Here is a 112,610-nt window from a genome sequence, read left to right on the forward strand (position 1 = left end):
ATTTTCACCAACACAAAATAGAATAACAGCATCTTCTGTGTTACTATAAACTGTTTAATAGAAATACATTTTTATTTATACTGCTTTACATTTTTAAAAATCTCTGCAATGAGTGTTGTGTATGATAAAATCAAATATTCGTTTTTAAAGAAATGCATTACCAGAACAAGTTAATTTGTTACGCAAACAAAACTTACATACAAGTGCTGTGAAATCAACAAAAATGAAAGAATCATTCACTCAGAATCCAACTCTGCTCACAAAACCAAAATTTTTTTTTATAAGCTTCCTGGGTAAAGAACTAGCGACTTGAAGCTGAAACGTTGAAGAATTTACAGTTGCTCTGTCCAGAACTTTCACAGAATCCTCATCTGCAACTTTATGTTTCCAAAGAGCTTCTTCCAAGGTCCAGAGGGGCAGGTTCTCCCACGTCACAAATACCACAAGATCGATGTCACTGAACACAGAAGACGTGAAAGTTGTTTAAAGAAGAGCGCGTACTTGTCTGAGCTTATGTTCAGGCTTATAGGCTGCAAATTAGTGAATTAAAACCTATATCCCAGCCTGCCCAGTGAAGACTACATGTGTTGGTAATAACTGGTTTTTCAGGGGGGATGTGGGAGATGTCGATGGTAACTGCCTCTTTCTCCCAGGCAGTTCTCAGAATTCAGGCCTCAGGGAATAAATAAGAGTAAAACTCCAGAAAGTACTAGTTCATGTTTCCTTTTCATCAAGGGTTCTGAGACTAAATTTAAGATCTTCCTCTCTGAGTGAGACTGTGACTTAAAAATACTGTTGTCTGAAAAGCAAGATGCAGCATTTCTAGTATGCTACCATTTGTGTAAAAAAGCAAGAACACACACACACACTGCCTTTTACACGCACAGAATCTCGCTGGAAGGATATTTGAAAAACTGTTAACAGTGGCTTCCTCTAAAGAGAGCAACTGGGGGACAGAGGGAGCCCTGGTGGTGTAGTGGTTGAGAGCTCAGCTGCTAACCAAAAGGTCAGCAGTTCAAATCCACTAGCCACTCCTTGGAAACCCTATAGGGCAACTCTACTTTGTCCTATAGGGTCACTATGAGTCAGAATTGACTTGATGACAAGATGGGGGGGAGGGGGATACATAGGTGGGATGATGAAATTTTTTCACTGTAATTATTTTTGTGCTTTTATAAACCTGAACTATGTGAATGCACTACCTATTCATAAAATTTAATTAAATTTTTTTAAGAAGAGTGACTCTTAGGGTTTTGCTGAAACTCAGAACCTAAACAAAGAAAAATACTAACAGAATCCAAGTTGAACATTTTATGGCTTTGGGGGCCAAGGCCAGCAGTGGGAAAAATGGAAATTGCAAGGATCTAGCCACTTCGAAACACTTAAAAAAAAAAAAAAGTATAGGTTAGAGTGAAGGAAAGTAAATCAAGTCACGTGACGGAATGGTTTTTCCTTCTTAAAGCAAAGACCAGGTGTTCACCTCTCAGGGAAATGTCACCATTCCTACAAGGGGATTCTCCCAGGATATGAGTCAAGGAAGCCCTCATTTGAGAAGACTCAGATCCATTGCCTCGAGTCAATTCTGACTCATAGCGACCCTACAGGACGGAGGACAACTGCCCACAGGGTTTCCAAGGCTGTAAATCTTCATGAGGGCAGAATGCCACATCTTTCTCCTGCAGAGCAGCTGGTGGGTTCAAATCGCCAAACTTTCAGTTAGCAGCCAAGCACATAACCATTGTGCCACCAGGGCTCCCATCCTTAAAAGATGAAGACCTTCCTCAGAGGAGCGTTTTGTAACCCGAATCTCTGGATCAGGATGATGGGATAGCATCTAGTAGTATGAGTTCTTTTTTTTTTTTTTTTAATTGTCCTTTAGGTGAAAGCTTACAGCTCAAGTTAATTTCTCATACAAAAATTCATACACATATGGTTTTGTGGCATCAGTTGCAATCCCCACAATGTGACAGCACCCTCCGCCTCTCAGTTCTGGGTTAACAGAGCGTCCATGGGCCATTGTTTCGAGGGTAGTGTGTGTTGTTAATAAAAAATGAGACCTCACATCACAGAGTATACCAGGTCTACAGTATAGGCAGGTATCTTACCAAGGTACTATATCACCATCCATGCTAAGGGGTAAGTTATGGAGCCGAGCAGTTCTCTGCAGGGTAGCCAGTTGTTAAGATTAGTGACTAACAGTTTCCACAGCTGCACACTCCCTTTTACATCCATCTGTATCATCCAAGTCTTGGCAAGATGGTCCGAAGCTATAGTCTGCCTCAAGGTAATTCAAATAAAATACAGGTGAACGAATTTTTGTTTCATAAGCCTGATTGTTTCTACTTTTACACATTCAACAGAAAATATACAATCCCTTGAAAGCTTCACAATTGTACCAATCTGGCAGGCAGATATAGGACGGTTTTAAAACTTCCAAATACCTGGACCTGAAAAAGAAAAGAAGTTATATCAAGGTAGCAGATGAAAGCCGCTGAACAAGGGAGAAATATGGGTTTTGCTACCCTCTAGTGGTAAAAAAAAAAAAAAAAATTTTTTTTTTTTTTTTTTTTTAGTGGTAACTCTCAGTACCACAAGAGCCTTTTTTGTCTGACATCATGCTTTCAGAGTGGGAATTCTGTGTCTCATAGGCAGACACAACAGAGTTTAAACTTTCAGGTTCAAATATGAAACATATAGACTAAAATAGAAAACTTTCAAAAGTAATATCGAGTTCACTAATGTTCCTTTATAATCCAGAGACATTCCTTTGGAACTGATTTTATCATACATCTGCCGTCTAAAACCCTCACTCATAAAATAAAATAAAACTGTGCTTTTGCCACATTACAATCACAAATCCTTAACCTTTGTTCTCTAAGCAGGAGCCTTCTCACAGGTTACTAAGTTAAGGTTAAACCAAACCAAACCCACTGCCGCCCAGTCGATTCCAACTTACAGCAACCCTGTAGAAGAGAGCAGAACTGCCCCACAGGATTTCCAAGGCTGTAACCTTTACCGAAGCAGACTGCCACATCTTTCTCCTGCGGAGCAGCTGGTGGGTTTGAACCACTGACCTTTTGGTTCGCATCCGAGTGCTTTAACCTCTGCACCACCAGTATGGTAACCCCAACTAGGGGGCAACCGCTGGCCTATAGGCTGAGTCCACAGAGGACACCGGGTACTGTCATTCTACCATCATGCTGTGGCATAAAACCTGGACACATCCAATCTCTGCCGTAGAGGACAGGAGAAGGCTGGGCAGGCATGCGTGCAGATAGACAACAGACCAGGACTGGGAATTTTGCAATAACAGGAGCAATGGAAAAAGCTCAGCCTCGGCGCGAGATGGACCAGGGACTGAATCACAGCCTCGTGTTCCTCATCTCTAAAAACATGAGGATAAAATGCTCCACGTCAGAAAGATGCGGATTATTTAGATCTGGTTTTCTCAACTTCAGCACTACTGACATTGGGGCCAGATAATTTTTCGTTATGCCAGCTGCCCTGTGCATGCTTAGCAGGATCCCTGGCCTTTATCCACTAGATGCCAGGAGCACCTCCCCAGTCATGACAACCAAAAAAGTCTCCAAAAAAACCGAAACACCAAACCCACTGTCGTCAAGTCAGTTCCGACTCATAGCAACCCTACAGGACACAGTAGAACTGCCCCACAGGGTTTCCAAGGCTATAAACCTTTACAGCAGCAGATCAACAGGCCTTTTCTGCCACAGAGCGGCTGGCGGGTTCGGACCATCAACACAGCACTTAACCACTGTGCCACCAGGGCCAAATGTCCCCTGGGTGGCAAAATCACTGCCAGTTGAGAGCCACTGACTTGGGTCACATAAGAGAGGCAATGTGACATATGGTAGCTGCTCAGTAAAACACTAGTGTCCTCCCCTCGTATAATACCTTACTTAAAACTTCTTTGTTTTACCAAATGGACAAAAACACTTCCTGGCTTCGCTTCGCCACCCCATGACAGAGCCTAAAGAAATGCTACATAACGCAAAGTAAAGGATTCTAATAAGTACTTCTCTGAAGGCACTAAATTTTAGAACATACCCTCAAAGAAGCCCTGAAAAGTGAAGTATTAACTTACTACCGACAACAAGGACCACAAATAAGCAAAGAGTTGTTAATTTGGGGCAGACATTTTGTTTACCGGGTGGGAGCTATACTGGGCAACAAGGAATGGTCAGAGAGAGAGAAGCAGTGGTTTCACGACAGGGGCAGAAAAGACTAACGCCTGCACTCACCCAAGAAAATAAACATCACGGGATGAAGGAAATTCCCACTTGGCATTTTCATTCCACTATAAGCAATCGATATTTGTTTAGACTAACAGATTGGAACAAAACTGTAATGAGGTTTTGATATATCACATCTCATAAAAGAACTACTACAACGAAGTTTGATTTGCCTTCTTTAATACTAATGATTCCTAAGTACAGTTATTTTTTTTCTAAATTTTATTTATTTTGTTGTTGTTGAGAATATGCACAGCAAAACACACAGCAATTCACGTTTCTCCATGTACCATTTAGTGACACTGATTACATTCTTCAAGTTGTGCAACCGTTCCCACCCTCCTCTTCTGAGTTGTTCCTCCCTCATCAACATAAACTCACTGCCCCCTAAGGTTTCTATCTAATCTTTCGAGTTGCTGTTGTCAATTTGATCCCAAAAAGATGGATTTTGGTTTTAGATAATTCTTAAAAGAGCATAGTACTCAAGGCAGACATTTTTTACTAGTTAAGCTATATTATTGTTCAGTTTTAAGAAGATTTCAGGGGTCTTTTTGGTTTAAGGTTTAAAGATTAATTCGGGGCAATAGTTTCAAGGGTTCATCCACCCTTTGTGGCTCCAGAAAGTCCAGAGTTCATGAGAATTTCAAATTCCGTTCTGTATTTTCTCAGTATAGTTCATTTTTAGGAGTTGCTTTTTAGCACTGCAAAAAAAAAAGTTTGTTATTCGAGTCAATGAAAATGATTAGAGAGCCCAAATTCCAAAGGCTGCAGAAAACTGTTCATCTTTGAAAGTTAACTAACCGTGAGTCTCCAGATGCACGTCCACCTGCATGTGAAGACTCTGAACAAGACGTTGGGGCTCCTCTCCCACCCCATGGACAGGGTGTCACTGAGCAGCCAGCTCCCAGGCAGGTACTCACGACAACACTGGGCCGGAGCTCCTTGATCACACTCTCCGTCCTGTTCATCACCTCCATTCGCACCTTCTCCTCCTCGGTCTTGGAGACACGTACTCATAAAAATCACTGATTCTTCATGCAGGCTGAAGAAAAAGGAGGACAAGTTACTAACATAAGCAGGACTGATGTAATGAGAAATCACCATCTTAAACAACCTAATTTAATTGTCTTGTAACTCGGCTGATGACTTTATAGTCATAGACTGTTACCCTAATTTTAATGTCACAACTCATGCTAATCTAAAATGAGAACATACAGAATGAATCAAAAAGCAGAAATAATTAAATCAAATAAGAAATTCTAAGGTGACTTACTGGAGGCATATTAGAAGCCTTGGCAGTGTTTATCAGTGTCTGCGATCCATTCCTTACAGTGAGCAAAACAGTCTTTCGAAATGTTTCTTCCGTGAATTAAGTGTCTAGTGAACACGTCAGCCAGTGAACATCAGCAGTCTTGGAAAGAATGGCTGGCAGACAAAGCTCCGTGAAGGAGGTGGAGGCTTCCAGGAGACCATGAGGTCGAAGGCACACAGGAACAGCCAGCGACTTGCACATCTCTGGCAGAGGAGGAAGGAGAAGCATCGGAGAGGAAGGCGAGCACCAGTGGCTAGGCTTCGAAGGACAGGCTGAGAAGTTCAGACTTCACCTGTGAAAACAGGGAGCTGTTTAAATGTTTCTGAGAGGGACTAGGGAAAGCCTGGCTTAGAAAATGCAGCATTTTTAGAAGCTTAATCTGGCACCTGTGTAAACAATGGATCGGCAAGGAGACAAGACTGGATGCAGGGAGAACAGCTCATAATGACTGCCTTATAGAGGGACTAGATAAAGACCTAGACAAGGATGGTGCAGGAAAGGAACAGGCTTCAGAAATGACATGCGCGCACACACATACACACATGCACAGGTTAGGCCACACAGCCTGACAAGCTGTGTCTTATATGGGATCAAATCGACAACAGCAACTCAAAAGATTAGATAGGAACCTTAGGGGGCAGTGAGTTTATGTTAATGAGGAAGAAACAACTCAGAAAAGGAGGGTGAGAATGGTAGCACAACTTTGGACACGTTATCAGGAGGGACCGGTCCCTGGAGAAGGACATCACACTTGGTAGAGTGTCAGTGAAAAAGAGGAAGCCCCTCAGCAAAAATGACTGACACAGTGGCTGGAACTATGGGCTCAAACATGGCAATGATTATGAGGATGGCTAAGGACTGAGCAGTGTTTCATTCTGTTGTACATAGGGTCAGCGAAAAAGAGGAAGACCCTCAATGAGATGGATTGACACAGTGGCTGCAACAACGGGGTCAAACATAGCAATGATCGTGAGGATGGTGCAGGACCAGGCAATGTTTCCTTCCGTTGTAGCTAGGGTTGCTATGAGTCAGAACCAACCCTACGGCACCTAACAACAACAACAAATACATCTATGTAGTCTACCTTGTGTGTGTGTGTAGATATATGTATATATATATGTTAATTACCATTGTATATTTTTACGACAAGGAAAAATATTCATTAAAATTCACACTTAAAAGAAGAAAGACTCAAATTACTCTAATAGTCTTGTCTTGCAAACCAAAAGGTTACACAGCTTACAATTCTGAGCTGAGAACCTGGGCAATTCTAAAAAAAGAACTTGGTGCTCGAGCTGTGGGCAGCATTGACATTTGAGAACCAGAGAGCCCCCAAACCCAGGCCTATACACACGACACAATGTTTTGGAAAGTGAGTGCATGCCCGAAGCAATGTGCGTAGTGAGTTTCTGTTAGCATCTGACTCATCCTTCCTAAGAATTTATATACTTGGATGTGAGTACATTTGCCAGACAAATTTCTGGAAGAATACATAAGATCCTGTTGGCAGTGGTTTACTCTGGAGAGTGAGACTGATGCTGGGGGTGGCAGGGATTTATACCCTCTCGTACAGCTTGCTTTTTTCCAAATGCACATAGATAACAAGAGCCATGAGTACAAGCAAGCCCTGGGGCAGTCACAGTGCATTTGAGTGACATCTTCAGGAGCCTCCAGAATTCAGGTTTCACTAAGAAACCATCACACGCATCCATGTTCCTGTATTAGTTCAACTGCCAGCTAGACACCCCTACCTAGATATCACCTTGCACTCAACAAGCCAGGCCAAAATGAAACTCCTTCACTTTCCTCCCAAATCTCTTCCTTGTATTTTCCACCCTGAGTTCCTGCTTCCCCAAAAGGAATCTTCAGAGTGCCCCCTGGCTAATGGGTCTCCAAATCCTGTCCACTCTTTCTGTACGTGTCTTCCGAACCACACCCTGCCTTGCCTCATAGTGCAAGGCCTTTGACCTCTCAGTAGGACGCTGCAGTTATCTCCAGACTGGCCTCCTGCAGGCAGCTCTCCCTTCCTGGGCCATTTTACATGTCACCAGGGTCCCCTTCCTCCACCTGTTAGTGTCACTTCCAAACTCCTCATGAGAGCCCTACCAACCTTTCCTGTCTCACTTCTGATCCTCTTCTCCCACAGAACCGCGGCCCAAACATGCCACCCCTTTTCAGAAATCATGCCCTTGCACATGCGAGCCTGACTCAGGCTTCAAGAGCTCAATATCACCTCCTCTGTAAGGTTCCCAAGCCGAATCACTTCAGACCTCCTCAGTGCTCCTGGACCACTCCTGTCCTACCTCTTGCAGAGCAGGTAGACATAGGGAAGCACCTGCGTGCAGGCCTTCCCCCTCAGCACGGACTCTCCAGCAGGAAGAAGCCTGTCTGACTCAGCTTGGGACCCCCAGACTCCTACCTCAGGCCCGGTACTCAGCACAGAGAACCCTTCTTTAGGAAGGGACCATCCGTTCACAGGAGTACATCTACCCACCTCCAAGCCCACAGGGTCATAAAAGGAGATTGCCTTCCTTAACCTGAGCTCTGCACCAGGATCCAAGGAAACGGACTCTCACACATGGTGCCTGAGAGCTGACAGAACAGAAAGGAGGGCAACCGGGCCCAAGAACTGTGGGCTGGAGATGCCCTGTGACCAGGCAATTCCAGTTCTCAGATAGCAGCCTAAGGAAACAAGTCAGCCTGGGCGTAAAGACATGGCTGTAAGAAAATACCTACAATAAATATGAAACTTCTTTAAAGGCCAAGGTTTATAAGTATTTCATGAATCAAATACCCTATCAGCTTCTTTATATTTAAAGTCAGCACCGTGTGTCTAACTTCCTACCTCACTGATAAGGGTTCAGTGAGATCACTTGAAAAGTAGGAAGATCCCCAGCACCAGAGCTGAAAGGAAAAGGCCCTCTCCTACCTCTGTTTGTCCGTAGACAGGGAAACTCATTCACACCCCAAATAATAATTCTTACTATAGTTAAGATAAAAAAGAAAACAAGAGCAAGAGAAAATACAGACCAAGATGTAAAATTATTTAAAAGGAAGAAGAAAGAGCCCACACAGCTTACTTTGGCAAACGTTGCAGGATTTGAGGTGGCTGCTCACAGGAAGGAACGCCTGTCTATTCGCCGTGCTACCTCCACGGCCGAGACACTGGGAGTGAAGGTACAGAGGGTGGGAACGTGTATGTGTCCTAGATTACGACATTTCCATTTTCTTCTTCTTTTAAACCGTGCTCAAACTTGCTTTCCTAGAAACTAGAGCATTCTTTTTAAATCCCATCACCTGCTGCTGTTCAGTTTCTGGACTAGAGTTTTATCAGGCCAGTGTTTCAGAAGGATAGTTTTTCATTTGATTTCCTCTTTGCCACTTCCCTCTTTTACTGCTGGGAAAACAGAGGATGAAAACCACCTGACTTCTCCCCTCAAGCCTCTAACTTTTGCCACCCAACCCCGCCACTACGTTCAAACAATTATAAGGTAAAGGAAATGAGAGAAAAAAGGAAGAAGACTATTACCGAAGGGCTGCTTTATCTAACTGTAGTCCCTAATTCTTTCTGCATCCACCAAAAATTCTCTACTTCCCCACCACTCAGTAGATCTACCCAAATCTGGGTGAAGTTGGGAAGCCTAAAGAGGAATGGCTGGTAGTAGTCCCCAACTGGGATCAAATAGCCCAAACCAGAAGCTTAGTTAGTGAATTTACTTCCCAAATATCTGTCGTTGTTATTGGTTGCTGTGGAGTAGGGTCTGACCCAAACTGACCCCATGTGTGCAAAGTAGAGCTGCTCCATAGGGTTTCCAAGGCAGTGACCTTTTGGAAGCAGATTGCCAGGCCTGTCTTCTGAGGCACCTCTGGGTGGGTTTGAACTGCCAACGTTTTGGCTGGTAGTTGAGGTTTGCATTACCCAGTGACTCTCTTCTTTATCTACCAGGGCCGAATGCCAATAAGAATTGTTCTTCCTACAGAAATTTGTTATATTCTCAAATACAAAAATGGAATATGGAGGTGTTGAACTCATACAAGTCTAATACCAAAACAATTAATTAATTATTAGTTTATTTTTGGTGGAAGGGCTGGTGTTTAAGAGCAAAGAGGCACTGCTCTTAAATACACAACCACTTGTAACAGCTTTTCCTGTGTTTGAGTACTGTTAAAAGCAGCACAGACTAACCCAGGTGTTACGGATTAAACTGTGTCCCCCAAAAATGTGTGTCAACTTGGCTAATCCATGATTCCCAGTGTTGTGTGATTGTTCACCATTTTGTCATCTGATGCGATTTTCCTGTGTGTTGTAAATCCTACCTCTATGATGTTAATGAGGTGGGATTAGTGGCAGTTATGTTAATGAGGCAGGACTCAGTCTACAAGATTAGGTTGTGTCTTAAATCAGTCTCTTTTCAGATATAAAAGAAGGAAGTGAGCAGGAGACTTGGAACCTCATACCACCAAGGAACAAGAGCTAGGAGAAGAGTGTGCCCTTTGGACCTGGAGTCCCTGGGCTAAGAAGCTCCTTGACCAGGGAAGATTGATGACAAGGACCTTCCTGCAGACCTGACAGAGAAAGAAAGCCTTCCGCAGGGGCTGGCACCCTGAATTTGGACAGTAAATTTCTCTTTGTTAAAATCATCCACTTGTATTTTTGTTATAGCAGCAGTAGATGACTAAGACACCAGGGGTAGCTCACTTTCAGGGACATCGACATACAAAAATCCAGATATCCAAAACACACTGGGGGTGATTATTTGCTTACTGCCCAGCCCAGGCCCAGTGCTGTCGAGTCGATTCTCTTACTAACTTACATTAAATAGGGCAAGCTTCCAATTTATATTTTAAATAATGTAACTATTAATAGTGATTACCTTGGGTAATGGAACTGGGGACAAGGCTAACTTGGAGAAAGGCTTTCACAATTTAGTTTTATTCTGTGCTAATGAGATTTTTGGGGTAAGGGTTGGCATTATTTACATAATTTTTAAAAAGCTTAAGGGAAAAAATGGACTCGGAAAGATCCCATTTACACCTACACCAAAAACATGATGTATGTAGGTTTATTTTACGAGATCCCATAAGTTTTCAAAGTTAACAAAAAGTAAACTCTGAAGGAAAAGTATAATTTTACAGCTGTTTGGAAAAGCACACAGAAAAAAAAAACCCTAAAAATCACCTATATCCCCACTCCCCTTAACAGCAGCAAACATAGCTGGTGCTGACGATGGGCCAGACACACATACCCAGCAAATACCTGACGCAAAGTACCTTGCCACATACACCACTGTGGAGCCAGGGGAAACACAGGGGCCACATCAAGGTCACTCTGCCTGGCATATAAAAATGAATTTTTAATATTGAATAGTATTCGAGTATATGAATAGACCATAATTTCTCCCACCAATCCATTATTGTTGAGCTTTTTGGTTGTTTCTGATTCTTCACTATTATAGTTAACATCATAATGGCTGCTTTGCACACGAATCTGTAACCAACTCTAATTTTTCTCTTAGAATAAATTCTGAGAAGTGAAATCCCTGGGTGAAAGGGTAGGAACATTTAAAACTTTGGAAAAACATTTCCAAAATGCCCTGCACCCCAGTGGGCACTGATAGGTTCTCCCACAGAAAAGCATGAGGTTCCTTCCCCAACCTCCATACTAGAGTGCTTTGCTTTTATTCTTTGATTCCTCATAAGGCTGGGAGTTTTCTCCATGTTTATTGGACATTTGTACCCCTTCTTTTTCAGTTCATTTTGATAACTGTATGATGGACTCTCATGTAGTAGCTTAAACAGCATGAGCTGGAATCACCACTTACTTACAGGGTGTGCCTTCATAGGTGCTGTACCCCAACCTCAGCTGCACCATCTGTAGAAGGAGGACCACAGTAGTACCCATTTCGGAGGGTTTCTGCAGAGATTAAACAAGCTCATGGAAGGGACTCAGCACAGGGCATACTGTTTACTTACTCATTGCCTTCAAGTCAAATTCTGACTCATAGCAACCCTATAGGACAGAGGAGAGCTGCCCCACAGGGTTTCCAAGGCTGTAATCTTTATGGAAGCAGGCTGCTGCATCTTTCTCCTGCAGAGCAACTGGTAGGTTTGAACTGCCAGCCTTTCTGTTAGCAGCAGAGTGCTTTAACCACTGTATCACCAGGGCTCATACAGTTTACTTAGACCTGTTGCTGTCAAGTCGATTCCAACTCATAATGATCCTATAGGACAGAGCAGAACTGCCCCATAGGGCTTCCAAGGAGCAGCTGGTGGATTTGCACGGCTGGCCTTTCTTTCGGTTAGCTGCTGAACGCTTAACCACTGTGCCACCAGGGCTCCTACTGTTTACTTAAACCCCAAAGTCAAACCCATTGCCATCGAGTAGATTCCGACTCACAGTGACCCTACAGGACAGAGTAGAACTGCCCCATAGGGTTTCCAAAGAGAGGCTGGTGGATTTGAACTGCCAACTTTTGGTTAGCAGCCATAGCTCACCATAGTTCTTAACCTCTGTGCCACCAGGGCCCTGCTGTTTACTCAGCACGTAGTAAATCCTTAATAAATAACAGCTATCCTACTTTTTTTTTTTATCCTACTTAGTGCCTGGCACTAAGTCACTGGACTGAAAAGACAGGCATGGTCTCTGACATCACATAGTTTATAGCCTACTGAAAATTGACCATTTTCATCTTTTTATTCTTAATTTTTGGGTTTGAGTATTTTTTCTTTTAATAATATTTTATTTTGTTTTCAGTGAAGGTTTACACAGCAATATAGATTCCCATTCAACAATTTCTACGCAGATTGCTCCGTGTACAGAAATTCTATGTTTACAGCCTTGGTTACATTCTTCACAACGTGTGAACATTTTCATTATCTCCATTCTGGTTGTTCCATTTCTGTTAATCTAGTTTCCCTGCCTCCTTACATTCTCATCTTTGTTTTAAAAGTAATTGTTGATCATTTGGTCTCATATAGGTGATTTTTTTTAATGAGCATAGTATTTACGGGTGATATTTGACATATTTTCTTACTGGTTCATCAGCATTTTTTATATATTGTGGCTATTAACCTTTTGCCATAGGCGGCAATCGTCAATCACACGTCCAGCATCTTTCCCCAGTTGGTCTTAAGTTTTTTCAGTAAGCATAAGTTCTTTTATTATGACGATGGAGCTACATCTATGAATCTTTGCCTAAAAGGAACAGAGAGCTAAGGTAATTGAATGTAACTACAACAAGAAAGGGCAACTCACAGGCACCTTCAATGCTGAGATCATTAGAGAGTGGTGGAGAAGTGACAACCTGGAGACTCCATGACCCATCTCAAGGAAGCGGCTGCCTCTTAGTGCTGGCCAACTGCTACCATGGAGGGATGTGAGCCCAGCATTGCCAGTGCCTCCCATCTGCCAGGATAAGCCAGAAATCTAGACTTGTAGGGAAAATCTTGATTTTAAAATTCTAGCACAATTTTTAAAAGATAAATAAGACAAGGCAAGACCCACAGGTCTGATCCAGCCACTTGGCTGTCAGTCTGCAGTCTCTGCTTTTAGGGACAATTTACTATATGTTTTGAAAGGCTTTTTTAGGTTGAGACGAGAAAAATATCTGGCTACATTTTCTTCTAGTTATTTAATTTTTTTTCCTTCTTCCAATTTTAACTATTACTTATTCATTGGGAATTTAACTGATTTTGGTGAAAAGTAGGGATCTTTTATTTTTCTCCAGTAGTTAATCACATGTCCAGCACCGTTTACTGAATATGCCATCCTTTTCTCAACCATTGAGTATACACTTGCTGGTCCTGCTCTCCCCAGTAATTCTACCGGCCCACCCCTTTCCTCAGGGAACAGTCCCTGCCCCCAGTGTTGCATGTGATTCTGTGAGGTTGCACAACACAGCCAGTTAGAAGTCCTGGCTAGATAAAGGCAGGTATGGGTACCCCCCAGATAGTGCAGTGTCCCATGGTCATGGCCTACATGGTGTCTTTCCCTAGGACTTTACATACTGACAGCGTAGAAGGTGTCTTAGTCATGCAGTGCTGCTATAACAGAAATACCACAAGTGGATGTCTTTAACAAAGAGAAATTTATTCTCTCACTATCTAGTAGGCTACAAGTCCAAATTCAGGGCATCAGCTCCAGGGGAAGGCTTTCTCTCTCTGCCAGCTCTGGAGGAAGGTCCTTGTCATCAATCTTCCTTTAGTCTGGGGGCTTCTCAGCACAGGAACCTCAGGTCCAAAGGACGTGCTCTACTCCCGGCACTGCTTTCTTAAGAGGTATGAAGTCCCCCTGTCTCTCTGCTCGATTCTCTCTTTTATATCTCGAAAGAGACTGGCTTAAGACACTACCTAATCTTGCAGACCTCATCAATATAACTGCCGCTAATCCATCTCATTACATCGTAGTGATAGGATTTACCACACACAGGGAAATCACATCAGATGATAAAATGGTAGACAATCATACAAGGGAATCATGACCTAGCCAAGTTGACAGACATTTTGGGGGACACACAATTCAATCCATGATGGAAGGTCATTCTCTTCCTGGACCTCAAGCTGCAAAAACAGAAGCCTGGGACTATCGACAACCACACCTCCCTTTTCTCTGGCTGCACAGAGAGAATGGAGCCAACTCCAAGAACGAATCAAGTCAGGGAGAGATATGGCATTTGAGCCTTCCCTAGACTAGCCACTAAAGCGAGTAGCACCCCCTGGACACCCCAGGTACGTGAGGAAAAAAAAAAGGACTTTGTTTTTTGCTTAAGCCAGTATGGCTTTCTTTCATTTCTACTTGAAAGAATCCTGGTACACACAAACTCTTTGATTATCTATTAATTAAACATTTATGCATAGTTGGGTCAGGTCTTTGGCTTTCTTTTCACACCTACTGCTAGTTTTGTCTATTCTTGGGCTCAAGCTACCTTTCAAATTCTTTTGTAAATCTATAAATAGTTGGTAGTTGTCTTAGTCATCTAGTGCTGCCATAACAGAAATACCACAAGCAGATGACTTTCACAAAGAGAAATTTATTTTCTCACAGCCTAGTAGGTTAAAAGTCCAAATTCAAGGCGTCAGCTCCAGGGGAAGGTTTTCTCTCTCGTGGCCTCTGGAGGAAGGTCCTTGTCTTCAATCTTCCCCTGGTCAAGGAGCTTCTCGGGCGCAGGGACCTTGTGTCCAAAGGACGCACTCTGCTTCTGGTGCTGCTTTCTTGGTGGTATAAGGTCCCCAACTCTCTGCTTGCTTCCCTTTTATCTCGTGAGAGATAAAAGGTGGTGCAGGCCACACCCCAGGGAAACTCCCTTTACCTTGGATCAGGGAGGTGACCTGAGTAAGGCTGGTGTTAAAATCCCACCCTAATTCTCTTAACATAAAATTACAATCACAAAATGGAGGATAACCACACAATACTGGGAATCATGGCCTAACCATGTTGACACATATTTTTGGTGGGAACACAATTCAATCCATGACAGTGGTATAAAACAAATCCTCCCCTAAACTTGTCTTTCATTTCCAGAATGTCCTTGTCTATACTTGCCTATTTATTCCTCCAGGTGCTCTTTAGAAACATCTTAGTAAGTCACTCTCCCACCTTCCCCCCCAAACAAAATTCAGTGAAATTTTTATGTGAATTACATTAATTAACAAAGTAATGAGTTGCATTGACATCTTCAAGTCTTTTATGCCAAGTTTTTCCATTTTCTTCACATTTCTGCCTTTGCTTCTAAATTATTTGGGGGTTTTTAGTGCTCTGGTGAGTGAAACCTTTTTTTGTTTTGAATTACATTTTCTGCCTTGTATAGAAAAGCTATTGACTTTCGTTTGCTTATTTTATAGCCAGCCAGACAGCTTTCTTGCCCTACAGCATTGGCTAGCATTACTAACATAAGGCCAAATAATACTGGTGAGGGCAGGCATCCTTGTCTGTTCCTAACTTAATAGGAATTGTCTCTGCTGTTTCACATGATGTTGTACTTTGGTTTTAAAGTACCACTCTTTATCAGGTTACGATATCTATATAATATTCCTCGTTTACTAAAACTGTACTCTTTTCTCTTTAACAGAAAAATTTCATTTAAGGCTTCGCTCAAGAAAGTCATTTTTTACTAGCATCTGTTATACTTTTTGTCAGAATAAAGCAACATGATGAAATGATAATTATTATTAAACTAAAAGCTACAACTCTAAGTATGGGGCTTCCCCCAAACAAATTTCACAAACAAGCCAATAATATTGTAGCAACAACAAAAATATGTTTAAAGTCAGGCAGAAACCCACTATCCTAATAAATCAACTTTTTTCTTTCCGTATTTCTGAGTAGGTAACTTTCTTAACCCAATAAACAGCAAACAAAGCAAAAATAGAAACGATACACTTGACGCTTTTTTTGAGCAGCCACCCAGATCACAGAAAAAGATATTTTCTGGATATGCATAAAATTTAAAGTATTGAAAATATGCTATAATTCTGTGATTATAAAAACATTCTCTGGGCCCTACACTGTGTTTCATTTTGTTAAATCTTTCAAATTGAATTTATTTTAAGCATATATGTCTCATTCACTACTTGACCTCTCTTCAAATCTGCTCTCTGTAGAAGTTATTAGCAAGCACCTCTGTGTATGGTATAGTATGAAGTTCTTCGATACTATTTCTTCTTCTCTGAAGTAAGGCCTGGGATAATAGCTATTTCAAGAGTATTTCTAACATGTCGATATTGGGCAAAACATCATTTAATCAAAATAATGCTTACTTAGCAACCTTGTAAAGACTCCCACTAAATTTACCCTTATCCCAGAAAATAATATAAGGTCCTTAACACCCATGGACAAAATCAGACACCTATGAGATAGTCTACCAAATTAAAAAAAAAAAAAAGTTTTCAAACCACTGTCAACCCTTTAATGATCTTACAGAGGGTCCCTTAATGATGCTAAAACAATGCTCATTTAGCCTTTGGTACCAGAAAATAAAATACGTAAGTACTGCCAAACTTTCTTCTCCATACCCTAAGCCTTTAACGATGATAAGAGCATGCTATAGTCCCAGCCAGACATAATTTAAAGCCCTCCTTTTGTTTTTATAACTCAGGGCCATTGTCATGCACACCTACAACTGTCCAGTATCATTCAGACCACCTTGGGGTCTGAATTTGGGCTCTGCTGTCTCAACAGCAACAGGTTTGGTTAGGTTTTCGTCTGTTATCAGCTCGTTCTTACAGTGTCATCCTGACTTCTCCCCTTCTTTTCAGTTTCTATTCAGCTTAACACAAGCATTAAAGGAAAGGAAACTCTCTGAGAGCCTAAGAGTTCCTCCAAAAGAATCAAGCTCACAGTTTGGGTGCTAGGCTTCGAGAATTACAGTGATGTGACAAGGGGACCTTCTTTAGGGGGAGACTGCTTTCTGATACAATTTCTACGATGCCTCACCTTGACAAAGCATCCAACTTCTGTACAGTACTTCATATTTTTTAAAGAGCTCTTACTACTCCCTAATTCAAACATCCACAACAATTCTGTGAGGCAGGTCAGGCAGAAGTTACTTTCTAATTAAAATAGTTTCTTAAATGGATAATTGATTTCCCCAAGATCACAAAAAAAATCAACTGCAGAATCAAATCTGAAAAACAGATCGCCTCCCTTGAAATGTGGAAAGGGAAAGGGGAAGAGGGCTGACACGTTGTGGGGATCACTGCCAATGTGTCACAAAACAAATTGTGTATAAATTTTTGAGTGAGAAACAAATCTGCCCTATAAACTTTCATCGACAGCACAATAAAATTAAACAAAACAAAACAAAAAATCATATTGGTATAGTCTCACACTTTAAATAGGGACAACTCAGTTGAGAATTTAACAGTGAGAAAACAAAGTACACCAGGGTCATGTAAACCTCACAAAACAAAACTAACACAGCAAAAGCCAACTTGACAGATTTTTGGCAGTAAAATCCTTTTTAAATAACATGCCATGACGATTAGGAGTAGGGATTAGCTATGGAACGCAAGTTTTTGTGGTGCAAATGGTTAAGCTCTGGACTACTTAGCGGAAAGCTTGGTAGTTTGAACCCACCCAGAGGCACCTCAGAAAACAGGTCTGGTGATCTGCTCCTGAAAGGTCACAGCCTTGAAAACCCTATCGAGTGCAGTTCTACACTGCGCACACAGGTTCGCCACTAGTGGGAACCGACTCAACAGCAACTAACAGCAACAACAAGATGAATAAGATAACCTTTTATTTTGGTTGTATCCCATGGAAAAAGCAGTGAGGAAACAAAAGAAATGGCCCATGAGCTATGGGATACTAACTAACATCATCCAGGAAAGCAGAGGCAATATAGAAAACAGGCAACGGTGAACTACTTTCTAAATGGCTACTACAGAAAAAGAGAAAGAAAAAAGGGCACAAACAAGTTCTTGCTGCTAAACTATAATGTCGTTATTGTTATTGGGTCCCCTCAAGTCGGTTCCAACTCCTAGCGACCCTGTGTACAACAGAACCAAATACTACCCGGTCCTGTACCATCCTCACAATTATTGTTCTGCTTGAGTCCATTGTTGCAGCCACGGTGTTAACTCATCTTGTCGAGGGTCTCCCTCTTTTTTGCTGACCCTCTATGTTACCAAGCATAATGTCCTTCTCTAGGGACTGATCCCTCCTGACAACATGTCGAAGTATGTGAGATGAAGTCTCGTCATCCTTGCTTCGAAGGAGCGTTCTGGTTGTACTTCGTCTAAGACAGATCTGTTTGTTCTTTTGGCAGTCCATGGTATATTCAATATTCTTCGCCAACGCCATAATTGAAAGGCGTCAACTCTTCTTTGGTCTTCTTTATTCACTGTCCAGCTTTCGCATGCATATGATGTGATTGAAAATACCATGGCTTGGGTCAGGCGCACCTTAGTCTTCAAGGTGACACCTTTGCTTTTCAACACTTCAAAGAGGTCTTTTGCAGCAGATTTGCCCCAATGCAATGCATCTTTTGATTTCTTGACTGCTGCTTCCATAGCTGTTGATTGTGGATCCAAGTACAAGGAAATCCTTGACAACTTTCATCTTTTCTCCATTTATCATGATGTTGCTCATTGGTCCAGTTGTGAGGGTTTTTGTTTTCTTTATGTTGAGGTGTAATCCATACTGAAGGCTGTGGTCTTTGATCTTCATCAGTAAGGGCTTCAAGTCCTCTTCACTTTCAGCAAGCAAGGTTGTGTCATCTGTATAAAGCAGGTTGTTAATGAGTCTTCCGCCCATCCTGATGCCCCGTTCTTCTTCATATAGTCCAGCTTCTCAGATTATTTGCTCAGCATACAGATTGAATAAGTATAGGGAAAGCACACAACCCTGATGTACAGATTTCCTGACTTTAAACCACAGAGTGTTCCCGTGTTCTGTTCGAACAACTGCCTCTTGGTCTGTGAACAGGTTCTTCAGGAGCACAATTAAGTGTTCTGGAATTCCCATTCTTTGCAATGTTATCCATAATTCGTTATGATCCACACAGTTGAATGCCTTCGCATAGTCAATAAAACACAGGCAAACATCCTTCTGATATTCTCTGCTTTCAGCCAGGATCCATCTGACATCAGCAATGATATTCCTCGTTCCATGTCCTCTTCTGTATCCGGCTTGAATTTCTGGCAGTTCCCTGTGGATATGCTGCTGCTGCCACTTTTGAATGATCTTCAGCAAAATTTTGCTTACATGTGATATTAATGATATTGTTTGATAATTTCTGCATTCAGTTTGATCACCTTTCTTTGGAATAGGCATAAATATGGATCTCTTCCAGTCACCTGGCCAGGTAGCTGTCTTCCAAATTTCTTGGCATAGACAAGTGAGCACTTCCAGCGCTGCATCTGTTTGTTGAAACATCTAAACTGGTATTCCGTCAATTCCTGGAGCCCTGATTTTCGCCCATGCCTTCACTGCAGCTTGGGCCTCTTCCTTCAGTACCATCGGTTCCTGATCATATGTCACCTCCTGAAATGGTTGGACGTCGACCAATTCTTTGTATAGTGACTTTGTATATTCCTTTCATCTTCTTTTGATGCTTCCCGTGTCATCTAATATTTTCCCCATAGATCCTTCAATACTGAAACTTGAGGCTTGAATTTTTTCTTCAGTTCTTTCTACTTGAGAAATGCCAAGAATGTTCTTCCCTTTTGGTTTTCTAGCTCTAGCTCCCTCTGCACATGTCCTTATAATACTTTACTTTGTCTTCTCGAGCCACCCTTTGAAATCTTCTGTTCAGGTCTTCTACTTCATCATTTCTTACTTTTGCTTTAGCTACTTGACGTTCAAGAGCAAGTTTCAGAGTCTCTTCTGACATCCGTTTTGGCCTTTTCTTTCTTTCCTGTCTTTTTAATGACATCTTGCTTTCTTTATGTATCATGTCCATGATGTCATTCTACAACTCATCTGGTCTTTGGCCATTAGTGCTCAACACATCAAATCTATTCTTGAGTTGGTGTCTAAATTCAGGTGGGATATACTCAAGGTCATACTTTGGCTCTCGTGGGCTTGTTCTAATTTTCTTCAGTTTCAACTTGAACTTTGTATGAGCAGTGATGGTCTGTTCCACAGTTGGCCCCTGGCCTTGTTTGGATTGATGATATTGAGCTTTTTCATCATGTCTTTCCAGAAGCATAGTCGACTCGATTCCTGTGTATTCCATCTGGCGAGATCCACATGTATAGTCACCATTTATGTTCTTGAAAAAAGATATTTGCAAGGAATAAGTCATTGGTCTTGCAAAATTTTATCACAGGATCTTTGGTGTCATTTCTATCATGAAGGCCATATTTTCCAACCACCAATCCTTCTTCTCTGTTTCCAACTTTTGTATTCCAATCACCAGTAATTATCAATGCATCCTGATTGCATGTTTGATCAATTTCAGACTGCAGAAGTTGGTAAAAAATCTTCAGTTTCTTCATCTTTGGCCTTAGTGGTTGGTGGGTAAATCTGAATAATAGTTGTATTAACCAGTCTTCCTTGTAGGTGTATGGATATCATCTTATCACTGACAGCATTGTACTTCAGAATAGGTCTTGCAGTGTTCTTTCTGACAATGAATGCAATGCTATTCCTCTTCAAGTTTTTATTCTTGGCACAGACCATATGATTGTCCAATTCAAAATGGCCAATACCAATCCACTTCAGCTCACCAATGCCTGGGATATTGATGTTTATGCATTCCATTTCATTTTTGAGGATTTCCAATTTTCCTAGATTCGTACTTCATACATTCCATGTTCCCATTATTAGTGGAATGCAGCTGTTGCTTTTCATTTTGAGTCGTGCCACATCAGCAAATGAAGGTCCTGAAAGCTGGACTCCATTCACATCATTAAGCTTGACTCTACTTTGTGGAGGCAGCCCTTCCCCAGTAGTATTTTGAGTGCCTTCCAACCTGAGAGGCTCATATTCTGGCACTATATCAGACAATGTTCTGCTGCTATTCATAAGGTTTTCACCGGCTAATTCTCTTCAGAAGTAGACCACCAGGTCCTTCTTCCAAGTCTGTCTTAGTCTGTCCACCATGGGTGACCCTGCTGGTATTTAAATGCCGATGGCATAGCTTCCAGCATCACAGCAGCACGCAAGCCCCCAAAGTATGATAAACTGACAGATGCGTGGGAGAACTATAATGTCAGCATCTCTATCTTAATTGTTTAAACTTGACAGCAAAAATTAAATTCATGAGAAGCATATGAAATAAAGCAATGCTTTTCAAACATTGAGGAATGTGTCTCAAACCAAGTCTGTAGACCCAGCTCCAGGTCCATCGTTCTCTAAGAGATTTTTTGTTTGTTTGTTTTCTCCTACTGTGTATTAGGAGAAAGTTTACAGAGTAAATTAGATTCCTATTCAACAGTTTGTACATACAGTGTTTCACAGCCTTGGATTCACCCCTCACATGTCCCACTCTCCTCTCTTCCACCCTGGGTTCCCTGTTTCCTTTGGTCCTGATTTCCTATCCCTTCCTGGTTTCTTGTCTTTGCTTTTGGGCAAATATTGCCCTCTTGAGCTCAAAACACACACACATACCAACAAACCAGTGAAGCAAAAATCTTACAACTACTAAACCAAGATGAAAAACTAAAATGATAAAACCCAATCCTCCTGGGGGACGGGGCAGGGGGGGAAGGGAAGAAGTGACGATTTCACGCATTCCTGTCAAATACTCACAACATTTCTGGTGACACCTAATAAGAAGCCCAGCAATTTTATTTTGAAGAACACAGATCAAGATATAGCCGAAAAGTAAACAACACTTTGTTTATGATTCTAGCCCTTTATTTATAACAGAAAATAAAAAGCAACTTAGATATCCAATAATGGGGTGGGCAGGGGGGAATGCTTAAGTAAACCTTAGTGTTTCATACAGGAAAACAGACTTACCAAAAAAAAAAAATATATATATATATATAAATTTTTTTAATATAGACTATATAAATACATGAAAAGGACTATGCAAAATGTAAACAATGGAAAGCATTAACGCCTTTCATGTTGATAGAAATTACCAAAAAAAAAGTGAATGCTTCAAATGGGGTTCTTTGAAATTCTTGGCATTTTTGTGTTATTTTATAGGCAAGTTGATCAAACATACAATACTCAAACCAAAAACCAAACCCATTGCTGTCAAGTCGATTCTGACTCATAGCAACCCTGTAGGACATAGAAACCCCATAGAGTTTCCAAGAAGCACCTGGCAGATTCGAACTGCCGACCCTTTGGTTAGCAGCCATAGCTTTTAGCCGCTACACCACCAGGGTTTCCAGACATACAATAAAAATCATTAAATATACAACCTAAAGTTTCTAACACCCATTACAGAAGGACCACACCAAAGAAAATATAGAATGTATCAAATTAAATTTTCTCTTGACATTTCTTGTTTTGATACAATTATTCTGGTTATCATTATTTGTTCATCATCTTCACATCACTAACCTAATTCAGAATTTTTTAAAACATATTTCCAGGTCGACAGCCAGCACACTGGCATTGGGCAGGGTCTGCATGGCCCACCCAAGACACTTCTTACATCGTGACAATTAAAGAGCAAAAAGTGACATTCCCTCTGCTACTTTGTGTCTTGTCTCAAATATTTACCAGTTCAATGAAGTCCAGCAAATTTTCTTCAGTCCCCTCCTCCCATCCCTTCTGCATCACAGGCTGGCTAAAGGACAATTTTGCAGTCTCTGTTAAACACTGAAATACACACACCCACTTTGCCTAATATCAAGAGCACAGTGGCCAGGACTGTGCTCCATGCAGCCTGTTGGAGGGGGAGATTTGTCAGTCCAGGGGTGGCAGTGGGGAAAGAGGGAGAGACTGGTGCTAAATCCCTCCCTCCTTTCACATTTATTGAGCACCTACTATATTCTAGGAGCCCTGGTGGCATAGTGGTTAAGAGCTTGGCTGCTAACCAAAAAGGTCGGTCGTTTGAACCCACCAGCAGCTCCGTAGAAACCCTATGAGGCGGTTCTACTCTGCCCTATGGCATCATTATGAGTTGGAATCAACTCAACAGCAATGGGTTTGGTTTGGGGATTTACTGTATTCTGGGCACTGTTTTAGGCCCTAGAGATACCACAGGGAACAAGACAGATAAAACCTCCTGCCCTTAAAAGGCTGACCTTTAGCGGGGCACACACACAATTAACGACATAATTACATAAGTAATTATAATTGTTGAAAACTTAGAGTGTGAAAGGTCGTTTCAAGAAATATGTAGAGAAATAAAGAGTGATGGGGAAGGGAATAGAGGAAAGGCTGCAATTCTAAATGAAATGATCAGATAAGGCCGTCCCCAGACGTGATATCTGAGTAGAGAACTGAAGGTGGCGAGGGACTGAGCCTTGGGACTTGTAGGGGAAGAGTGTTCCAGGCAGAGGGAACAGCAAGCGCAGCGTGAGGCAGACTGCGCCTGGTGTGTCTCCTTGCCACCTCACTCATTGAACACTCCAGCGTTTGCCTTTTCACTTGTTCACAAACTCCTGAATGCCTTCATTAACTTGTTCCCTCACTCACTCATTCACACACTGACCCAGCCACTCTTCTGTGACTCAACGCTGTGCAAGGCTCTGAGGTGAGAACCCAAGAGATGAATCCAATCCATGCCCTGCTCTCAGGGAGCATCCAGTATGATGGGGGCGACAAGCAAGATCAAAGACAATACAGGCCAAGATAACAGGAGAGCTGAGTACCGGGCAACTCTTGGGAATGGCTGTTTTCTGAAAGTGGCGGGAACTGGATTAAGACTGCAGCAAGGCAGGAAATAAGTGAAGACAGAAAAGTATACACAACTCCTTTAGGTGGCTTGGTGGAGAAAGGAAGTGAGAAAGGGTGATGGGATAGTTTCAATCACTGAGGCAAGAGAAGACTGAGCTGGACCAGGGTGGCGGGGGGTGTGTGTGGACAGCAGTGGGGCTTAGAAAGACACTCAGGAGGCCGAGTGGACAAGCCATGGGAATGAAGTTCTGGGTGGGGAGGGAAGCATCCAGGACAAAGTCCAGAGCTCTGGCTGGGGCACAGAGTGTCACTGAGGCTGGGACATGGAATAAAGGGGAAAAAATTTTTTTTTTTTTTTTCCTGGGGGAAGATGCTGAGGCCGGTTTCAGGTATGGAAGGTGTAATGACCCCAGGGACATCCAGGGGAGGTGTCCAAGAGACTGTTGAGGAAATGAAGGGGGGGCAGGGTGTGTAAGGAGTGCAGGATGATAAGAGAAGAAGGCCCATTGAACAGATGGGGAGAAGACATACTGGTGAAGGAGGCTGTGATAGGCTAAGAAAAAAAAAAAAAGACCCCCAAAAGAGATCCACTTTCTAATCCCTAGAACCTGTGAATGTTACCTTATATAGCCAAAAAAAGGATCTTTGTAGATGTCATTACACTAAGGATCCTGATACGAGGAAGTTATCCTGGATTATATGTAGGTAATGTGAGAAGGTGGGAGACTTAGCCCAAGACAGGGAAAAAGTTTAAGTTAACCTGAGAATTAGCCTGGTAAGGAACTAGGTTAGCCTGCGACATTACAGCCGCTAACCAAAAGGTCGGCAATTCCAATCCACCAGCCGCCCCTCGGAAACCCTATGGAGCAGTTCTACTCTGTCCCTATAGGGTCGCTTTGAATCGACTCGACGGCAACGGGTTTGGGTTTGTTTCCTGTTTGGGACGTGGAAAGGGCTGGTCTGGAACTCGGAAGAGGTTAATTTTGGAGGTGGGGTGGCTAGGAAGTCGGCCTGTGACAAGAGAAGTTAACCTGGACAACTGGGAAGGTGACAGGTAAGGCTGAGGACAGGTGTCCCCTACGAAGAGTCCTCCTTTACGTTCCCGGGGAATCATTTCTCAGGGACACTGCAGCCACGCCCTTCTTCCGCCTCCGCGCGGCCGGGGCCTCACCCTCATCGGGTTCCGCAGTCGCCACTGCCTCCATCCTGATTCTCTGCGATTTCTCATCCGCCGCGGCAGGTTCCGCGCGCCAATCCAAGCCCCAAGCCCTCAGCAGCCACTTCCGGCTGCGCACGCTCCCGGGACCGTGTGGTCCGCTGCGCCAGGGCACTAAGGTTCCGGGTCGAAGGTGGGCCTCTCTGTGCACGTGCTTACCTCCCTCAACCCCTGCAGCTAGGCAGGAAAAGGGCGCTGGAGTCAGGGAGGCCCCTCAGCCTCTTCGATCCGAACTGCTACGAAACTGGAACATCAGGAGGGATCTGGACCATTGTTCATGTTGCTCAGTGCTGTGGCGCCCAGCAGAGGCCTGGGAGCGGAATAGCCCAGCCTGCCTCATTTTGGTGCGGATGATGAACGGCTACACGAGCGCCCTCCAGGGTCTGGGGCTGCCGTACGGAGGGTCTGTGCTCTGGCGTAGACGCTGGTCTGTCCACTTCATTCTTCACCACCTCAGGGAATATTTACTAAGCCTCAACTCCTACTTCTGTCATCACACCAGTCCCTTCGCTGGCGTGAGATGGGTGGTGCGGTAAGAAGTAGAACTTCCCACTTTATGGTCCTAGGACTTGGAGGAGATCTTTAGATATGGAGGAAGGCAACCGTGGTCCTAATTATCCCTACGGGTTGGATAGGAGTCCCCCAGGCCTGGGGGAGGGCGGTGTCAGAACGCTTATTTCTTGAAGGAGGAGACCTCGGAGCTGAGACTTGAAGGATGAGCAGAAGTTAGAGTAAAAGGGCAGGAGATAAGGAAGGGTCTCGGGCAGTGGATGGACCAGGCGAAGACCTAGAGGGGATGGCAGGCATGGATAGTCTGGGAGCCGCGAGGACTTCACTATGGCCAAAGGATTTTCCTGGGAGGCCGAGGTAGAGGTTGACAGCTTTTATAGATACCTAAAGGGATATTTGGAAACCCTGGTGGCATAGTGGTTAAGTGCCATAGCTACTAACCAAAAGGTTGGAAGTTCGAATCCACCAGGTGCTCCCTGGAAACTCTTTGGGGCAGCCCTACTCTGTCCTATAGGGTCTCTGTGAGTCTAATCGACTCCCCTGCAGTGGGTTTGGTTTAGTTAAAGGGACATTTGACACCCTCTCCCATACCCCAGAACGAAAGAACCACTGATCTGAAGTTTAAAGGGAAGCAACAAGAGGTAAAGCCTGCGAGGTAAAGCCAGGCCACCCACGGCCTCATAAGGCACAGTAACTAGCTTGCGCACTTCCATCCTGCGGGACAGTGGGCAGGGAGGGGCTATGGCTCAGAGTAAAGGAGACTACGAACAGCCTGATGCACTAATCCGGAGACTGCAGCTGAGAGCAGAGGAAGCACCTGTCACTGTAACCCACTCACTGCCGTGAGTCCATTCGGACTCATAGCGACCCTATAGGACAGAGTAGAACTGCCCCATGGGGTGTCCAAGACTATCCATCTTTACCGAAGCAGACTGCCACATCTTTCTCCCGAGGAGCCACTGGTGGGTTCAAACCGCTAACCTTTTGGTTAGCAGCCAAGCACTTAACCACTGCACCATCAGAGTTCCTTCTTCTCACTTTATTCTCCATTATCTGGCTATCTGGAGATGTGGGGAGAGGCAACCGAGGTCTTAATTGGCCACAGGATGGGTGGGGATCGTACTTAGGCGTGTTATCAGGAGGGGCCAGCAGAGGGCGCTGTTTTCCCACACATGGACCAGCAGGGAAGGGGATTTCTCAGACGAGGGGACCTTGAGGCCGGTCTGGCAGGCTCTCCCTAAGCAGGGAGAGAGCCCGCAAGGGTCCCTCAGCAGCGCTAGCCGCCAACCTTGGCCCTTTCACATGTTCAGACGCCCCGCCCCCTGTCCTCCAGACCCTCTTCCCTTTTGTAGCCCCTGTCCCTTTTGTAGGGCTCGGACCTCCTGAGAGGGTTGGGGCTGACCAATCACCCCTGTGCCCTACAGCACCGTCCCATCACAGGGCTGGGAACGCAGCACCAGCTCAGTAAATAAATGAATGACGTGCTAACGAAAGAGCGTGGCGGGCCGGTGAGGGTGCCATCAGAGGCAGTCTTTTACCGGAGTTCACTTATTTTTCCCTATGGACTCCTACAGGAAGCACTCCCCCCCCCCACCCCCCCACCCCACCCCACCCCACCCCACCCTCAGCTACAACTGATGGTCCCTGGTTGGGTGGCTTCCTGGCATCTGAATACAAGCAGGAACAAAACTGTCTTCTGGTATCTATATCTTCTCAGCGATGCTTTCTCCCCAGTAGTGATGGTTGTGCTTTGGCTAGGCAGGCCCAAGGTGGTCTGACTTCATTCAGGGAGGAACGTGTCTCTCACCAAGGATCTGCTCTCAGTAAGCTGGCCTCTTCAGTTGCAAAAGGTGTGCTATAGGCTGGCAGGACACTGGTGCCCAGGTCTAAACCTCCCCTAACCTGAGATGTGGTGCTGAATGTCCCCCTCGGCCCTACTACAAAGCTAAATGTTTCAGACAGGGAGCTGGGGCCTGGAGCAGACACAATGACCCCAAAGTCGCCACTATGCATAGTGGCTGCAGAACCTATAAATGCAAAAGTGTCTTGAGTGACGTTAGCAAAAGGTCAGCTACTGTCCCCTGTGGAGCACACCCAAGCCAAGAAATAGTGTCTGTGCAAGTCTGGAAACACCTGAGGTTCCACCAAAGGCTGGCTAGGGGCTGACAGGTTGCCAAAGGCAGAACATGGGGGTTTCAAGCCTGCAAAAGCTGATTGAGTTGTTCTGCCATCGGGTGCCTCGGCTGCAGTGTAAGTTATGTCTGGAGCTTGTGTTGGGGCTGCCAGGTTTCCCAAAGGAAAAAGCTTTCAGGGATACAGGAAGAAACTGGAAGGTGACAGCCTGGGAACAAGGTGTGGTACAGATCCCATACCAATTTCATCAAAGGCAGGCTTGGGTGCTGAATCTGAAGAGGTGCCGGCTACTGGAGTGGGTGGAGGTAACTGAAGAAGCAATGATAGGTAGATGAAAGGGAAATTGAGAGAGTGATCCCTGTTAGGGGCCCCAAATGTGGGTTGAGGATGGAAAGATTGAAATTTGGGGCAAGGCTGCTGACCATAAATGCAGATAGACTGTTGTGGAATGGGCCTTGGCAAGGGATATCTGCTCCACATTGGGCCTGGGTCTGGTCAAACATGAGGGAGCTCACACGGGAGCCTGGGGAGATCTGAAGAGTAAAGTCATGTCAGTTCTAGCCTCTAAATTGTGAGAGAATACATTTCTGTTTGTTAAAGCCATTCACTTGTGGTATTTCTGTTAGAGCAGCACTAGATATCTAAGAGAGGTGGCAAAGGGCAGGACCCAGCATCTAGCCCCAGCAGGACTTCATAGCTCTTCTAGTCTCCCCACTACCAGTTGCAGGAATTTGGCACCAGCTGGGCTCCCACGCTTTGTGGGGACCGGTCAGGACTGAAGACACTCAGTGCCAGCAGAACCGGCCCACCAGGGCTCCTGCTCTTCAGCTCTTCTGCACCTGTTCTGTGGGCAGGAGCTTCAGTAACCAGTGCCTACAAGTCAGACAGTCCTTCCATCCTGGCTCACCTGAGAGCTGAGCCTGATCAAAGCCAGATCCTGCTAGGGTGAGCGTGGTCAAGGTAGAAAAGACGGGGGCTGGAGTCAGAAGTGGGCCCCGTCTCTCGGGATTACTGGGGCACCCAGGAGCCCAGGGGTGGCTACAGGAGGACATGTGCTAAAGTGTGGAGAAAGAATAAGCACTATGGGGTGAGGTTTACCCTACTCTCTTCCTTCCAGGAAGCCACCACAGATCATACCACTTTACCCCCACACCCTACCCCCATCCATGCTGGTAGGCCAAGTTTGGGGACACCTTCTGCACCAAGAATCTCTCTAGCATCTCTCCAAGTCCTGGATCCAGGTGATCCCTCCCCATGGGTGCTCTGAAAGGCGTGAGTCCTCCTGAGTGTCATGTGGAGCTTTCTGAAGTGGGAACCAGGCACCCTAGCCTGCTCAGTTGCTGCACCCCAGAGCATCCCTTCATGGCAGGCAGGTTATCTCCATTTCTTTTTATAAATTTGGTAAAACAGCATTTAAGCCTTGAAACCTTCCTTGGGTCACCCATGTGGTAGTGGTCAAGCCAGGATTTGAACCCAGGCTGTCTGATTCCAGATATCATACATTTAACCACCAGACTGTGGTATCTCTTCATCAATATACATATTTATAGTCCTTAGGACATTTAGTAGGAAACCCTGGTGGCATAGTGGTTAAGTGCTATGGCCGCTAACCAAAAGGTCGGCAGTTCGAATCCACCAGGGGTTCCTTGGAAACTCTATGGGGCAGTTCTGCTCTGTCCTACAGGGTCTCTACGAGTCAGAATCGACTCGACAGCAACAGGTTTTTTTTTTTTTTTTCAGGGCATTTAGTGACGTCCCTGGGTGGTGCAAAAGGGTTATATGCTTGGCTGCTAACTGAAAGGTTGGCAGCTGGAGTTCACCTAGAGGTGACTTGGAAAAAAGGCCTGGTGATACTTGTGAAAATCAGCCATCAAAAACCCTGTGGGGCATAGTTTTACTCTGACACGCATGGGGCCACCGTGAGTCAGAATGAGCTCAAGGGCAACTGGGTTTTTTGTTTGTTTGTTTTAGGGTGCTTAGCACTATAGCATACCAATCATGAGCACACACACTGCCTACTAGGTGATCTAATTCGGTTCAACTCATAAGTAAACCCTTGGACACATGGGCTTCCAGTCACCTCAGGAGATATAAGACAGGGGCCACCGGTTGTCAACATATCCCCATCATGTGAGCCTCGCAGCAAACCACACAGCTGTTTGTGAATGATCTTCTCCCAGGTACAAGGACGTGAGATGCACAGTAGGTGGGTGCAGGACCCACCCTGGCTTGAAAGCCTATGTCCCAAGGCCACCAAAATCTCCTGCAATAATTCCGTAGACCTGCTTTCAGGGTCCTGGCTGAAACTGGCAACTTGCCATTATCAACTTCTTCAGTCCTTGAGAATGGTACATATTTCCGTACATTTTTGCTTTTTAACACTTTAAAGAGGTCTTTTGCAGCAGATTTGTCTAATGCAATGCATCCTTTGATTTCTTGACTGCTGCTTCCATGGGTATTGATTGTGGATCAAGTACAATGAAATCCTTGACGATTTCAGTCTTTTCTCAATCTATCATGATGTTACTTATTGGTCCAGCTATTGGGATTCTTGTTTTCTTTATGTTGAGGTGCAATCCATATTGAAGTCTGTGATCTTTGATCTTCATCAGTAAGTGTTTCAAGTCCTCTTCACTTTCAGCAAACAAGGTTGTGTCATCTGCATAACGCAGGTTGTTAATGAGTCTTCCCTCAATCCTGATGCCCCGTTCTTCATATAGTCCAGCTTCTTGGATTATTTGCTCAGCATACAGACTGAAGGAGTATGGTGAAAAGATACAACCCTCATGCACACTATTCCTGACTTTAAACCAAGCAGTACCCCCTTGTTCTGTTCGAACGGCTGCCCCCTTGATCTATGTACAGGTTCCTCATGAGTACAATTAAGTGTTCTGGAATTCCCACTTTTCTCAATGTTATCCATAATTGGTTATGATCCACACAGCCAAATGCCTTTGCGTAGTCCATAAAACACAGGCTAACATCCTTCTGGAGTTCTGTGCCAGCCCCCACAGGATGACACACTGACAGATGCCTGGGAATTCTAGCAATGTGGTGGGCTAGAAACTCCTCTGCTTGTGACATACCTGAAAATGCTGGACAACGTGTTTTTAAAACTTCTTAACGCGTGACTGAGCTGGTGATAAGATAAAGGGCTTCCTCAAAGTCCAGAAATGGTAAGAAAGCCACTGGGCTAACTGACAGAAATACGTAGTTTTCCCTTGAGTGTCTGCTCATCCCTACTGGCTCAGAGCCTCAGTTTTAAAAGGTCGTGTGTGCTGCAGAAGACAAGGCTCAGTTGGCTTGAAAAGTTTTACACAAAGCAAAGATTTTCCAAAGATGCCACGTTTATGGACTAAATCAGAAATTAAAAAAAAAAATACTGCCTGAGAAGAATGATATGAAGATGCATACCTGGGGAGGCCGTGGCTCTGAGTAGGAAGGACATAGGAAAGACACCTCTTCCTTGAGAATTTCTAAACAATGCCCTCATCACCATAAATTAGAAATTGGATATACACTATCCAAAAAAAAAAACCTACAAGCCAATCATTTTTTATAGAGTGGTCATGGGTAGGAGGTGTCCCCATATATCACAGATACACACACAAAGCCATTATTAAAGAACATATGAGTGCCTCTGCCACTGAGGATTGTGCTCAAGGACCAATTCACAACCAAAAATACCTGTACCAAAAAAGAAAAAAAAAAAAAAAACCATACCCATCGAGTTGATTCCGACTCATAGTGACCTATAGGACAGAGTAGAGCTACCCCATAGGGTTTCCAAGGAGTGCCTGGTGGATTTGAACTGCCAGCCTCTTGATTATCAGCTGAACTCTTAACCACTATGCCACCAGGGTTTCCTGTACCCCCATCTAAAAACATTACTAAAAAAAAAGACTAAACCTGTCGCCGTTGAGTCGACTCCTACTCAGAGCGACCCTATAGGACAGAGTAGAACTGCCCCATAGGGTTTCCAAGGAGTGCCTGGTGGATTTGAAGTGCCAACCTTTTGGTTAGCAGCTGTAGCTCTTAGCCAGTACGCCACTAGGGTTTCCATATATAAGTATAGGTGTGTGTGTGTGTGTGTGTGTGTGTGCATCTATGTGACTATGCACAAATATTCATATATATAGTAAGGCACATGGGGGCACCATTATGGATACTTCTTAGACATAACCAAACACCTCGTGGGATTGAATTCTGGGTTTGAAGGATTAGGACCATACTCTCATGGGACATCTCAGTCAGTTGGTATAATACAGTTTATAAAGTTGTGTTCTGCATCCTAGTTTGGTGAGTAGTGTCTGGGGTTTTAAAAGCCTACAAACAGCTGTCTAAAATACAACTATTGGCCTCTACTTGTCTCGAGCAAAAGAGAAGGAAGCAAACCAAAGACTAAAAGAAGAAACTAGTCTAGGGACAAACAGTCTACATGAGTCACAGCCTCATCTACCCTGAGACCAGAAAAAGCAGATGGTGCCCCGCTACCACTACTAACAACTCTAATCAGGTCCTCAATAGATGGACCCTGATAGAATAGGGGGAAAGTGTGGAACAGAACCTCAGAATCCTAAAAAAAAAGAAAAAAAAGTCCTACTTGACTGGTTGAGACTGGAGGACTCCCCAAGACTACTGCACTGAGATACTCTTCAGACCTGGAACCAAAAGTAACCCCTGAAGTCATCTTGTAGCTAAATAACAAATTGGCTCAAAAAATAATGAATATCACCTGTAAGTACTGTGCTCCTTTAAAAAATCACCTATATGTGACCAGTCAATAATTACTTCAAAACAAAGATGAGAATGTAAGGGGACAGGGAAACTAGGTTCATGGAAACAGAACAACCAGAATGGAAATAATGAGAATATTCACACATATTGAAAATAGTAACCAATGTCACTGAACAACTTATGTAGAAATTGTTGAATGGGAACTTAAACTGCAGTGTGAACCTTCACGGAAAATACAATAAAAAATATTATTTTTTTAAATCTTTTGATGAGAATTTATTAACTTTGATACTTTTAATATAAATACATTTTATTTTAATCTTTTAGATTGTTACTGTTAATAGCACAAAGTATGTCCTATTAACATATTTGTGATTATAACATATTGGTGCATTTGTTGAAATGAAGGTAAGAAAACAAAATTTAAAGTAAATATAAACTAATAAAATGTGTATTTTATAATTAATCCAAACTTTTCCAGTCCATCAAGAGAACACCTAGACACGCAAAATAATAATGAAAGTTATCCATCCTTGGTAATTTGATGACTTTGAGTCCAATAAAACCCCTAGGTTTTCAAATATTTTTCAATTTTGTCAATACAAAGGTATGTTTATCAAGGTAGGAGGATAGAACATATTGCATTTAACAGTGTTTTAGGTTAACTTATTACTTTTAAAGGTTTAAACATACGTCATGTGGCCCCTCTTTTGTACTCTTCCCAGCCATTACAGATTTTAAGAGGAAGTATGACCGGGTCCCTGGTAAATGCAAAACTCATTTTTCGATGGGAGAATCCACTTTAAACTAAAGCCTCAAATAATTGCCACAAACAAAGTTCCAAAGACTATGATCTCACAATAAAAAAAAAACCCACTAAACACATGAAGAAATAGTGTATCATGACTGAAATGCAGCCAACACACACACACATACACAAAACACACACACTCACACAAAACACACACGTACAAAACACACACACACAATCTGAGAAACTAAGACTGAAGATACCTGAATTATTGGATGTCATACAAAAATAAGATGTTCTACTATTACTAGAGTTTTGAATTGAAGAGATTAAGAGATGCATAGGATAAACAGAGAAATTTCCACATACATCTGGTATACTCCAAAAGGAGCTAATTGAGAGAGGAGGGAGTGATAACATATGACCGTATGGAAATCTGATATATGAGGGGACAGACAGGTCAAAGCAGTTGAGAAAAGATGAAATAATATGTTTGAATCATTGGTTGCCACATTAAAAAAAAAAAAAAAAAAGAGCTCCTACTTCAGATCATACTCAAAGGTCAGTTCAAATAAGCCAAGGACTTAATTATGAAACGTAAAACCTCAAAACTTTTAGAAGAAAATATCAAAAAATATTGTATGAACTCAAGGAAGAATTTCTTAAAAGTAAAAGACGGGAGGCATAAACTATAAAGGAATATACAGACAAATTCAAGGACTCTGTTCATTAAAGACATGGCAAAGAGAGTGAAAAGCTCTCCTCCAACTAGAAGAAGAAGATATTGGCATCATATATAACTGCGAAGTATTTATGTAAAAGACACTAATGGATCCATAAGAAAAAGATACATAACCCGATAGGTATATATGGACAAAACAGAAATACTTCAGAAGGTTAGGCATTTCACAGAAAAGGAAACTCAAATATCCAATAAACATAAAAATATGTCTAACCTAATTATTAATCCCAGACATGCAAATTAAAACCATAATGAGCTGTTGGTTCATATCCACTAGATTGCCAAAAATTTTAAAGTTGAATTAACAAAGCTGAGTATGCACATATCATATGACCTCACAATTTAATTCTTATAAATGTATACTCTAGACAAACTGAGTGTGTCCAGCAGGCAGCTTTGTTTCTAATATTAAAAACTTGGGAACCCTGCCATGAACAAAATACTGCACAGAAAAATTTAGAACAAAATTTAAATTCACAAAAAAAAAAGGCCAGACTTACTGGTCGGACAGACTAGAGAAACCCCGAGACTAGGGCCCCCAGATACCCTGTTAACTTAGAATTGAAACCACTCCTGAAGTCTACCTTTCAACCAAAGATTAGAAAGCCTGATAAAACAAACAACAGCTCACGTGAGGAACGTACTTCTTAGTTCAATCAAGTATGTGAGACCAAACGGGCAAAAACTGCTCCAAAGCAAAGATGGGAAGACAGGAAGGGACAGGAAAGCTGAAAGAATGGACACGGAGAACCTGGGGTGGAAAGGGAAAGGGGGAGAGTGTTGAGACGTTGTGGGGATTGCAGCCAATGTCACAAAAAATTTGTGTATACATTTTTGAATGAGAAATTAGTTTGCGTTGTAAACTTTCACGTAAAATACAAAAAAAAAAAAACTACACAGAAGTGAAAATGAATAAACAAACTACAAGTTCACACACTGATTTGATTGCATTGTAAGAGCAAAGAAAGAAATTTGCAGGTAATTACATATTTAGTATGGCTCTTTTTATAAATGTGAAAAAGCACATAAAACTCAATAATAAAGTATTTGCACGTGCAGTCAGTCTTGACCAAACCATTTTAAAAAGCAAGGTGATTAACAGAACATGCACGACACTGGCGTGAGGGTAGACTAGGAGGGAACATAAATGAAGAGGGTCCAGGGAGCTCTGTATCCTAAAACTGCCTGGTGGATTCGCGGGCATTCATTTATCTTTTATTCTTTAAACTGCTTATATCTATAATACACTGTCTTTCTTTTGTATATAAAACAAACGAACCCATTGCCATCGAGTCAATTCTAACTCATAGAGACCCTATTGGACAGGGTAGAACTGTCCCATAGAGTTTCCAAGGAGCACCTGGTGGATTCAAACTGCCAACCTTTTGGTTAGCGGCCGTAGCTCTTAACCACTAAGCCACCAGGGTTTCCACTTTTGTATATACACTATATTTAACCAAAAAGGAACATTATTTACACAGTAAGATGAAGTATAGCTGTAAATACGCTTGTATGGAAACTCAAAAAATAACATTGTTTTCATGGGAAAGGGGGTTTGAATTGAAAAAGCAAAACAAAACTAGAGTGCTACGGTAAATTGAGATATACGCATACACACACAAACACTTAATATATATTCAGATTAATACAAAATAGCGTTTATTAGTATCTGAATATCTGAGTCTCTTTCATTGGCTTTAAGGATGTTAAACGACTCCCCCGAAGCCTGGACAATGCTCTGAGACTTCTGGGTGTCTTATCATTAAATATACCCCCGCAAACCAGCCTCATTCATCTCTCAAGAATGTTCCTTGTTTTCCCAAGGACCTTGCTCACTTTGAAGTAACAGATGGTAATGTTTAACCTAAAAGTTTCTTTTTCTTAGAAACTGTATCTCAACAATTTCATGTATTCCATAGGACTCATTCTTTCCCACTGGCCTGTAATCTTCAAAGAAACAATGATACATTCTTTTATCACAAGATTGTAAATGGCAGATAAGCAAAAAAACCACTTTGTGATAGTAGCGGCCTGTTTGCAAACGTCCCTTTCTCACTCTCAATAAATAATCTCTTTAATTGTCAAAGTCCTATTGTTTTTAACAAGGGTGAAAACAAATAGTAATTTGCATTTTATTTTTATTTTTACATATATGCTCTTTAATCCCTGAGAACCCCAAAGATCAAATTGTTACTTAGCAAAAAGGAAAACCTTGCTGATAAAGAAGTCTCCAGAAATTTAAATGAACTTTTTCCTGCAACTACTTAGGAGGAAAACTAACTAGAAAATGGAGAAAAGAAAGCATGAATATTCTGGCAAGTCTGCATAGACCTCAGAGGGAAAAAAAAAAAAAGACATGTTCTCTCTAGAACACTTGCCAGATTGTCTGTCTTTCCAAAGGGCCTAATGAGGTAGCATTCTTCAAGATCCTATGTCACAGTTGTATGGAAACTAGAGGAAGGTCAAAAGTCTATTAAAGCGACTTGATTTTAAAATAACTCAGTTATTAACTGTCCCTTGCACTTAAACCCCAAAACTAAGGACTGTCTTTTTTGTTCTTTCTTAGTCCCTTGCACTTAAACCCCAAAACTAAGGACTGTCTTTTTTGTTCTTTCTTTGTTCAATACCTGCCATTTATTTGTTAAACTGTGATATGGCACCAGAAAAAAAAAAATTCAAACTTACAGACAGAGGGAAATATAACCAGGGAATTTTTAAACAGATTAGCATTTGATTCAAATGAGAGTCTCTTAGTTGAGTAAACCTGACAATCTCAAACAGAAAATACCCAAAATCTGAATAAGAATGGATTACTAAAATTTTTTCCTGCCTGCTGTCATGCCTAGAGGCTCTTTTTAGAACTTAAAAGTAACACATGTTCATTTGGAAAACTAAGAAAGTACAGAAAAGTGAAGAGGGGGAAAAATTACCCACAATTCCATTACAGTGATAACTTGTTTCTTTATGTTGTCTTTTACTTTCACTATACAAATGCGTTCTATTTTTTAAATTACAATGAAAAAGTCTAATACTTTTTTTTGTTTTACATTTTACCAAAGAAAATTTAACATCTTTAAATGCTCTTCTAAAATATTATTTTCAATCGCTACAAATACATTCCACTATTCTCCTTGTTCATTTTTAAGTGAGTTCCTTTTTTTCTATTTGATGATTTTCTTAGGATTTATTTATTAAATACTTTTTGAAATTATGTATTTATGAAAGAATTACTTGGTCCTAGAGTAAACACTTTCTTAAAGCCTTGGACATGTGTTTCTTTCAAGACTGGTCATACCTATTTTCATCTCTGCAACAATCAACATAAGAGTATGAGGCTACCTGTACTCTTGTTTGCAAAATTTTGTACTCATAATATTTAAATATTTTTCCCAAGTTGACGTATGAAAATTATATCACTTGTTTCTTTACTATTTATTAAAATTGTTATTAGCAGTAGTGCAAAATGTGTTTATATTGTCCACTCCTGACTTCCTCATGCTTCTGACTACCTCCCCTTCTGATCCACAGAACCCTTCTCTTCTTCCTGATGTAAATAACAGGTACTAAATTTTCTTGGCTTATTTCAAGTATTAATTCTTTTAGATGAATTTTAGATTGATTTTCATTGGAACAAAGATATTTGGGAACAGATGATACCTCTGCAACGTCAGCTCACCTCATATGAGCACAAGTTAGCCCTCTACCTGTTCACATTTTATGTTGTACTTATCAAAAAAGAAGTACACAATTTCGTATGACCCACATATTTACGGTTAAGTCTAGCAGAGTTTCCAGCATTTGGTAGATGTAAGAAGAAAGTTTATAATGAGAAACCAGTGAAGAGCATGGGTGAGTTTGCCTAGCATGTCGAGGCGGGCCAGAACCAAAGCCCCCGGCCTCTTATTTCCAAATCCCAAGCCCCCGGTGCCAGACTGGCCCAGAAGAACAGAGATGTTGCTGGTTCTCCCATGTTTTTGTAGGTCATGCTCACTGAAGCCTGGTGTTGCCCTAAACCACAAAAACAAAAATAAAATCTAAGTCGTGCCTTTTAGCCTCACGAGTAGCCTAACCTAGAGCCTGCCTTTTGACCTTACAACTGGCCTACTGGTAGATACAATTATTCCATTTGATGCATTTGGAAGTAGGTTCAGAGAGGTCATTTAGCCTGTAAAATAGCACACCTGCCAGTATGATTTCAGGGTCTGAGCCGTTTCCATGACATCAACATCCTCTCAACCTGAGTGTCTTAGTCATCTAGTGCTGCTGTAACAGAAATACCACAAATGGATGACTTTAACAAAGAGAAATTCATTCTCTCACAACCTAGTAAGCTAGAAGTCCAAATTCAGGTTAGCTTCCAGGGAAGACTTTCTCTCTCTGCTGGCTGTGGAGGAAGGTCCTTGTCATCAGTCTTCCCCTGGTCTAGGAGCTTCTCAGTGCAGGGACCCCAGGTCCAAAGGACATGCGCTTCAGGCTCTGCTTTCTTTGTGGTATGAGGTCCCCCTGTCTCTCTGCTCGCTTCTCTCTTTTATATCTCAAAAGAGATTGGCTCAAGGCAGAATCCAATCTTACAGCTTGAGTCCTGCCTCGTTAACATAACTACCACTAATCCCACCTCGTCAATATCATAGAGATAGGATTTACAACACATAGGAAAATCATATCAGATGACAAAATGGTGGACGATCACACAATACTGGGAATTATGGCCTAGCCAAGTTGACACACATTTTGTGGGGACACAGTTCGATCCATAACAGTGAGCTTCTGCCATCCACTTCCTATCTTTCTTCCTCCAAGACCAAGAATGTGTCACCTGGTCCCAGTGGCAGTCATAGGAGCAGCCTGGGCACCCATACTCAGCTCCATACAGAAAGGTTGGCCTCCCTGTGAAAATTACAGAAAATGGTGAATTCCACTGGGACACCATGAAAGTTTGGTATGGAACTGCCCAGGTCATCCAGAGCCACTCCAGGGTCACTGCAGTGGCCTTTCAGCGGCCACAGGCCCTGCAACTGTGAAAAAGGCCAACACCAATAGAAATGCCTGCAGCTGTCAACACCATTGTTAACATCCTGGCCTGGAGAATCCTGGGATTACATACGTTATTTAGTTTAATTCTCAGGCATCTTCCATTTTATGGAAGAGAAAACAGTCTCAGCAAGATAAAGTGGCTTGACCAGTTAGTGTCAGGAACCGGATTTATCCCAGTTCTGCCTGACTCGAGCCCTTATGCTTCCTGCTTCCAGTGACTACACACGCCAGTTCTCCTCCCATCCCTCATGAACTCCTGCCAATTCCTCACACACTCCCAGCACAGTGCACAGACCCTGAGCACGCAGATCTGAGCTGCAGTTGTTTTATCAGAATCAGTCGGCTGGCTACGAACTGAATCACATGTGGTCAGGTGTCTGGATTCCAGCTTCAGGTGGGAAGGACAACAAAGCAGGAAGGCAGAGCTCAGATCAGGAGCAACTGCATCGGTGGCAAAGATTCACCCCCCCACCCCCCCGAAAGAGTTTAGCTTCAAAAGGACTTTCTTAACACGCAGTTTCAGTATGCTCCTTGCTTGGAAGATGATATCCTTGCTGGTAGTGTTGATGCCCTGGGAAAGAGTAAGGGAAGGAGGGATGAAGTTGCCTTAGCCCACGGCAGGGTTCCCTATCACCCCAGTAGTACATCCAAAACTTTGCTCACTCCCTACCCTGAGACCAGAAGAACTAGATGGTGCCCAGCTACCACTACCAACTGTTCTGATCAGGGCCACAATAGATGGACCCAGATAGAATGGGAAAAAATGCAGAACAGCACTCAAGTTCTTAAAAAGTCCAGACTTACCGAAGCAGTGAGACTGGAGGACTCCCTGAGATCATCACCCTGAGATATTCTCTAAACCTTGAACCAAAGCTATCCCGTGAGGTCACCTTTTGGTGAAATAACAGATCGGCATGCAAATAAAGGATACTACCTGTGAGTACAGGGCTCCATTAAAAAACCATCTATACGAAAGGGCCACATGAACCAGAGACTACATCATCCTGAGACCAGAAGAACTAGATGGTGCCTGGCTACAACCTATGACTGCCCTGACAGGGAACACAACAGAGAACCCCTGAGGGAGCAAAAAAGCATTTGGATGCAGACCCCAAATTCTCATAAAAAGACCAGACTTAATGGTCTGACTGAGACTAGAAGGACCCCAGTGGTCATGGCCCCCAGACCTTCTGTTGGGCCAGGACAGGAACCATTCCCGAAGCAAACTCTTCAGACATGGATTGGACTTAACAATGGGTTGGAGAGGGATGCTGGTGAGGAGTGAGCTTCTTGGATCAGGTGGACACTTGAGACTATGTTGGCATCTCCTGCCAGGCGGGGAGAAGAGAGGGTAGAGGGGGTTAGAAGCTGGCGAAATGGACACGAAAAGAGGGAGTGGAGGGAGAGAGCGGGCTGTCTCATTAGGTGGAGAGTAACTGGGAGTATGTAGCAAGGTGTATATAAGTTTTTGTGTGAGAGACTGACTTGATTTGTAAACTTTCACTTAAAGCACAATAAAAATTATTAAAAAAAAAAAAAACATCTATACGAGAGCTAAAGGTCAACAACTACTCTAAACAAAGACGAGACGACAAGGAGGGCCAGGAAACTAAAGTACTGGAAATGGAACAAGCAGAACAAGATTAACGAGAATGTTGACACATTGTGAAAAATGTAACTAATGTCACTGAACAACTTGTATAGAAATTGTCAGACGGGAGCCAAATTTGCTGTGTAAACGTCCACCAAAAACATCGTAAAATATTAAAACAAACAAAGCAAAAACGCCCCCATGAGAAAAAACAAAACAAAAACCCATGAGAAACGCAGCGAAGGCAAATGGTTCCGGATACAGTCCACACGTTCATACACATCAGTGCACGCATGAGGATTCTCAGTGGGACAGGAACCCAGACTAAGCTAAGTGAGCCACACTTACAATAACAATGCAGAAATGTCACCTTTAAAAAATAAATGAGAGGCCAGAAATGACACAGATGGCATCCATATTCCTTTGCAGCTGAGTTGAGGGGTCAGGACATGGCCCTGAGGCTGCTGACAGGACAGGGGGCCAGGTGGTTTGGAGGCAAACCCTGGGACATCCCTTAACCCTGCAGCCATGGCCGCAGGAAGAGCCCAAATTGGGACAGGATGACCTGAACTGAACTCCAGGGCTCGTTCTGCTCCCTTGGCTGGGGATTGGTCCTCTCTGAGATCCCTCAAGGCTATTTTCATTTTGAATTAGGGAGAAAACATTTTTCCTGAATTATTCTTGTGTGAAAATGGTTGCTCAGAATTGACTCAGAATATATGCAAGTTAGAGTTAGAGCCTTTTTGCTTACGTCTGGAAAGTGCCCCTGATAGTATGAAAATTCACCAACTACAGAAAGAGAAATAGTGAGTGACTTCCCTCTCTCTTGTCCACTTAGGAGAGTGGAGAAAAAGCCTGGCCAAGAAAATGCAGGATTTCAGACTACCTGACGGCCTTGCTGAAGGACACAAATCATTTTTAAGTAAGAAGCTTTCAAGACAATTAAGACCTTCCTATCATCATCTAGAAATAACAGGGAACTGGCAAATAACAAATAAATTGAAAATTGGACTGGAAGCAAACAGCAATGGGAAGGGTAGAGGGGGGCGTCATTGCTTTTGGGGCACAGGAAATGCTCTGTGTGGAACAAGAAGCCAAGTTCCAGAAAGGAGGGTCTTGATTTGGCATCAGTTCTTCCCCTGACTGCATACTAAAGGGACCTCCCAACTTTTAGAGGAAATCTGAAAAAAGAAAGTAATCTGACTTAAAGCTTAAGATATGTGTGCATCTTCTTGGCCAAGTGCAACTGTGTGTCACAGAAGGTAGGAGAGTGTGTGCCCAGAATCCTCCTTTCTTGCTCTGGAAGAGATTTCATCTCTGATCCCTTATTTGTCAGGATAGGCTGAGACAACCTGCCTCATCCATCCTGAAAGTGTGTTAGGACCGCACCATGAGAAGCTAAAGGCGGTGGCAACTCAAGGCACTTGTGCCTGAACCAAGGGATTAAACCAAAACCCCTTGCGGTGGAGTCAATTCTTACTCTTAGCCACCCTATAGGACAGAGTAGAACAGCTCCATAGGGTCTCCAAGGAATGGCTAGTGGATTCAAACTGCCAGCCTTTTGGTTAGCAGCCAAGCTCTTAACCACCGCTCCACCAGGGCTTCCAACCAAAGGATTAGGCCTGTCTAAAGTGTTTTTTGGGGCAATATGGAAGTGCTAGCTCTGCTCAGATTTGGGCTGTGAGGATGGTACTAGGTCTCCACCATTTTTTCTCAATCGGACAGAAAAGAAAGTGCAGTTATTCCCTTTCTGCTAAAACTGGTTTTAACTTATGACAGCATACCAGGAGGAAGGCTAGGGGCTGGCCATCACCTCTCTTTGAGCCCTTTCTGGAGGCCTTCCTCACCAGTTACAGATTGCCTGATGATTCTCCTACAAGGCAACGGATCCACGTTTCTCATTCTCTTCATCATGGTGGACCAGCCGAGCAGCTGATTATTCCACACGTACTCTGGGGAAAGGCTCTTGGTAGGTTTGTGGTAAAGTAAGTACTTGCTTAAGTGGCTCTCCTCATGCCACACGGCCTCGATGTCATTGGCTTGGTCGACCATCGTCACCTGATGACAGGCCTTGGTGAGCCTGTAAACCTGACACCAACCCCCCCCCCAAAAGGGTCCCTGTGTAATAAAAGTCCCCCTCATCCTCAGAAATATAGACTTGTGACTGAGGCCATCATTGCTAGGTGAAGCATGTCAACTGAGCCTGTAGAAGCCAGCATGCAAGGTGGTGAACAAGGAGAATCTCCACACCCACGTGGTCATTGAACTTCAGGTTCCCATCAGCGCACAATAGGTAATCCTCCTCCTGGAGGAAGTGCTGCTCAGAGAAATTGTTGATCACCTCCAGGTGGAGCATAGAGGAGTCTTGCCAGCCAGCATAGTCCCAGACCTCAAAAATGATCATCCACCTTCCTTCTGGGAGGAGGACTTGGGGAATGACATCAGGCTGATCAGCAAAGACGCAGCAGTTCACTCTGTGCTCCACCATGACGTGCCCTCTGCGGTCTCGAGGAGCAGCTTCAGAAAGTCCACACACTTTTTTTATGGCAAACATGGTTAATCCAATGGTGGCATTCTGGAGCCAGAACTGTTCATTTAGGATATGAGTGTTAGAAGTCCCCTCCCAGACAAAAGGAGCTAGCCAAAGGATCAGGAGAGGACATTTTCTCTAAAGAGGGATATCAGATCTGGTGGGGGATATACCATTCTTGATAATTTTACAACTTGCAGGTCATTCAATTCCTTAATAACCCCATTTGCCCTGAACATGGTTTCTAGCTTTGGTTTCTCAGGAGAAGTAAATAATAGCCAAAGAAGGTCAAAGCAAGAGTTATTAGGAGAAGAAAAGTCACAGGATAAAACAAGTAGCATTTTGGTTTCCTGGCCAGTGTCCACAGCAATTCCACCATGGCTCCAGGTCCCAAAGCTGACACCTGGTTTTTCCTCTGCAATATCAGGCACAACCCTTCCTCAACCATCCCCCAACAGCGTCTTCTCCCTGCCTGTGTGAGACCAAACACAACACGCCAAGGCACCCACGCCTGCATGCAGTGTCTACTCTTAACATATCCCAGGCTCCCGAGACCTGACCTAGGCATCAGGGGGCAGCAGGGCATGGGGCCATTCAGGAGCCAGCCCACAGAAGGAAGACTCAGACTTGGGGTGGACCAGGATAAATACAGTTGTGGACTGAGGTGTTGTCAGAAAAAACAGGTAGCAGGACACAGTTAACAGGCAACTAGAACTTTGGGGCCAGCATGTAGGAAAGAAATCAGGGCTCTGGAGAGTCAGGATCAGGATGCTAGCTGAAGGGAGGTCACTGAGCTGATCTAGGACAGAGACAGTGATAAAAAACAGGGCAGAGCAGGAGCCACAAGAGAGCCTGACTTTAACGTGAGAGGGCTTGTGCTCTGGCTTTCTTCTTGACCGTACTAGCTGTAAGACCTTTGGCTGAGCTCTGGGTTTCCTGAAAAATCCATAAAGTCAAAACCAGACTGTCTTCAAGGTCACACCAAGGTGGGACTGGCTACAACGGACCATCATGAAGGAGGCTTGATCTGGAAGCCATGGTAGAAGGAAAAGAAGACATACAGATCAATGTATGTTTTCCTTTATTCCCCCAATTGCTGTTGTTAGGTGCCGTCGAGTTGGTTCCGACTCGTAACGACCCTATGCACAACAGAACAAAACATTGCCTGGTCCTGAGCCATCCTCACAATCATTGTTATGCTTGAGCTCATTGTAGCAGCCACTGTGTCAATCCACCTCGTTGAGGGTCTTCCTCTTTTCCACTGACCCTGTCCTCTGCCAAGCATGATGTCCTTCTCCAGGGACTGATCTCTCCTGACAACATGTCCAAAGTATGTAAGATGCAGCCTCGCCATCCTTGCTTCTAAGGAGCATTCTGGTTGTACTTCTTCCAAGACAGATTTGTTCATTCTTTTGGCAGTCCATGGTATATTCAATATTCTTCACCAACACCGCAATTCAAAGGCATTAATTCTTCTTTGGTCTTCCTTATTCATTGTCCAGCTTTCACTTGCATATAATGTGACTCAAAATACCACGGCTTGGGTCAGGCACACCTTAGTCTTCAAGGTGACATCTTTGCTCTTCAACACTTTGAAGAGGTCCTTTGCAGCAGATTTACCCAATGCAATGTGTCTTTTGATTTCTTGACTGCTGCTTCCATGGCTGTTGACTGTGGATCCAAGTAAAATGAAATCCTTGACAACTTCAATCTTTTCTCCTTTTATCATGATGTTGCTCATTGGTCCAGTTGTGAGGATTTTTGTTTTCTTTATGTTGAGGTGCAATCCATACTGAAGGCTGTGGTCTTTGATCTTCATTAGTAAGTGCTTCAAGACCTCTTCACTTTCAGCAAGCAAGGTTGTGTCATCTGCATAACGCAGGTTGTTAATGAGTCTTCCTCCAATCCTGATGCCCGTTCTTCTTCATATAGTCCAGCTTCTCATATTACTTGTTCAGCATGCAGATTGAATAGGTATGGTGAAAGCATACAACCCTGATGCACACCTTTCCTGACTTGAAGCCAATCAGTATCCTTTCATTCTGTCTGAACAAGAGCCTCTTGATCTTTGTAATGGTTTGTCATGAGCACAATCAAATGTTCTGGAATTCCCATTCTTCACAATGTTATCCATAATTTGTTCTGATCCACACAGTTGAATGCCTTTGCATAGCCAATGAAACACAGGTAAACATCCTTCTGGTATTCTCTGCTTTCAGCCAGGATCCATCTGACATCAGCAATGATATCCCTGGTTCCACGCCCTCTTCTGAAACCGGCCTGAATTTCTGGCAGTGTCCTGTGGATATACTGCTGCAGCCATTTTTGAATGATCTTCACCAAAATTTTGCTTGTGTGTGATATTAATGATATTATTCTGTAATGTCCACCTTCCCCCAATAGTCACTTAAAATCTACCGTGCATTTACTTGGTAGGTACCAGGTCTTACACTGAGGTAAAGATTAGGTTGACCAAGCCAATGACAGCTTTTACATGCATTATCTTACAGTCTCACAGCAAGCCTCACCAGGACATGGGCTGTTGCTCAACAACCACAGAGCTCCTTGGGGATGGCTAGGCACCAAAGAGGCATCTCAGTACTGTTCATGCTCTCCATTCCCTTTTGCTTCCTTTCTCTAGCTGTAGTCGAATGTTTAGTGTTTTCTCCAAGCTACTTTTTTGTAAGTGAATTGCAATTCTGTTTTTTCGTAGTCTGTCAGTGGCCAGGCTGATTCCACTAGACTGATTTTGTTGGCACTGACACAGTGCTAGGAAAAGGTTAAAATCTTACCACTTGTATGAGCCCTTCAGGGCTCCACTGGGTGAACTTCTCTGCAAACTGTGCAACCCCAAAACCTTGGAGAAGAAGGTCCCCACTGACCACCCTGGCACTAGCCAGTTGTTCTGGGAACATGGGCCTCCATCCCCACCTCTGTGACGGGGCTGAGGAATGGGGATGCTAGCCAGTTTTTACAGGTGGTTCACCGAGGGAAAATCAGGAACCTGTCCTTCTTCAGGTACTTCCCTGGTTGATTTACCTAAGTAGCTCAAAGAGATCTTTCATGGATTATAGGTCTTATGCAGAGGTGGATTTTAACAAGCTCCTAACCTGCCTTTTCTTTTTTAAAGTTTCAAGTCTTCAGAGGGAGGCCCTACTCAGAATTCAGCCTGCAAGAAGCCTGTTGTTTTCAATCATCAAGTTAAATCATTCCCTTTGATTCATGTAGGCTGGAGGCTTTACGAACTTTTTCCAGGCCTGCCAGGAGTGAAGCGGAGGGTGGCTTCTCTGTGAGGATCTTACATTCACTCAGTTTTTCTGGCTACGCCAAGATAGATATGAAGAATCTGACACAATAGACCACAGTAAAAGCTGCCTATTCCCCACACTCCTGGGCCAAAGAGAGGGTAGTTCATCATCGCTCCTAGCTTGCAGCTTGTGGTTTGCAGTTCACAGCAGTGTTCCCCAGTCCTATTGCCATGACCGCTGGAAGGGGGAAGCGCTTACGCGATAGAGAGACAATCTTTGTCTTTGTTTAGCTCTTGGTTAGATACTGTATCTCTTGGATTGGTTTTCAGAGTTTCCAGAGTTCCACCACATTGTTATATTTTTATTTTTTTATTTCTATAACTGTGAAAGGATGGGGGCGTTCGGCTGCTTACACTGTCATCTTGGGGAGGAGTCCTTTTTTATAATTTCTTTGGAGAAATGTCTATTCAAGTCTTTTGCCCATCTTGTAATTGTGCTTTTTGTCTTTTTGTTGTTGGGTTGTAAAGGGTATACATTCTAGATAGAAATCCCTCAGCAGGTATTTTATTTGTAAATATTTTCTACTGTTCCACGGGTTGTATTTTCAATGGTTTCTTGTTAGTATCCTTTGAAGCATGAATTTTTTAATTTTGATGAAGTCCAACTTATCTATTTTCTTGTTGCTTGTGCTTTTGGTGTCATATGTGTTGTAGAATCTGTAGTTTGATTAATGTAAAATTGAAAGATTTATTGGAAAAAAATTGAATCAGCTTGAGCAGAGGACAGACTAAAATTCATATGGTGGAATGCAGTAATCCAAAATGGCAACTCAGCAGTCGCCTTTTGTAAGAGGGGAACAAAGAATATGAAACACATTACATGGTTGGTATTTACAAACTTAGATCATCGAAAGACATTGCTTGATTGGTAATTACAGGCTTAGATCATTGAAGGACATTACTCAATTGGTAGTAGATCGTTTTAAGATGTGACTTCCTGTGGTGGGAACTCACAAGGCAGAACTTCCTGTAATGCAAGCACATGAGGTAATTGACTTAAAAGGGTACACACATCTTTCTAAGATTGGTTACAGTGTGGAAATTACAAGGGTATGTGATGGTGCGCAGAGTTTCAGTGTAGTTACTTCATCATTACCAGGCCTTAATCTCATAAAAACAGCACTGAAGATGGCTGCCACTGGCGTGAAAACAGAACCAACAAACAAAGAATCGTACCCAATCCTGAAACTGGCCATTTCACATCTTGCCAGGTACCTCAATTTTTTTTTATTCCCTTGCACATTCCCTCTTTTTGATCAAGGAATTTTAGAGAAATCCTTTGATCAATTCACTAGCCACTATTCTAAAAGAAGGCTTTCTTCTGCATGGACTTTGAGCATACGTTTATTCTGGATGACTGCTTATTTACTAAATCTTTAAGATCGCAGGTGCTATGCATGCAAAAAGGTTGTTATTATTGTTAGGTGCTATACAGTTGGCTCCAACTTATTAGTGAATCATGTACAACAGAACGAACCCTTACCTGGTACTTCTTCAAGACAAATTTGCAGTTCTGGCAATCCACGGCACATTCAGTATTCTTCACCAATGCCCTAGTACAAAGGCATCAATTCTTCTTCAGTCTTCCTTATTCACCATCCAACTGTCACATGCCTATGAGGCAAATCAAAAATAACATAGTCTGCGTCAAGTGCACCCAGTCTTCAATGTGACATTCCCAATTTTTGATATTTCAAAAAGGTCTTTTGTAGATTTGTCCAAATGCAGCATGTCATTTGATCTCCTGGCTGCTTTTCCAGGGTTCTGATTGAGGATTCAAGAAAAATGAAATCAAACTACAAATAGCAGCAGAATATTGTGAAAAGGTAGCTGGGCACTCCCTCATGTGTCTGTTAGTTTGTTGTACTGTGGGGGCTTGTGCGTTGCTGTGATGCTGGAAGCTATGCCACCAGTATTCAGACACCAGCAGGGTCACCTATGGAGGAAAGGTTTCAGCTGACCTTCCAAACTAAGACAGACTAGGAAGAAGGACCCCACAGTCTACTTCTGAAAAGCATTAGCCAGTGAAAACTTTATGAATAGCAGTAGAACATTGTCTGATATAGTGCTGGAAGATGAGCCCCCCATGTTGGAAGGCACTCAAAAGATGACTGGGGAAGAGCTGCCTCCTCAAAGTAGAGTTGACCTTAATGACGTGGATTGAGTAAAGTTTCTGGAACCTTCATTCGCTGATGTGGCACGACTCAAAATGAGAAGAAACAGCTGCAAACATCCATTAATAATCTGAACCTGGAATGTACAAAGAATGAAACTAGGAAAATTGGAAATCGTCAAAAATGAAATGGAAAGCATAAACATCAATATCCTAGGCATTAGCGAGTGGAAATGGACTGGTATTTGCCATTCTGAATCAGACAATCACATAGTTTGCTATGCTGGGAATGAACAACTTGAAGAGGAATGGTGTTGCATTCATCATCAAAAAGAACTTTTCAAGATCTATCCTGAAGTACAACGCTGTCAGTGATAGGATAATACCTATACACCTACAAGAAAGACCAGTTAATATGACTATTATTCAAATTTATGCACCAGCCACTAGGGCCAAAGATGAAGAAATAGAAGATTTTTATCACCTGCTGCAGTCTGAAATTGATTGAACATGCAATCAAGATGCATTGATAATTATTGGCGATTGGAATGTAAAAGTTGGAAACAAAGAAGAAGGATCAGCAGTTGGAAAATATGGCCTTGGTGATGGAAACAATGTCGAAGATCAAATGATAGAATTTTGCTAGACTAACAACGACTTCTTTGCAAATTCCTTCTTTCACCAACGTAAACGGCGACTATACAGATGGACCTTGCCAGATGGAACACACAGAAATCAAATTGACTACATCTGTGGAAAGAGACGATGGAAAGGCTCAATATCATCATTCAGAACAAGGCCAGGGGCCGACTGTGGAACAGACCATCAATTGCTCATATGCAAGTTCAAGCTGAAACTGAAGAAAATCAGAGCGAGTCCACGAAAGCCAAAATATGACCTTGAGTACATCCCACCTGAATTTAGAGACCATCTGAAGAATAGATTTGATGCATTGAACACTAGTGACCAAAGTCCAGATGTGTTGTGGAATGACATCAAGGACCTCGTACATGAAGAAAGCCAGAAGTCACTGAAAAGAAAGAAAAGACCAAGATTGATGTCAGAGGAGACTCTGAAACTTGCTCTTGAACATCGAGCAGCTAAAGCAAAAAGAAGAATTGATGAAGTAAAAGAACTGAACAGAAGATTTCAAAGGGCAGCTCGAGAAGACAAAGTATTATAATGACATGTGGAAAGAGCTGGAGATGGAAAACCAAAGGGAAGAACACGCATGGCGTTTCTCAAGCTGAAAGAACAGAAGGAAAAATTCAAGCCTTGAGTTGCAATAGTGAAGGATTCTATGGGGATAATATTAAACGACACAGGAAGCATCAAAAGAAGATGGAAGGAATGCATAGAGTCATTATACCAAAAAGAATTAGTTGATGTTCAACCATTTCAAGAGGTGGCATATGATCAGGAACCGATGGTACTGAAGGAAGAAGTCCAAGCTGCTCTGAAGGCATTGGCGAAAAACAAGGCTCCAGGAATTGATGGAATATCAATTGAGATGTTTCAACAAACAGATGTAGCACTGGAGGTGCTCACTCATCTATCCCAAGAAATATGGAAGACAGCTTCCTGGCCAATTGACTGGAAGAGATCCATATTTATGCCTATTACCAAGAAAGGTGATCCAACCGAACATGGAAATAATACAACAATATCACTGATATCACATGCAAGCAAAATTTTCGTGAAGATCATTCAAAAATGGCTGCAGCAGTATATCCACAGGACACTGCCAGAAATTCAGGCCGGTTTCAGAAGAGGGCGTGGAACCAGGGATATCATTGCTGATGTCAGATGGATCCTGGCTGAAAGCAAAGAATACCAGAAGGATGTTTACCTGTGTTTTATTGACTATGCAAAAGCATTCAACTGTGTGGATCAGAACAAATTATGGATAACATTGTGAAGAATGGGAATTCCAGAACATTTGATTGTGCTCATGACAAACCTTTACATAGATCAAGAGGCTCTTGTTCGGACAGAACAAGGGGATACTGATTGGCTTCAAGTCAGGAAAGGTGTGCATCAGGGTTGTATGCTTTCACCATACCTATTCAATCTGTATGCTGAACAAGTAATATGAGAAGCTGGACTATATGAAGAAGAACGGGCATCAGGATTGGAGGAAGACTCATTAACAACCTGCGTTATGCAGATGACACAACCTTGCTTGCTGAAAGTGAAGAGGTCTTGAAGCACTTACTAATGAAGATCAAAGACCACAGCCTTCAGTATGGATTGCACCTCAACATAAAGAAAACAAAAATCCTCACAACTGGACCAATGAGCAACATCATGATAAAAGGAGAAAAGATTGAAGTTGTCAAGGATTTCATTTTACTTGGATCCACAGTCAACAGCCATGGAAGCAGCAGTCAAGAAATCAAAAGACACATTGCATTGGGTAAATCTGCTGCAAAGGACCTCTTCAAAGTGTTGAAGAGCAAAGATGTCACCTTGAAGACTAAGGTGTGCCTGACCCAAGCCGTGGTATTTTGAGTCGCATTATATGCAAGTGAAAGCTGGACAATGAATAAGGAAGACCAAAGAAGAATTAATGCCTTTGAATTGCGGTGTTGGTGAAGAATATTGAATATACCATGGACTGCCAAAAGAATGAACAAATCTGTCTTGGAAGAAGTACAACCAGAATGCTCCTTAGAAGCAAGGATGGCGAGGCTGCGTCTTACATACTCTGGACATGTAGTCAGGAGAGATCAATCCCTGGAGAAGGACATCATGCTTGGCAGAGTACAGGGTCAGCGGAAAAGAGGAAGACCCTCGACAAGGTGGATTGACACAGTGGCTGCTACAATGAGCTCAAGTATAACAACGATTGTGAGGATGGCTCAGGATGAGGCAGTGTTTCTTTCTGTTGTGCATAGTGTCACTATGATTGAGAACCAACTCGACGGCACCTAACAACAACAACAGCTGGGCACTATTTGATGTCTTCACCATACCATAGCTTTAGCCTCTTGCTTCTGTAGTTTTATTACCTGAGGGCTAGAGCAGGGCAGCCCACATTAGAGGAATAACCTGATATCTAATGGCCTACTCAAGGAGTGGGCTCAAGTCATTCTGAAATATAAGTACTGTCATTATTCTTTTCATAGATATTAAATGGGTATTTTGAGTAATAGCATTTGTCCAAAGTTTCATACAACATTTAAGAGGTCCTACAATTATTACAATGACAATGAGTATTATTAATCAAGTTGACAGTATAGACTTAATCCATGATCCAAAGCCTGACAGTGGCCAGCTGAAAATATCTAGAAAAGGGGAGTCTTGGGGTAGAGGCATATGGATTGAAGTAGACTTCTGGCAAATTAGTTTAATATCTTGTTCCACCTTTCCTGAGTTCTCATGTACAATTTTGGGTAAATGATCACAGATTCAGCATTCAGTCAGATTTGTGGATTGTACAGCTGCTTGAGTGAGCTTAACAAAGGCATTCACATGCCAAGAATTAATGGCAGCTGTGATGAACAGCAGTATGGGCAGAAAGCTTAAGAAAGGCTTTAGAGTGGAGAAACACAGCCCAAAAGAAATAAACAAGGTCTACTAGCATACAACTAATGCAAAAAACTAAAACTAAACCCATTGCTGTTGAGTCAATTCCTACTCATAGTGACCCTACACAATAGAGTAGAACTGCCCTGTAGGGTTTCCAAGGAGTGGCTGGTGGATTCAAACTGCTGACTTTTTTGGTTAGCAGCCAATCTCTTAAGCACTGCACCACCAGGGCTCCATACAAATAACAGTGATGACAAAATAAACTATTATTTAAAACTGGTTATAAAAAAATGTTTGGATTTACAGTGGAAGAGCAAAATATTAAAACAAGGAATAATATCCCACAGTTGGAGTCCAATGACAATAAAAAAGATTTGGGTAATAGGAAAACAAATTCTTAGTTCCTCTACAGCTAAAATGGAGCCCTGTTGGCACAGTGGTTAAGAGCTCAACTGCTAACCACATTTTTTTATCCTAAAAATTCAAGTTTATAAAACAGAAAGCAATTTCAAAAGCAGTGGCAAGTTATGAATTCAAAAAAAAAAAGAAAAAAAAATTTTTTTAAGGGAAAATGAACATAATGGTCAGAAGGTGGCACTACAAACAAGTTAGATAACTAAAACCATCAAAATACCCTCAACTAAAAATCATCATCCTGGTCACAAAGAAAAATTCAAAAAGGATTAAAGCCTTCCTTTAAACAATTTGTTTCGAAGATAACAATTGGCATAATATAGTCACCAAAACTACCAGGATATAACTCCACAATCATGCATAATGGCTGATAATACAAAGATATAAAAAATGATAAAGAAAACCAAACCAGCTTTTACTGCAGGCTGCATAGTTGGTTTCAGGTTCGGTCCAAAGATCTCAGGAAGATAGTCTACCCAGCTACCACCTGCTTCTCTTCTTGGTGACTCTGAATTTTAATTTCAAGTCTTCGTGAGGCTCAGTCCAGTTGGGATAAATGAATCCAAGACTTAACTCCGTGTAATTGAACTGCACAAGGATTAGTGAGATGGATCAAATAAGGTCCTTTCCACTGAGGTTTGAGTGAATATTTTAATTGGTGTCTTTTCCAGCAAACATGTTCTCCAGGTTGGACATTAGGCAATTTAGATATTTCTTGCTTTTGATTATCAAAAGCTTCCTTATAACCTGTGTAAAATAGTCTTTAGAATATTGGATCAAAGATTTACAATATTGAAACAAATCAGATTGAACTAAATTTGAATCGCGGCATGTTCCCCAATAGGGAGGGCCATTGCCCACCCAGTGATAATTTCATGAAGGGTCAATTTGTGAGGTCCAAATGGAGCAGTTATTAAATTTAAAAGGACTAGAGGCAGCACCTAAAACCCTGGTGGCATAGTAGTTAAGAGCTACAGCTGCTAACCAAAAGGTCAGCAGTTCGAATCTACCAGGCACTCCTTGGAAACCCTATGAAGCAGTTCTACTCTGTTCTATAGGGTCACTATGAGTTGGAATCAACTCGACAACAACAGGTTTGGTTTTTTTGTTGTTGTTGTTAGAGGTAGCACCTTAGTCCAAAGCAATTGTAAAGATTTGGAAAATTTGGCTCCCACCCAGCGCCGTCGAGTTGATTCCGAATCATAGCGACCGTATAGTTGGGTTTTTATCACATCATTAGTTCTTTCAACTAGACCAGAGGATTAAAGGTGATAAGGACAATGAAGTCTTTGAAAAATGGGAAAAATTTTAAGTATTTCCTTAGTTATTTGCCCAATAAAATGGGTGACTAAGTCACTACAAAGGACACTTGGGGGTCCTCAAGTAGGGATAATGTTCTCAAGAAGTTTCTTAGTCACAAACACAGCAGTAGCTTGAGGACTGGGGAAAGTTTCTACCCAGTGAGAAAATCTACCAATCATTACTAATACAAACTTGTAACCACTTGAGGCAGGGAGTTGGATAAAAATCAACCTGTCATTCAAGCGCTAGTCCTGACAGCAAGGGAAATATCTCAGGTGGAGAATTATAAGGTTTATCTGAATTAAATTGGGAAACCACTTTTTCAGCGGCTTCTTAAAAATGACCCCACCAATATTTCTCTAAAATTTCTATCATCTTATCTCTTCCCAAATGGGTTTTCATGCGCAATGCCTCTAGTACAGGGTTTTGCAGGGATTTGGGGAGAACTAAGTTCTCATTGGGTCCCATCCATATCCCAGAGGTGGGCATTGTGAGCAACCATCTTTCTTCTGTTTTTCAACCTCATCATGTGAGACTGATTTTTGATGTTCAAATAAATCATTTAAGGCAATTCCTCTGGGCCTAGAGGGATTCTCTACAAGTGTGTTCAAAGGTTGTTAATCATCTGAAACAGTCCACCAATGTGAGGGACCAGATGCATTAACAGGATTAAAGTAAGGGGGTGTGATCTTTAAAACTATGAGGAAAAAACAGTCTACAGCGACAGAAAAATGTCCCCACCAATGGGCTTCTAAAGCCCTGATGAGGTCATCTGTAGTTATTCCTATGTTATCATTCTAGTGATTTCTAACCATAGGAACACGTAAGCATTCTGGCAAAACAGATTTTTTTATTAGGCCTGACACACAATTCCACGATTGGATCCCGGTGACAGCTGGCCTGTCCCCATTCTCTAATTTCCTCTGTGGAGGTTAATTGTTGGTGTTTAAAAAATGATTAGGAAATTTCCTTCAGGTCAAATTTTGTTGAGCAACATTTTAGAAGTGCCATATTTACAGGTGCCTTGTTTTATTATTATTACCTATTCCCTTATTTTCATCATGACCATGAGTGGAATTATCATGGTCATGAATGAGGGTGGCATCTTTAAAGGGTGATTGGGAAGCAGCTTGTTTAGCTGCTCTGTCCGCTAAGCAGTTTCCTTTGTTCCTGGAGCTCCTTTGTATTGGTGGGCCTGGATTTTAATTACAGCAGTCTCAGAGGGGAGCAAAAGAGCTTTTAAGAGGCCTGCTACTAAGGTCCCATTTTAATTTGGGTCCCAGAAGAAGTTAGGAACTGCTTTCCCACTCCCCCCCAAAAAATTCCAAAATCATGAATAACTCCAAGAACATACCTAGACTTCATAAAAATAATTACTTACCATCCAAAAGCCAGTTTGCAAGCCTTTTTAACTGCAATTACTTCAACTTGCTGTGTTGAAGTGACTTCAAGAAGGGCACCACTTTTGAGGACCTCAGTTGATGTACTCATGGCATATCCTCCTTGGTAATGAGAGCTCGGAAGCTTGGACTTAAATATGACACATCAACAAATAGAACAAAATCAGGATTCAATAACAGGGTTTGCTGTAAATTTGGTCTAGGAGATAAAAACTGTTCGATAAGATTTAAGCAATCATGTGGTAGATGGTCATCATTATTAGGTAAAAGTTACAATGTATGGATTCAGAGAGGTATTGACTCAATGGCAACAGATTGGTTTGTTTTGGTATAGTATATAACTGAATATTAGAAGCAGCCAAAAGGAGAATTTCATAAGAAGTCAACCTGCTGGCTGACAGGTGTTGAGCAAGTGTTGCACTTAAAATGGCTAACACCACATGAGGAACATGAACATCAAGAAAATTTCCTAAAACAATATCTGCTGTGTTCTCAACTAGTCTAGCATTTGCAGCAACTGCTCTAAGGCAAGAAGGGGTAGCCCCTTGTGACAGGGTCCAGATGGATGCTGTAAAAACCAATGGGTCTCTCTTGTTCCCGGTGTTTTTGATTGAGGACTCCTAGAGCATTCCCAGTAATCTCATGGAAAGAAGTGAAAAGTGTAAATTATAATTAGGAAACCCTAGAGCAGGAGTCTTAATTAAGTCTTCTTTTAGATGAGTGATGACCTTTTGGGCATCCTTGGAGAGCTGGAAGCAGTCAGGCTCTGAACTCTTTAGATAATGGCAAAGATATTGAGCCAACAAAGAAAAATTCGGTATCTGAGTTCCACAATCGCCACAGAGTCCTAGAAATCCTCTTAGCTGATTCTTGGTAGGAGAGATGGGATAAGCTAAGATGGTCTCTTTTCTTTTGGGGTCTATAGTGACCCCTTTTGCTGAAATAATATGTCCCAAGTACCTAACAAAAGGTTGGGTTAACTGTAATTTTTCTCTGGAGGTTTTGTGACCTCCTCTTCCAAATGTTGTAACAACAGGATACTATCAGTAAGACATGCCTGTTGAGAGTTAAAGCAGACCAGTAAATTAGCCACACATTGTCATAATGTAGACTCTTGAGAGAACTGTAAAGTCTGTAAATCTGCATGTAAAATCTAACGAAAAATGTGGGGGACTCAGTAAAACCTTGGTGCATGACAGTCCAGGTAAATTTTTGGTCCCCCAAGTGAAGGAAGACAAGTATTGACTGTGCAGATAGACTGGAATGCTAAAAAAAAAAAAACACTGTAAAGATGGACTACTGTAAAGTGAGTCACTTCAAGGCGGACATTAGACAGGGGCAGATGAGGGCTAGGAACTATGGGGAGTCTTGGAATTACTATACAATTAATAGCATGCAAGTCCTGTACAAGTCTCTAGCCCTGATTTTTGGGTTTCTTAACAGGGAAAACTGGAGTGTTGCAAGGACTGGTGCAAGGGATTATTAAGCCTTTAGCCAAAAAGTGTTCAATTACAGGAACAAATCCATCCTTAGTTTTTCTCGTTTTAAAGGTTATTGAGAAAATTTAGGTAAGGTTTTAGAGGTGTCTATTTGAATTTTAATTGGTTCACCTGATAGGATCAAAACAACATTGGTAGAAGTAGTGGCCCACAAGATTTCAGGTACAGAAGAAAAGACATTCCATACAAATGGATAAAGTAAGGGAATGACCTTCTTGTGGTGCTAAACTGAGTGCTTAAAAATAGCAACAGGCTTCTTCACTTAAAGTATTTTTATCATAGTGTCTATCTGTTGATTGGCTTCAGGTAAATCTAATAGCATTTCTTCTGTTGCTGAGAATTTTATTTGGCAATTCCATTTGGATAACAGGTCTCTTCTTGGAAAATTTACCGGAGTATCTAAGCTGAATAAAACTAGGCATATGTCCTCTATGGAACCTAAAGAGACAGAAACAGGCTGGAATGGGTTAAAATCTGCTCTTGATTAGGAACCACCACTACTCTTGAGATTTTATTTCATCAGGGCAAGGGGTTTTTGCAAATTTGTAGGGTTTATTGTAGATAAGGTAGTACCCGTGTCAATTAAAAATTTATGTGGTTCTGTATTGATTTGAATAATAGTTTCTCTCTGAGAGTTTATGGCTACTGTAGGAAAAGCTCCTGGTTTGTCCCCACAGCCTCTTCATTCTGTCTGCTTCTCAGCTACACCTGTTGTCAGGTTGCCCAGTTTATTTTTTAGTTTCAGACATTTCCTTTTAAAATGTCCAGTTTTTTTACAGTAGTAACCAATAAGGGGCAAGTAACTGGCCCCAATCTTAGCTATATGTCAAGTGAACCTGTTCTGTGTGGGGAAATTATTTTGACACTGGGTCTGTAGCTGTTGTAACTGCAGGGCCATAAGTTGATTTTGTTTAGCTTTAGTTGTCTGTTCAGCTTCCCTAGCTTGGTGTTTAAGAGTTTGAGACAGCTTGTAGGCTAGAGTAGCTAACTGTAAAGTGTTTTCATTTTCCCAGTCTAGTTTGTGGTGTTTGACTAACTCAGTGGGCTCCAAATGGAGGCCATTGACAAAAAGATAATTGAAAGCAATATGGGATCCAGGCTCTTCTAGCTTTAAACCAGAGTGTACCTGAAAAAGTTTAGTCACAAAGTCCTAGTAATCACAAACATTTTCATCTTCATTTTGTTTGCAAACTTGAATTTTGGCCCAATCTATTTTTTGGAAGGAAACTTTTGAGATAGCTTCAGTAAGGTCTGTGACAATAGCTCTGGTCTATACTATTATTTCCATGCTAAGAACTTCAGACTAGATGGTTAGGAATTCTGTAGGAGTTTTCCATTCGGCCTTTTCCTTCCACCTTTGAGCGTCTCCTGGCCCTATCAGGGAATTTATTAAATTATATAATTCTGCTGAACCAGGTTCATGGGTATCAGCCAAGATTCTAAATTCGTGAATGAATTTGTGAGGATCTTCACGTGGGTTAAGAAATTCCCTAACAATAGTATGAAGTTCCACTTTTGACCACAGGCCACAAGTAACTTGTGGTGGCTTCTGAGCCTTTTCAGGATATTTAATTTTAAAATGTATTTCACAAATGGGTTTTAATTCTTCTAGAGGTTCCTTAATATAATAAATAGGTTCAGTAAGGAGGTTTTCAGTGTAGTAGGTAAGAAAGAGGGGTACAGCGTATTAACTGCTGGAGAGACAGAGGGAAAGGAGAGGAGCTGGGCATCAGAGGCTAAGGTTGTACAACAGGTGCTAGAGACTTCACCATTTTGGTAAAGGAAGCTATTTTGGGAAAGGGAGCACCTTGAGAGAGGGAGACATTTTGGGAAAATGAGCTATTTCAAGAAAGGGAGTCATTTTGGGAAAAGGTGGATATAGGGACTGTTGCTAGGTAGATAGTCACTGAGGATACAGAGCTCTAACACTGTAATCCTTTAACCTGTTTAGCTTTTTTTGAAACAGTCTCTAGCAAGGATGCAAATTTATCTTTACGATTTCTTGGAAGCTTTCAAGTACCAATTACAAAATGCCTCCCATTGCTTTAGTTTTATTTGTAAGGCCTTAACCTCTAATTTGCTGTCTGGAAAGTTCAATTTAGTTAACTCAAATGACCCCCTGCAATAGCCTTTAGTCCTTTAAATTTCTCTCCATAAGTGCATGCCATCAGTTTAAATACTAGACTGAACCAGGACCATAATGCTTAGTCATATAATCGGCAAGAGTTCCCTTCGGGGGTCCTGCTTGAATCTTGGACGTAGCATTCCCCATCTCACAGAGAAAAGTGCAAGTTTAAAGACTTAAATGTGCACAAAAACCTTATGGTGCACCAGAAAGAAAAGGGAGTTCAGTAAAATAGATTGACCAGAAGATGGCAATCCCTCCAGATTTAATAAGCCCAGTGAGACTCTCAGGAAATAAGCAGAAAATGAAAGTATGTAGAAAAGATAACCAATAAATCTCTCAAAGAGCCATGTTCATAATAAGCAGAAGTTTCAATCTGAGAGGCTTATCGCCACCAAACCTGGAGAGTTCAAGGAGATGGTTCTGGGCACATGGATCCTTTGCTGGTGCCAGGGCAATCTGGTTCCATGACTTCTCAGAAACACAGAAGATAATATTCCTTCAGAATTCTGCCAACTATGCCATTAAACCCCCATGCATCTGTCAGTTTGTTGTACTGTGGGGCCCGTGTGTTGCTGTGATGCTCAAAACTATGCCACCAGTATTTAAATACCAGCAGGGTCACCCTTGGAGGACAGGTTTCAGCTGAGCTTCTAGACTAAGACAGACTAGGAAGAAGGACCCCACAGTCTACTTCTGAAAAGAAGCAGCCAGTGAAAACCTTATGAATAGCAGTGGAACATTGTCTGATATAGTGCCGGAAAAATGAGCCTCTCAGATTGGAAGGCACTCAAAAGATGACTGGGAAAGAGCTGCCTCCTCAAAGTAGAGTCGACCTTAATGACGTGGATGGAGTAAAGCTTTCAGGATCTCTATTTGCTGATGTGGCACGGCTCAAAATGAGAAGAAACAGCTGCAAACATCCATTAATAAACTGGAACCTGGAATGTACAAAGCATGAATCTAGGAAAACTGGAAATCTTCAAAAATGAAATGGAACACATAAGCATTGATATCCTAGGCATTGGTGAGCTGAAATGGACTGGTATTTGTCATTCTGAATCGAACAATGATATGGCCTACTATGCCAGGAATGACAACTTGAAGAGGAACGGCATTGCACTCATTGTCAAAAAGAACATTTCAAGATCTATCCTGAAGTACAACGCTGTCCGTGATAGGATAATATCCATAAGGCTACAAGGAAGACCAGTTAATACGACTATTATTCAAGTTTACACACCAACCACTAAGGCCAAAGATGAAGAAACTGAAGATTTTTACCAACTTCTGCAGTCTGAAATCGATCAAACATGCAATCAGGATGCACTGATAATTACTGGTGATTGGATTGTGAAAGCTAGAAACAAAGAAGGATTGGTAGCTGGAAAATGTGGCCTTGGTGATAGAAAAGATGCCGGAGATCAAATGATTGCATTTTGCAAGGCCAATGACTTCTTCATTGCAAATATCTTTTTTCACCAACATAAACGGTGACTATACACATGGACCTGGCCAGATGGAATACACAGGAATCAAATCGACTACATCTGTGGAAAGAGATGATGGAAAAGCTCAATATCCTCATTCAGAACAAGGCCAGGGGCTGACTTCGGATCAGACCATCAATTGCTTATATGCAAGTTGAAGTTGAAAGAGCAGAAAATTAGAACAAGTCCACGAGAGCCAAAGTACGACCTTGAATATATCCTACCTGAATTTAGAGACCATCTCAAGAATAGATTTGATGTGTCGAACACTAACGACAAAAGACCAGATGAGCTGTGGAATGACATCAAGGACATCATACATGAAGAAAGCAAGAGGCCATTAAAAAGACAGGAGAGAAAGAAAAGACCTAAATGGATGTCAGAAGAGACTCTGAAACTTGCTCTTGAACGTGCAGTAGCTAAAGAAAAAGGAAAAAATGATGACGTCTAAAAGAGCTGAACAGAAGATTTCAATAGGTGGCTCAGGAAGACAGAGTAAAGTATTATGATGACATGTGCAAAGAGTTGGAGACAGAAAGCCAAAAGGGAAGAACACTCTCAGCATTTCTCAAGCTAAAAAAAAAAAAAAAAAAAAACTGAAGAAAAAATTCAAGCCTCGAGTTGCAATACTGAAGAATTCTATGGGGAAAATATTAAACAATGCAGGACCCATCAAACGAAGATGGACGGAACACACAGAGTCACTATACCAAAAAGAATTGGTTGATGTTCAACCATTTCAGGTGGTAACATATGATCAGGAACCAATGGTAATGAAGAAAGAAGTCCAAGCTGCTCTGAAGGCATTGGAGAAAAATAAGGCTCCAGGAAATGACAGAATACCAGTTGAGATGTTTCAACAAATGGATCCAGTACTGGAAGTGCTCACTTGGCTATGCCAAAAAATTCACAAGACAGCTACCTAGCCAACCAACTGGAAGAGATCCATATTTACGCCCATTCCCAAGAAAGGTGATCCAATTCAATGTCGAAATTATCAAACAATATCATTAATATTTCATGCAAGCAAAATTTTGCTGAAGATTATTCAAAAGTGGCTGCAGCAGCATATCCACAGGGAACTGCCAGGAATTCAAGCTGGATTTAGAAGAGGATGTGGAACCAGGCAGATCATTGCTGATGTCAGATGGACCCTGGCTGAAAGCAGAGAATACCAGAAGGATGTTTACCTGTGTTTTATTGACTATGCGAAAGCATTTGACTGTGTGGATCGTAACAAATTATGGATAACATTGCGAAGAATGGGGATTCTAGAGCAGTTAATTGTGCTGATGTGGAACCTGTACGTAGATCAAGAGGCAGTTGTTTGGACAGAGCAATGGGATACTGTGGGGGTTATCAGGAAAAGTGTGTCAGGGTTGTAGCCTTTCATCATACTTCTTCAATCTGTATGCTGGGCAAATAATTCAAGAAGCTGGACTATATGAAGAAGAACGTGGCATCAGGATTGAAGGAAGACTCATTAACAACCCGCATTACGCAGATGACCCAATTTTGCTTGCTAAAAGTGAAGAGGACTTGAAGCACTTACTGATGAAGATCGAAGACCACAGCCTTCAGTATGGATTACCCCTCAACATAAAGAAAACAAAAACCCTCACAACTAGACCAATAAGCAACATCACGATAAACGGAGAAAATATTGAGGTTGTCAAAGATTTCCTTGTACTTGGATCCACAATCAACACCCGTGGAAGCATCAGTCAAGAAATCAAAAGACACATTGCATTGGGCAAATCTGCTGCAGAAGACCTCTTTAAAGTGTTGAAAAGCAAAGATGTCACCTTGAGGACTAAGGTGTGCTTGACCGAAGCCATAGTATTTTCCATTGCCTCATATGCATGCAAAAGCTGGACAATGAATAAGGAAGACCGAAGAAGAATTGACACCTTTAAATTGTGGTGTTGGCAAAGAATATCGAATGTACCATGGTCTGCCAAAAGAATGAGCAAATCTGTCTTGGAATAAGTACAATCAGAATGTTCCTTAGAAGCAAGGACGGTGAGACTACGACTCACATACTTTGGAATGTTATCAGGAGGGATCAGTCCCTGGAGAAGGATATCATGCTTCGTAAAGTAGAGGGTCAGGGAAAAAGAGGAAGACCTTCACGGGATGGATTGACACAGTGGCTGCAACAATGGGCTCAAGCATGGCAGCAATTGTGAAGATGGCACAGGAATGGGCAGTGTTTCATTTTGTTGTGCATAGGATTGCTGTGAGTCAGAACCAACTGGATGGCACCTAACAACAACAACAACATGCCATTAAATGTCATAACAACCTGTACTCTAATGTAAAATTGAGAGACTTATTGGAAAAGAAAAGATTCAGCTGGAGCAAGGGATAGACCGAGATCCATGGGATGGAATCTAGTAATCCAAAATGGCAACTCAGGAGTTACGCTTTATAAGAGGGGAACAAAAGATACGAAACACATAACTCGATTGGTATTTACAAACTTAGGGTCACCAAAAGACATTACTTTATTGATAATTACAGGCTTAAATCATGGAAAGACATTACTCTATAGGTAGATCATTTTAAGGCGGGACTTCCTGTAATGGGAACTCATAAGGCAGGACTTCTTGTATTGCAAGTTTGTAAGGCAGTTGGCTTAAAAGGATATATGTATCTTAGCTTAGTTACAGTGTGGTAATTACAAAGGTATGTGATAGGAGAGGGAGTCTTGGTGTGGTTACATCATTACCAGGCATTCCTCTCTTAGAAACAGCGTGGAAGATGGCTGCCACTAGGGTGAAAATGGAATCACCAAACAATGAATCACACCCAGTCCTCAAACTGGGCATTTCAGATCTTATCAGGTACCTCAATTTTTTTTTTTTAATTTTCTTACACATATGTAAGAGAGTTTGCTTAATTCAATGTCATGAAAATTTACCCCTAAGCTTTCTTGGAATTATTTTATAGTTTTATCCCTTATATTAGGTCCATGATACATTTTGAGTAAATTTTTATATATGGTGTGAGGTAGAGGTCCAGCTTCACTCTTCCTCATGTGGATATCCAGTTGTCCATGCCCAGGAGCTGTTTGGGACTGTGTCAGGGTCCCTAAGACCACCCCCAAGGTTTAGTGATTCACTAGTAGGACTCATAAAACTCAGAAGTTGTTAAACTCACTGTTACAGTTTATTACAGCAGAAGGATACAAAGCAAAATAAGCGAAGGGTAAATGTGGATGAAATAATGTCCAGAAGAAACAAGGCTCAAACTTCCCACTAGTCTTCTTCAATGAAGTCACACAAGACACACTTAATTTTTCCAGAACTGAGTTGTGACAATATGTATGAAGTGCTATCTACCAGGAAAGTTCTCCTGAACCTATGAGTCAAGGGTTTTTATCACGGGTCAGTTGCATAACCCCATGGTGCCTGCATGACTGCAGTTACTGAAGCTCTGGATTCCCAGAAGGAATGTAAATAATCACCACATATAGCTTTATTTGTACAAACTATCTAGACAAATAAGTACAGTGTGATTAAAGATCCTGAGCTTGCAAAACACTCTTATCAGTTGGAACATTCCAAGAGCATAATTTCTAGGAGTTGGCCAAGGGCCATTCACGAAAACAGGTCCTTCTTAGGGATGTGCAAGATTACACATCGCACCCAGCCCTGCCAAGTAAATGTTTTCCTGCACAGAGACGAACACAGCCAGGGACCATATAGAGGCCTGGGGTCTTTTTGTCTAAAAGTGGGAATACTGTGAATTTCAGTGGATGAAGGAGCCCCTTCATTGTGCTCATTATGTTTTCTGTCCATCCATTCTTCATGTACGTGTTCAGTCAGAGTGACTGGCTTTTGACCTGCTGCTTCGATGGGCAAGAGTTCCATGAAACCTCTGTCCTTTATCCACATGGCTACGTGCTGTTTCCTGGGCGCACCGTAGCGATAGAAGACACAACAGTGACTGAAACATGGGCCCTATTCTACAGCAGGGATGAAGGTCACCATTGGATGTGGGAAGCACATGAAAACCGTTGCAATAAAGCAATTCTGCTATGGCAGAAATTTGTCCCAGAGAGCAAAAAGGAGAGAAACGTCAAACCTTGGGGTCGGAGTACAGGAGTACAGGGAAAGTATGGCCTGGTGACCGAGAGCTTAGATTCTGGGAAGCTTAGGGTTCAATCCTGTCTGAAATATGCCCCAGGAAGGGTGATCAGGCAGTAAATAGGAAATGATATCATGCAGACTCCTGAAGGATGCAGTAGCCCCACCGACCCAGGTAGGGAAGAGCATTCCTGGCAAATGAAATAGCATGTGCCACAACCCTTGGTGGTCAAGAGCTAGGTCTCCTGGAGAAATCAGGTGGAGGCCAGTGTGGTTGAAGGGAAAAAGTGGAAGGCAGTGAGATACAGAACACAAGGGCTGAGGTAAAAGTCTTTGTAGGATACAATGAAAAAATCAGAATTTATTCTAACTGCTCTGGGAGTCCATATGAGGTTTTTATTAGGACAATGACATGATCTGATTTTTAAAAAAATAATTAAATTCACAGAAAGCTGTAAAGACCATATAGATATATACCATTTACTCTTCACTTGGTTTCCCCCAATGGTCAAAAAAATCTTAGATAATTATGGTAGAAATAGCAAAACCAGAACTTTAACCTTTGTAAAATACGCATGTGTGGAGTTCTATTTCATTTTATCCATTTGTAGAATTGTGTGACCACCACTGTAATCAAGATAATCATTCCATCACTCCAAAGAGCTTCCTCATACTGTCCTTTTACGGTCACTACACATACACACATACACGCGCACACGCACACACGCGCGCATGCACACGTGCACACACACACACACACACACACACACACACCCAGCATCCCTCACCCCTGGCAACCACTACTCTTTTCTCCATCTCTATTGCTTTGCCATTTTGAGAATGTTATGTAAGTGGAATCCTACGGTATGTGACTTTTGGAGATTGGCTTTCATCACCCAGTATAATGACCTCAGGATTCATCCAAGTTGTGCGTATCAGTAGTTTGTTATTTTTTATTGTTGAGTATTATTCAACAATATGGGAATACCAGAATTTATTTAACCATTCACTTATTGAGAGACATTTTGGTGGTTTCCAGTTATGAGCTATTATGAATAAAGCTGCTTATGCGCACTTGGGTACAAATTTCTGTATGAATATAAGTTTTCTTTACTCTGGGATAAATGCCCAGAGTGCAATTGCTGGGTCCTATGGAAGTATAATTTTAAAATTAGTATTTTTGTAAGAAACTGCTTAACTAATTTTGAGAGTAGTTGTACTATTTTTCATTCCCACCAACAGTGGATAAGAGATCCAGCTTCTTTGAATTTAAGTCCAAGATCCATTGTGAATTAATTTTTTCATTTTTTTTCCCCCAGACTGTGGATGTCCAATTGCTCCCAGTGTTGAAAATACTACCCATCCTCCACTGAATTGCATAGCAATTGGCCATACTTATATGGGGCTATTTTGGGGTTCTCTGTTCTGTTCTACTGATCTATGTGTCTGTCCTCTGCCTATACCACACAGGCTCGAATACTGTAACTATTTAATAAGTCTCGAAGTCAGGTACAGTGATTCTTTCCACTTTATTTTACTTTTTCAGAATTGTTTTATCTATTTTAGTTTCTTTGCCTTTCTATATAAATTTTGGAATAATCTTGTCTATATTTACAGAAACTATTGCTGTTAGTTCGATAGGAATTGCTTTAAACCTATATATTAATTTGGGTAGAATTGACATCTTTGCTATGTTGAGTCTTCCAAACCATTAACACGAAATATCTATTTATATAGACCTTTAACACATTACACACACACACACTCCAGTGCCGTCGAGTCGATTCCGACTCATAGCGACCCTAGAGGACAGGGTTGAACTGCCCCATAGAGTTTCCAAGGAGCGCCTGGCAGATTCGAACTGTTTAACACATTACAGATTATAAATTCCTTTACCTTCCTCTTGGATAATATAGGGTATTTAGAATAATTTCCCCTGTCTTAGTTTATATGTTATTGAGGATATACATGGCGATTCCATTATTCTAACTCCAGAAGGAAATATAATTATTTCATACAGGTAATGAGTGGTTGTGTAAATGCACAAACACACCTCTTTCTGGGATTCTCATTTCTTCTGTCAGTGCAAACCTTTCAACTGGCATCACTTCACTCTGAACTCAAATGTAATCTTTAGAGTGTCATTTTGTTTGGGTTATTTTTCCTTTAAAATTCTCATTTTGGGCCTTAGTCTTATTTCACACTGTTCTTGGAAAACACTTTTGCTATGAATAAAAATCTAGATTGGCAGTTTTTGTTTGTATTTTTTTTTTTTAAGAATTTGACTATACTTTCCCATTATGTTCCTGAGTTGCAATTTTTTCTTTTTGTTTAGAGCTTCCTGGCATTAGAGGAAAAAAATCTGGACTGGATGCGTAAGATAACACATTACTCAAAGATTCTAACATTTAGATGAGGTCAGAGAATGGATGGGTTTGGGGTTGTCACATTAAGGAGGAAGTGAGGGTGTAGAATATAGAAGGTAAATAATGAGTATTTATGAGCAAATCAATGGACTGTGCTAGAAAATGAGTGCTCGCCAACCCCATGGCCTCCTTCTGGATACTCTGGAGGACAGGAAATTCCAGCTTCTCTTATATTTGAGACCATGTGAATGAGTTGTGTGGAATGAAAGATGGGCAGAAGTGATTGTGAAATCGTGTCTTATGTTCTCATTTTTGCTCCTTCCTGAGGATGCCTCTTTGGACGCTTAGCTTCTCAGTGCTATAACAGAAATAGCACAAATGGGTGGCTTTAACAAACAGAATTTTATTTTCTCACAGTTTAGGTCGCTGTTGTTGTACTTAGGTGCCACCAAGTCAGTTCTGACTCATAGCGACCCAATGTACAACAGAACGAAACACTGCCCAGTCCTGAGCCATCCTCACAATCGTTATTCTTGAGCCCATTGTTGCAGCCACTATGTCAATCCATCCCCTTGACAGCACTGGGTTTGGTTTGGGTTTGGTTTTGGTTTTTCTACCAAGCATGATGTCCTTCTTCAAGGACTGGTCCCTCCTGATAATATGTCCAAAATATGTGAGACACAGTCTCACCATCCTTGCTTCTAAGTATCCTGGTTGTACTTCTTCCAAGACAGATTTGTTCGTTCTTTGGTAGTCCGTGGTATATTCAATATCTTCACCAACACCATAGTTCAAAGGTATCAATTCTTCTTCAGTCTTCCTTATTCATTGTCCAGCTTTCACACGCATATGACACCATTGAAAACACTATGGCTAGGGTCAGGCACACCTTAGTCCTTAAAGTGACATCTTTGCTTTTTTAACACTGTCAAGAGATCTTTTGCAGCAGATATGCCCAATGCAATATGTCGTTTGATCTCTTGACTGCTGCTGCCATAGGTGTTGTTTGTGGATCCAAGTAAAATGAAATACTTGACAACCTCAGTCCTTTCTCCATTTATTATGATGTTGCTTATTGATCCGGTAGTGATTCTGATTGCGACTCGTAATGTACCTAAAGGACAGAGCAGAACTATCCCACTGGATTTCCTGAAGCCAACTGCCAGATCCTTCACTTTCGGAACGGTTCGTGGGTTTGAACCACCGACCCTCCGGTTAGCAACCCAGCGCTTAACCACTGAGCAACCAGTACAAACTTACCCCCCAAAATCCCAAACTCATTGCTGCCGAGTCCATTCCGACTCCTAGCAACCCAACAGAACGTCGTGTCTCTGAGGACAGGAAGTGCTCCCCTCTTTTCACCTGGATGTAGGTCAGAAACTACATTACCCACAAGGCAGTGTCCGGCGCTTCAGCGGCCTCAGCTGGGCCAATGACAGAAACGAGAGGGTGTTTCCTGCAGCGGCGTGGGCATGACTTCCGGCGTGGCGACTTAAGACGTCATTTGCCTGTGACTGGGCTTAGGGACTGGAGGCCTGGGTAGAGGTCGGTGGTCTGGTTACTCTTCGGAATAAATCAGAAAAAGATAGTGAGAATACCTCCACGCTTTTGTACCAACCGTGACACCCGCCCCCTACCCCACAGGGTTGTCTGCCGGAGAGCGCCTCCGAACCCGCCCCTAGTTCCGGCGGCTTCTGGAGGCGGTGCCCGCGCCTTGGGCGCATTTTGCACAGCGGAGACTGTGGCTCGAGGTCACCCCTCCGGGGCTGGAGTGAGGGGTCAGCTAAGCCCGCTGGATCAGGTTTTGTCGCCGCCTCTCAGGCCCCGCTGCACCCACAGGGTCCCATGGCTGCGCCGGCGCTGGTGAGTGGAGCTTTCCACAGGCCCCCACCTGCTCGGAACCCCGCCCTCACGGCCCTATCCGCAGTGTTATAGGGGATCTTTCTCGATGCCGTTGGATCTGGAGGCCATGGGAGGAGGGGCAAGGGCAATCACTTCCAGCCCGGAGACCTAAATTTAGACCAGATGTTATGAGGAAAGGTCCCATTTCTGGCTCTAAACCTCAGCTTGTGCCCTTGCTGCCTTAACTGTCCATTCTCTTGAGTCTAATATGGGAATATTAACAGTTCTCTGTGGTTTGAGAGAGTTGGAGAGGGCACACACATGACGTGTGTCCATTGCTGTGCGCGAGTCAAAGAGCATCACCCTGAACACCTCCTGGGGAGGGACACCCTTGGTCCTGCAGTTATCACAGGGGCTCAGCCCAGCGGCATTCTGGTTCTCAGGCCTCCCTGCCTCAGGCCTGTACGCAGCTGAAAGCTGGGAGAGGAAGAGCTATGGGAACAAAAGTGAGTTGGGGGCAGTGTATTTAGATTGGCTGTTCCCCTGATAGGAGTAGAAGGCCCCTGGACAGGCTAGAAGACAAAGTTACTGGATTTATCGGTGCAGATACCATCTGTTTATTACAGGTGAGGTTGGCTTGCCACTTGAAGCAGCGAATCCATTTTTCTCTTTAACACATTGACTTAATTTGGAAAGTGAATTCATTACAATATTCAGTAATGAAAGTGAACTAGAATGTTGTGTCTTGTGGCGTAAACACACACCAGGCCCCTGGTTACTCTTCAGCATATCACCCTGCTTATGCTCATCACAGTCAGGCTCATCACCATCAGGACTTGTCTTAATTTATTTTCATTTGTTGTCACCTGGCTTGCTTCCTGATTTCATTCCAGCTTCATGCCAGTGTCCCTTCCTCAGAGATGTGATCCCCTGCCAGTGCACCTCATGCGCAGCCACTGCCTGTCTCTCAGTGGAGGCTTGAGTGTTGCTATGATGCTGAACAGGCTTCAGTGGAGCTTCCATACTAAGATGGACTAGGAAGGAAGTCCTGGCAACCTTCTTCAGAAATCAGCTAGTGAAAACACTATGGATCACAACAGTCTGATCTGCAGCCAGTCGTGGGGGTGGCACAGAACCTGCAGCATTTCATTCTGTTGTGCATGGGGTTGCCATGAATTGGGGGCCAACTTGACAGCAGCTAACAACAGAGCTGTCTGACATTAGCTTGTTCATTTACTTACTTAGTTCCTTATTGAGGATCTGTCCCCAGCCCTGGGCATGAGCTCCTGCTCTTCACTCTATCCCCAGGCCTAGAACAGTGCCTGGCCAGTAGCAGGTGCCCAGTAAGTGGATGATAAATAAAAAACTCTACCCTCCAATGCTCCCATCATATTGCGATTAAATCCAAACTCCCCCACCATGACTATAAGGCTCTGCCCAGTCCACACCCGACCACCCTCCTCTGTCCTTGTGATCTTCTTTTGCTCACCGCCTTTATGTCATGCTGGCCTGAATGTGGCAGTCTCATTCCCACTTCCCATCCTTTGCCCTTACATTTCCTTCTCTCTGTGACACAGTCCCCAGCTCTCTGCAAGGCTACTCTTTGGATGTGTGCTGCCTTGAGTTTTCCCGGGGTGCTGTAGAAGCAAATAGGAAAAACACTAATTATAAAACAATAATAAAAACACTAATTATATAACAGCTTGTCTTCACTGAGCCCTTGGAATATGCTGAGGAGCAGTTCTGTGTATTACCTCATTTAATCCTCACCTTCTCAAGAGTTCTTTTATTATACTTGTTTACAGAAGAAGAACTGGAGACTTAGGTTAAGTTACCTGTCCCAGGTTGCACAGCTCATAATTAGCAGAAACTCACATCCAGAACACTGACTGCCAGAGCCTGCATTCTTAGCCAGCACTATCCACAGTGGGCTGGAGAGCCCTGGGGCTGACACCTAAAGTCAAATTTGTAAGAATGGAGGCAGGCCTTTCTTTGGCAGGTGGCCATGGGAACGAGGCGGGGTTTGGGGAACATTCTAGGTAGAGGGAACTGTGTGGACAAAGGCAGGGAGTTATCTGTTGTCCAGGGAAGCGCAAGAGGACCTATGGGTTTGCCAGGGGCTCCCGCCACCTGCTGAGATGTGTCCCCAAGAAGACTAGACTGATGAATGTTCATCCCATCCTTACGCAGGACAGACATGGCCAGAGGCTGCTGCCCATGTTCTCATGACTATAGCCCGTATTGTCCCTGGCCACTCATGTCACTTAGTACTTAACCAATAATACCTCTCGGAAGCATGTTGATAGCAGCTCAGAAAGAAAAAGAAGCTAGTGGTTCCTTGTGCAATCTCCCCAGGATTCTGGAAGTCCCAGATGCAGCTGAGCCAAGCCCCAGGCAGGTGGCATCCCTTCAGGTGCCTCTCCTGAGACATGAGTGACGATAGCTCTGTTCTTCTGCCTGTATCCGTGGAAATGTTTTCAGGAGTAGCTGAAATGGGTTTAACTGGAAAAAATATTGGAAATGTTTCTCACCCTTTTCACTGTTGATTGACTGTGGCAGTAGAGGAATAGGAGGGGATTATGTCCATAGACCCTGGACCAGGGGGACCTGGATTCACGTCTCAGCTCTTCTCATTAGACATACAGCTTTCTGAGCCCCACTTGCTGTTTGTGATATGGAGGTGAATGATGGCATTTACCTCACAAGCCGTGGGAAGATTAATACAGTTCACAAACCCACACCGAGCACTAACATACCCAAGCACCGCTTTAAGCGTTTGCTTTATGAACATTTTAACTCTTACAGCAACTTAGTGAAGTGGAACCTATTGTATTGTTGGGAAATTGAAGCTCAAAGAAATTGAGAGACTTCCCCCAAGGTAACACATCTGGCATATGTTGGCCTAAGAGGCTAAAGAGTTAAGCCCTGGGAGTCGGCCTCAGACCTGACAACTTTGAGTCAGTTTAACACAGCATGTGAAACTGTCAGGTACAGGCAAACGGTGCGGACCAGTGAGGCACAGCTGCTGCAGCTGCTGCTGTTACTTTTTTTTTTTTTAACCATTCCTCTGGCGTCCTAGAGCACTTGCTATCTGCTCCTCATAGTCTACACAGTAGTATCATGGTTTTGTGTCCTTCTCCAGTGGCTTCTCACATAACCACCCCCCCCCAAAAAAAACTGTTGCTGTCGAGTTTATTCCAACTCACGGTGACCCCACAGCACAGAATAGAACTGCCCCTTAGGGTTTCCAAGGAGCAGCTGATAGATTCGAACTGCTGACCTTTTGGTTAGCAGCTGAGATCTCAACCACTTGTGCCACCAGGGCTCTGCCTCTCAAGTAGGAGCCTTTTATCTCCCATAGCTTCGTATTCTGTCAGAGGCAGCATTTGCCTACCCCTCGAGCCCAGCACAGACCTGGGTGCTCAGTTATTCAGGCCTTGTCTCACCGGACCTTTACCTATGACCAAGCAATAGGCTCTGATCTCATCCAGCAGCCCCACAGCCTACCCCACCACCTCTGTTTGACTCTCCAGGCACTGGTATCATTTGAAGATGTGGCCGTGACGTTCACTGGGGAGGAATGGGGGTATCTGGACCTGGCGCAGAAGATCCTGTACCAGGAAGTGATGCTGGAGACCTGTGGGCTTCTGCTCTCACTGGGTAAGGCCTCAACTCTCCCGTGTGAGTAACTTACAACCCTTCATTCTACCCTCTCTAGGCATGGCTGGTTGAGAAGGCTTCAGGAGCCTGTCTTCCCTTCTCCCTGTAGCTCCAATGTGTTCTGGTCTTACCTTGTCTTGCCAGATTACCCTAACTCTGCATCAGGGGCTATTATGTAAGAGAACAGTCTTTCTTGAAACTCTCACCCCTGTGCCCAGCACAGGATGGCCTCAGTCTGATATCATTCCAGATTCCCACAATAGGGAAGATGATTGGCCCAGCTTGGTTGGGTCACATGTCCTCATAACTTGTGAATAATGGGAGGTTCTCCAAGGAGGTGAATCAGTCACATACCAAGAAGGTTTCTGTTGTCACCGTTAGTCAGTGTCTTTCTAAGCAACACTGTATTGGTTAAAGGTTTCTGTGTTCCCTGGTACCTGCGTGGAACTCTTATTTCCTAAGGCCTGGGCCACACATCTCTGCTGGAATAGGACATGGTTTTAGAAGGTACATAGACAAATACATCATCAAATGGCATTGATGGACATTCTAACAAACCTGCTCCTTTTCCCCTGACCTTTTCCTGCCTCCTGATTTTTACTGAAAGTCTTGGTTTAGTATCAAGTCTTTAATTTCCTCATAGCTGTTGCTAATTTCCTTCTCAAGAGAGGGAGCAACCTCAGACTCACAGCCTTGAAGCAGGCAGCATGAGCTTGCTGGGACTTAATACCATTTTTCTGATTTTATTGTATTTTTATGTAACCTTTCTCTTAGAACAAGTGAACTAGTATCTGTAAAGCTGTTAGAACTGGAGATGTAGCAAGTGCTACACATGTGTTTATTGTATATAACATATTAATCATAGGAACTGAAAGGAGACCCGAGGTTTCCCTGTTCCCCAATATCTAAACGGCTACCTCTGACAGGGCTTCCCCAGACTTGGATCCACATGCTCTCCCAGGAGGTCAGTCATCAGTCTAGTAAATACAATCTTACTTTATAACAATGTAATTATTTGTTAAAAGGAGATAAATGGGCATCAGCATTCCAGGTAGAGGGACCAACAGGAGCAAAGTCCCTGAGGGGCCAGGGAGCTGGATTCCTTAATGGAGGTGAAGGAGGGTCTGGTTCACCTTTTCCAGTGCCCCCTCACTGAGCTTGTTGCCGGGTACATAGCGGACATCAGTGAAATCTGCTGAATGGCAGATGGATGAGTTCTGGCCTGCAGTACAGGATTTTCTAGTTGAGGCTTCTGTGGACCCAGAGTCCTCCCGCCTTTTAGCCTTCACATTTGAAAAATATACTTGGCTGTATATAACAGAAGACCACCTCAGGCTGGTTTTACCCTGAAAAAAATGTATAACCTCACCTAATGAGGAGTCCTCAGGTAGTAGTTGGTGGATGACAACCCATTTCTCTTTTTCTCTACTTCCTCTCCTTGGTCCAAGTCCATCAGGCCACCATCTCACAGAGGCCACAGGGTAGCCTTATCCTCCTGACCAGAATGATTGACTGGCTTAGGTCATCTGCTTAGCTCAGGCAGCTGACAATTGGCCAGTTCCATTCACCATTGACTTTACAACCATCCGGTGTTTTACAGCCATCCCTGGGCACCAGAATCACCTTGGGAGCTTTAAAAAAAACTACCAACATTCAGTTCTTATGCCCAGAAACCTGGTTTCGTTTGTTCTGTGTTTGGAACCAGGCATCTCTAGGTAGTTCTGATACATGGGGAGGTTGAATCCACTGACTTAGATTAACTAGGAAACACATTCTGGAACGAAGAGTACCTTTTCTGAGCTTTCATGGTAACATATTTAAGATGTATACTCCTGTGTTCTTGAGACCTTTCATTTTTACCTAAATACTTATTCCCTGTTTGTTTCTCTGGTTCCCTGGGTGGTGCAAACGGTTAAGCGCTTGACTGCTAACTGAAAGGTTGGCAGTTTGAGCCCACCCAGAGGTGCCTCAGAAGAAGGGCTTGGTGAACTGCTTCCTAAAGGTCAAGCCTTGGAAACCCTGTGGGGAAGTTCTACTTTGCACACCTGGGGTCGCTATGAGTGTGAATCGACTCAGTGGCAGCTAACAACAATGTTTTTCTCCATGAACAGGGAACCCTGTTCCCAAACCAGAGCTGATCTCTCTGCTAGAGCACAGGCAGGAACTATGGACAATGAAGAGAGGCCTCTCTCAAAGCATCTCTCCAGGTAGGTGACCAGGAGTCTGGCAGCTGGGTGACATGGTAGCTTACAGACTACCAGAAGATCACCATGTCTGGAATCCAAAGGGCAGCGTCTTTCTGTGGCCTTCCTGGGGTCTTGGGTGATCATGGAGCCCTTTGAGCTCTGGTCTGCCTGCCTTCCTACGCTCAGGGCTCCAACTGCTTGGTCTTAAATTGGCTTTGCTACTCACCAGTCTTGTGACCCTGGGGAAGTTACATAATATTGCTGTGTCTTTTGTATAAAAGTTAAGCTGAGTTAATGCTACCTGCCTTACCAGATAAACTCCAAAATCTCGGTAGCTCGACAGGTTATAAGAGTTTTTTCCTCAGTCATGCCATGGTCTAATGTGGTCACCAGAGGAGCTCTCTACCACACATTTATTCAGGGATCCAGGTACATTCTGTCATTCGTATGTGGCTTTAAGTTTGCCCTGGCATCATTAGCTGGCCAAGAGGAATGGATGAAAAGGAGAGTGGAGACATCCTCTTCTGTACACGTGTTGCTTCCATTCACACTGCATTTTCAAGAACTGGGCACTAGGCCACATGACTGTACTAGGCTGGGAAATGTCATTCAGGTTTGTGCCAAAGAGAAGAGCCTCTGGGAATGGCAGACATCTACCCAGTCTGCCAAACTTAGCCTATGCTTGAAAAAGAGTAATAATGGTTTCTGCATCATTGGGTTGTTTGTCTTTTGTTAAGTTGTGGAAGTTTTTTGTATATTGTGTTTTTTTGCTGATTGTAATTTTGGTGTTATATCTAATAATCCATCATTAAGAACGTGGTTCCATAGCCATACCCCTATTTTGTGTTCTAAGAGTCTTATGGTTTTAGTTTTCACATTTAGGTGCTTGATCCATTTTGAAGTGGTTTTTGTATATCGTGTGAGGCATGAATTCTGCCTCACTCTTCTGCATGTGGAAATACAGTTTTTCTTTTTTTTTTTTTTTTTAATTTATTAAAGAGACTCTTCTTTTTCCAGTGAATGGACTTAACACCTTTGTCAAGCACTCTAGTCAAAAATTGACCATAGGTTTATTTCTGGACTCTCAATTCTGTTCTTTTGGTGTATATGTCTATTGGTATAGACTGTTTTGATTACTGTAGATTTATGGAATGTTTTAAAATCAGCAAATGGGAGTCCTTGTACTTTCTGCTTCAAGATTGCTTTAGCTATATGGGGTTCCTTGCCCATCCATATAAATTTGCGGATTGGCTTCTCCATTTCTGCAAAGAAGGCTGTTGGAACTCTGACAGGCATTGTATTTAATTTATAGATTGCTTTGGATAGTATTGACATCTTAACTATATTGTCTTCCATGAACACAGACTGCCCTTCCATTTATTAGGTCTTTTAAAATTTTTTTCTTCAATAATGTTTTATAGTTTTACATGTACAGGTCTTTAACCTTCTTAGTTAAATTTATTCCTAGGTACCTTATTCTTTTAGATGCCATTATAAATTATATTGTTTCCTTAATTTCCTTTCTGCTCACTCATTGCTGATGTGTATAAATCCAGCTGATTTTTGTGTGTTGACCTTCTACCCTGTTACTTTGCTGAATTCATTTATTAGCTCTAAGAGCCTTTCTGTGGAATCTTTGGGGTTTCCTATATATAGGAGATAGTTTTACTTCCTTCCTGATTTGGATTCCTTTTTTTTTTCTCTTGCCTAATTGATCTAGCTGAGACTTCCAGTACAATATTAAATAGCAGTGGTGAGTGGGCATCCTTGTCTCATTCCTGATGCTAATGGGAAAGCTCTCAGTCTTTCTCCGTTGAGTATGATGTTAGCTGTGAGTTTTTCATAAATGTCCTTTATTATGTTGAGGAATTTCCCTACCATTCATATCTTCTTGAGTGTTTTTATCATGACATGTAAGGGTGTTGAATTTTGTCAAATGCCTTTTCTGCACCAGTTGAGATGATCATGTGCTTCTTTTCCTTGTTCTATTAATGTGGTATATAACATTGAATGATTTTCTAATGTCGAACCACCTGTGTAATCCTGGGACAAATTCCACTTGATCATGGAATTAAACACTTGATCGTGTATAATCCTTTTAATATATTTTTGGATTTAGTTTGCTAGTATTTTGTCAAGGGTTTTTGCATCTACATTCGTAACGGTATTGATCTGTAGTTTTCTTTTTTTGGTCTCAGGGTAATGCTTGCCTCATAGAATGAGTTAGGAAGAATTCCCTCCTCTTCTATTTTTTAGAAAAGTTTAAATAGGATTGGAGTCACTTCTGTAAATGTTCAGTAGAATTCCCAAGTGAAACCATTTGGTCCAGAACTTTTCCTTGTTGGGTAGCTTTTATTACTGATTCAGTCTCTTCACCTGTTATGTGTCTGCTGAAATCCTCTCTTTCTTCCTGAGTCAATATAGTGAGTTTATGTTTCTAGGAATTTGTCCTTTTCCTGTAACTTATCTAGTTTGTTGGCATACAACTATTTATAGTATTCCCTTACTCTTCCTTTTATTTCTGTAGGGTAATTGTAACATCCCCACTTCCATGTCTAATTTTAGATATGTGCATCTTCTTTCTCTTTTTCTACATCAGTCTAGCTAAAGTTTTGTTGTATTTGAAGGTCTCTTAAAAAAAACCAGCTTCTGGTTTAGTTTGTTTCTTTGTTTTTTCCTATTTCATTTATTTCTGTTCTGACCTTTGTTATTTCCTTTATCTAGTAACTTTGAACTTGGTTTGCTTTTCCTTCCCTGGCTCCTCAAGTTGTATAGCTAGGCTATTGACTTGAGACCTTTCTTTTTTTAATGTAGGTATTTCTTGCTATAAATTTTCCTCTGAGTACTGCCTTTGCTGCATCCTATAGGTTTTGGTATATTTTCATTTTCCTTTGGCTCTATGTACATTTTTTCTCAATTTCTTCTTTGGCCTATTGGCTGTTTATTAGTGTGTTGTTTAATTTCTGTTTATTTTTCAGTTTTATTTTCTGTGTTAATTTCTAGTTTCATTCCATTGTGATTAGAAAGATACTTTCTATGATTTCCATCTTTTTTAATTTATTGAGACTTGCTTTCTATCCTAAGATATGGTCTATCCTACTGCTTTGTGTCCTAAGAAATGGTCTGTCCTGGAAAATGATACGTGTATACTTGAGATCAGTATATATTGTGGTGATGTTGAGTGGAGTGTTCTATATACGCCTGTTAGGTCTAGTTGGTTAATAAAAAAAAAAAAAATTAAAAAAAATTTTTTTTTTGTTTTAGTGGTGTTCAAGTCTACTGTTCTCTTCTAGTTCTACCATTATTGCAAGTGGTATATTAGAGTCTCCTACTATTCGGAAGTGACTCTACGGCATTGGGTTGGGTTACTATTATTGTAGACCTGTCCATTTTCCCTTCAATTCTGTCAGTGTTTGCTCTATGTATTTTGGGGCTTTGAGGTTAGGTGCATATATAATTATAATTGTTATATCTTCTTGATGAATTGGCACTTTCATCATTGTATGGTATCCTCCTTTGTCTGTTAAAATATATTTTGACTTAAAATTTATTGTGTTTTATACCTTCTTTGTCCCTCTTTTCCACCAGTGCTGTCTTCTTTTGTGGGAAGTAGATATTTTTTATACTGAAGTATTTTGTTTTTGTCTCATTTTCTTTTGTTTATTTATTTTTTTTACTTTGTGATGGCCATGGGGATTCATTTAACATCTTACATTTATAACAACCTGGTTTATATTGATAACAACTTAATTTCAGTAACATACAAAAACTACACCTCTACTGATCTTCCCCCCTCATTTATGTTGTTGTTACACAAATTACATCTTTATTCTTAAAATGCCCTGTAACTTAAAATTTTTTTTGAATGTTTTTTTCACTATAAAGCATGAAGGACATATCAGCTGTATTTGCCAACCAAAACTACCTTAAATCTGGCCCTTATACTTTTCAGGAAATTACTTTTAATGGAGACATTTGTTTCCTCTGTATGTACAACTTCAAGTTACTGTCTAATGTCTTTTAATTTTCTTCCTGGAGGACTCCCTTTAGCATTTCTTGTCAGACTGGTCTGGTGATAACAGATTCTCTCATCTTTTGTTTATCTGGAAGCATCTTAATTTTGGAGCCCTGGTGGCGAAATGGTTAAGAGCTGTGGCTGCTAACCAAAAGGTCAGCAGTTCAAATCCACCAGGTGTTCCTTGGAAACTCCATGGGGCAGTTCTACTCTGTACTATAGGGTTACTGTGAGTCGGAATCGACTCAACGACAATGAGTAAGTCTTAATTTTGCCCTTATTTTTGTATAACAGTTTTACTGGGTATAGTATTGTTGGCTGACAGTCCTTTTCTTTCAGGACTTAAAACACATCATCTCACTGCCTAATTGCCTGCATGGATTCCGAAGAGCAATTGGCACTTAATTTGATTGAGGATCTCTTGTATGTGATACTTTGCTTTTGCTGCTTTCAAAATTCTTTCATACCCTTGGTTTTATAGAGTTTGATTATAATGTGTCTTAGTGTGGCTGTTTTTGGACTAATCCTACTTGGAGTTCATTGAGATTTTTGGATATGTAACTTCATGTCTTTCCTGAAATTTGGGAAGTTTCAAGAATTATTTCTTCAAATATTCTTTCTGCTCCTTTCTCTATTTTCCTTCTGAGGCTCGCATAATGTGAATATTAGTCTGCTGGATGGTGTCCCACAGGTCCCTTAGGCTTTGTTCATTTATTTTCATTCTTTTTTCTTCTCAGACTCGATAATTTCAGTTGTCCTATTTTCAAGTTTACTGATTCTTTCTTCTGCCACCTTAAATCTACTGTTGAACCCCTCTAGTGAATTTTTTCATATCTCTTATTGTACTTTTCAGCTTCAGTCTGTTTGGTTCTTTTTTAAAATTCAGTTCTCTATTAGAGATCTTGTTTGGTTCTCACATTGTTTTTCTGAGTTCCTGTAGGTCTTTTTCTGTATTTTCCTTTAACTACTTGAGCAAGCTGAATGCTTTAAAGTCTCTGTCCAGTAATTCAATTATCTGTTCTTCCTCGGAGATAGTTTCTGTCCCCTTATTTTGGTCTTCTGCATGGGCCAACTTTACTTCCTTTTCATATGCCTTGTGATTATTTGTTGAACTTGGTATTTAGCTATTATACTGTGATAATCCTGGAAATTAGATTCTTCTCCCCCTCTAGAGTTTGCCCTTCTTCCTCTTTATCACTGTTATTATAATTGTTATTATTTTAAATTATTGGAGGTTGTAGTTCTTTGCTTTAATACCAGACTGCCTGTGTAGGTGCACCTGTTATTGATGCAGTAGGCGTCAGAGGCACTCTTTTTATCTCTGTTCTTCTACTGAAGTGGTGATTTCGCTTATTCCATGTTGGCATCACTAACAGGCCCCTTTTTTGTATTGGATTCCCTTCAGGTGAAAAAACAAAACCCAAGACCACTGAGCCTACCGCTTCTCTGCTGACCTCTGAAGAAACCTCTTTCCAAGAACAAGTGACACAGGGAGCCTCAAAGGATTTCAGGTTGGAGCAAGCCAGGGATCAGGAAGGGCCATCAGAAATGCCTGAAGGGACTGTGAGGCCAGGAACACACCCCCACAAGGAGACCTACCCCAGGAAGTTGAGCCCTGATTCTGGGACAGATGATAGTCTAAGGATGCTACAGGAGCAAGTTGCTCCAGGAGATGCTGTCCATGAACAAGACTCACACAGACCAGGAAAAGACTCCATGATTGATGCAGGGAAGAACCCCTGTATTTGCAGGGAATGTGGGAAAGGGTTTAGCAAGAATTGGGCCCTAGTTCGGCATCAAAAAATTCATGCTGCAGTGAAGCCCTATGAATGTAACGAGTGTGGCAAAGCCTGTCACTACCTGGCAGACTTTGTTCGACATACAAGGCTTCATACTGGGGAAAAACCATACAAGTGTATTGAATGTGAGAAGGCCTTCAAGCGCAGATTTCACCTCACAGAGCACCAGCGTATTCACACTGGAGAGAGGCCCTATGAGTGCAAAGAATGTGGTAAAGCTTTCACCCACCGCTCTTCTTTTATACAGCATAATATGACCCACAGTGGAGAAAAACCTTTTTTGTGCAAAGAATGTGGGAAAGCTTTTTACTACAGCTCTTCCTTTGCTCAACACATGAGAATTCACACTGGAAAGAAACCCTATGAATGCAGTGAATGTGGAAAGGCCTTTACTCATCGCTCCACTTTTATCCAGCATAATATGATCCACATGGGAGAAAAACCCTTTTTATGCAAAGAATGCGGGAAAGCTTTTTGCCTTAGCTCATCCTTCACTCAACACATGAGGATTCACACTGGGGAGAAACCCTATGAGTGCAGGGAATGTGGAAAGGCCTTTACTCATCGCTCCACTTTTATCCGGCATAACAGGACCCATACTGGAGAGAAGCCCTTTGAGTGCAAAGAATGTGGGAAAGCGTTTTGCGATGGCTCTTCCTTAATTCAACACACGAGGATTCACACTGGTGAGAAGCCCTATGAGTGTAGTGTATGTGGAAAGGGCTTTACCCACCATTCTGTCTTTATCCGACATAATAGAACCCACAGTAGAGAAAAATCATTGGAGTGCAAAGAATGTGGAAAAGCCTTTTACTATAGTTCTTCTTTCACTCGACACATGAGGATTCACTCTGGAGAGAGGCCCTATGCTTGTGGTGATTGTGGAAAGACATTCACCCAACCAGCAAATTTTGTCCGCCATAATAGGATCCACACTGGAGAAAAACCCTTTGAGTGCAAAGAATGTGAGAAGGCATTTTGTGATAACTTTGCCTTAACTCAACACATGAGAAGTCACACTGGTGAGAAGCCCTTTGAATGCAGTGAATGTGGAAAGGCCTTCAGCCACAGTTCATCCTTCGTACACCATCGAAAGATTCATGCCGGCGTTTAAAAGGCCTTTTAAAGTAGGTAGGAAAGCCTTTTGCAGATGGGTTCAGTTCAGTCAATTTTAGTGAAGCCATACTGGTGAAATACCTTTTTAATGTACGTTGAGGTAAATCTGTTGGCCAGAGAAATGTCATGCTTGGCATCTGAGAATTTATACTGAAGAGAAACATGAGAAGTATCATCTCTGTGAGAAAGCCTTTTGTGGCAGGTCATCACTTGTCATCTAAAGAGTCATATTGGAAATTGACCCAGCCTAGAGCCTTACATTACACTTGAGAATCATCCTGGAGAAAGACACAGTGATTATTGTGCATTTAGGAAAAACCTCAGTGATAGCTCTATTTATATTACAAGTCCATACCAAGAATGTTTTAAAAGAACAAAAAGGAGGTAGATGAGAAGCATAGAAATGTAAAAGAAATGCATTTGTGGCTTCTTTGAAACTTCCCTGCCGAGCTTATGACAATTTGTCATTTTTTTTTTTTGAAGGGAGGTTGGGGTATGAGAGGCAAAAAGGCCTGATCCCCATTATGTGTTTCTAATGTACATTCACTGCTGTCCAGTGCCAGGAGAGTTGGAATGTTAAGGACAGCTCTGCAAACATTTATTAAAAGTGTTTTTTGTTCTAAAACATTGTCTACCCTTGTAAGGCCTAAGTCTTTGTAAAAACAAATATATATATATATACACACATACATATACATATACATATATATATATATATAATGAACATTTTAGTCATGAAACCTTTCAAACGTAAGAATTTAGAATACTAAAATATTCTATATGTTATGGATTCAGTTGTGTCCCCCCAAAATATGTGTTCTAAACCCTAACCTTATACCTGTGGTTATAACCCCATTTGGGAATGGGTTTTCTTTTTATGTTAATGAGGCAGTATTGGTGCAGGGTGCGTTTTTAGTCAGCCTCTCTTGAGATATAAAAGGAGCAGATTAAGAAAGCAGAGATAAGGGAAGATAGATGCCAGGCCACATGAAGATCACCAAGAACCAAGGAATAGAAGCTGAAGAAACAAGGAACTTCCTCCAGAGCCGACCAAGAGAGAAATCCTTTCCCCAGAGTCAGTGCCCTGAATTGAGACTTCTAGCCTCCTAACTGTGAGAAAATAAATTTGTTAAAGCCACCCGCTTGTGGTATTTCTGTTTTAGCAGCACTAGAGAACTAACATCATCCTGTTAAAAACCTGTTGCCGTCGAGTCGATTCCGACTCATAGCGACCCCACAAGACAGAGTAGAACTGCCCCATAGAAGACATCATATATTATTTCATATTCTAGCAGAGAAGAAACTAAAATGGGTACATTTTACTATATACTTAAGTGTCTTTAAATCTTTGATTAAACAAAACATAAAAACTCCTTGATGAGGTTTCGAATGCCCAGTCGTCTCTCTTTCTTGATTCTGGTCTTCTTGTTTTATTTTCTGTGTGATTTGGGAATGCTCTTGTAGCTCTGTGACCTTACCATCTGAATCCAAATTCATTCTTGTGAGTAGGATTTGTTAAATCCCTTTAATCCTCTGTAGAGGGGGCTTCTCCATATCAAGCTCACAGTTTTTTAGAGGTTAAATTGGAGGTAAAACAAGCAAGGAAAACTGCCAAGCTTAACTCTTGAAAATTTTGGAAAAACAGACTTGGAGAAGGAATCTCATTGTTAAATCTTATAAAAGATTGTAGGAAGAGTTATTATAAAATGACTGCAATTTTAACAAGCGGACCAGAATGTTTTCTCTCAGTGGGGAAGTGTTGCCTTCCTCAGGAGCCTTGTCTGTACTGTAGCTATGACAGTACTTGTAGTTAACCCGGTGGTTAAAAGCCTGGACTCTGGTGATGGGTTGGGATTTCAGACCACCTGTAACTGTTTACATAAAGAGCTGGGTGACCTTGACCATGTCACTTCTTCCTGGGCCTCAGTGTTCTTGGCTGTAAGAGTGGAAAAGATGGTCAATAAACCTTAAAGCACAGACCCAAAACAGGTCCAGGTTCAAAGCAGCCCAGCCAGGTTCAAAGCAATCCAGGAAAAGAGAACCTCATATGCCATGACCCGAGGATGGGAACAGCTTGGTCTTTGGGGGAATTGGCTCAAGACAAGTGTAGCATGATAAAGAGAATGGCAAGTGATGATAAGGTGGACTAGGGTACAGGACCAGATGAACAGATAGGACTGGGAAACAGAATCTTTACATTTACCCACATAGTTACTATTTTTGGTACTGTTCTTTTTTTGTTTGTTTGTTTTCCTTTTTTGGTGTTTTCATCACATATCTTTTTTCCTTCTATGTAAAGGAAGAGAAGTATTTTCTATAATAAAGGTCTCCTCGTGCTGAATTTTTTATTCTTTGTGTATCTGAAATTGTCTTTATTTCACCTTTGCTTTTTTTTTTATTGTGCTTTAAGTGAGTTTACAAATCAAGTCAGTTTCTGATATAGAAATTTATATACACCTTACTGAAAAAAAAAAATACTCCTAATTGCGCTCCTCTTAATGAGACAGCACACTCCTTCCCTCGACTCTCCATTTTCATGTCCATTTAGCCAGCATCTGACACCCTCTGCTCTCTCACCTCCCCTCCAGACAGGACATGCCAGCATAGTCTCATGTGTCCACTTGATCCAAGAGGCTCATTTTTTACCAGTATCATTTTCTATCCCATAGTCCAGTCCAATCCCTGTCTGAAGAGTTGGCTTTGGGAATGGCTCCTGTCTTGGGCTAACAGAAGGTCGGGGACCATGACCTTCAGGGTCTTTCTAGTCTCAGTCAGACCATTAAGTCTGATCTCTTTATGAGAATTTGGGGTCTGCATCCCACTGCTCTCCCGCTCCTTCAGGGGCCCTCCGTTGCGTTCCCTGTCAGGGCAGTCATCAGCTGTAGCCGGGCACCATCTAGCTCTTCTTCATCTTTGCTTTTGAAATGTATTTTCCAGTTTGCAGTTTTTGCTTTTGTTTTTAAACACTTTAAGATGTTCTGTTGTCTTCTGGTTAGCATTTTTACCAACAAGTAATCGGCTGTCATCCTTAACTTTTTTCTTTTGTATGTAAAATGACCTTTTTTCCCCTTCTGTTCGCATTTAAGATTTTCTGTTTATCACTGGTTTAAGCACTTTGATTACGATGTGCTTTGGTGGAATTTCCTTGTGTTCGTTTAACTTCTTGGATCTGTGAGCTTGTAGTTTCCATCATATTTGAAAATATTTCAGTCATTATTTTTTCAAATAATTGCCTGTTCGTCTACCTCTTTAGGGCTTTCAGTTACGTGTTCATTAGTCCCTTTGAAGCTGTCTCACAATGCAGCGGTTTATTTAGCCTTTTCTGTCTTCTGTTTTTTCTACTGCTATATCTTCCAGTTTCCTAATATTCTGAAATGTTTAATCTGCCCTTAATCTCATTTAAGGAGCCCTGGTGGCACAGTGGTTAAAGCACTCAGCTGCTAACTGAAAGGTCAGCGATTTGAACCCACCAGCTGCTCTTCAGGAGAAAGATGTGGCAGTCTGCTTCTGTAAAGATTTACAACCTTGGAAACCTGTGGGGAAGTTCTCTGTCCCGTAGATAGGGTCTCTTTGAGTCGGAATTGGATCAACAGCAGTGGGTTTAATCTCATCTAATGTATTTCATCTCATAATGTATAGTTTTTATCTCTTTTAGTTAGATTAGGGTCTTTATGTTCCTCATGCCCCTACTTAATGCTCAATCTTTCCTCTGGCTTCTGAGACATACGGAATGCATCTCTCTGTTTTAGTGTCTTCTACTTTTACTATTTTTGTCTTTCTGTGTCTATTCTGAGGACCTGATTTTTCCTCTCATTGTGGGTTATATTTTCCTGTTTTGTATCCTTGTTTATTTGTTTATTGGTGTTAGACATTGTGATTTGGGGATATTTTTGTCTCCCTATAAATTTTTTTTTTTTTTTTTTGCCAGTGACTTGTATCTACATTATAATGTAGTTCCTAAAGAATTCCTAAAGAACTGCTTTTTTTTTGTTTTTCACTCCCCATTTCCTGTTCGTCCTGGCCCCTGGTACCACTAATCTACTTTGATCTGTATGCATTTGCCTCTTCTAGGTGTTTCATTCCACCTTTTGACTATTGTGATTAATGCTGCAGTGAATGTTGGTGTGCATGTGTCTGAGTCGCTTCTTTCCATTGTTTTGGGTATATATCTAGAAGTGGAATTGCTGGCGCATATGTCAATTTTATGTTAATTCTATGTTTAACTTGTTTAGGAACTGCCAGACTTTTCCACAGCAGCTGCACCATTTTCCATTCCCACCAGCGTTCCAACTGCTCAATATCCTCACCAACACTTGTTTTATATATATATATATATATTTTTTGTTTATATATATAGTGAAATGCTATCCTTATGGTTTTGATTTGCATTTCCCTAATGACCAATGATATTGAGCATTTTTTCATGTGCTTATTGGCCGTTTGTATGTGTTCTTTAGAGAAATGTTCATTCAAGTCCTTTGCTCATTTTTTAAATTAGGTTATTAGTCTTTTTGTTGTTATCGGAGTTCTTTATATATGTGGATATTAAACCCATATCTGATCTATGTTGTCCAAATATTTTCTCCCATTCTCTTGGTTGTCTTTTCACTTTTTTGAAGATGTCCTTGATCCACAAACATTAAATTTTGATGGTTTATTTTTTTCTTGTTCCTCATGCCTTTGGTGTCATATCTAAAACTCACACATAAGAGAAGGTCCTGAAACTTTACCTCTATGTTTTCTTCTAAGAGTTTTATGATTTTAGTTCTTATATTTAAGTCATGAATCTATTGTGAATTAATTTTTTGTATTGTGTAAGGTGTGGGTCCAGCCTCATTCTTGTGCAAGTGGAGATCCAGTTGTCCCAGCAAACATTTGTTGAAAAGACTGTTCTTTCCCCATTGAATGGATTTGGCATGCTTATTGAAAATCAGTTGGCCTTAATGTATGGGTTTCTTTCTTGATTCACAGCTCTATTCCATTCATCTAGATCTATTCTTATACCAGTACTGCACTATTTTAATTACTGTAGCTTTGTAATACATTTTGAAATCGGGAAGTGTGTTCCTCTTACACTTTTTTTCCCCCCAAGATTATTTTGGCTATTCCGGACCTCTTGCAATTCCATATGAATTTGAGGATTGGCTTTTCCACTTTTGCAAAAAAAGCTGTTGGAATTTTAGTAGAAATTGTGCTGTGTCTGTGAAAGATAACTTTGATAATAAGAATCAGCATCGAGTTGGTTTCTGTGAGTCAAGGTCAGATATATCCACTTTCCAATTTCTCTGTTATTTCTGACACCAGCCATTCCCTCCTCAACACTCTCTTTCTCTGTTGGGTTCAATAATTTGTTGCAGTGTTTCACAGAGCTCATGGTTTATGCTTATGATAAGTGGTTTATTAGGGTTGTTGTTATTAGTTGCTATCAAGTCGATTTCAGCTCATGGCAACCCCATGTGTGCAGAGTTGAACAGTTCCATATGGTTTTCAAGGCTATGACCTTGCAGAAGTAACAGGATATAACCAGAACAGGATATAACTAGAAGTAACAGGCAGCATCAGGAAGAGGTACACAAAGTGTGGAATTGTTCCCAAAGCAGGGGCTTGTCCCTCCCTTTGCCAATCAGGACTGCACTTGCACAGGACAGCCCTTGGAGCAGAAATGCTCCGTTAGTGCAGCTCAGCTCAGAGCAAAAATACTCTCTGCCGCTGTAGCTCTCACAGCTTTCAATCAGGACCTCGGACAGCTCTTCGCACTGATCTCTGCCACTTCTTGGCTGGTCACAGCCGCTCTACTGGGCTCCAACTCACAGCCAGGCTCCCACCACCACTGCTTCTCTTGGCTGGCACTGCTGTTAATCACACCAGCTCAACAGGCACAGCTCCGCCCAGCACAGCACTCAACCTGGTCTCAGAGGGTTTTCAGTGCTGCGCTTCCATATCATGAAGGAAAGGCCATCCCTCCCCACACTTGTCAACCAGGAAGCCCCCCAACCTACATGTTCCAGAGCTTTTATAAACCAGTCCATGTACTCTTTGTCAATCATAGGACTAAGCTGTCTCATCAGTTGCCTTGCCGATTATGGGATATGGCCCCCTAGCCAGACCAAAGTAACAAGCCCTAGTCAACAATTTAGGAAATTCTCTAAATTGTTTTTCCTAGAAGGTGATTCCATACTTCACAATCTATAAATCACTTTGGTTTGAATTGGCATCTTAAGTTCTCCAATCCATGGTCGTGGATGCCTTTTTGTATATTTAGTTCATGTTTAATTTCTTTCAGCAGTGTTTTATAGTTTTCAGTACAAAGGTCTTTCACCTTGATTAAATTTATTTCTGGTGTTTTTAATCTTTTAGATGCTATTATGGTGCAGTAGTTAAGAGCTCGGCTGCTAACCAAAAGGTCAGCAGTTTGAATCCACCAGCCCCTCCTTGGAAACCCTATGGGGCAGTTCAGCTCTGTCCTGTAGGGTCACTATGAGTCAGAATCGACTCTTGACGGCAATGGGTTTGGTTCTGGCTTTTTTAGATGCTATTGTGAAAGGAATGGTTTTCTTATTTCCTTTTGAGATTGTTGCTGGTGTATAGAAACAACTAATTTATGTGTGTTGCTCTTGTACACTGCAGCTTTGCTGAATTTGTTTTATTAGCCTTCATAGCCTTCTTGTGGATTCTTTGGGATTTTTTTAATACAGTGCCATGTCATCGGCAGATGGAGTGCTTTTTTTTCTTTTCTGATATAGATACCTTTTATCCTATAATTATTTTTTAGTTTTGTTACGGGTTTATGTTAAGTAACTGGGAAATAGTTTAATCCTCCTGGGCCTTGCATTTAAGCTTTGTTAGGGGAGACCAGAGAAATGTTTAGTCTGGGCTGATTTCTCCTACTGCTGAGGCAAAACCCTTTTGAGGACTCTATTAGTTATGTGATTTCTCCACTCCGACTAGTAGGAACAGGCACTATTTTGGGGCATTTGTGATCTCTGGGAATTTTTCTCTCTAATCTTTTTGATGATTGTTTTTCCATAGTTTGGTAGTTTCCTCACATACATGGACTCATCAATACTCAGAGGAATATCTGAGAGTGACCCTTTCAAGTCTCTGAAGTTCTCACTGTATGCAGCCCTCTCCTCTGTAGTACTTTGCCTCCATATGCCTTGGCCCTCCCCTTAGGAAGACTGCCAGCCTCTACCTGGGTTCCCTGTCCCTGTGTTTTGGTCTTGAAACTTTCTCCAGCAGAAAGATAGGGCAATTGTAGGGCTCAGCTCTTTTGTTTCCCATGTCTCAGAGATCATTGCGTTTTATTGATGGTTTGTGACCTTAGTGTGTTTGATTTTAAATCAGCTGTCACCCCAAGGGGATAGGAGGAATAGGGAGCAATCTTCCACAGCCCAGGTTATGTATATGGTCCTGCATGAAGACTCATGCTTCAACTATAGACATAAAAATGGAAATAAAGAACTTTATTACAAGCCTTGGGGGTATGTACCCATAGGCCACAGCAGATGCGAGGAGGTCATAGGTAAAGAGAGATAGAGAGCACAGACCTGGGGCACAGCCTTTTTTAGGGTCCAAGTGTGGGATGAGAGGATTTTCATGGGGTAATTTGCCATTGGTCCTTTGGAAACTAAAGAGTGGGAAAGTAAGGGAGAGTGGCTGTAGAACTTAAGTGGGGGAGCTGAGAAGTGGAGAATCTGGGTGCTACTGGTAGCACAGTTATCTGGGGCAGCTAGCTGCAGTGGGGTGTGGTGCACCTGTTAGCAGAATGAAGAAGGGGCTGAACAGGAATGCTAAGATGGAGGCTGGCTAATAGCATTACAGTGTGCAATATCTTATTTTAGGCAAGAGGGCAAATCTGATTCCTGTTACGTCTTGACCAGAAAAGGAAGTCTTATGTGGAATCTTCTGATTTTGATAAATATGGGAAATTAAAAAGCAAAAAATTAAAGACAAAGTTGATTCAGCAGAAGTATGTATTGGCTGTAGATATTCTCCTGAGGCAATAATTATGACCTTCAAATAAGAATAGAACCCCTCCTTGGGAGGCCATAATGGGGAGAGAACAGGATTCCGAGATATTGGGGGTCATGTGGTAGGAATAGTTTGCCAGTTTTCCTCTCCAGGGACAGAATTCCAAATAAGTTTACAGTCAGAAGTTTATGTCCAGGTTTATGTAAGTTCTGTCTAACACCCTGTGTTGTATTTGAGCCCCTGGTCTACTCAGGTCCTCTTTTTTTTTTTTTTAAATATAATTCTGGTCTCTAAACAGCATGGAGGGGCTGCTTGGAATGACAGTTGAAGTCCTAGAGAGCCATGTGGGGCTCACACCCCCAAGCATATAAAGATAAGTAGATATAAGTCATCAGAACTCAATTCTGCACTCTGTGTGGTCATCCATCATTATTGTTAGGTGCCGTCAAGTTGGTTCTGACTCATAGCAATTGTATGTACAACAGAATGAAACAGTGCCAGTCCTGTGCCATCCTAACATTTGTTCTTATGCTTGAGCCCATTGTTGTAGCCACTGTGTCACTCCATCTCCTTGAAGGCCACTGAGCCTCTACTTTACCAAGCATGATGTCCTTCTCAAGGGTCTGGTCCCTCCTGATAACATATCTGCAGTATGTGAGACGAAGTCTCTCCATCCTTGTTTCTAATGAGCATTCTAGCTGAACTTCTTCCAAGACAGATTTGTTAGACCTTGTAAAATAGCTCCCATCCCAGACCTTAGCCTCTGCTGTCTCTCTGGAGTTCTGTAGCCAAACAGTTTGGCACATGTTTTCCAAAACGGCCTGATGGGTACCAACCATTTGACCTAACCAGGGTAGTGTGGAGTTTATTTAGACCATAAAGTTGAGCCTTACATCAGCCTGCATCAACCCCTTGTTGCAGGCTACATATTGGCTCTTCTGAGATTGTACCTTCTCCCCTCACTGCAAAAGCTTTCATGGCACTCGAATCCAGCCCACAGTTCCCTGCGTTTAGGCCTTTGCCTGTTCCCTCACCCAATCAGGGACACCTTCCATAGTCCTCTGTATCTCTCTCAGTGCCACTCCTTCAACAGCTCACCTGAAATGTCCTCTTCTAAAGAAAGCCTCGAATCCTTTTATGGTAGTTGACATCTGTCTTTTCTTAGTGCTCCTATAACAGAAATATCAAAAGTGGGTGGCTTTAGCAAACAGAAATTTACTTGCCTACACTTAAGGAGGCTAGAAGTCCAAATTCAGGCACAGGCTCTAGGGGAAGGCCTTCCTCTGTCAGCTCTGGGGGACAGTCCTTGCCTCTTTTCAGTTTCTGTTCCTCAGTTCCTTGACGATCTTCATGTCATGTGGCATTTAGCTTCCCACTCTGTGCTTTCTTGCTTCTGTCTCTAATCTGCTCTTTTTATATCTCAAAAATGATTTAAGACACACCTACACTGGTATAGCCCTATTAGCATAACAAAGGAAATCCTATTCCTAAATGGAATTACATCTATTGGTATAAACCAAAAAACCAACCTGTTGCCATCAAGTAGAATTCCTACTCATACCAACCCTATAGGACAGAGTAGAACTGCCCCCATAGGGTTTCCAAAGAGCAGCTGGTGGATTTGAACTGCTGACTTTTTGGTTAGCAGCTGAGCTCTTAACCACTATGCCACCAGGGCTCCTCTAGGAGTTAGGATTTACAACATGTATTTTTGGGAGGCACAATTCAATCCATAACAACATCATCGTGTCCCTGCTTCTCTCCCCTCAATGCCTAGACCTAAAGCTGAATCCTGGCCCTCTGCCCCCCACCTCAGAAGTTGCCCAGTTGATTATGGCTGTACTTCTGAGAGTTTTAAAACTCAGAGACATATTTGTGTTAAGGACTTAACCACATAGAGAAAAGGGCTCGAGGCTTCAATGTTCTTGGGGACTAGTGTTAGAAAAGGTGTTTTTGTCTTTGTAAAGGTTATCTAAAGAGGCAAAGTACTCTTTCTAACTGTCACATGTGATATGTTTAGTCCTCATGGCAGCAGAGCAGTGTCTAGTATTTTCTCAAAGAAAACAAAACAAATTATGACAATTATGAATATTCCCAGAACTCTCCATATTAACCAGGAGAACAAGGTCGAGCCTCTTGTGAATGTTCCCAGCTTGACACTTTGCCTAATCAGACTCTTTGAATGGACTCATAATGTAGTGTGCTTTCTCATTCTGTAGGTCAGGTAGAAGGCCCATTCTGATCAATTTGAGTCTCCTTGTCTTGAGAAATTTTGCATTTTTAAAGTCAGGCTGTGCTGTTTAATCCTTTAACATCATAAGCCCTGAGCAGACCTGTAAAGCTCAATTTTCCTGGCAGATACAGAGAATGGCCCTAAGAGGACTTTGTTGCTAACAGTGAAGGAAAACATGTTCATTCATCAACTCATTTATCTACTCATTCGTTCATCACATTTATTGAACACATGGTTCAAACCTGACCAATCAGAGCATTCCACCTGTGCCATAACAGTTGGTTCAGGGATGGTATGTGCCCTGAGCCGGGCCAATGAGTGTCAGCCTGGGGATTTTTGCTGGAGTTGTGAAGAAAAAGTTCTCTATGCCCTGGGGTTAATCATCCTGGAGGATGAGAGTCTGTGCTCCTGGCAGCAATCATGCCTCAGTCTCTCTGTCACCCAGTGTCAGTGGTAAGTAGGACTGAGCTTTGGTGAGAGATAGAGTCCTCCTGACGTAACCAATGGATAGAAACTATTGTTCCTGAAGCCAGATAACCTGTGGACTTTTTGGTTTCATGAACAAGCAAATAATTTCATTTTTGTTTGAAGCCATTTAGGGAAGGGCTTGTGTCAACTGGAAGTGAGACACTTCCACTTGACAGAGTCCTCAGTCCACAGTGCTATCCCCTCTCCTGCTGAGGATGCAGGATGCAGATACCAGATATCATAACTCATCCAGAAATGAACAAAAAAATACATAAGAGTCCTCCCTCATGGGGCGGAAATTCTATTGGGGAGTGTTATGAATTGAATTGTGTCCCCCCAAAATGTGTGTTAACTTGGCTAGACCATGATTCCCAGTATTGTGTGACTGTCCCTATTTTGTCATCTGATGTGATTTTCCTATGTGTTGTGAATACTATTTCTGTGATGTTGAAAAGATGGGATTAGCTGCAGTTAATGAGGCAGGACTCAATCTACAAAATTGGATTGTGTCTTGAACCAATCTCTTTCGAGATATAAAAGGGGAGTGAGCAGAGAGACATGGGGACCTCATACCACCAAGAAACAAGAGCCAGGAGAATAGCATGTCCTTTGAACCCGGGGTCCCTGTGCTGAGAAGCTCCTCAACTGGGGAAGATTGATGACCTGCCCCTAGAGCCAACAGAGAGAGAAAGCCTTCCCCTAGAGCTAGGACCCTGAATTCAGACTTCTAGTCTACCAGACTGTGAGAGAATAAACTTCTGTTTGCTGAAGCCATCCACTTGTGATATTTCTGTTATAACAGCACTAGATGGCTAAGACACCATCTCCCCCTGACATTACCGGCACTAATCAAAAATCAGAAAATAACAAATGTTGGAGAGGTTGTGGAGAGACTGGAACTCTGCTGGTGGGAATGTAAAATGGTACAACCACTATGGAAAACAGTGTGACACTCAAAAAGCTAAAAAATAGAAATACCACAAGATCCAGCAATCCCACTCCTGGGTATATACCCTAAAGAAATGAGAGCTGTGACACGAATAGACATGCACACCGATGCTCATTGCAACATTATTCACAATAGCAAAAAGGTGGAAACAACCTAAATGCCCATCAACAGATGAGTGGATTAACAAACTGGTACATACATACAATGGGATACTACGCAACAATAAAGAATAAGGATGAACCTGCAAAACGTCTCACAACATAGATGAATTTGGAAGACATTATTCTGAGTGAAATCAGCCAGTCACAAAAGGACAAACACTGTATGAAACCACTATTATAAAGTAAAAACAAAAGATTTACACACAGAAAATAAAAAAATGGAAAAAAAAGCATTGTTTGATGGTTACCAGGGATGTGAGGGAGAGGGAGGGAAAACTGCCAAACAGATAGCAGACACATGTTAATACTGATGAAGGGAAAAGCAATACATAATATGAGAGAAGTCTGCAGAACGTGACCAAGGCAAGAGAGGACATGAGAGGCACGCCTGGCCCCTGAGAATTTCCCAGCCTTTTATCAGCCTTCAGTCAGGGTCTGTTTTTCCTATATGCCTCCTTTCTATTGGCTCCCCTGCTTGGTCCTCACACTGACCCCTCTGCCACTGACCTACAGCTGATCACCCCCACTCTGAGACCAGTCCACAGGGGAGCCATCTCCCCAACGGGTGCTCCCCTTTATCCTTCAGTCCATCCATTTCTAACTGTAAGCAGCCATCTGCCCAACTCTCACCTCAATCTACCCCTTGCCCCCAAGGCCACCTTCTGCTTAGACATTTGGCACAGGGGATGAGCTTCATGCTTGTTCATCACTCTGTGCACTTGGTGGCTGCACATCTCTTAACCAGGTCTGGTAGGGTTTCCAGTGCAGGGGCTTCTGTGTCCAAAAATCATGACATCCCTCCCAGCTGTCATTAACCTGGAAGCCCTCTCTGAGCCTCCGTGTTCCAGGGCTGTAAGCCAGCCCTTATGCTCCTTTGTCAGTTACCGGGGCAGGCTCCTTGTCAATTATCAGGCGGGCTCCCCATTCAAACCAGGCAAAGGTCATGCTCCTTGTCAATGACCAACTAAAGTAACAAACCCCCAAGAGCAGACAACAACTTGGGAAATCCCCTAAGGTCAGTTTACAAAAACCAAGGACAAGAAGCCATGTAAGGGATCTAACTCATTGCACCATAGGAGTCCTCTCCCAAGTTACCCAGTACCCAGCCTCATTCTCTTGTCCCCAGGTCCCCTCTTTTCTCGCTTGCAGAAAGAGAGCCCCCACCTTTAAACTTCTTCATTGCACTTCTCTACTCTGCACGAATGCAAGAATGATCCTGCCTAGAAATCTATTACATTCCTGTGTATATCGCAGCACATGGGACATAACTCCCTCTGGCCTCAGGAATTCTCCGCAAACCTGTAAGCACTTTATTCCATGTTTTCCCCTTTCTCCTGCTTCATGGGGTTCCCTGTCTACCATAACATTTCACCGAATAAACAAACCCTCTCTAGTACCTCCCACCTTTAAAAAAAAAAAAACTCCTCCCATGCTCTCTTCAGTTCATAACTCTGAAACCTTTCACGGCCAAACTTCTTCAAAGACATGTCTACATTGTCCACTTCCTCACTTCCCATTCGTTTCAGTCTACCGCAATCTGGCCTTTGTCCCCAACATTCCATGGTCCCCACCATGGTTCTTGCCTAATCCACTGTCTCCAAATTCAATAGATACTTTTCTATCGTCATCTCAGTTGATTTCTCTTAGAAAATTTTGGCACAGCTTACCACTCCCTCCATGTTGAAACACTCTGCGTTCTTTGCTTCAGCAACTCCACATACTCCTTGATTTCCTCCCACTTCACTGAACTTCCTTTTTAATTTTCTTTGCTTGCTTCTCCTCTCTGCAAGCCAGTATTTGGTGCCCTGGGGCTCATCATGGACTGAGTCTTAGCCTGGTGTGGTAGCCAGCCTCCAAAATGGCTCCAGTGATCCTTGCCTCCCGGTATTCACACATGGTATTCACACCTACCGCAATGAACAGGGCTGACCTCTGTAACCAATAGGATATTGTGAAAATGGTAACAAATGACTTCCACGGCTAGATCATAAAAGATATTGCAGCTTCTTACTTGCTTTCTCTTGTATTGCATACTCTGCAGAAAGCCAGCCACCCTGTGTAAAGACACTCAGACTCAGCCCTATGGAGAAGTCTATAAGGCAAGAAACTGAGGCTCCCTTCCAATAGCCAGCCCTGACCTGCCGATCATGTGAGTGAGCCATTTTGGAAGGGCATCCTCTAGCCCCAGACAAGCCATCTGGTAACTGCAGCCTTGGCTGACATCTTCACTGCATCCTCATGAGAGAATCCAGGCCAGACTCACAGAGCTAAATCTCTGCCAAAATTACTCACCCACAGGAACTGTGTAATATAAATGTTCACTGTTTTATGCTGCTAAGTTTTGGGGTAGTTTGGAGTAATTTATTACACAGCAATACATAACTCATATATTTGAGCTCACTGAAAAACAGAGCCTGAGACAAAGATTGCTGTGCAGGTATTCTATTTGGAAATGTAATCCCAGGGAGGAATTTGTGACAGGGGAGTGAAACAGGGAAGGAAGGAATCAGGTAAAAAAAAAAGTGCATTATTGACTTGGCCACTACTGTCAGTTACTGGGAGGAGCTCTGGTGGTGCAATGGTTAAGAGTTTGGCTGCTAACCAAAAGGTCGGCAGTTCGAATCCACCAGCTGCTCCTTGGAAACCCTGTGGGGCAGGTCTACTTTGTCCTGTAGGGTCACTATGACTCAGAATCTATTCCACAGCAATGGGTTTGTTTTATTAGGTGCTGGCAGTTTGACCCCAGGGATATTCTAAGAAGCCTTATGAAATGTGGCTCAGTTGCCATCTGTCCAAGGAAGAAAAAGAACACTTTTCTATCGGCTCCTATCCCCTATGGGTTAAGGCTTGCCTCATGGGGTGTTGACTCACCCACACTTCCAAGTTGCACACATGTGAGTGTTGAGAGGTTTCCTTGGCCTAAAAGAAGTCCCAGGGCAGGAAACTAGAGGCTGGGATGAATCATGATGACTCCAAGGGCAGAGGTTACATTGACCCATATGCAAGCCACCCTGATTGTGCTCCAGGCTAGGCCAACGTGAACCCCGTTCTTAGGATAATTGCAATTGTAACCAAAAAAAAAGAAGAAACTTGTAGCCATGGAGTCGATTCTGACTCATAGTGACCTTGTAGGACAGAGTAGAACAGCCCCATGGGTTTCCAAGGAGTGGCTGGTGGATTTGAACTGCCAACCTTTTGGTTAGCAGCTGTAGCTCTTAACCACTGTGCCACCAGGGTTTCCACAGTTGTGACCAGGCTGTGTAATTATGATGTTCCCCAGCCAAAGTCAGTGTAATCCCTGCCCTTGGAGTTATTGTGACTTCCCTAGACTCATTCCATTTCATACATTTTTGATAGAAATGTAAATTTGAATACATGTTCAGGAGAGAAATTTGGCAATACACTAAAAGCTTTAAAATAGTGCATATTCTTTGACCCATCAATGCAATCACTTCAAGGAAAGCAAGTGATAGTATTTGTTGTCAATAATACAGTTCAAATGTTCAAGTTTTTGACAGCTTCCCATTTCTTAGACATTACTAATTAAATCAGTGGGGCTATTAATGAATGTGATTTTTCAATATTGTATAATGAAATGTGTCAGTACTTGGAGGATCTGCATAATTCAGTGAACCATTGTTTTCCAAATGACCAATGCATCCACAACCAAAAACATGCCTGGGTAACACAAGTGCAGGATAGACCAGTGACTATTAACAGAGTACAAAAATTCATTGATAGAACTGCAGATTCCACTTTGCAACTAATCATTAAGGAATCATCTAAAAAGCTACATATCTGGGTGAGTCCTGATTTTTCATATGCTTCAGCATATCCCAACAGATTAAATGCAGATGCAAATATGGGAATTAAGCTATCTTCCACTAAGCCAGATATTAAAAATTACAAAAATGTAAAACAATGCTACTCTTCTAAGCTTTTTGCTTTTTAAAATATAGTAATTTTTCATAAAAGTATGTTATTTTGTAAACATATAAGTTTATTATTGCTATTTTTAAATAAAGTGATAATTATTAATGTATCAGGATTAATTTCTAATACAACAAATATTGATAGCTATAACCCATATAAACAAAAGCTCTTTGGGGTCTTCAGTTAATTTTAAGAGTATCAAACAGTAATGACACTAAAAATAGTTTAAAGACCACTGTTTTAGATTAATATTTCTTGATATAGAAAATGTTTTTACACTATAGTCTTTTTTTTTTAAAGCAGAACACAAAAGCTTCTTTAGAGTATGATATTTTTGCAAGTAATTATTTTAAAATGTTTAAAGATTCTGCAATGAACATATGTTACGTTTCAGTTAGACAATATTACCGTGGAAGTCATTTTTTCAAATGTTTCAGAAGGGAAGGGAAGGCCTAATATATAAAAGTTGGGAAACCCTTTACTGAAGATTGATTTTTCCAGAGGCATGTCTCTGGATAACAGCACATCACAGATTTGAGATTCAGGGTGATGGGATGTATTCTGGGACAGTCAATATCCTTCATCCCATTCAGACTTCCACCTATATGCTGTCTACAAGAGACTCACTTTAGGTCCAAACACACAAAAAGGTCAGAAGTAAAAGGAGAGAAAGAGATATTCTATATAAGTAGTAACCAAAAGACAGCTCGGGTGGCTATCTTATTGTCAGATAAAATAGACTTTACATCAAAAAATGTTGAAAGGGACAAACACTTTATATATTGATTAAAAGGTTTACTATATCAAGAAGATGTAACAACTCCAAGCACATAAACACCTAACAACAGAGTCCCAAAATATCTGAAGCAAAATTTGACAGAATTGAAGAATAGACAATTCTACAATAAGGGTTAGAGACTTCAGTATCTCATTTTCAATAATGGATAGAACAGAAGATCAATAAGGAAATAGAGGATTTGAACACTATAAACCAACTAGACTTAAAGACATACACAGAACACTGCACCTAACAACAGCAGAATACACATTATTCTAGACGGCACGTGGAACATTAACTAGGATAGACTATATCTTAGGCCACAAAACAAGTCTTAATATCTTTTTAAAGATTGAAGTCATACAAAGTATCTTTTCTAAACACAATGGAATGAAACTAGGAATCAATAACAGAAGGAAAACTAGAAAATCCACAAATATGTGAAAATTAAACAACACACTCTTAAACACTAATGACCAAATAAAAGTCACAAGGAAAATTGGAAAATACAAATGAAAACAAAAACACAACACACCAAAAACTATAAGATGCAGTAAAAGAAGTATTAAGGGGGAAGTTTATTCTCTGTAAATGCCTGTATTAAAAAAGAATAAAGATCTCAAACCAAGAGCCTAACTGTGCATTTTAAGGGACTCAGAAAATAACAACAAACTAAGCCTAAATCCAGAAAAAGAAGTAATAAAAATTAGAGCAAAGGTAAACTTAGAGAATAGAAAAATAGAGAAAAAAGTTAAACCAAATGTTAGTTCTATGAGAAGATCAACAAAATTGACATACCTTTAGCTAGATAGACCAAGAAAAAAGACAGAAGACTCAAATTACTAAAAGGAGAAATGAGAATGAAGACATTACTATCGATTTTCCAAAAATAAAAGGGATTTTAAGCTAACACTATGAACAATTATAAGTCAATAAATTAGATAACCCAGATGAAATTGAAAAATTATAGAAACACAGGAACTACCTAAACTGACTCAATAAGTAGAAAATCTGAAAAGATCCGTAACAAGTGAAGATATTAAATCAGTAATCAAGAACTTCCCAACAAAGAAAAACCCAGGACCAAATGGCTTCACTAGTGAATTCCATCAAACATTTAATGAATTAACACCAATTCTCCTCAAAATAGTCCCAAAAAATTGAAGAGAAAGGAATGTTTCCTAACTCATTCTATGAGGACCACATTACCCTGTGTCTTAGACTGGGTTCTCTAGAGAGGCAAAACCAGTGAAGTGTATATACACATAAATGTCACAAAGATGTCACCTTGAGGACTAAGCTGTGCCTGACTATGGTATTTTCAATTGCCTAGATGAAAATATGCATGCAAAAACTGGACAATGAATGAGGAAGACCAAAGAAGAATTGATGCCTTTGAATTATGGTGTTGGCAAAGAATACTGAATATATCATGGACTACCAGAAGAAAGAACAAATCTATCTTGGAAGAAGTACAGCCAGAATGCTCCTTAGAAGGACAGTGAGACTTCATCTTGCTTACTTTGGACATTTTACTAGTAGAGACCAGTCCGTGAAGAAGGACATCATGCTTGGTAAAGTAGAGTATCAGCAAAAAAGAGGGGAAGACCTCAAGCTAGATGGATTGACACAGTGGCTGCAACAATGGTCTCAAACATAGCCATGATTTTGAGGATGGTGCAGAACTGGGCAGTGTTTCTGTTGTGCATGGGGTCACTATGAGTCAGAACCAACTCCATCGCACGTAGTAACAACAACAGATTTATTTCAAGAAAATGGCTCGTGACTTCCAACCAACGTGGTGCCATAGACAGAAGCACCACACCGTCCCTCTACAGCAAAGACCCAAAAAACTGAGTAAAACAGAGATAAATATCATTCCTGGAACCTGAAATGTCAAATGAAGAGATAAAGAACTCAGCCAAGCACCAAATGGAATAAGAAACAGAGGACAGAGAGCGAGGAGAGAGACCTGCGAGGACCCATCTCTAACACAGCATGGATCTGCCATCTTGGACTCCAGTCGGAGATCAGCAGACAGGGAGCAGGGGAAACCAGCTTCGTGGAACTCCCAGCAGAAGACAGAGCACCCGGTAACCAGCGATACACGCTTTCCCACTCCCCATTCTCTCCCCACTGCTCTATCTCCGAACTTGCTGGCTGGCTGTGGTTGCTCAGCCAACTAGGAAGTGTAGCTTCCCTGCCGCTTGGATTGGCCCCAACCACATCGGGGATCGGTGGACAGGGAGCATGGGAAATCGGCTTCAGGAAGTTCCCAGGAGGAAGCAGGGCACCGGTAACCACCCACATAAGCTTTCCTAACTCCTCTTCCCCTTCCCCCTATGCCCTGCCTCCTCTTCTTCCCGCTAGCAGCAGTCTCTTGGCCAAGAAGCAACTGCTTTGGCCTCAGGCTGCTTGGATTCGCTCTGCCCACATTGGCCAGGCCCCTGAGCTGGTGTTGGTCTCTTTTGGTTTCTTCTGTGCCTCCTACCACCCCTCCCTCCTTTCTCTGGAACACCTGGCTCCGTATGCCATCTTTGCTTCTTCTTGAAAGGCTGTGAAGCCACGCTTGACTGGGGAACCACTCCCCCAGCCCGCAACACCATGCTGGTGGGGTCCCTGAGGCTTTTTTTTTTTTTTTTTGCCTTGTTTTGCTTTGTTCTGTTTTGTTTTCTTTTTCTTTTCGCAGCTTGGGAGCACCTTGTAGCCAGGCTGCACTACACAGCTTAGGAGCCACTCCCCTAATCTGTGCAGCCATGTGTGTGGGATCCCTGGGGGCATTTCTTTTTTTTTTTTTCTTTTATCTTTTTCCCTTTCTGTCTTTCCTCATTTCTCTACACTTATCTCCTTGTCCTGTCTCCTGAATACCTGGTGCTGTGTGACATCTATATCCCCTCTAGCCAGGCTATACTATTCAGCCTGGGAGCCACTTCCCCGGTCTTAACAGCCCCACCTGTGGGACTCTAGGACTCCTGGGAGCTTTTCTTTTGTTCTTTTCCAAATTTTTATCTAGTTATTTTTTTTCTTTATGTTCCCCCCCACCACCTTTTTCTTTCCTTTTTGCTTTTCCCCATTTCTCGGTTTCTTTTCTCTTCATTTCAATGGCAAGGTCCCTTAGCATTCTTTTTTTTCCCTTTCTTTCTTTTGCTTGTTTGTTTTTAGCTCCTGTTTCTCCTCTCTCTCCTCTTTCCCATACCCCTATTAGCTCCACACATCACAACCTCCCCCCCTTCCTGCCTACTTGCACCATGCACTGAACATCACATCCCTGAGCAGCACAGGCACGGCCTACTGGAACATGCCCAGCACTGATTCCTGGCCCATGCTGGCAGCCCTAGTACATGCCACAAACAGCCCAACCCAGCCCTTCCCCTTCAGCTAGACCTGTCCTGCCGCACCATAGCTGAATGACTGGCCATGCCCATTGGACAAGGAGGTGAAAAGTATTGTGACTAAAGATGAGCAAACAACAAAACGCACAGCCCACCTGCTCAGACATAACCCAATAAAACAAAAAAGCAGGACAAAACAAACAAATCTACAATCAGGAAATGAAGACAATAACTACTGAATGTCCCAAAGACAGCAGACAAAATCAAAACATATAAAAAAAACAGGACAGGATGATTCCAGTAGGCATCCAAAATAAAACACCAGATGACTTTCCAGTAGAAGAAAAGGCACTAGAACTACCTGACAGGGAGTTCAAATCTCAAATATTCAGAGTAATCCAGGAGTTGAGCAAAAAGCAGATAAAAACGAGGAAAAAAAATAGACAAATTTATGGAAAAGGCAAATTCCTGGAATATACAGACAGAAAAATGGGACAATTCAGGAAAGTAATACAGGAATGAAATGCCAAAATAAACTCACAACTAGAAACCATACAAGAACAACAATTAGAAATCCAAAAGATAAACAACAAGATTTCAGAAATGGACAGTGTCATAGAAGGGCTGAGGAACAGGTTTGAAATGATGGAAGACAGAATCAGGGAAATTGAAGACAAATACTTGGCTACAACTCTGAGGAAAAATCAGAAAAATGAAGAAACCCTGAAAATTATGTGGGATACAATCAAAAGCAAAAATTTGCAAGTGATTAGAGCTCCAGAACGAAAACGGAAAACAGAGAGAAGGTCATTGAAGAATTGCTTACAGAAAACTTCCCTAATATCATGAATTAAGAAAAGCTGACCATCCAAGAAGCTCAATGAACTATCCATATTGGATAGACCCCAAAAGAAAAACACCAAGGCATATCATAATCACACTCACTAAAACCAAAGACAAAGAAAAAATCCTGTGAGTAGCTTGAGAAAAACAAAAAGTCACATACAGAGGAGAAACAATAAGACTAAGCTCTGATTATTTGGCAGAAACCATGCAGGCAAGAAGGCAATGCGATGACATATACAAAACCTTGAAAGAAAAAAATTGCCAACCAAGGATAATATAGCCTGCAAAACTTTCAAATATGATGGTGAAATTAGGACATTTCCAGATAAACAGAAATGGATAAATAAACTGTGGTACATACACACTATGGAGTATTAAAAAAAAAAAAAAATGCCACGCAATGCTAAAAAACAACAGTGTGAAGCATCACATAACATGGATCTATCTGGAGGACATTACGTGGAGTGAAATAAGTCAATCGCAAAAGGACAAATATTGTATGAGACCACTACTGTGAAAACTCATGAAAAGGTTTACATACAAAAAGAAACAATCTTTGATGTTTACAAGGGTGGGGAGGGGTAGGGATGGAAAAACAATAGACAATAGATAAGCAGTAACTTTGGTGAAGGGTAAGACAGTACACAATACTGGGGAAGCCAGCACAGCCTATACAAGGCAGGGCCGTGGTAGCTCCATAGGTACACCCAAACTCCCCGAGGGACCGAATTGCTTGGGCTGAGGGCTGTTGGAACCATGGTCTCAGGGAACATCTAGCTCAATTGGCATAACAGAGTTTATAAAGAAAATGTTCTACATTCTACTTTGGTGAGTAGTGTCTGGGGTCTTAAAAGCCTGTGAGTGGCCCTCTAGGATACTCCACTGGTCTCACTCCTTCAGGAGCAAGGAAGAGTGAAGAAAACTAAAAACACAAGGGAAAGATTAGTCCAAAGGACTAATGGGCCAAGTCTACCACGGCCTCCACCAGACTGAGTCCAGTACGATGAGATGGTGCCCAGCTACCACCAACTGCTCTGACAGGGATCACAATAGAGGGTCCCAGACAGAGCTGGAGAAAAATGTAGAATAAAATTCTAACTCAGAAATAAAGACCAGACTTGCTGGCCTGATAGAGACTGGAGAAACACTGAGAGTGTGGACCCTGGACACCCTTTCAGCTCAGTAACAAGGCCACTCCTGAGGTTCACCCTTCAGCCAAAGATTGAACAGGCCCATGGAACAAAACAAGACTAAAGGAGCACATCAGCCCTGGGGAGGGGACTGGAAAGTAGGAGGGAACAGGAAAGCTGGTAGTAGGGAATCCAGGGTTGAGAAGGGAGAGTGTTGACATGTTGTGGGGTTGTTAACCAGTGTCATACAACAATATGTGCATGGTTTGATGAGAAACTAGTTTGTTCTGTAAACTTTCAATAAAAAAGAAAATGGCTAGCAAGTCCCAAATCTGTGGGTCAGGTGTCACGCTGGAGGCTTCTCCTGACGCATGTGGCCGCAGGGGCTGATGAACCCAAAATCAGCAGGTCAGATGGCAGGCTGCTGTCTCACAGGGCTGTAGGAGCTGGCTAATCGCAAAATCTGCAGGTAACAACAAGCTCATGTCCCAAGAGCCAGAGGTCAGAGAATGATAGTCTGATGCAATATTGAGAGCGCGCGAGCTTTGCCAGAACATCCATATACATTGGATGCAGGCAACACCCCCAAGGAAACTCCTCTTTCAACTGATTGGCTGCTCACATCAGATCACAAAATGAAGGAAGTATAGACATGTAGACAATCCAATAGAATTGAAAGGCCAGAAATAAACCATCGCATATATGAGTAATTGATTTTCAACAAGGGTACCAAGACCATTCAGTGGAGGAAGAACAGTCTCGTCAAAAATGGTGCTGAGAAAACCGGTTACCCAAAATAATGATGTTGGATCATTATCTAATACTATATACAACAATTAACTGAAAATGGAGTTAATTCATATTTCATAACTTTGGATTTGGCAACGATTTCTTAAATATGACGCCAAAAGCAAAGGGTAACAAAAGAAAAAATAAATTGAACTTCATCAAAATAAATTGTCCATCAAAGGACTCTACCAAGTGGGTGAAAAGAGAAAAAAAAGAAGGGTGAAAAGACAACCCACAGATGCAGACCCCAAATTCTCATAAAAAGACCATACTTAATGGTCTGACTGTTACTAGAGGAATCCCGGCGGTCATGGTCCCCAAACCTTCTATTGGCACAGGACAGGAACCATCCCCGAAGACAACTCATCAGACATGAAAGGGACTGGACAGAGGGTAGGAGAGAGATGCTGATGAAGAGTGAGCTAATTATATCAGGTGGACACTTGAGACTGTGTTGGCATCTCCTGTCTGGAGCGGGGATGGGAGGATAGAGAGAGTTTGAAGCTGGCAAAATTGTCACGAAAGGAGAGACTGGAAGGGCTGACTCATTAGGGGGAGAGCAAGTGGGAGTAAGGAGTAAGATGTATATAAACTTATATGTGACAGACTGACGATTTGTAAACGTTCACTTGAAGCTCAGTAAAAGTTAATAAAAAAAAAAAAAAGACAACCCACAAAATGGGAGAAAATATTTGGAAATCATATACCTGATAAGGGTCTAATATCCAAAATAGATAAAGAACTCCTACAACTGTATAGTAAAAACAAAAACAAAAAAATTTTAATAGGCAAAGGACTTGAATAGAAATTTTTCCAAAAAGAACTTATATCCAAAATCCAAAAACTTAAACATGAATGTTCATAGCAGCACTACTCATAATAGTGATAGTGAAAAGATAGAAATAACCCAAATGTCCATTAACAGATGAATGTATTTTTAAAATTTCAGTATATACATAAATGGAACGTTATTTAGCCCTTAAAAAGAAGGAAGTACTGATACATGCCACAGCATAGATGAATCTCAAAAAAAACTATGCTACATAAAAAAAGCCAGACACAAAGATCACATGTTGTATGTTTCCATTTACATGAAGTTTTTTTTTTTTTTTTCAATCCAGAATAGATAAATCCATAGAGACAGAAAAGAGATTAGTGGTTGCCAAGGACTGGAGAGAGGGGGAAACATGAAGTGACTGCTTAATGGGTATGGAATTTCCTTTTAGTGTGATGAAAAAGTTCTGGACCAAGGTGAGGGTTATAGCCGCACAACGTTGTGAATATACTTGATGCCACTGAATTGTACCTTTTAAAAAGGTTAGAATGGTTAAGATTTACATTATTTTGTCACAGTGAAAAATCATAATGTCCAAACAAAAAAATTAACAGAACCTCTGAGACCTATGGGGGCACCATCAAGTATACCAACATATGCATAATGCAAGTCCCAGAGGACAAAGAAAAGGGGGAAGAAAGAATATTTGAGGAAATATGGCTGAAAGTGTTCCCAATTTGATGGAAAACTTTATACATTCAAGAAGTTCAGTAACATCCAGCTAGGGTAAACTCAAGGAGATCCATACCTAGGCACATCAGAATCAACCTGTTAAAAGACAAAGACAAGAGAAATAAGAGAAAAATGAATTATCATATACAAGGGATTCTCAGTAAGAGTCATGGCCACCTTCTCATCAAAAAGCATGGAGATCAGAAGAGAGTGAATATGTATTTAAAGCGTTGAAAGAAAAAGATTACATCCCACAAAAATACTACATCCATAAGAACTATCCTTCAAAAAGGAAGACGGGATTAAGACATTCCAAAAAAACAAGAAAGAGCCAGCATACGATCAGAGTCCTTAAAGACGAAAACCAAAACAAGGGAAGAAAACAAATACTGAAACAATTCTAGAAAACTCTCCTAAAATAAGTATTTAAAGTAAGAAGATATTGAAAAATCATATCATGTACCTGCTGAGACTATTAACTCAGACCAACATTAAGACATATTCTGATAAGATCACTAGACTTTACAGAAAAAGAAAAAAAGGAAATTGGAAGTATGTAAGCAAAAAAAAAAAAAGCTTAGAAAGAAAATTAAATTATCATCAGACTTAAACAGCAATGCTTTATGTCAAAAGAAAATGAGCACTATATCTGAGGTACGTGAGGAAAAAAAAACCTGGGCCAAAGATTTTACATCCAGCAAAACTGACTTTCAGGTAAAAAGCACAAACTATCAGCATGAAAAAATTGATGCAATATTGTTCTCTTTGGCCTTGCCTGAGGAATCTACTAGAGAAGGAGCTTCACGGAGCCAAAATAGCTAGAGAGACATTAAAATAAGGACTGGTGGTGAGCACCAAATATGTAATTATTTTAGAACTAAGACTAATTTAGGGCTAAAAGGGAGAGTCTAGTATATAATAGCTATTTGCTCTGACAATAAAGTACAATAATTTTTAAATGAGAAGAAAATGAAAACAAATGCAAAAAGAAATTTTCAACTAGTTCAGTAATCCTATTGATGGTGATAGTATTAGTGTTTTTTCTGAGACTATTATTAGTGTAATGTAGGATAAAGTGAATGAGTAATGATGGAAAATTTGAATGCCCTCTTCCTCTGTGTACTTGTGAACCAAAACACTCAATAAACACATAGAAAAGGTAAGAGAGAAGGGGTTAAATAAAATGCCATAGTCCTGAATTTGAATTGGAAGTTATCAGTATAAAGTAAATGTGATCATTAAGGTTGTGTGTCAGCTGGGCTGGGCCATGATTCTCAGTGGTTTAACAGTCATGATACAGTTGGCAGTTGTGTGATATGATCACCTCCATGGTAAGATCTGCTGTGAGCAGCCAATCAGTTGAAAGGGACTTTCCTTGGGGGTGTGGTCTGCATCATACATAATTGGACTCTCTGGCAAGGCTCTGGGCCTTATCCTGCAGCTGGCTCCCGTTCCTCTGACCTCCGGTTCTTGGGACTTGAGCTAGCAGCTCACCTACCATCTTGCCTACTGATCTTGGGATTTGTAGATCTTTGCAGCCTGTGAACAAAAGCCCTGCTGTCTGACCTGCTGATTTTGGGCTCATCAGCCCCTGTGGCTACATGAAATCAGGAGAAACCTCCAGCCTGACTCACGGATTTGGGACGTTCCAGCCTCTACAACTGCATGAGCCATTTCCTTTACATAAATCTGTATATATAGATATTTATACATGTTACTAGTTTTGCTTTACTAGAGAACCCAGCCAAGGACACTCATGCTGTATTTTATCTTTTAACATGCAATATAGAATAATTTACATATAATATAGATTAGATGTAACATAGAACATGTAGATTAGAAGTAAAAATGCTGTGGAGGAGTCAATAAACTGTACACCTGTTTGAAGTTGAACTGGCAAATGTTGTGTGATATAGTTCCAAAAAAAAAAAAAAAAGAACCGTCACTGAGGCTGCTTATGTACAACCTCATATATTCCTTGGTTTGGAGGTTTAGGGTCATGTTGTCCTGGGACATCCCAATTAATTGGCTTAATAACATGTTTAGTGCTTCTATTTTACCCCTTTCTATGCTGTCCTATAGGGTCGCTATGAGTCAGAATTGACTCGATGGCACTGGGTTTTGGGTGGATTATTCTACCTCCTAGTTTGTTGTGTAGTGCCTGGGGTCTTAAAAGCTTGCAAGTGGCCACCCAAGGTACAATTGGTCTCTATTCACCTGGAGCAGCAGAGGAAGAAGGACAGTCAGGAATAGGAGGAGGAAATGGAATGTGTGGCTAATTGCCTCCATGAACAATTACCTCCTTTGCCATGAGACCAGAAGAACTGGATGGTGCCTGGCTGCCATTACTGAACATCTTAATCAAAGATTCTATAGCAGAATCCTGATCAAAAAGAGAAAGTGGAACAGAAAAATTTCAAATTTTCATGGAATCCAGAGTTTCTGGAGCCATGGAGGGTTGATGAACCCCTGAATCTATTGCCCTGAGATAATCTTTAAACCTTAAACCAAAAATATTTCCTGAAGTCTTTTTTAAGCCGAACAATAGTTTAGCAACAGAGAGAGTGGCTCTTAAGCATGTTCCAGTCTTCCCCACTGTAGAAACCCTTAACCATCACAGTTTCCATCGCTAGCTGTGAGAGATCATTCAGCAAGTTAAAACAAATGCTTTTATATTTGAGAGCCTCCATGGGTCAAGGCAGATTCTGTGATATTGTTCTGCTGAGTGTAGAGAGAGTAGAAACTGGAAAAAATGACTAAGCACATCATAGACCAATTTTCATTAGTGAAAGCAAGGAAGGCGCAGTTGTAATTTTCAGGTAGTGCCATAATGTGCTCAGTAAAAGATTAACGAGCTTGACTTGCATTTTTGAGGTGATACTTTTTTTTACTATGGTGAAGTTATTTAAAAGATGGGTGTCAGATGTTTGGACAGGGGCACAGAGGTGTAGCGAGGGGGCAGAGGGAGACACTTGCCCACAGGCCAAAGTCCAAGGAGGCACCAACAAGGTGAAGAATGACATTTGAGGCACCACAGATACGAAAGGCACCTGAGGCAGCCGAACAAAAGGCTGGTGTATAACTTGGGGATTGCCCCTAAGCGCTGGAATTGGGGTGGAGGGCACAATTTAGAGACTGCCCCTGGGCGTTTATTATGTTTCTGCAGGGGCGCAATTTCAGTGCTTTCCATAGGTGCTATTTTCTGTAGATACACCTCTGGGTTTTGCAGAGCAGTGATGACTGCAGTCATGGACCTTGTCCCCATGGAGAGTGAGGTTTGGTGAAGACAACCTGGAATTATCCACGTGATGAATGTAATTACAGACAGGTTCTGGAGTGACTGAGCCTCGGAAATGCTCAGCATCACCCACCCTAAAAGAACACTCAACCCAAAAGCCCCTTCAGAAGCTGCTGTACCCCTTCCCGAGAAATTCAAGTGTTAGCTACTTTGGATGTCTCCCCTTCCTTCCCTCTGCTCACTTCAGTAGGTTCTGGTTTATTTTCCTCCCCACAACTGCACCAAAACAGCTCTATTTAAGGTCACCAGTGAACTCCAGCTCTCCCAAACCACCACCTGAGACCTTGTCCTCCTTGCTCAGCAGCATTAGCACAGCTGACCACTCTTCCCTCCTGAAGCCCGTTCTTAGCAAGGCTTCTCTGGCAGCAGCTTGCTACATAATCCACCCACCCTGCCTCACTTCATATGGCCAAACAGAATTTCACTTTACAACTTACGAGCCTGTTTTACCCAGTCTTTCCTCTCTAGGGAAATGCTTAACATCATCTACCCTGTTGCTCTACCCAAAAGCCAATGAGTTCGTCTCTTTTTCAATCAGACTAGTATAATAAAGTCTTTAAGTATGTTTTGTTTAAAAAAAAAAAAAAGGAAAGAAGAAAGAGCTATAGGAAGGAGGGAAGGGACAAGAGTACGCATTGGTGGATGATGGGAGTGGCATGTGTGGTTGGGCAGAACAGGTGACTGTGTGACAAGAACACCACCACCACTGCTGAGTACTTCCCTCTGAGGTGCCAGGTGTATCAGAACCACAGTCCCTTCCCACCCCTGGATACCCCTAGCCTCCCAGCCTGATGACTTTGGGGAGCCCTCTCTGTCCTCCAGAGCAGAAAGGGTCTGACTGTGACACACACACCCAAGCTTGAGGAGGGCAGCCCAGCAGTGCCCTCAGGCCAGGGAAGAAAGAAGATGGAGGAGAGGTGCTCCTCTCTTACATCGGGTGCATTTCTCTTGGATTCTCCAGGTTCTCCAGGACTCCAGATACTTCCTGATGTCTCTGTCTCCAGATAACAGAGATTTGATGGGTACCTGTTGCCTTGGACCGGTCCTGTTACCCCAGGAGACATCACTGTATAAACTTCCTCATATTAGTGGGTCAGAAAGAGCTTCCCCACCCTACCTCAGGCCATATGGTCTCTCCCATCTTCCAGACACCCTCTCCCACCCAGTCCTGTCCAAGCAGTCCCCCACAGTCACCCAAAATGTGTATATACATACCCCTCTCCCAGCCAAGTCCCACCACACCCACTGAGGGTGCATGCATACCTGATACCCACACACCACAGGGGCAGGTCCTCTTGAGCTGGATGGAAGATCGCTGGCGCCATGGGTGCTCCTCCTACTCCCAGAGCTGTCCTCAAATCCAAACTCAAGACTGTCCTGGAGGCCCACAGGTCAGAGCCTACTCCTACCTCTGCAGCTGCCTCAGGCCCCACAACTCCCAGGTGTGTACCTAAAGTCTTGCTGACTGCCTGGCTAGTTTGTGGCTGCCAGACACTTAAAATGCATGACCCAATTTTTGATCAAAGGAAGGAATCGCTTCTTGGCATCTAGTAACAACGAGCCCATAGAGCTGGAAGCCAGCCTCAGGGTTGGGGATAGCGGTGGGGGTGGAAGGAGATGGTGGTGAGCACAGCTTTACTCCACTCTCAGCCCTGACTGCCACCTGGACTAGTCAGGCCTTGGCCCACACTGCTGTCCCGGCTTCTGCTGCTGTGGATTCCAGTGTCCACGCCCTCCCAGGTCCCATGAATCACTACCCTGACTCCTACGCCTCCCAGCCCCCTCCAGAGCAAGACCACATGAGTCATTCGAGGTTACCTGAAGTTCAGCAAGCTCTCATCTATGTTTTATGGCCAAAGAGGGGCGGAAAGCACTGACCAGGAAACAATCAGGGTTGGGGAGGTCAGCACCACCCCCTCCCACCCTGGGATCATGAGCACAGGACCCTCCAAGACACACACACACACACACACACACACACACACACACACACACGATAGCCTTTGGTCACTTACAGGAGGTGGGCTTTCTCTATTTGTGGGGCTACTTAGGCTGAGAACCTATCCAAATGCTCTCCCACCACCTGGTTCTGGGGCACTGCGATCTTAGGAAGGAGCAGGGAAGGGACACCAGTCTCCCTCACTCTCACTCAATGAATTCAATCTCTCTCTACTGTGGCCCACCACTCTCTCCATTTCTCATTCTCTCTCCCCCTTTATCCCTCTTGCTCACTCTGTCTCTCAATCTTTCTTTCAGCCTCAGTTTCCTCTCAATCTCTCTCAATGTCTCTCTCAAAATCTCTCCCTCTTGCCATCTCTCCCTAACAATCTCTCTCATTCAACCTCTCTCACACAATGTTTCTCAGTCTCTTTCATCCTCTCTCCATGCCTCTCAGTCCCAGTGTCTCAGATCTCTTGTTCTTCTCGTGTCCCTCCCCACTCCATCTCTTCCCTTTCCCCGTTCTCCCTCCGTCTCCCTCTCTCACCCATCTCAATCTCTCTCTCTCTCTCTCTCTCTCTCACACACACACACACACACACACACACCAGTAGACCCAGCACTCAAGGCTCAAAGCCACTGGGCATGAGGACTGAACTGAAGCCCTTGGACAAAAGCACGCATCTATGCATACTGCATGGAATACAGACACCCACACTTGGACATGTGCATATGTATAGTATTTGCGCAAACCCGTTCCTGGCCCTTTATATTCCACCTGTGGCTCCTCCATTGGCAACTGGGACTAGAATTGGACATGTAAACCAATGTGCCAGGGGGGGGGGCAATAAGTTGAGACCCTAAAGGCCAGGGCAGGGTCTGGCTCTGACCATAGCCACTAGTCATACAGCAGGCACTGTGGAGACAAGGGTGAACAACCCAGACAGGACATGGCCTGGAAAGCTCACCACCTATGGGGGAGATAGACATCAAGAGAGCATCTACCCAGATACATAAAAGTACAACAGTGACCAAAGCCAGGTGAGAAGACACACTTGAAGGTGCGACCAGGGGCTAACATTTGGAGGAGGGTGAATATCCTAGGGGAAGGTGGGTTTGGCACCCAGGGTTGGAGCGTCATGGACAATTTACCTGGCTTGGAGTCTAGCTCTCACCTGCTTCCTCAGTCTCAACAACCATCAGGCCAACGTAATTCCTGAAAACAGGCTCAAAGATGGTGCTTTTGGAAAATGAGCAGGAGTCAGGAAGTCTGAGATGTAGTAGTAACTGATGTAATAATGTGATGTAACAACGAGGTACCTGACTCATTCATGTAGCTGAGATCTGACAGATTTGGCCAGCAATTAAATACTGGGCAGGGAGTGGCCCCAGGCCATGGGAACTGCATGTGCAAAGGCTCTGTGGTAGGAGAGATAGTAGCAGTCACCAGTCTCGGCAAGAAAGTAGCGTGGAGCTCCAAAGCCCAGAGACAGAAGGTGAGGTCATTGTCCCAAAGGGTCATGCACTCCCTTGGCTCTGACCTTTGACGGAATTATGCCACACGGGCCCAAAGAGGGGCTCCATGCTGTGATGACTCAGTCCAGCTGGGTGGGAGGATCATGGTACGCATCAAGATGGGGCAGGTGTGGAGAGCAATCGTGATCCCCACGGATGGAAGGTCAGGGGCCTGCTCCACAGCAGACCCAGAGGAAAAGAAAAAGAAGGGCCGAGTTTGCAATGAAAAGAAGCCCAAGTTAAGGTAGGCATGAGATAGGAAGCCAAAGAGAGGAGAATCAGAAAAAAAGCTTTGTATTAATTGGTTAGGAAGCAAGGCAGTAAAGAGAAAGCCAGAAACTGAGTCTCCCATTCCTGGAGTGCACTTTCTGACCCCATCGGAATCATTTTCTCCAAGAAGCCGCCACCCATTCCTGTTGGAGGCTGCTTCTAATGAAACACGTAATTCTCAGTGGT

The 112,610-nt window shown here is 42.2% G+C and overlaps 1 protein-coding gene and 1 pseudogene across 2 annotated transcripts; one reads left to right on the top strand and one right to left on the bottom strand.

Moving 5' to 3' along the window:
- Nucleotides 1-41,747: 41,747 nt before the first annotated feature.
- Nucleotides 41,748-68,412, bottom strand: LOC100654337 (histo-blood group ABO system transferase-like; annotated as a pseudogene).
- On the top strand, nucleotides 68,099-90,807 carry ZNF599 (zinc finger protein 599). 2 transcript variants are annotated; one of them, XM_010596092.3, is made up of 4 exons: nucleotides 68,099-68,551; nucleotides 72,064-72,190; nucleotides 74,302-74,397; nucleotides 79,797-90,807. In XM_010596092.3, the coding sequence occupies exons 1-4, from the start codon at nucleotides 68,534-68,536 to the stop codon at nucleotides 81,302-81,304; spliced, it is 1,749 nt and encodes a 582-aa protein (XP_010594394.1). In that variant the 5' UTR covers nucleotides 68,099-68,533; the 3' UTR covers nucleotides 81,305-90,807. The 2 variants fall into 2 exon arrangements, with proteins under 2 accessions (XP_010594394.1, XP_010594395.1); XM_010596093.3 differs by having other exon boundaries at nucleotides 68,103-69,156.
- Nucleotides 90,808-112,610: the final 21,803 nt, after the last annotated feature.

This window comes from Loxodonta africana, chromosome 21 (assembly GCF_030014295.1).
Source record: "Loxodonta africana isolate mLoxAfr1 chromosome 21, mLoxAfr1.hap2, whole genome shotgun sequence".
Classification (NCBI taxonomy): Eukaryota; Metazoa; Chordata; class Mammalia; order Proboscidea; family Elephantidae; genus Loxodonta; species Loxodonta africana.

Excerpts from the sequence above, each read along its gene's own strand:
- ZNF599 (XM_010596092.3), top strand. Across the intron at positions 72,191-74,301 it reads TGGGCTTCTGCTCTCACTGG|GGAACCCTGTTCCCAAACCA; the intron begins GTAAGGCCTCAA and ends CTCCATGAACAG. Across the intron at positions 74,398-79,796 it reads CTCTCAAAGCATCTCTCCAG|GTGAAAAAACAAAACCCAAG; the intron begins GTAGGTGACCAG and ends GATTCCCTTCAG.